The sequence below is a fragment of the Trichomycterus rosablanca genome, chromosome 2 (assembly GCF_030014385.1).
Source record: "Trichomycterus rosablanca isolate fTriRos1 chromosome 2, fTriRos1.hap1, whole genome shotgun sequence".
In the NCBI taxonomy this organism is placed as follows: domain Eukaryota; kingdom Metazoa; phylum Chordata; class Actinopteri; order Siluriformes; family Trichomycteridae; genus Trichomycterus; species Trichomycterus rosablanca.
In genome coordinates, this window is record NC_085989.1 from 19,078,006 (window position 1) to 19,222,184 (window position 144,179).

Genomic DNA, 144,179 nt, shown 5'->3' on the forward strand with positions numbered 1-144,179 from the left:
TAATAATACAGATCCTACTCAGGGTCATGGTGGGTCCGGTTTCACCAAGAAACACTGGGTGCAAGACAGGAATACTTTTGAGAGTGCGCCACCAGTCAATCGCAGGGCTTCTGCCACCCCCGTCAGACAAAGCCAATTATGTCTGTGTAGACGCCCAGTCGGCCGATAACACCGCTGAAATTCGATCTCTGATCTCAGTGGTGGTTGGCTGACTTAATAGACTGCTGTGCCACTCAAGCTTTAAAGAACTGTTTAATTGTATCTTGTGTCTCAAAGTATGTTTCTCTCTCTCATGTATTCAGTTTCGTTTTCTTTTTCTTTTTAATTTGTTCTTATCTTAGTTTTTATCTGCTTTTATTTTAGGACACCAGTTTGTTGAAAACAATTTAATACTGTCAATGGGACGGGTTTAGTTTGTTTTGGCATTAGTAAAAGAGCGCCCTCTGTAGTCAGTGTTTTGAAATGACAGTAACTGCTTGACCAAGCTTACGTTGATATTTTTATCATTTAGCCCACAGAGAGTACAAGCTTCCGAGATGGAGTCTTAGCAGACCTACTGCCCCCCATCCAAGAACTCAACACACACACACATTGTCCATTAGACCATGTCTAAGGAAGGGAAGGTTGGTCAGGGTTTTTTTTATTCTCATTGCTGCTGCAAGAGCAAGCTCTGCTGTCTGGTCGAGGGGCCAGTACAAGTAGTGGAGGATACACATAGGTCATAGCACAACCTGTTGTATAGGCTGTATAGCTCTTTGTGAGAATCCACTGCTGGCTGGTGTGAAGAAGTGGCCAGTGACTGCACATGTGTTGGAGGGTGTGGGTGCTAGTCTGCATTTTTTTCTGTGGCAAAGGAATCCACAAAAGAAGATGCAAGGGAAATAAAAATGATAATGATTTTTACCATTTGTACTTTTTGTAGGAGTGCAAAGGTGGCAGAGTCTTTTTAGTCTTTGGTTCTTCTTGCTGTGGCCTCAGGACTTCTCATTAAATAAAATAATGAGTGCTAATAAAAGATCTTACTTGGACTTCAGAGACTGACTAATGTAAAAGTCTGCAGTGCCCGTGTCTGATTAAGAGCTGTAATTAGCTACGGTGTATTCCTTATAGAAATTCTTTATGGGACTTTATAGGTCATGCTTATTTTATTTTTTTGGCATCTCCTCACTCTTTGTCATCACTTCTTTTGCACACCTGGTAGGTCTGGTAGGTTATAAAAGGCTGTTCACCCAAAACTCACTGACCAAACATCTGTGTTAAGTATAGTATAAATACTCGCTGTGCACTTTATCATGCACACAGATTATTTTAAAAGCTACATCCTTGCTCAGCGGTAAAACACACTAGCACACCAGAGTTGACATTTCAAACTTGACGGTTCAAAACTCAGCTCTGCCATCTGGCAGGCTGGGTGCCTACATGGACAACGATTGGCTGTTGTTCATACAGGGTGGGAGCTGGACAAGACCTCATAACTGATGCAATTATGACCTCTGCTGGCTGATTGATGGTGTCTGCACAGAGATGAGGGATAATGCATTGATCAGGGTGTAGCTCTCCGTACACAAAGCAGATCCGCATATAAACTCGCTTCATGCAGGTGAAAAGATAGTCAGCTACTGCACACATATCAGAGGGGGCGTGTGTCAGTCTTGGCTCTCCTCAACCAGGGCCGGAGATCAACATCAGTAGAGAGGAAGCGTAATGCAATTGGGTAATTGGATACGACTAGATTGGGGAAAAATGCAAAAAAAAAACAAAAAAAATGTACACCCAGTAAACAAATACTGACTGTACCTTTTTTTGCAATTTTTATACATTATGTTTCTTTTAGTATAGAAGTCTGAAAGTTTTAAGATTTTAAGTTTGAAGTCCAGGCGGTGATATTCAGACACACTGGGCAGTTAAGGTGGTTTTGTTGCCGTCATACAAATGCAGAGAGGGAGGTAGAGAGGTAGACAGGGTTTTATTGCCATTGTACAACTTCAACCTCTGTTGTCTGGTTAAGGTGCTTGCACTAGTTATGGATGATTGCATTGCAGGGCTCTCCATGCAAGATACAGCCCTCTGTTAGACTCCACTAGACAAATTTAGCACAGATACCTAGGTAAGGTAAGTATGGATCACTTGGCTTTGGGAACAACCATTAATGTGTGATCACAGAAATAAAGACGTACTGTACCTTAGGTACTGTGCAATGAAAAAAGAGCCAGGGTGTCACTCATCGCTGTGTACTTCACCACCATGCAGCCTGGGGTCCAAAGAAGCATTTAAGCATAATAACAGGTGTTGCCACAGCTGAATTCTGGCAACCAAAACTGAGTATTGTGTGTATAATAAAAAACTTAATGCTTATTTGAGCGAACTACCCTTGCAATCCCTTAAAAACATACCTGTTGGTGGATTGGCTACTCTAAATTTAGATGCTAAATTTTTAATACACTGTATTGCTTCCTAAATTCTGAATTAGATTGTGTCAACTGCATTTTGATGAATGCTAACATGAGCTAATTTCTAAGTTTTGCCTGAAGTTATTACATGAAAAACGTGCAGAAGGGGGATTGTCTACTTTAAATCCCTGCCAGACGTCTTACAAAGGATTGGCGCCCTGTCTAGGGTTTAATTTTGCCTTGTGGGGAGGCGCCGGAACCCTTAAGACCATGGGCGCCTGTTGGCTGTTGTTCATACAGGGTGGGAGCCAGACGGGACCTTATAACTGATGCAATTACGACCTATGCTGGCTGATTGATGGCGTCTGCACAGCGTCTAGGAATAATGAGTTGATCAGGGTGTGGCTCTCCGTACACAAAGCTGATCCACATATGAACTGGCCTCGTGCAGGTGAAAATATGCAGTCGGCTACTGCACACATATCAGAGGGGCGTGTGTTAGTCTCGCTCTCCTGAATCAGGAAGTGGATCGGCATCAGTAGAGGGGAAGCATAATGCAATTGGGTAATTGGGTACGCTAAAAGTAGGGAGAAAATGGGGAGAAAATGTACAAATAAGAATACACATTTACAAACATGGAAACGCTATACATGTGGCACAGCTCTGGGTCACCCAAAAGCCAGATGGAAAAGAAGATGTGTTTTGAGACGGGTTTACGTTTGGCATGTTCTCCTTGCATTTGTTTATTTAGGGTACTCTACCAGACATCCCAAGTCTCCCGGAAGTTCCAGGAGTCTTTCGCATATACATAGCGGCTCCCTGATGCCCGCAAGTCAGATAAAATCTCCCGGAATCTAGAACGAGCAGCCAAGAGCAGGCGACACAGACGTTTTTCCCGATCGCGTTTTAAATCCGTTATCTGATATACAATCTAGCACACTGTGTAGGGAACATAAATCAATTGTCTAATATACTGTCTAGTGCACTAAGTAGGGAACATGAATCCGTTATCTGATATACAATTTAGTGCACTATGTAGGGAACATAATTAATTATGTAATACACTAACTAGTGCACTATGCAAGGAACACAAATCATCATCTAGTTATACTTTCTAGTGCACTATGTAGTAAACATGAATGCATTATCTAATACACTATCTAGTGCACTATGTAAGGAACACAAATCATCATCTAGTTATATTTTCTAGTGCACTATGTAGTAAACATGAATGCGTTATCTAATACACTATCTAGTGCTCTATGTAGGGAACATAAATCATCATCTAGTTATATTTTCTAGTGCACTATGTAGTGAACATGAATGCGTTATCTAATACACTATCTAGTGCACTATGTAGGGAACATAAATCCGTGATCTGATATACATTTTAGTGCACTGTGTAGGGAACATAAATCAATTGTCTAATATACTGTCTAGTGCACTAAGTAGGGAACATAAATTCGTTATCTGATATACTATTTAGTGCACTATGTAGGGAACATAATTAATTATGTAATACACTATCTAGTGCACTATGCAAGGAACACAAATCATCATCTAGTTATACTTTCTAGTGCACTATGTAGTAAACATGAATGCATTATCTAATACACTATCTAGTGCACTATGTAAGGAACACAAATCATCATCTAGTTATATTTTCTAGTGCACTATGTAGTAAACATGAATGCGTTATCTAATACACTATCTAGTGCTCTATGTAGGGAACATAAATCATCATCTAGTTATATTTTCTAGTGCACTATGTAGTGAACATGAATGCGTTATCTAATACACTATCTAGTGCACTATGTAGGGAACATAAATCCGTGATATGAAATACATTTTAGTGCACTGTGTAGGGAACATAAATCAATTGTCTAATATACTGTCTAGTGCACTAAGTAGGGAACATAAATCCGTTATCTGATATACAATTTAGTGCACTATGTAGGGAACATAATTAATTATGTAATACACTATCTAGTGCACTATGCAAGGAACACAAATCATCGTCTAGTTATACTTTCTAGTGCACTATGTAGTAAACATGAATGCATTATCTAATACACTATCTAGTGCACTATGTAAGGAACACAAATCATCATCTAGTTATATTTTCTAGTGCACTATGTAGTAAACATGAATGCGTTATCTAATACACTATCTAGTGCTCTATGTAGGGAACATAAATCATCATCTAGTTATATTTTCTAGTGCACTATGTAGTGAACATGAATGCGTTATCTAATACACTATCTAGTGCACTATGTAGGGAACATAAATCCGTGATCTGATATACATTTTAGTGCACTGTGTAGGGAACATAAATCAATTGTCTAATATACTGTCTAGTGCACTAAGTAGGGAACATAAATTCGTTATCTGATATACTATTTAGTGCACTATGTAGGGAACATAATTAATTATGTAATACACTATCTAGTGCACTATGCAAGGAACACAAATCATCATCTAGTTATACTTTCTAGTGCACTATGTAGTAAACATGAATGCATTATCTAATACACTATCTAGTGCACTATGTAAGGAACACAAATCATCATCTAGTTATATTTTCTAGTGCACTATGTAGTAAACATGAATGCGTTATCTAATACACTATCTAGTGCTCTATGTAGGGAACATAAATCATCATCTAGTTATATTTTCTAGTGCACTATGTAGTGAACATGAATGCGTTATCTAATACACTATCTAGTGCACTATGTAGGGAACATAAATCCGTGATCTGATATACATTTTAGTGCACTGTGTAGGGAACATAAACCAATTGTCTAATTCACTATCTAGTGCACTATGCAGGGAACATAAATTCATATCTAAAATACTACTGTATCTAGTGAAATATGTAGGGGACCTAAATCCGTTAACCAATACGCTACCTAAAGCATTATGTAAAAAACATAAGTATAGTCTACTTATATATACAGTAGTATACAGTATAGTGTACTTATCTAGTACACTATATATGTAGCACACATTAATGTGTTTGTGACGCAAACAGTTAGCTTAGTAGCTCAGTTAACAGCTCCTAAAAGTTCTGTTATCACCCATATCCTTTGGTGTGTGCGAGAGGTTTTTATTTATTTTTTTAACTTTTTATTTATTTATTTTTATTTTTTTGGGGGGGGGGGGGGGGGGGGGGGGGGGGTCATGACAACCCAAGTTGCATGAGTTTTTGCAACTTGGGATGTCTGCTCTACTTTTACCAACCAGCCAACCAAAAAACGAGACGAGACGATGTGGTGGAAGAAATAATGTAACTCTTTTAGAGAAATAGTCAATCTGGCAACCCGGCCGACGAGGGCGTGTCGGCGGTCAGAGTGTAGCGGATTCGTCACTGAGCGGAGAGTTCCTGAGGCAGAGCAGCGCGGTGATCGCGGTGCAGGCGGAGCGGCTCAATCAGAGTTAGAGCGGCATGGCGGAGAAGAACCCTGCCGATCCGAGCGGCTCTGTGGCCCGCAGGTGTTCCGCTCTGTCATCCGCCGATAGGAACCACGCATCCACGAGCAGCTCGGCCAAATGGGTTCGCCTCAACGTCGGCGGCACCTACTTCCTCACCACTCGGCAAACGCTGTGCAGAGACCCCAAATCCTTCCTTTACCGACTGTGCCAGGCCGACCCCGACCTCGACTCCGATAAGGTAACGCTCACTGCTAGCTCTGTTGCTAGTGGCTGGCGGTTGGACGGCTATGCTAGCTAACCTGAATGGCGGTTGATAATGTTTTTGTTCTGAAGTTTAAACGGCGTTTATATATTTGCTAAGCTGAATTTAAAAAGGTGGAAAAAGCGATAAGCAATGTTAGTGGGCTAGCTAACGGGTTAGTAACTTGAGTAAAACGCTAGTCAGTTTTCTCACAACTAAACTACTAAACAACTAGCTAACCGCTTGTTTGCGTTAGCATGAATGGCTAATTAATAAGGAACAACAATGTTTCAGGCCATTGTGAATATAACGCTTTACTTAACCGGTGTTAGCAAGTTAGCTAACATTTCTTGAAGTAAATGACTTAACAATTAAATGGCGGTTCAAATATAATTTATAAAACAATACGTTTTAGCAAAGCTTATTTGTAAGCAAAAAGTTAAATTCGCTGATTGTTTTTAACCACTTTACAACTTATGCTAGCAAAAAAAGTTGAGTTAGGATGACATGACATTTCTACGAGATTCGACATGTAAAGAAATGTTTAGCTAACAAAGCCCACAACTGTACGAACCACAATCATTCTTACACTCTAGTCATACAAATGCATTTAATAACAACATCTAACTTTTATTCAGTTTAATTTCGTCAACCATTTTATCCTGGTCAGGGTCGCGGCGGGTTTTGGTCCACCAGGAGACACTGGGAGCAAGGCAGGATAACCCTGGACAGGGTCCCATTTTTTCTTCAGGCATAGCCGATCATGTCTGTGTAGATGCCTGGTTTGCCAATAGCACCAGTGTTTGGACTATAAACAAAGGATCTTGAGTGGCTCGGTGGGTAGCACTGTCGCTACACAGCAAGAAGGTCCTGGGTTCGATCCCCGGGCAGGGTGGTCCGGGTCCTCTCTGTGCGGAGTTTGCATGTTCTCCTTGTGTCTGCGTAGATTTTCTCCTCTATTGCTGTATTGAAAATGTTTTATTTTTGGGTGGCTTGGTGGCAGAACCAGTTGCCTCACAGCAAGAAGGTCCTGGGTTCGATTCCCAGATGGAGTGGTCCGGGTCCTTTCTGTGTGGAGTGTGCAAGTTCTCCCTGTGTCTGCATGGGTTTCCTCCGGGAGCTCCGGTTTCATCCCACAGTCCAAAAACATGCAAGTGAGGTGAATTGGAGATACAAAATTGTCCATAACTGTGTTTCACATTTAAACTTGAGAACTGATGAATCGTGTGCAACGAGTAACTGCCTGTTCTGTCATGAATGTAACCAAAGTGTGTAAAACATGACCTTGTCCAAATAAATAAATAAATAAAGGATCTACTAGTAGAGATCCATCTTTACCAAATTCAAGATCAGTGATGATTTTAACGCAGGCTGATTGAGTGAGTCCCATTCCGACAGAAGAAAAAGTCCTGACATTGTCAGAACGTCTGAAAACTGTTATAACACTTATTTAAAAGCAACATATAATTTATAACAACATAATAGATCACAGGGTGGCACGGTGGCTCAGTGTGTAGCACTGGTGACTGTGTTTAAAATTAAAGACTTGAACTGATGAATCTTGTGTAACCAAAGTGTGTAAAACATGACGTTAAAATCCTAATAAATAAATAAACAGATCACAGTAATTAAAATCAAGCATTTGTGGGTAATCGTGGCACCACCTTTTATCTATCGACACTACAGTAGGCTGAAATGGCATATCTAACTACCAAGCTGGTCATGCACAGAATAATGTTTTATTCTATAAGCACAGTTTGGAGAATGGGCTGCATCCACTATTACTATTATAACTTCTCCAGACTATTCTACATCTTTTCAAGTTCAAGGTTTTTTTTAAGGGATGTGGTGGGGTGCTTGAGTGGTTGGGGGGTAAAGTTTAATTTGGCGAGTTTAATTTGTTTAATGGTTAAATAAGATGTTAGGTTGCATTTACATGCATTACAGAAACCCACTTTATTCTTTGTCTGGTTTTTATTTTCTCATGTCTCCAAAAGACAGCTGTTACCAGAGCTTAACTCCATTTCATACAAAACTGCTTGTAAATAAACTGTCAGTACTGCCAGTTAATGTTGTGATTGGTTTTGAAACCAGTGGCACAGCCAGCAGAAAGCAGCAGTATGTAGCCAGCCTCACTGTGAACGAAGTGCAAAACGCTTATTGTGTGAAAGCAGCCGAACAACCAACAACAGTCCTGTTAGAAGGAAACAACAGACAAGGCAGAAGTGAACGTCACGATGCAAAGGCTTTTCTGTGTCTGTCTGTTATGTTCTAATAACTGGATACCTCGAAAAGTTTTCTCGCTTATACCATGTGCCAGAGTTTAAATCTGAGGTTTTGTTCACCTGCTTTGTCATGGGTGAATTAAATGAAAGTATTAAACTTTCTTATGAAGGTTTATAATGCCACAACTTGGACAGCTTTTTCCTAGTGGTTGGTATATTCGCTCAACAACTTTCAAGGGCTTTTAATTCTCCATACAGAAAATTTGAAGCTGTAAAGAAGTGCAATAAGTGTTCTTAAATGTAAATTTTATTGTCTGATCTGTAAGGTGAAGACTTGACTGATGAAAATCAAAGAAAGAAATACAATAAACCTACCTTTGCCATAATCACCTCAGAGTTTAAGTGTGATACTGCTTTTCGTCCTACGAAAATGTTTGTCTAACTGAAATGTTTTCAGTTTGTTGATTTCTTACTTCCTCTGTTGTCTCCAAACTTAATTGAACTGATGCATATTTTGTTTACTGGCACAATTGTGGAATGTAAATCTAATGTTATTTGTACTTTTTGTAATGACTACGGTCCGGAATAACAAATATTTTGGCGCCTTGACCAAGCACTAGCAGCTGATTTTGCACAAGCAAGGAGCTGATTTCCAATCTGACCTTGCCTCCATAAGACAAAGCCATTCTGTTCTGTATGTTGAACTCCTGTTTAGGCCTGCAATCCTGCAAAGATTTGAGACCTAGACTGGAAACCACAAATGATCAATTATTAGTTATTTAGGAGAACTCTTTGTTGTGGTAGTGTTCTTCACCTTTGTTGTTTTTTAATAACAGGGGACTTGTTAAATCCAGACTAAATTTTATATGTTGTGTATAAGCTATAAATACTTTTTGTTGGTGCTTTAATATGTATGATTTGGAATTGGGCAACTATGATGTATAGTGAGGTATCACCCTAAAAGGACCCCATGTGAATTGTGCATAAAGTAAAAGCATCTGTGTGTGACCTTTTAATAGGCTTAGAAGAAAAACGTCTGCTCATGTGGTATCTTGCCTGCATAGACATGATGTGACTTGAATTGATTCAAATGTGAACTGCATTGATTTAAACTTTATCAATATCTTGTTTTTAATCCTTTACCTAGGATGAAACGGGTGCTTACTTGATAGACCGAGACCCGACATACTTTGGTCCAGTACTCAATTACCTGAGGCACGGAAAACTGGTGCTCAATCGAGGCCTTGCAGAAGAAGGTATGATTGAAATGCTCTCATGTCTGAACATGTTGTAATGTAGTTGCCTGTTTTTGTTTTTGTTATCTCTTGTGCTCTGTAAGCCATGTAAGGTAATAGGCTCTCTATCTGTCATCAGTGAACTGTACGTTAAAGCTAAATTTTGTTTACAAACATCAAATGTTTTCCCCCCCCAGGTGTTCTGGAAGAGGCCGAGTTCTATAACATCACTTCATTGATAAAATTAGTAAAAGACAAAATTAGAGAGAGAGATTGCAAAACATCTCAGGTGAGTACATTATTGAGACCTAAATGTTTACTTGACGGGGAGATTAGTGTTCCACCCATGCTGTATTTCTCTCACAATGCCAGGGTTCAAATCTAGGTACCTATCTTGCCATGAGAATGACCAATGGGTAAACATGGCGTTAAACAACAAACAAACAATGCCATGGTTCCAATTTAAAGTGGAATCCAATGACCTCCGGGTCTTCCAGGGTTTTCTAAATAAGTGACAATCAGTTTCTCTCTGCCATGTCTGTGCTTCGCTTTTGTCTACGTCATATAAACAGTAAACAGTCGGCACGGTGGCTCAGTGGGTAGCACTGTTACCTCACAGCAAGAAGGTCATGGGTTCGATCCCCAGGTGGGGCAGTCCAGGTCCGGTTCTTCCTGTGTCTGCATGGGTTTCTTCCGAGAGCTCCGGTTTTCTTCTCGCAGTCTAAAGACATGCAAGTGAGGTGAATTGGAGATACAAAATCGTCCATAACTGTGTTTGACTTGTGCTTACCTTGTGTAACAAGTAACTACCGTTTCTGTCATGAATGTAACCGAAGAGTGTAAACATGACGCTAAAATCCTAATAAATAAATAAATTAAAGGGTCTGCAGCTGCACACTGGGTCAGTGCTCAATCTGATTGAACTTTGAGTGCAGCGGCAAGCAGTAAAAACCAAGCAGCAATTTGGTATATGTGTGTAATTCTCAAGGTAAACGGCAACACCCTTTGCCCTAGGAAACAATGACACAGCCAGCACAGAGGATCACTGGAAAATTCTAAAGGTTCCAAAATATGCCCACATTAAATCCACAGCAGCAGTGTGAGTCACTCTGATGAAAATGTACAAGTTGTGAGCTCCACAAAGTTGGAAATTATGACAAAATTGCTATTTGGGAACCTTTTATACCAAAAACAAGACATGGAGAAATAGAGCATGAAACCCAAACACATTAGCTATAGAGGAGTTATGTTTAAAAGAAGGCAAATTATATTTTCAACTTATTAACAACTGTTAAGTACAGTGAAAGCTGTATTCATTTAATGGGTAGTCATCTACATGGTGTCATTGTGTCAAGCGATTGCTTTGTGCTGTCATTTCCAAAACAGACAAGGTGAATTACACTCGTTACATTATTTAAAGTTAATTACCAAGACGTCATAGACTTTTAAAGAATATCGTGTTATTGGGAATGCTTTATTATCGGGTGGCTTGGTGGGTAGCACTGTCGCCTCACAGCAAGAAGGTCCTGGATTCGATTCCCAGGTGGAGAGGTCTGGGTTCTCCCTGTGTCTACATGGTTTCCTCCCACAGTCTAAAGACATGCAAGTGAGGTGAATTGGAGACACAAAATTGTCCATGGCTGTGTTTGACATTAAATAACTTTAACTGATGAATCTTGTGTAACCAGTAATTACCCGTGCTGTCATGAATGTAACCAACATGTGTAAAACGTGACGTTAAAATCCTAATAAATCAATAAATAATGCTTTATTATACAATCGTGAGTCATTCAGGACTACAAGGACTACTAGCATTCCAAAGGGAATTTAATGTGTTGTGGAAACAAAATGTGGCCTTGCTCCTGTGGTATTAATATATCACAGGTTTCTTTCATTTTGTCCATTTTTGTAGGTGCTATTTGAAATACTTTTCTAATTATGGATTGGCAAAAAAGCCTTGTCGGGCACATCTTACTGAACTTTAAATTCCTTGCAGGCTCTTAGACCTAAAGATCTGTTCCAATCCTTGGGCTGATATCTTAACATATTCATTCTAGTCTTTAGAGGTCAGTGATTAGTGCAGCCCGGCCACCAAATTTAGCATCCCATAGGAGCAGCATGGAATGTTAATGCGTCAGGACGGAAGGGACATATTCACTCTTATCTGTCCTCACATGAATCTACGGTGGCGCCCTGCCTTTGGACTCGATGTCGTGCGTTAAAGTGTGTCGTTAGAGTGAGAAATATGGGCATAACTCCTCTTTTATCCCCTGCTAGCTTCCTGTAAAACATGTCTACCGAGTCCTGCAGTGTCAAGAAGAGGAGCTCACTCAGATGGTCTCCACTATGTCTGATGGCTGGAAGTTTGAACAGGTACGTGTCTGGAGTTAAAAATAGAAAGTCATTTAAAAAGGAATTAAAGCCAAGATGCTGATAAGATGCTGTTTAGAAAACTGGGCGTAGACACAACAATGAGCTTAGCATTAGAGATAAGAGAGCAAAATTACAAAATTAAATGCCACTGTTGCATAAAGTATTTATCTTTTAAGTATTACTACTTAATATTTTTTTTTTTTTTGTTTGTTTTTTTTTTTGTCTTTTTATGTTGTTTATGCATGAATGGGTCACCACTAAAGATCATATTCTGGTCTGCATATCTGGTTTGGCATGTTTTTTTTATGCCAGATAACCCATTCTAATGTAACCTACAGTATGTTTTATTGGGGTTTGGGACAAGTGCCGAAAGCGCACTGACAAATGCACCTCCCAGTGGCTAGGCTGTTTGGCCATCCGCCCCCGTCAGACATAGCCAATCATGTCTGTCCAGAGCTGGCATATTTCACTGGCTTGCTAGAATAATACAATTATTTGTCTATACTAATAATAATACAAAAATAAATCATTGCGTGTGTACATTACTTATCAGCAAGACACCCAGGTGGCATAGTGGTCTATTATGCCCACCTACCACTGCTGAGATCTGGGTTTGCACACATACAAATTGGGTGTCTGCACAGTCATGATTGGCTGTATCTTGGGTAGGATGGGGTTCTGCGTTGGATCGGCGCCCTGTCCAGTGTATTCTTGCCTTGTGCCTAGTGTTTCCTGGTGGATCACAACCTGCTGTGACCCTGACCAGTATAACACAGTTGATTGAAACCAGGTTGTGGTACAAATTCTTTCAAAATATTTGGTTACTTAGCATGTGTGACTCTTTATTAAAAATGTATGAACTTGAGAAGAGACTGGCTGAGCCTCTACCAGCATGTCTGTACTCCCTCTGTGAGGAATCATGGAGGAGTACAAATGGTCCTAAAGGGCAGTCCTGATGTACTGCTGCAGAAGTATAGCTCAGGCTTAAGTGGTGCTCATGGGAGGAATTGCATAAGGCTAATTTATGCATTTAGATGCATGTATCATGTATTAATTGATATTGTGATGCCGGGAGCGTTTACAGATATAAGTAACATGCAGAAAAGCTGACACTGACCCCTCCAAATGCTCATAATTGTGGTCCGTGGCTCTGCGGTGCTTTGCGATGATTAAATGATAATAGTGTCGTGGACCTAGCGGTTCTTAACACAAAACAAAACTGTCTATCAGCTGGAAAAGAGATAATGTTACAAACGCCCTGATTAATGTATATTTCAGGTCAGAAATACTAACTCTTATTAGTAAAATCACAACACTGCTCCTGAGTCCTACACACATCTGCTTTATACTGGTCAGAATTGCAGTGGGTCTGGTTTTTATCAATAAAGTAGTGATGTGTTTAAAACTAGCTTAATTAATTGACTAAGATGTAGGCAAAATTTCTGCCATATGAAAAGGGTTATAGAAAGACAGATCATAGACGTTCTGACTCTTAAGAAGCATATTTTATTTGTGGACAGTGGCTCTAACTGGAGTCCTAGAGCCTTGGCCAATGGCTTTTGTAACCCTTTCCAGACACATCTGTATATGAATCTCTGTAAAGTGCGGCATTATGCGCTGATTTTTGAGACATTCTAGTCTGCGTCACACTGCCAGACCGGTTTTATGTAGGTGATAAATTAAACCAGTCTGGCAGTAACCATGCCTGGGTGTGGCTACTGAAATCGAACCCATTTGTCAATTGAATTTGGTTACCTGGTTGATAAGGGCGGCACGGTGGCTAGGTGGGTAGCACTGTCGCCTCACAGCAAGAAGGTCCTGGGTTCGATCCCCAGGTGGGGCGGTCTGGGTCCTTTCTGTGTGGAGTTTGCATGTTCTCCCCGTGTCTGAATCAGAATCACTTTATTTCGCCAGGTATGTTACACATACGAGGAATTTGCTTTGGTGATACACTCAATGATACACACAACAGTCCACATAGTAGTACAAACAATACACATAATAGTACAGACAATTACACATGTATGACATGTAACATAGAACATAGGCACGTTGCGCCTGAAATCCACCACCATCTCTACAGTCTTTTGTGTGTTGATCAGCAGGTGGTTGTCGCTGCACCAGGAGACCAACTGCTCGACTTTCTTTCTGTAGGCAGACTCGTCACCATCGGTTATGAGGCCCACCACAGTGGTGTCATCAGCAAACTTAAGGATCTTTACAGCTGGTTCCTTAGAAACACAGTCATTGGTATAAAGACTGAAGAGAAGGGGTGAAAGCGCACAGCCTTGTGGTACACCAGTACTTAGGTTCCGCTGGTCTGAAGTGTGTTTTCCTAGCCGTACCTGCTGTGTCCTATTTGTCAGAAAGTCCATGATCCACCGGCAGATGGCATCCGGCACTGACAGCTGGGACAGTTTGACCTGCAGCAGCTCTGGCACTATGGTGTTAAAAGCCGAGCTGAAGTCCACAAACAGAACTCGAACGTAGGTTCCAGGACTGTCGAGATGCTGTAGCATGAAGTGCAGGGCCACGTTGACTGCATCATCGACAGATCTATTTGCTCTGTATGCAAAGTGCAGGGGATCCAGTAAAGAATTTGTGATGGTCTTCAGGTAGGCTAGGATCAGGCGTTCGAAGACCTTCATGACTACAGATGTCAGGGCTACAGGTCTGTAATCATTCAGTCCAGAAATGTTCGTTTTTTTGGGGACTGGTATGATGGTCGATGTTTTGAAGCATGAAGGAACAGAGCAAAGTTCTAATGATCTGTTAAAAATGTGAGTGAAGGTGGGTGCCAGTTGATTGCTGCAGTGCTTAAGGGTGGATGGAGAGATTCCGTCTGGCCCAGGAGCTTTTCTCACCTTTTGTTTCTTAAAGAGTCTGTTCACGTCCCGCTCGTTGATGGTTAAAGGAGCCGGGGACAGAGGTGAGAGAGCCAGGGTGGAGGAGGAGGAGGATGAAGAATTAGCTGAGAAAGGCTGAGAATTGTCCTTATTGTATTCGAATCTGCAGTAGAACTCGTTCAGGTCGTTGGTGAGTTGACGGTCATTCAGGAGAAGGGGGGTCTTTTGCACCTAGTAGTTAGTGATCTCTTCGAGACCCCTCCAGACTGAAGTTGGGTCGTTAGCAGCAATCTGGCTTTTCAGCTTTTCTGAATATTCCTTTCTGCGTGGGTTTCCTCCGGGTGCTCAGTCCAAAAACATGCAGGTGAGGTGAATTCGAGACACTACATTCTCCACGACTGTGTTTGATATAACCTTGAGAAGTGATGCACCTTGTGGAATGAGTGGCATGAGTGTAAAATCCTAATAAACAAACAAACAAAACTGGTTTATAAGGGTGAAATTATTTTTTCACAGGCCAGGCAGGGCTGAACAAATGAATAAATGAAATTCATATTTCTATTAAAAGCTTAAAACATTTTGTGTTTACTTGGATTTGTTTTTTAATATTAAAAGTAGCTTGATCATTTAAAACATAGATGTGTGACTTGTTTTAGAAGCCCTTGTTGTAAACTGTTTACCCATGCTTCAGCAAGATAGCATCGGAGATTCTCCAGTCATGATGTGTTCCTAATCATCTCTTTTCTTTCGGGTGTGGTAGTTCTGATGGAAGTGCAAGAGGGAAGTTAGCCAGAGAGAAGGGAAGTGGTTGTTTGCAATGGAAAGGTTGAGCAGGCCTGGCCAAGTTGTTTTGTGCATTAGACTATTCCTCGGGGATCTCCAGTGAGATGTGTCTGCGCTTTCATCTGCTCTTCGCTAGGCTAATTGTACCATCATCTTATACCAGTTCTTATACCAGTTCATGCTTCACGTATTTATTCAGCTCGGAATCAAACTCCTACAGTTTCATACACTTTAATTTGGGGATGATGTAGAAAGAAGAAGAACGCCTTTATTTGTCATACATATACAGATGTACAGTACAAAGAAATGCATTTTCTGCGTAGCCCAACTTGTTTGCAAGCTGGGGTCAGAGTGCAGGGTCAGCCATTGTACGGCACCCCTGGAGCAGACAGGGTTAAGGTCCTTGCTCAAGGGCCCAACAGTGGTGACTTAACTGATTGTGTAAAACTTCTAACTTTGTCTTAATATTAAATGACACTGGCCTATTTGTAGAAAATAAATGTTGTTTCTTACTCTCCCACCAGCTGGTCAGTATTGGCTCTTCATATAACTACGGAAATGAGGACCAGGCGGAGTTTCTCTGCGTCGTCTCCAAGGAGCTGCATAATCAGTCATACGGCACAAACAGTGAGCAGAGTGAAAAAGCCAAGGTGAGCATCACTGCACCCTCACCACCTTACACATCAAGGCTTAAAGAGAGTAGAACATCTACTATCCTTTTGTTTTGACATGGTAAGATCCAAAATCACTACCAGTCTGTCTTTAAAGCAGCCGTCTTCAAAAACAAAAGCTTTTATCCAAAGAGACTTGCAGTACTATAACAGTATACTGTCTAAGCAAATGCGGGTTAAGGGCCTTGCTTAAGGGCCCAACAGTAGCAACCTGGCAGTGGTGGAGCTTAAACCAGTGACCTTTCAATTGCTAGTCCAGTACCTTGACCACAAAGTTACAACTGCCTTAAACATAAAGACCACTCTGAGAGGGGTTCAGGAGGTGCAGCAGGCGCACCACTGCAGTGTGTTCAAACTCTCAAGTTCAGAGCTCAAACCGGGCATCTACACAAACACAATTGGTCATGTTTTATGGAGGCAGAGTCAGAAAGGGTTCCATTCTGCTGCCACTGCAATATGGGATCTCTGGGACTGGTCCAGGCAACTGCGCAGGTTGGGATGGGGTGACATGGAGCCTAGAGTGGCTGTCCGGACGTAAACCGGCTCTGTGTGGGAACCCAACTCCGGCAGGTGATAAACGGCCACAGACTGGACACGTCCTGGAGGGGGCGTGTGGTGATCCGGCTCTCCTTGATAAGATCGGGGGTTGCGAAAGCGGCAGCGGATTCACAGTCAGGAACTGGAAATGAGTAGGTTGGGAGATAAAGAGGGGGGAAAAAAGGAAATGCTTTCCTTATTTGGCTTTTGGTACCTAAGGCTGTTCTTTCATAGTCGTTGATTAAAGTTAAGCCTGACGGATGATTTTTTTTTAATTTTATTTGTGTTTTAGTGTAGTTTTAAGTTTAATCCATGCTGACTAAACTGGGGCATATTGGCAGATTAAACAGCAGTTTCTGTGTGTGTTGATATGCTCTGCTCACTCTGTAGTGTATCTGTGTCCTTGCATGCTGTAACCAAAGGATAATAAGAGGCTTAGTGATGGATATGAACACTGTAAAATGCCTGGAACACGGTGAGGTCCCATCAGCTGTTCAGGCTTTTGTAGAATGCTAAAGCAGTTCTCTGCTCCCTCTTTCCTAGTACGATTGACGCTGACTCTTTGCTTCTTCCCATTAGCTCTAGTCAGGCTAGAATTACTCTCAGCTCGTCCAATCTTCTTTCTGTCATTATCTGACACAAGGCAGAATTAGTGATGGAAAACCTCCTCAAAATTTATGGGCCAGTAGCAGCTTCTGCGTTGCAAAAGACATCTCTCTTTCTGAAAATGTTCCATCCATCCACTCTTGAACTCAGTTTAATGTTCTGGCTCATTTCATCTGCTATTAATGTTTAATATTATTGTCAGTATGCTTTATGCTGTAGGACGAGTCATTTTAGCCTTTAAGCTCTTTGGTAGTTTTTTTTGTAGCTCTCCAAAACTCTATAAAGTCTTAGCAAAACATGCCTGTTCTTAACCCCTGGTTAAATTTTACCTCGTCTTGATTTTGTTGATTTGACTAAGTGTTGCTAAGTTAACACGGGAAACAAACCTAAATATGGGGCGGCTTTGTGGGTAGCACTGTCGCCTCACAGCAAGAAGGCCCTGGGTTCGATTCTCAGGTGGAGCAGTCCGGGTCCTTTCTGTTTGGAGTTTGCATGTTCTCCCCGTGTCTGCAGGGGTTTCCTCCAGGAGCTCCGGTTTCCTCCCATCGTCCAAAGACATGCAGGTGAGGTGATTTGGAGATGCTAAATTGTCCATGACTGTGTTTGACATTAAAGATTTAAGATGGTGAATCTTGTGTAACCAGTAACTACCTGTCCTGTCATGAATGTAACCAAAGTGTAAAACATGATGTGAAAATCCTAATAAAATAAATAAACAAACCTAAATATGACACGATTACACGCACTGTAGTAGCCGGTCGTTTCTTATTCACGGCCACACAGAACTTTACCTCATACTTAAGAGTCGTGCTAATCTCCAAGTTAATCTTCCCACTACTCAAGCAGGCTCCTCAGCCAGTTGCAGAGATAGTATTTCAAAGCAGCAAAGAGGAGAAACCCCGCTCAGCCTTCCCACCCTTAGACACGGCCAGTTGTGTCTATTAGCCAGTACAAACCTGACACTGCTGAGATACAAACTCTGATCTCAGAGCATTCGAGTAACTGGAGTGTTATTGATGTGTTCTCAATGGGTGCTTTTCAGACAGACACCAAAAAGGATACTCATTCGACAAACACACTGCTACCATAGCAACTTGGTCACCACTGGAGTTAGCCGGCTCATAATGCTAGCTAGCCAGTTATGTTTAAAAACTTGCCATATATGCAGTGCGATTTCTCAGTTCGGTCACTAAATGTGTCATGATCTCTGATTCATTGTGTCAAGATTCAAGTTCCTTATTTCAGCTAACTACCTACACTTATTTATACACCAGCACTCTCACCCCCTTTAGAATTTGGAGGCATTATTTAAAGAACCCACACCACACTACCCAGCAGGAGAATCCACTAGCACACCAGTGCTGGGATTCTCGACTTCCCGAGTTTGAAGCTCAGCACTGCTACCGGTCGGCTGGACGCCCACTTGTAGGCATAATTGGCAATGCCTGCAGCAGACAAAATTGGGCATTAAGTCTGCTGGATGGGAAAAGTAACCGAACCGAAAAGTGGGTGGGGGGTCTTTAACACTGTGCAAAGACCCTGGTTAGGACCCAAGGCGCCTGTACAGGAAGAGGAGGAGCCCAGAGATCAGGGTGTGGCTCTCCATGCACGGATTAACCAAAGGTATGGGTGAAAAACGAGAGGTTCTGGACTGCGCATGTGTCGGAGAGAGTGTGGGGTGGGCAAAATCACCCTCCTCAGACATGACCGGAGTCACCAGCAGTGGGAGATGAATTGACTACTCTAAACTGGGAGAAAAGAGAAAATGCATAAATAGAATAGCGAAAAAGAGCAGTAGCAGAAATCACTGCAATTAAGATGCCTCACAGCAAGATGGTCCTGGGTTCGATCCCCAGGTGTGTGGAGTTTGCATGTTCTCCCCATGTCCGCGTGGGTGCTCCGGTTTCCCCCCACAGTGCAAAGACATGCAAGTGAGGTGAATTGGAGACACTAAATTGTCCATGACTGTATTCGATATAAGAAAGAAAGAAAGAAAGATATCCTTTATTTGTCATATATACATATACAGATGTACAGTACAATGAAATTCTTTCTTCGCATATCCCAGCTGGTGTTGGAAGCTGGGGTCAGAGCGCAGGGTCAGCCAACTTACGGCGCCCCTGGAGCAGACAGGGTTAAGGGCCTTGCTCAAGGACCCAACAGTGGCTACATAGCAGAGCCAGGATTTGAACCGCCAATCTTCCGGTTGATAGCCCAAAGCCCTACCCACTAGGCTACCACAGGCCCATTAACCTTGTGTGAACTGAACCTTGTGTTCCTGTCATGAATGTAACCAAAGTGTAACATGATGTTAAAATCCTAATAAACAAGACTTCTGTGTCATTTTTTTTTATACGTGTATGGATGCCTTTGCCCTTGTTTGCATGTTTATTTGTATGTTTCTACATGAATGAAAGTTTAACATTGGACCTTTTTTCTTGCTTTTAACAGATTCTTCAGGAACAAGGCTCTCGAATGTGAAGCAGCAGCGCTTTTACACAGTTCAGTCCTTGCACTGCTAAATAAAACATCAGCACAATTACAAAACGAGAAACGCATTTATCTGCATCGGACATCCTCTTTTTTGATGTGGGCTCCCGACCCTCGTTGGTGCCTGCAAAACAAAACTGGACTGTTTTCTTTGTTTTTATTTCACATTTCTAGAAGGAAGGAAATATTAGTTTTGGCCGTGCAAAGGCAAGAGTATGCATGTCAGTTGTAAACTGAGCTCAAAGGGCCTCATTTCTATCTGCTCCACAGTTTACTCAGGGTCTCATTCTGACGTTCTGAAATGATTATAATCACGATATACAATCCAGTAAACAGTCTAGGAATCATTTCCGAAGAATTGTATAGTGTCAGGCGAGCTGTTTTTTGTCACATGCAGACGTTGCCCAGTTAACTGATGCATGGTGTTGACTAAAGGTGTTTACCAATATATTTTTCCTTTTTAAACAAGCAAGGATTTTGTATTTTAGCATGCATGTTGAACTGCTGGTGATCAAACCGCTGTGATCTGCCTAGTGTTAGAACAGTTCTATCGATTCATTTAAGATTACAGTACCAGTTGTTTTGAGGTGGTGGTTTTTTTTCTGCAGTGAAAGGCGTAAACGCGGATGGCGGTGCTGAACTTTGTCTTCCATTTCTGGGTTTATTCCAAGGGGCTAGGATTAAAAACTTAGTTTTTTTTTACTTTATAGTTTACAAGAGAATTAAATCTAAAGGTTCATGAATTCTGATGTTTTGTGGATGTGGACTCATGACAAGCTTTGCCTTGAGTGTGACTGAAACAGACTCTTTTTGACTCTGTATTGAGAAAGTGACTTTATTAGTAACATGACAGTGACTGTTAATAGGTAGTTCTTGTTTTTTTCCATTGTATCCCATTATTCAATTACATTTTCCTTTCTATACTGCTGTTGACCTCTACTGCTGACCAAGAAAAGCAGTAACTAACACACAACCTCTCCAACCGTTTACGGACTTCTTTATTTTTTTACCCACACAAAGCAGGTTTGGTTTATATGGAGATCTATGTTGCGCACAGTGTCACATGCTACCATCGATTACCCAGCAGAGGTCATAATTGCAGCAGTTATGAGGAATCCCCTTTCACATTCTCAACCATCAGACGAGCCAGTTGTTGTTCGTATAGGTGTGACCTGCCGGTAGTGGAGCTGAGATTCAAAACTGTGAGCTTGAAATGTCAGCTCCGGTACCACCTGATCACCGCTGGTTTTTTTTTAAAGGAGATAGCGGAGAACAGTGCTTTATGTCTGTTACAAAAGCATATTTAGACTAGGGGTGTATTGGTATTACTGGCTACTTTTTTTTCTTTGCCCCTACATGGCAGTAAAACCTATTTTAAGGGAACCTAAACTAAAGAAATCAATATGTTTAACTTTGGTTGTTAGTTTTGTTATTGCAAAGCTGCATTACATATCATAAGGGTTTGGATTACCTAGTACATAGTGATGATATAAAACAACCAATTTGGATTACCCAGTACATAGTGGTGATATAAAACAACCAATTTGGATTACCCAGTACATAGTGGTGATATAAAACAACCAATTTGGATTACCCAGTACATAGTGGTGATATAAAACACAACCAATTTGGATTACCCAGTACATAGTGGTGATATAAAACAACCAATTTGGATTACCCAGTACATAGTGGTGATATAAAACAACCAATTTGGATTACCCAGGACATAGTGGTGATATAAAACAACCAATTTGGATTACCCAGTACATAGTGGTGATATAAAACAACCAATTTGGATTACCCAGTACATAGTGGTGATATAAAACACAACCAATTTGGATTACCCAGTACATAGTGGTGATATAAAACAACCAATTTGGATTACCCAGGACATAGTGGTGATATAAAACAACCAATTTGGATTACCCAGGACATAGTGGTGATATAAAACACAACCAGTGCCAAACACAAGGCAACATAACACAAACATATTTACAAAGCAAAAGACAATTTAACCAGTTAGCTTATAGAACAGGAGTTGGACATTTGCAGCTTATAACACCTGGAATAGGGACCTATAACCATTATAGGTCCCTATATGCATTTTTGCAGCTTGTGAGAGGCTATTGTGAAGACCAGTCAATATTAATATTAACGTTAATATTAATGTTAATATTAACATTCTTATTTATAATGCTGTCTTGTATGATTTTGCATAAACGTTCAGTTTGTGCTATGAATATGTAATACCAGTACACCCCTAATTTATACCAATGCAGTCTGTTAACGCATATGACTACATGCTGTATGGGAAATGAAAGCTGTAGCATAATGCAATCTAGAATTAAAGCAACATTGTTCTAAGATATATAATCTTTTGCTTAGGTTCAGCTCTTTTGTAGTTGTATTATAATATTTGTGTAAAATATCCAATATTGTTAATTGGACAACGCTGCCTTTACTTAATGACCAACAAGACGTCAGAATTTTTTGTGGTCGGTGACACATCATATGTCAGGCTACAAGCATATCTGTTCATCACTGTATATAAATTATAAGCATAATATTCAGACGATCGCAGTGCATGCTATTGAACTCTACTCTGTTTCACACACAAAGGGCTTTTTAATTGTGGAATCTGAGCTATAACTCCTGCAGTGGTCCAGCCGATCTCGCTGTACAGCCTGAACAAGGCTGTGTTTACATGGCTAGTGTTTTCTACCAATTTCTGTCATTTTTCACGTTTACGTACTTTGGCTGTATGGCACCACAATGTAGATTGGCTGGTTCTGATGACCTACATGTTTACATATCCTTAATTCTCAAACTAGCTCCTTTCCAGCCTGGGTCTTAGCCAGCGGCGAGTTGTAGGTTCTTCGAATGAGGAGTTGTTTGCACTCCGAGTCACTGATTCATTGTCTTCAGAAATGCGCCCGTGTTCCCTGAGGCTCAAGATGATTCAAATATCAGGCGTCACAGTGCTGGACTTTTATAACCTTTCACAAAACCCACAGGGAAGCGTAGCCTTCCTAGCATGTGTGCTCCCAAGCACCTCTCTCTCTCTCTTTGCAGGATTGTACTGCAGTCCACAGTCACATTTTAGTTGGTGCCCTGTTTTCTTTTCTTGTGTTGTGTGTGTATAGAGCTAACATTATGAGATATATTTTTTTCATTTATGTGTGCAATCTGCAAAAGGTATTTTAAACACGAGCAGAACTGCTCCATTTTGTCACTGCTGTTCCTGTACTACTATCCGATAAAATGTTTTTGTATTGGTATTTTTTTATGCTTTAAAGTTGTGTATACACATAGTAAAATATTATTATATATGTAACTGCAAGATCACAACTGAGAAATGTATATGATGGTAATGCTAGAACCAGGTCAACCCAAATAAAACTTTGTTAAATTGCCATCTTTTGTTGGATTTGTTTTATTATTTATGTTGAAATGTCCAATATTTGTTATGTACAATAATGTTTTAAGAAGAAAAATGTAGAGAATTGTTTTTTTTTAATCGGAGTGACAAATACAAAAAAGGAAATTAAATAAGCATAGACTTGAGTTTTGTAGCATATTTGATACATCAGGCTTTTTTATTTACTGCTCTCAGCATGTTTTTTTTGAACATACAGAACATAAGTTTTTGACATCGTAAACATTTTAGGTTTTTGACTCGGGTAATTTAAAACTTATTAAAGAATAACTGGGGTCCCAAAAAAACCCAAAACCTTAAAATCTCCACTAAAAAAAGTGTTAAAGCATTGATGGAGTGGAAAAGATACACCGATCAGCCATAACATTAAAACCACCTCCTTGTTTCTACACACTGTCCATTTTATCAGCTCCACTTACCATATAGAAGCACTTTATAGTTCTACAATTACTGACTGTAGTCCATCTGTTTCTCTGCATGCTTTGTTAGCCCCCTTTCATGCTGTTCTTCAATGGTCAGAACTCTCACAGGACCACTACAGAGTAAGTATTATTTGGGTGGTGGATCATTCTCAGCACTGCAGTGACACTGACATGGTGGTGGTGTGTTAGTGTGTGTTGTGCTGGTATGAGTGGATCAGACACAGCAGTGCTGCTGGAGTTTTTAAACACCTCACTGTCACTGCTGGACTTGAGAATAAGTCCACCAACCACAAATATCCAGCCAACAGCGCCCCATGGGCATGCAGTGTCCTGTGACCACTGATGAAGGTCTAGAAGATGACCAACTCAAACAGCAGCAATAGATGAGCGATCGTCTCTGACTTTACATCTACAAGGTGGACCAACTAGGTAGGAGTGTCTAATAGAGTGGACAGTGAGTGGAAACTGTATTTAAAACTCCAGCAGCGTTGCTGTGTCTGATCCACTCATACCAGCACAACACACACTAACACACCACCACCATGTCAGTGTCACTGCAATGCTGAAAATTATCCACCACCTAAATAATACCTGTGGTGGTCCTGTGGGGGTCCTGACCATTGAAGAACAGGGTGAAAGCAGGCTAAAAAAGTATGCAGAGAAACTACAGTAAGTAATTGTAGAACTACAAAGTGCTTCTATATGGTAAGTGGAGCTGATAAATGGACAGTGAGTGTAGAAACCAGGAGGTAGTTTCACATAATTTGATACACGCATATTCAACAATTTTATTACAAAACATCAAGTACTTATAAGTTGCGTCAATGCACTAAATATTCCTCTTGAAAGGTCAGCAAAAATTTGATGATGTAAAGGTCTTTAAAACTCATGTATGAAATATGATACACTTGACGTTATTTAACTAAAGGTTTCTGCTTGACACTCATAGAAAAAGAATATGCCAAATTAAGCTATGACTCAAAAGTAGGTGGCTACACTGTAGTGGTCTTAAATGACATTTAGCCATATCTAATCTAAGCCACCTTACAGAAAGGTAACCAAGGCAAATTCTTTAGCCAGGGTAAATGACTGGAAAACCATTTTATTTACTGTATAATCCAACTTTTATGACAGTAACAAATGGCTTCATGTAAGAGGAAGAGGAGAGAGATTGATGTCATAGTATATTAAAACAACAGTGATGCATTGTGGTGGGAATGTTTTCCCTACTCTGCTTGGGCACCTGCACAGGATCAACTACACCCTGACAAAAGGAAAGTACCACTTCATTCTTCAGAGATATGCCATACTTATTGCTTGGACCTTTTTGAAGAGGGTTATGTACTGCTGTATGATAAAGACCCAACGTACACCTCAGAGCTTTGCAACGACTACTTACAGGCCAAAAATAACAAGAAGTGCCAACCGTCATGGACTTTCTACACATTAACTTGACGTAAACCATTAAACTGATTTATTATGTTAGAATTCATAATGACCATTTGTCTGAATTTTGTCCTGCAGCTGTGTTTATTTGTTTGTTTATTGGGATTTTAACGTCATGTTTTACACTTTGGTTACATTCATGACAGGAACAGTAGTTACTCATTACACAAGGTTCATCAGTTCACAAGGTTATATCCAACACAGTCATGGACAATTTTGTATCTCCAATTCACCTCACTTGCATGTCTTCGGACTGTGGGAGGAAACCTGAGCACCCGGAGGAAACCCACGCAGACACGGGGAGAACATGCGAACTCCACACAGAAAGGACCCGGACCGCCCCACCTGGGGATCGAACCCAGGACCTTCTTGCTGTGAGGCGACAGTGCTACCCACTTAGCCACCGTGCCGTCCCTGCATCTTTGTGGTAAGTAATACCAGTACACCCATAATTTCTACCAATGCAGTTATGATTTGTAAAGCGTATGGCTACATGCTGAATGCGAAATGAAAGCTGTAGCAGTTACTCCAATATAAATTAGGCAGGCAGTACATTACCCAGTGCACCACTTTCACCCGAATATTCCAAACACATATGCATTACATCTAATCCTTGTAAGGGGTCCTTGTTTCACTCTATGTTAGGGAAGTAACGATGCACCACAAGGCAGTTAAAAATCGGTGCACATGTGCCACAATTCGAATCGGTAATTCATGTAAAATAAATCGATATTCACTTTAAACAGCAGAGGGCACTGGCGCTACTCACCTTGCCTGGTTGACATCGCTACACAGAGTTGTACGGGATTTTCCAGCCAAATATATTCATGTGAGGATACTTTATTTGTATTATTCATTTATTTATAATGTTGGATTTGTTTTAAAATTTCATTTCAGTTTTTTTAACACAAAAAGGGAAATGTGCAGCATTGTTTTGCATAGTTTGTACCTACCTCAGAAATAAAAGGGCATTCATAATTTAGATAAATAAAAGATTTTATCTTTTTTCATAAGAGAAATAATAAAAGGAAACTTGGTCATAATTTGTCTTCAATTTCATTTTGTTTAAAAAATCAGGAAAAAAACATATCGTGAACCCAGTATCGTGAATTGTATCGCATCGTGGGTAGAGTGTATCGTTACATCCCTACTATATGTGGAAGTGTGGGAGATAACCTGCATTTGGAAAAAGGTGGTTTTGGAATCTGCTTTTGGGATAACTGTTAAAGAAATGCCTCTTAATTGTAAATTATTTATTCTGAATTTATTTCTTCTACCCAGAGAACTCATGTCATTTCAATGAATGGAAGGTCTTTGCTTAATATTTGTTGTCATGAGGCTAAACGTTGCACTGCCTGCTAATGGAAAAAATTAACTATTTGTGGAATTTCCCAGTGGCCAAAAAGAATGACTTTAATTTTCCTTTGAAAAGATAAGCTACTTCACTAAAAACAAACTGTAAGTTATTTGGGGATGGGGAGCGGGGGGGTCTGGAACTATTTCCTGAAGCATAACAACATACTAACAATAGATGAACTGATAAACTGACTGTTGCTTAGTTAAAAAAATGTACACATGTACATATGTACACCGATCAGGCATAACATTAAACCACCTCCTTGTTTCTACACTCAGTCCATTTTATATATTACCATATAGAAGCACTTTGTAGTTCTACAATTTCTGACTGTAGTCCATCTGTTTCCATTCATACTTTTTTAGCTTGCTTTCACCCTGTTCTTCATTGGTCAGGACCACCACAGGACCACCACAGAGCAGGTATTATTTCGGTGGTGGATCATTCTCAGCACTGCAGTGACACTGACATGGTGGTGGTGTGTTAGTGTGTGTTGTGCTGGTATGAGTGGATAAGACACAGCAGCACTTATGGAGTTTTTAAACACCTCACTGTCCCTGCTGGACTGAGAATAGTCCACCAACCAAAAATATCCAGCCAACAGCACCCTGTGGGCAGCGTTCTGTGACCACTGATCTAGAAGGTCTAGAAGATGACCAACTCAAACAGCAGCAATAGATGAGCGATCGTCTCTGACTTTACATCTACAAGGTGGACCAACTAGGTAGGAGTGTCTAATAGAGTGGACAGTGAGTGGACACAGTATTTAAAAACTCCAGCAGCACTGCTGTGTCTGATCCACTCATACCAGCACAACACACACTAACACACCACTACCATGTCAGTGTCACTGCAGTGCTGAGAATGATCCACCACCTAAATAATACCTGCTCTGTGGTGGTCTGGTGGTGGTCCTAACTATTGAAGAACAGGGTGAAAGCAGGCTAAAAAAGTATGTAGAGAAACAGATGGTCTACAGTCAGTTATTGTAGAACTACAAAGTGCTTCTATATGGTAAGTGGAGCTGATAAAATGGACAGTGAGTGTAGAAACAAGGAGGTGGTTTTAATGTTATGGCTAATTGGTGTATGTGTACATACATTGTGATTGTTCTTCATATTTTTATTGTATTTGCAAAAGACAATAAAGAGATGTGTGAGCATGTGAAAACAGAAAATAACTATTTTGTCCATGCTAGCTTGAGTCTATGCTGTCATAACAGCAAAAGGGGAACTTACTGTACTTAACATTACATAAGTTCTGACATATGTACAATGTTCAAAACCTTTTACACACACACACACATACACACACCCACACACACATACCCTTTCACCTATAGGGCAATTCAGCGTCTCCAATTAACCCGACTGCATGTTTTTTGGAATCTGGGAGGAAACCGGAGCTCCCGGAGGAAACCCACGCACATGCAAACTCCGCACAGAAAGGACCCGGACCACCCCGCCTGGGGATCGAACCCAGGACCTTCTTTAATATAAAGTACTATATATTGTTAGACATTTAACTTAATAGTACTTAATACTTAAACTACACAGTAATCAAAGACATTTAAGGTGTCCTTGAATTCATTTTTTTTACAGTCTATCACAGGACAAACAAACCCACACACACACACACACACATACACACATGGGGAGATGCAATATCCACACAAAAACGACTCGGACCGCTCCATTTGGGAATCGAACTCAGGACCTTATTGCTGTGAGGTGATAATAATAATCAATCTGCCAGCAGAGGGCAGAGTTACACTAGTATTAGGTTTTTTAATAATTAAAACGCAGGCCTGGTTGCACTGGGAAACAATGAGAGCAAAACAGGAATACTCTTGGATGGGGTCCCACACACACACACACACACAACCATGTCTGTGTAAATGAGGCGACACACACTGTCCTGGCTGCCCTGAGAAAAGAGGCTGTGCCAGCACTGCACTCTCAGTACACTAGAGATTGAGCTGCACTACCACCACTATCGGACCCAATTCTTTCTCAAATTCAACACCATCATCCCTAACTTTAACTCCCCCTCCAGACTTCGACAAACTGCCCCACCAACTGGGGGAGCACAGAGAGAGCTGCACACTGAATGCACAATACACACACACACCTGCCACCAGGTGAGGTATAGTGAGTGACCATGTCACACACATACACATACAGCAAATTCTTATCCTTATTACTACTTACATTTAGTATTATTACTGTCATGGTTACTATTTATTCTATTGTTGTCACTATTTGCACTGTTACTGTTGTTTTTTTTACATATATATTTGTAACTATTTGTTATATTGTATTATTATTATTATTGTTATTACTTTATTTTTTATTCTGTTTCCTAAATCTGTAACTAATCCTTGGCAATATAAATGCCCATATATGTCAGGTGGCTGTGTAGACATCCAATAGCAAAACTGAGATTCAAACCCGGATTTCAGAGGTAGCCACTCCAACAACAACAAAGGCCACCCAAACACCAATATATGTTTTTATATATGAGTTAATGTGTTGGAAAAATAGGCAAACATAAAGATCTGAGCAACTTTAACAAATGCAAAATTATGTGGCTTGATCATTGGGTCAGAGCATCTCCGAAATGGCAAGTATCGTGAGGTGTTCCCAGGATGCAGTGGTTAGTTCCAGAGATGTTCACAAGTCACAAAAAACTAGTCCGAGTCAAGTCACGAGTCTTTAGGCTAGAGTCCGAGTCAAGTCACGAGTCAATATAATATACATAAAACATATATTGCAAGTGTAGCGTAGAAATAAACAAATAATATGTAAGTTCAGATAAAAAACAACAACAGATTAGCGAGTGTATTTTGCCATTTTACTTCGTGCCTTTACTTTCCTAGGTACCAGTTAAAAGCTTAAACTGACGTTTTGTTTTCATTGCAAATTACAGCACAGCGGCCAAAATCCCAAACACAGCAAACAATCCATAATACTGCTTACCTTAGCCTATGTTGTTCCAGATGCTATTAAATTTATAAGAGTGTGTCCCATTAGGAATATAATCCGTTATTTTGTGAATGTGCTTATAATTCTTCTTCTTCTTCTTTCGGCTTTTTCCCTTTTTCAGGGGTCGCCACAGCGAGTCATCCTCATGATCGCTCATTGATTTGGCAAAATTTTTACGCCGGATGCCCTTCCTGACACAACCCTCCCTAATTTATCCGGGCTTGGGACCGGCACTACAATGCACTAGTGCATCTAGCGGCTAGGTATCTATAGGACAATTCAGTGTTTCCAATTAACCTGGTGGCATGTTTTTGGACTGTGGGAGGAAACCGGAGTACCCGGAGGAAACCCACGCAGACACAGGGAGAACATGCAAACTCCGCACAGAAAGGACCCGGACTGCCCCACCTGGGGATCGAACCCAGGACCTTCTTGTTGTGAGGCGACAGTGCTACCCACTAAGCCACCGTGCCGCCCTGTGAATGTGCTTATAATTAAAAATCTTAAATTAAAAACTTTTCCTGGTTGTAAAGTAAAACACTAACTCGTTAGAAAGCCAATCAAGCGTTTCATTGACGATCATCTGTGTGACGCTGCAAACTAAATACATACAAATAACAGTATTTCTTACTAACAATTAAAATCAGAAGGCGGTTCTTAAAATCATTAGTGCCAATTCTGTAGGAGCGTTCCATTCACATTATCTGTTACTGTGAAGTGCACTACATAGGGTATTCCACCATTTTAAGTAGGGAGCGGCGCTTTATCACTTTGCCGGAAGCTGGAACATTTACCCATTGCGTGCGTTGCGGGTTAATTGTCACACGTAACTAATGTTGCTGACTTTTGCTGTCCACAAGTCATTTTTTGCGAGTCACGAGTCGAGTCCGAGTCATTCGAAATGAGTCAGAGTCGAGTCTGAACTCGCTGTGTGTGCGACTTGCGTACGACTCGAATCCCCATCTCTGGTTAGTACTGACCAAAAGAGGTCAGAGGAAGGGCAAACGGTGAACAGTGTGTTCATGCTGACTCCTGTCCACTGTCAAAAGCACAAAAATGGGCATGTGAGCATTCGAACTGGACCATGGAGTCATAGAAGAAGGTAGTGTAACCTGCACAAACCTTTTTTTGATTATATGTTATGCACCCATGAAGAACATGGGACCCTCCTGCAATAGCACCACCCAAACCTTTACCTTTACCACCCAAACTTTTACCAGACCCTGTTTAGCATTTACCCTGTACTTCCTATTGTTTAATACACTCTAAGCCATAGTAACACACCAGCCAATCCTTTCAGGCACTGCTGTATAGAGCTTGATATTCTATTGGCGATGAGGTATTTCTGTCTAAGCATAGGAGCTTAGCGTTTGGCAGGGGTACGGCGAGTCAGCATTTCTTGAGGAATCTCCTCAAACAAGAAACCCCCAGAACATATTGGCTTTATTTGATGCCAGGTGTTGAGACACACACACGCACGCACACACACACACACAGATTATGTATTATGCAAGCGTTGCAGAGGTTGATGTTTATGCTTCCAGCTATAACAACAGGAAACTGTTTTTCTCAGTCTACCATGTTTTACATACAGACAGAATACCGGGTAAAAGTAACATTGTCTTAATAGTGAATACACTGTCCTAAATGTATTTATTAATTAATTTCCCCTGCAATACATGAAAAGTACATTTAGATTATATTTTATTATTAAATCCAAGGTGACACGCTGCCCCAACTGGTAATATGGTTGCTGTGTAACTCCAGGATCCAAATCTATTTTAGTTAGCTCTGTAAAATACAAATTCTGTTTACCTTTATTTGTACAAGACTCAAGTTTTCACCATTTCTACAGGAATGCTATAATACGCATCAAAGAAATTTCAGAAGATTTCAGAAAAACGTACATAAAGTAATTTTAAAGGATCTAAAACTTCACAGAACCACAGTGAGAGTCATCTTTGTGATGAAAACTTAGAACAGTAACACATCTTTCCAGGAGTTGCCTGCTATTTTCAAATCTTTTGATTTAGTAAAGTTTGATGTTTATAACTAGGCAAATGGGATTTAGTAGACCGTTTTTTGTTTTTTTTTGCATTTTCCCCAATTTTCCTCTCAATGTAGTCATATGCAATTACCCAATTGCATTATGCTTTCTCTCTACTGATCTCCACTCCTGATTGAGGTGAGCGGGACTGTCACACGCCCCCTCCGACACGTGTGCAGTAGCCGACTGCATATTTTCACCTGCTCAAGGTGAATTCATATGTGGATCAGCTTTGTGTACGGTGAGCCACACCCTGTCCACATTATCCCAGCAGAGGTCATAATTGCACCAGTTATGAGGTCCCTATCTGGCTTCCCTCCCTATATGAACAACAAGCCAATCATTGTTCATGTGGCAGAGCGGATGGCAGAGCTGAGGTTTGAACCGATGAGTTCGACGAGAAATGTCAGCTTTGGTGTGCTAGCGTATTTTACCGCTGCACCACCTGAGCGGCCAGAAACCACTTCTAACCAAGTAAAAACATTACTTTTTATTGACAGCTCCAAAAAAAACAAGTGGATAATAACCAGACCTTTTAAAATAATGATCTATAAACAGACAGGGCCACGGCAATTCCAGTTCAACTAGGAATACCCAGGACAGGGTGCCAATTAAACAGCCAGCAGAAGTCGTAATTGCATCAGATATGAGGTCCTGGCTCCTCTCCCACTCTGTATGAACAACAAGCCAATCATTGTTTATGTAGCCGCCCAGCCCAGACGGATGGCAGAGCTGAGTTTCGAACTGACGAGTTAAAAAATGTCAGCTCTGGTGTGCTAGTGTGCAAAAGTGTTTAAAATACTTCTGGTCAGGATGTTTGTTTAGGAGTTCCTTTACACCAAACTAATATATTTTATTGTATATAATTGATACAACTGTTGTCAATTGGCGGATACATTTAACTTCAATAAATAGGCAGATGTCCACAAAAAAAGGGAAAACCTAGTGAGATCTCTTCATAGACAACATTTTACATCATCCTACGCTCGCTCCCGAGAAGTAGGCTGTTCGAAATCCTAGATGCTTTAATATGCTCACTAGTAAGGTATCTTAAAATTTCGTAAGGTAGCATCCGATGCTGCCTTAGCGGTGAAGGCAATCTTAGCATCCAACTTTTCTCACAAAAAACTTTTCTGTTCAAAACTTTAAATGCAATCTGAATATGATTGCTTATACTATAATGTTCCTCAAGCTAGCTTGAACACTTTGCATATAAACTGTCCGATTATTCTGCAGAGAAGTGCAGCTACTGCCTCAGACTAGTAGGCATTTTAGTGCAAAACATTATCTAATGCACAGAAGAGATGAGTGTGAACCATCAGGATGAGGGTTGCATAAGGACAAAAACCCAGAGGTTCCACAACATCCACAACATCTCTGGTCTTCCATATTACACTCTGATCAGGCAGCTGACTTTGACCTATCTTAAACTGATTCTGTTGTCCTAGATGCCAAACCAGGCCATTTTCGACTTGACATAGCACTGCAATAAGCTTTTTTTAAACTGCTTTTTAAAATGAATTTACAGCACAGCATGTTTGTAATTGAATGCTGGTACGATTTATTTCATTTTGGCTCTGCACTTCGGCGTATTGGATTTGAAAAGAAATATGATTATGAGCCTAGTGGAGTAATTTTGGTCATAAAGTGTTACTTATGTGTACTCAGAATTTACTGCTCATAACTTAAAATGCATTCTGAATATGATCTTGGAGAAAACTGGATGTCCAATTCTGATGCCTACATGCCAGAGATGTTCACAAGTCACAAAGTACGAGTCCGAGTCAAGTCACGAGTCTTTAGGCTAGAGTCCGAGTCAAGTCACGAGTCTTTAGGCTAGAGTCCGAGTCAAGTCACGAGTCTTTAGGCTAGAGTCCGAGTCAAGTCACGAGTCTTTAGGCTAGAGTCCGAGTCAAGTCACGAGTCAATATAATATACACAAAACATATATTTGAAATGTAGTGTACAAATAAACAAATAATATATAAGTTCAGATAAAAAACAACAACAGATTAGCGAGTGTATTTTGCCATTTTACTTAGTACCTTTACTTTCCTAGGTACCAGTTAAAAGCTTAAACTGATACGTTTTGTTTTCACTGCAAAACAAAACCGCGCAATAAATCAGGCACAGCGGCCAAAAAATAATAACCACTACTTACCTTAACTTCTGTACTTCCAGATGCTATTAAATTTATAAGCATGTGTCCCATTAGGAATATAATCCGTTATTTTGTAAATGTGCTTATAATTAAAAACCTCCAAACATTTCCCGGTTGTGAAGTAAAACACTAACTCGTTAGAAAGCCAATCAAGTGTTTCATTGACAATCATCTGTGTGACGCAAACTGAATAAATGCAAATAACAGCATTTCTTACTAACAACTAAAATCAGAAGGTCTGATTGGTTCAGAAAGCGGTTCTTCCAACCATTAGTGCCAATTCTGTAGGAGCATTTTATTCACATCAGCTGTTCCAGTGAAGTGCACTACGTAGGGCTTTCCATCATTTTAAGTGAGATTCCAAAGGTAGGGAGCGACGCTTCATCGCTACGCCGGAAGCTGGCCGGAACATTTACCCATTGCGTGTGTTGCGGGTTAAAACAGCTGGAGCTTTATTAGAGAGCAGAACATGACACGATCAGAATATAATATAGAATTAATTGTCACACGTAACTAATGTTCACACATGCTGCTGACTTTTGTTGTCTATAGGTCATTTTGCGAGTCACGAGTCAAGTTTGAAGTCGCTGTGTGTGCAACTTACGTCCCCATCTCTGCTACATGCTCATGATTATGATTGTGGACAGCCATTCTAACTGCCCTACAACTATGCAGCTCTATACACAGATGGGTTTGATGTGCTGTGTGTTGACATATTCACTTCACCACCAGAATTAAAATGATAACAGAGTGACTGTAGCTCTTCTTTAGGTCCACAGCAGAAGCCATAGCCTTCATGTCCCGTAGCATGAGATAACAGATTGGAGGTTTGTGCTCCATCTGTTCTCGAACCGCTGTCATTGGGCGTTCACTGGTTTTGGATTGTGTTGGAGGGAATTTGTATTTATTTAGTTGAAAGAGCATTTGTAAAATCAGGCACTGATACAGTGGACCCTTGACTTACGAATTTAATTGTTTCCAAAGGGCTGTTCTTAAGTCAAAATGTTTATTAGTTAAACATATTTTTCCCATAAGAAATAATGTAAATAGAATTAATCCATGCCAGACCTCACAAACCACCCCCTTACCTAACCTTTGTAATGTCTTAAATGGTCTTTTTTTGTTATAAATACAAGTATATTTTCCCTTAAATCTTAAATTATAGAATAGACATTCCTGTAATAAACAACAATACACAGTAGTACTGTACATAACACAACACACATCACAGTTTAGTACAGTACGTGTGCTGTACTATACACCATAATACATTTCCTTCTTTTTATATAAAATGTATCTATCAGAAACAACAATAACTCATATTTCTCTATTATTTCCTTCTTTATTTCAATAGTGTTGTATTTTGTAGGTGTTATTGCACAAAAGAAAGAATACTTTACTGAGCCGAATTCCTTCTTCTCTCTCACTCACTGTCCCCTCTGTCTGATACACAGTGACAGCTACTGGCAGGAGTAATTATACAACAACAAATATCATTAGATTGTTTTATTTTCTCACCACTGCGCTTTCTCTGCACCTTCTTTGAGGCCATTTTAATATAGAATTTTACAAAATGCAAAGAAAACACCGAAAAAACACCGTCCGCTGTCCGAATGTTCGCTCACTGTAAATATATATAGAGAGAGACGGTCGGAGTGAACGTGTTCGTGACGTCACGTGTTTCGCGAATTTCGGTTCCTAATCCGAAATTTGTTCATACATTAAGTTGAAAAAGATCATTTGTAACCCAAAATGTTCGTATCGTAAACCGTTCGTAACTCAAGGGTCTACTGTATTAGACGAGAAGGCAAGACTCTCAGTCAACATTACAATTCATGTCCAATAGGGCTGGGCGGTATGAACAAAAATTTGTATCACAGTATTATTAAAGATTATGACGGTTTTACGATATATCACGGTATGTTTTATTTTTTGTATGACTGGGACTTTTTATAAGTAGGTATTATACAATTACCCTTATGTTTCCTTTTAACAAATAAAATGAAGTTTGCAATCTCCCAGTCTCCACTGATGGACAGTTATGTCACTATACTGACATATGACTCCACTGTACATTTTTAACACAGGTCTGTAGTAAAAAGAATAAATAAAAAATAGACGACTTTATTTTTCTCCGCTTCCAGCTTGCTTCGGTGTTGTTGGTATAACATTAATATAGAAACTGACCTGAAGTATTTTTGCCCCATACCTCAAAACCAGAGTTTTAATCATTGCTCCGAAAGCTCATTTCTCACTCTACTATAGAGGAATCATGTCCTTGCGTTGGTGGATTATTACTGTGTTAGTAATGTCGCTCCACTGATTGCTTTTTGGCAACAGCCGTGGCTCAACAAACAGGTGGCAGTTTTCTCCCTCTCTTCATGCTCCATCTGTTTTCGGTTTTTGTTTATTTTTTTCACCATATTGAGGAAGACTTTCTCATCTGTTAACACTGTTATGCTAACGCTACCTGGCTAACTAGTGAGCTGTGAGTGAGCGGTAGGGTTGCCAACCGTCCCGTAAAATACGGAATCGTTCCTTATTTGGAAACTAAACGTCGTGTTCCGTATTGAACTGATATGGGACGCGCTTTGTTCCGTATTTTTATGAATGGGAGAGAAATGCTGCAGATTAGACTGAGACAGGACGATATGTATGAAACAGAAGGAAATTCTTACAAAATATAATACAAAAAAGTAACATGCCAGCAAAAATTGCTGTTTATTCCAAACAGTGCCCACTGTAATACATAAATTAAACAAAAGAAATGCTCAAGTATTTATGGAAAAGTGTGAGAAATGTTCAGCATTTTTTATAATACCAGGTCTGTTTTATTTTTAAAAAAATACTGTTTTTCACGTTTGAAGAATTCTTGAAGGAGTACATGTCAGTGTAAAAATGTTGTTAGCACTATTGTAAAAAAAAGTTACATGATGTTCTTTATGCATGTTGTTTTGCCTAAAATATGGTTCTAATTTATTATTATAAAGAATGAAAATAATATATGTTAAACAGCCTCAATAAAATATTTTGATAATGTTCCTATGATGGTGTAAGACCCGTTATATTTTTTATAGGCGCAACCCTAACCGCCTACCACCCGCCAGCCCACCTCCCACCCTATGCCTTCCGCCAACCCACCAGTTCAGGGTGTTCCTTATTTCAAGTTCTGAAAGCTGGCAACCCTAGTGAGCGGCGAACAATATTATATGATTTGTATCCTATTGAAGCCTACAGTTGTTGTATTAACTATGCTACGGTATGGCGGTATAAGAAAAACGACGTATGAGGAATCAAAGAGGAATCAAAATTCTCACAAACTTCTACCGCTGCACCATCGAGAGCGTACTGTCCAACTGTGTGACAGTGTGGTACGGCAGCTCCACTGTGGCTGACAGGAAGGCCCTTCATAAAGTGGTAAGGACTGCTCAACATATCATTGGTACACAGCTTCCTACCATTGGAGACCTTCACCACCAGCGCTGTGTGCGCAGAGCACACAACTTCATCAGGGACCCATACCACCCCAACCACACACTGTATAACCTTCTGCCATGGGAAAAGATACAGGAGCAACCATGAAAGGACCAGTCGGCTCAAAAATAGTTTTTTTCCCCACTTCAATTACTTTACTGAACACTACACTATGCCGCTAACACCACTAACACTCTGGACTACACACTTGACCTATAATTTATCATTTGCACCGTTAATACCATTAACACCCTGGATTACACACTGGACTGTTATTATTATTATTTATCATTGCACCTGCACATTACCAACACCCCCGATTACACACTGGACTGTTATAATTATTTATCATTTGCACCTGCACTTTACACAACTGTCATACATACAGTATAGTTATTATTTACACATCTTTATTATTATTATTGTTATTACTATAATATAAAACTAATCTTTATTATTATTACTGTTATTACTATAATATATACCTAACTAATCTTTATTATTATTACTGTTATTACTATAATATATACCTAACTAATCTTTATTATTACTGTTTTAATTATAATGTATACCTAACTAATTTTTATTATTATTAATGTTATTATTATTATATATACCCATTTTTATTCATATGCTTATTGTTATTATTGCTATTATGTATATAGTACTATGTACATAGATATAATTCCATATATGTAAATAGCTATAGTTATAACTTTATATTCATATTAATCATAGATATATGTTTACTGATATTCTATGTTCTTCTTTGCACAATGCTACTATTTGCACTTCTGGTAGATGCTAACTACATTTCGTTGCCTTGTACCTGTATTGAGCAATGACAATAAAGTTGAATCCATCCATCCATCCATCCATCCATCCATCCATCCATCCATCCATCTATATATCCATCTATCTATCTATCTATCTATCTATCTATCTATCTATCTATCTATCTATCTATCTATCTATCTATCTATCCATCTATCCATCCATCCATCAATCTATCCATCAATCTATCCATCTATCAATCCATCCATCCATCAATTTATCCATCCATCCATCCATCCATCAATCCATCCATCCATCTATCAATCCATCCATCCATCCATCCATCCATCTATCAATCAATCCATCCATTCATCTATCCATCTATCAATCCATCCATTCATCCATCAATCCATCCATTCATCAATCTATCCATCCATCCATCCATCTATCAATCCATCCATCCATCTATCAATCCATCCATCCATCCATCCATCCATCCATCCATCTATCTATCTATCTATCTATCTATCTATCTATCTATCTATCTATCTATCCATCCATCCATCCATCCATCCATCTATCCATCTATCCATCCATCTATCCATCCATCCATCCATCCATCCATCCATCCATCCATCCATCCATCCATCTATCTATCCATCCATCCATCCATCCATCCATCCATCCATCCATCCATCTACCTATCTATCTAAGACGGTATACCAAATGTACTGTCATATCGCCAAGCACTAATGTCCAGCATGAATTGGTATGAATTGTTCTTTCACATCAACTTGTCAAACCATGTCTTGATTGATCTTACTTAAGGTATATAATTTAAATGGTTCTAGCCATTTTGGTGTATGTTCTTGAGTAATATATTTGTACAAACTTGGACTGTTTATTCAATCTGTAGTTCGTTTTATGGTCACACAAAAACCAGCAACATGAACAGTACAAACTGCTTATTTCAAATGAGACATTCTCAAGTTTAACTCTCTCTGGGTAATACACTATTTGTTTACTTTATTGTAGTGGAGAATAGTCCACAAACAGAGGGGTTGAGGCATTAAAATGAGGTCTCTGTCAAAAAAACTCTGCTACTGTATCTACCTGCTTAGATTTGCCGGGGCCGTGACGTCAGCACCCCAACGCCCTGCAGTGTCAGTGATTTTTACATGGAGCTGTACAGGCCGGCCACTGACGGACTTTAAAGCTGTTTTTTGGGACTTGATCGCGTTTGTACAGGAGTCGATTGGTCAGCGCGAATGCTGGAAGAACTGCGAGAATGCGGAGAGGTTCTATCTGGACTGCTACCTCTGCGGTTATGGGCGATCGCCAGGTCTTCCCTGACTGTACTGTGCTGGCTGCTAGCGGCTAGCGTTAGCATTTAGCACAGGCTGATCAGGCTCCTAACTGCTGGGTTAGTCTCGTATTTAAAAGGTAGTAACACAACACGATCGCTGCACGTGTTACTGCACCTCTGTTGTTATTACGCGCTAATTCAGCTCTTTGTATAGGAAGAGAGTTGTTGACAGGGTGGAGCTGCAGGTCAATCATGCAGTGCATTAGCTAGCCACGCTAATGTGAACTGATAAACGAATGCGAGTGATGTTGATGAGACTGGATGTTATTGATGTGATCTTTGATTGAGACACTGTGCTGACCGTGCGCTGCGTTCGATTGTAAATAGACACCTGGAAACAGCTGGAAACAGCTGGTGACAGTGAGCACGGACGCTTTGACTTTGTTGTGGTGTTGCGGCAGTTGCTGGTGCAGGGACAGTTTGTCCAGCTGGGATTTTTTCAAAGGGATTTGTTTTAACAAGCCTGCTAAAGCCAGATATCTAGCTGAATAGTTTCGTTTTACATGTTGATGTGCTATTTGGAAAGCCAGACCTTTAAACCACTGCGTTACGGTAAGCTGTGATTATATAAATGCTCCATTCACTTGCGTCCTGATTTGTTGCTAATATGAGTTCACTTTGAAAGATGCTCATGAAGGTGTCATCAAGTGGGCGCATCGAAAACAAGTTTTCTTCAGGTACTTAGTGCTATAGTTTCTGTGATCAGGTATTTAACTCATGTTTAACTGATTATATACTCATACTAGGCCACTGTTAGTCTCTAAACCAAGACTTTGAACCTAAATCTGGTTCTCTGTGACTTGGTTTAACAGAGGATGAAAAATCTGTGTGACTTGGACTGTAATGACTAAACTGAATACTTCACTCATACACTGTATGTAGTACTTGATTTCATTTTAATGAAATAAAATGTAGCATAATGTAACCAGCTCAAGCTCGGCTCGACTATCTGAGACGATTCGAGTTTCTGTTGTGATTTTGATGGTGATCGAGTTTACCAGAAACAGATCTAGTTGATCATTATTTTCAAACATAAAAGCTGTAGAAAGTTGTATGCTGTGCCACGATGCAGCTGTTTAACGGCATCATGCGGAACAATACCATTTGTGATAATATATTTGGACAAGAACAGCAGTGCTGTAACTATTTTGCACCAAAATAGCATGGTCTCACTCAGACCAATGGCTTAGACAGACTTGAGTGTGCTACCTTAATGACTTTGAAATGGAATGGTAGCTTCCTGTTCACATCTGGATTAATTCTTTGGATACCATTTAGTGATAATTTATTTGATCCTTAAGCCGTAACAACAAGCTGCCATGTCGAGCAAAGCTTCGGGTAAAGAGAAGAAATCCGGGTTGGGGAAGAAACTGTTCCGCCGGGGTTCGGTCAGGTCAGTGGGAAGTTTTATGAGCAGAGTCTTGAAGACTCTGTCCACTCTTTCGCATTTCGGATCTGAGCTTCAAGCACCCGAGGGCGACAAAGACGATGGCGGATTCTCTGTCTTTAAGAACGACGGAAAAGGATCAGTAGCCTCGGATGACAGCGACTGCGGCGGTTTCCTCAGCCGGGACAAAGTGCCCGGTGTGGCCGGGTTGAAGAACCACGGAAATACCTGCTTCATGAACGCTGTCCTTCAGTGTCTGAGCAACACCGAGCTGTTTGCGGAGTATTTAGCCCTGGAACAGTACCGAGGAGACGCAGATCAGGAGGACAAACCTAAAGCTAACGGAGTCCATCCACCGAGGAAGGAGAAAGGAGAAGTGACCGAGCAGTTGGCTGGACTGGTTCGAGCCTTGTGGACCTTTGAGTACACTCCACAACACAGCAGAGAGTTTAAAGTAAGTCTGTTATAGGGGTTGTACAACATACCGTTGATAATCCTTATTGTATCCTGCAAAATTGCTAATAAAAGCTTTCATTCCAGCTAAAAATGACTGTACAGGCACCTTTGACCAGACAGCAGAGGCCACAGTTTCACCCTTTGACACGCTTACTTTCAGACAAAGCCAATCATGTGTGTATAGGAGCTGAGATTTAAACTTGAGATCTCAGCATTTGTGGGCTAGTATGTTTGATCAGGAGGTTTCAACCTTTTTGGACATGCGCCCCCTTCTGTGTGCTGACCGTGAACTTGCCCCCCCCCCTCACCCAGAAACCAATGCGAAAGCTCTTGACAAGCTAAAATAATATAGTTACCACTGTGCATATTATACATATGATGCAGTTTTGCTGATTGAAATATATAACCCTTCCTAATTCAATGCGATGACTGAGCCTGTTTCTGCGAGCACATCATAGAAATTCGGTGTTCAATATCAGTTAGCTAGTCGTAAATCGTAAGCGGTACTTGCTTTTGATGTAGATCAGCAGAAAACGTTGCTTCACAGAGCCAAGTAGAGGCAAAAGTACATCAATTGCTAAGTTCACCAGTTCAGGATACTCTGACTGACAGCCAAAAGTCTTGATGTAGATTGCTTATTGGCATCGGTGCTAACGGAATGGATCGCCTGGCTAGTGGAGTCCTCGACTGAAACAACACAGTCATTGTTTTTGTCACCGTCTTCACTGTTAGCCTTATTTTTAGGTCCTTTTTTGAGACTGAGCTGGATAACATTAGACATGTGTGTGCGTGGTCAGCGAGACTAATCAATATTCCTGCTGTGGGTGAAAAATTAGTTTTAGAAGTAAAAAAATCTCGTAATGTCACGCCCCCTGGAAAGGTACTCGCCCCACAGGTTGAAAACCCCTTGTTAGATCGCTGCTTGACCCAAATTCCCAGCAAACACTGTTTTAAAAAATTATAGGTGTTGAAATCGTCTGTCCATTCAAGGGAACGTCGTAAAGTTGTGAAATCGAGAAATGTTTGACATTATTATTATTATTATTATTATTATTTTTGAACTTTCTATTTTTCCCACTCTTTTCCCCCAATTTTCTCCCCTAATCTAGTTGTGTCCAATTACCCTGAATGCGTCCTCTATGCTGATTCCACCCTTCACCACTGGCTGAGGACGCCTCTCAACTGATTATACGCCCCCTCCGGCACATACAGTCAGTACAGACTGCATTTTTCACCTGCACGAGTCGAGTTCATGCACCGACGGGCACTGTGTACGGAGGGCCACACCCCCATCAGCATTATTTCTCAGCCCTGTGCAGGCGCCATCAGTCAGCCAGCAGGGGCCGCAGTTGCAGTAGTTATGAGGACCCTTTTTTAACCCCTAACCCTGTGAACAACAGCCAATCGTTGTTCATACAGCCACCCAGCCTAGTCGGAAGGCAGAGCTGAGATTTGATACGATGTATTCGAAACCCCAACTCTGGTGTGCTAGCGTACGTTACCGCTGTGCCACCTGAGCGGCATCTGTTTGAAATTATTATTCGATAATGACATCCATGCTTGGTTGGCGCAGCTGTCTATTACAATTACCCACCACTGCTGAGATTCAAACCTGGTGCTTTAGGCTGGCCATACTTCTACATAGATGCAACTAGACATGTCTGGGGGGAAGGTGGCATACGCCCTGCAATGGATTGTGGCCTTGTACAGGGTATTGTTGCCTGGTGGAACTGGAGCTGCTGTGACCCTGAACAGAATAAAACAGTTGATAACAATGAGAAAAAAGAAATTAATGAAATAATGATGTCCTGGTAAGGCTGCTATGCCAAATGCTATTTTAAGTTTAAGAGAAGTAAGAAGCTGACCTCTAACATTATCAGCATAATATCACAATTATTACTGTATTTTCTGAAACATTTGGGTACTATTAAACTAACTGGTAAAATGTATGATATAAATGTCTCTGATACTAAAAATTTTGCTCACCTTATACCCAAAGCTCATATGTTATGGCTAGCTAGCTGCCAGCTCCTTTACTATTTGGCAGTGTTAGCGACATTAAATCACAGTTATTATGGTGTATTCAGTGACCTTATGCTACTATTAAATAAATCACTGAGAATTTTAATGGTGTGACTCATGACTGACAGTAAAACATATTTTATATTTAGCTACCATATGTGCTAAGTTGCTAAAGCTAAAAGCTGTTTCTGAATACTGCTCACTACATGGTTCATCAGTAATGTAAACGTTAGGTCTGGGCAGTAGGACAGTATATATTTTGTGACAGTAAGAAAGCTTTACCGCAGCACAGCTAAATCATTCCCGGTGTTCTGTAAACAGTTCTGTTTATCCTAAATAGACTGGACAGTAACTGTCTTCAAAACGTTTAATGCAAAAGAGCAGGTTAAATGGCTGCTAAGCACTTGAAGCCAATAAACTAAAACATAAAAGGCACATCACTTCTGTCATAAAAACATAGAACAGCTGAAAATGTTGATAATGGGGCAAAGAATTTACGACAAGAAACATTTTCTACCACCCTTAACTTAATTGGCAAAGCTGCAGTCTGTTGTAAAGTAGCAGGTGGGTCAGTCCTGGGATTGGGTGCCTTTTGGACCTTAAAACTTTTTGAAAATGAAACACTGTTTTAATATGTTTTTCATGTTTATTATAAAAAGGACATGTTATACTTTTCCAAACTAATATTGGTCAAGCTAAATTACACATGCACCTCATATACACTGTGACGTCCACCCTGTTACGTATTAGGTCGTATTGTACATTTAATGCTAGAGTAAAGTTTACAGTTTGAACAATGTGTATTATATAACCTTGGTATGATTTTGGATATACATTTTTACAGAATGCTGTTGCAAAACGTGCCATGCAATACAGGGGAAATGCTCAGCATGATGCACAAGAGTTCCTCCTCTGGCTTCTGGATCGTGTACATGAAGACCTGAATAACACCGGTCTTAGCAGACCTTCTATAAAGGTAAGCTGTGTTTTTTTTAATCATGCAAACTGTAAATGTAAATGAATTTGGTGTTTTAATGGTAACAGCAGGTGAATAAAATCATATGATTAAGACCTTAAAAGTAGTCTACAGTGTTCACCATTTAGGCATTTTTATCAATCTGATTAAGAAAATTCTTGGATTTAGTATGGAAAGGTGAGTTTGTGAGCTCAGTCATATGAATATGAATTGCGTTTACTGTAGCAGTATAATGCTTTTGAGTATATAAGTGATATCACTGTGGAAATTCTAATTCAGTGGATAATAATATGGAATGTTAGTTATAGATGTTTCTTAGCAACTTTAGATCCCTTTTCCAGGCAAGGGGGGTATATATAATTAGTGAACCTTTATTTAAGGGACAAATGTTTTGGCTGATCAACTGGATTATATTTTATATATAATTATAAACACACTCAAATACTGTTGGTATGGGGGCAAAATAATAGTGAAAAGTTTAAAGGATGTTCAAGTTACACTATTTTAAAATATTCTATCATAGGCAGGGGAATTTGGTAAGGTTATCATAATTGTGTATAAAAAGAGGATCCACCTTTGCATGCAAATATAGGTAGTGGTTTATTGCTTTGTGCCAAACTTCATCAGAGAATCATCAAAAAGAGCATTTCTCCAAGCAAGGTTGCATATTAAGTTCTTTCACCATCTACTGTTCATAATATTGTGAAAAGATTTAGAGAAATGTCAGTCTATGTAGGACAAGCCTGGAAACCACTGTTGAATGTGCCTGCTGTTTAAGGCCTTAGATAGCACTGAATGAGAAAGCCACATGCTACCGTGGTTAGTATAGCCACAGGGGCTTGGGAGTACTTGCCTGTAGCACGCTCAAAAATGTTGGTATGGGGGCAAAATAAGAGTGAAAAGTTTATCATCGGGACCGAACTCCCCAACTTGGACAGTGTTTACAACAGCCGTTTACAGAACAAGGCCGACAGCATTAGTAAGGATGCAACACACCCCGGAAACGGTCTGTTCTCCTTGTTACCATCTGGGAGGCGGTACAGAGCTATTCGTGCACACACGAACAGACTGAGGAACAGCTTCTTCCCAAGAGCTGTGGTCTCCATCACCCCTCCCCACCCCTCATAGACTGTGAACTTGAACATTGCGTATTTGCACAAGTACATAAAACCATTTTCTCATCTAAACATAAAATAATCATTTTTGAAATTTAACTGGTATCTCCACAGAGCGCAGTCACTTTGTATACTCATATTCAACCATAATTTATTTTATTTATCTAAAATCCATACTGTAAATTGTACTGGTTATCCTGTGTAAATATCCATGTGTTTATGTAAATACTTTATCTTCTTCTTCTTTTTATATTTTGGAGAGTATCAAACTAAATTTTGTTGTACACAAGTATAATGACAATAAAGGTTCTTCTTCTTATAGGATATTCAAGCTACACCATTTTAAAATAGTTTATAATAAAAAGGTGAATTTGGTAAGGTCAGGGTATCATAACTGGGTATAAAAAGAGGATCCACTGAGGGCTTAGACTTTGCATGCAAATATAGGTAGTGGTTTACCACTTTGTGCCAAACATCATGACAGAATTCGCCAAGCAGAGTTGCATATTAAGTTCTTTCACCATCTACTGTTCATAATATTGTGAAAAGATTCAGAGAAATGTCAGTCTATGTAGGACAAGCCTGGAAACCACTGTTGAATGTGCCTGCTGTTTAAGCCTTTAGATAGCACTGAATGAGAAAGCCACATGCTACTGTGGTTAGTATAGCCACAGGGGCTTGGGAGTACCAGTACTAGGGCCAGTGATAGCTCAGGGGTTAAGGTACTGGACTAGTAAACAGAAGGTTGCCGGTTCAAGCCCCGCCACCACCAAGTTGCCACTGTTGGGTCCCTGAGCAAGGCCCTTAACCCTCAATTGCTCATTGTGTAAGTCGCTTTCAGCTAAATGCTGAAAATGTAAATGTAAATGTACCGCTGTCACTTAACACAGTGTGCCGCTACATCAAGAAATGCATTCTGAAACACTGTTATGCAGATAGACCAAAACTTTTTGGGAAATATGGATGTCAAGCTTTTCGTGCCAAAGACAAATGGACATATTGACTGTTGTCAGTAAAAGGTGCTAAAGCCAACATCTGTAATGGTATGGAGGTGTTTGTTTATTAGATTTTTAACATCATGTTTTACACTTTGGTTACATTCATGACAGGAAACGGTAGTTACTCATTACACAAGGTTCATCAGTTCACAAGGTTATATCCAACACAGTCATGGACAATTTTGTATCTCCAATTCACCTCATTTGCATGTTTTTGGACTGTGGGAGGAAACCGGAGCTCCCGGAGGAAACCCACTCAGACACGGGGAGAACATGCAAACTCCACACAGAAAGGACTCGGACCACCCCACCTGGGGATCGAACCCAGGAACTTCTTGCTGTGAGGAGACAGTGCTACCCACTGAGCCACCGTGCCGCCCGGGTGTATCTTGAGATTTTAGAGTGACACATGCTGCCATCACAGTTTTCCCATGAAGTCTGAATATTTCAGCTAGACAATGCTCAATCTGTGCTTGGCTGGCCTGCCTGCAGTCCAGATCTGTCTTCTTTGTGTGGCATAGAAGGAGTAACAGACAATGGCAGCCATAAACTGTTAAGCAGCTAAAGTCTCGTATCGTGTTAGAATAGACAAAAGATCCACTTGCAAAACTTCCCAAACTACTTAAAAGTCTTAGTAATAGGGGTTATGATGTAAATCAGTCAGTAGTGAACAGTGAGCATTTATATTTAGAGATGCAGCAGGCCTGTAATTAAAAAATTAAAGTCATCCTTGTAGATTCCTGCAGTAATCCGTTACACTGTTGCCCTAAATTGAGAGTCTGACACACACCGCCTGTGTCTGGCAAAGACACCACTTTATATTTACATTGATTTTCTCATTTGGAGCGTGAGATCTCAATCAGCTGAGTAGCTGGCAAAGAGACGGCCTGCAAGTTAGGCTGATTTACATGCCAGCCTGTGTGGGAACACTCCATAAAACAGAGCCAGTTGTCCATCGTCAATCTTAGTCTAACCAGCCCAGTCAGGAGAAAAAGGGACTTACTGTAGATTCCAGTCTGGTTTAATACTTCTGCTACCAGCTGCTGAAAGGAAACCAGTGTGATCAGCAATGTGCCTGCTGCCCCTGATGTCTTAGTAAAAAGATACATTGGTGTGAGGCTACTTGGCCTGTCCTTTTCATTCAGTGGCTGTGCCAGGGGCTGTTCTGGCACTGTGAAATACCACGAAATACCACAAACCTTTCTTACCTTGATGTAAGATTTATAAGTTGGGTTTAGTAGACTCTACATTTCTTTGCAACTGTACTAGAGGAGTGGGGCACCAAACTTGCAGATGTTTTACTGTCCTAGTATGTTCCCTATGTACACAATCACTTTAATCCAAATTAAATAAAATCAAATCAAAGTTTATTTGTGCTATATATATATATATATATATATATACATACACCATGCATAACATTATGACTACTGACAGGTGAAGTGAATAACACTGATTATCTCTTTATCACAGCACCTGTTAGTGGGTGGGATATATTAGGCAGCAAGTGAACGTTTTATCCTCAAAGTTGATGTGTTAGAAGCAGGAAAAATGGGCAAGTGTAAGGATTTGAGCGAGTTTGACAAGGACCAAATTGAGATGGCTAGACGTCTGGGTCAGAGCATCTCCAAAACTGCAGCTCTTGTGGTGTATTCCTGGTCTGCAGTGGTCAGTATCTATCAAAAGTGGTCCAAGGAAGGAACAGTGGTAAACCGATGACAGGATCATGGGCGGCCAAGGCTCAGTGATGCACGTTGGGAGCGAAGGCTGGCCTGTCTGGTCCAATCCAACAGATGAGCTACTGTAGCTCAAATTGCTGAAGAAGATAGAAGATACTTTTCTGATAGAAAGGTTTCAGAATACACAGTGCATCACAGTTTGTTACGTATGGGGCTACATAGCCGAAGACCAGTCAGGGTGCCCATGCTGACCCCTGTCCACCGCCGACAATGGGCACGTGAGCATCGGAACTGGACCACAGAGCAATGGAAGAAGGTCTGATAAATCACGTTTTCTTTAACATCACGTAAATGGCTGGATGCGTGTGTCGCTTACCTGTGGAACACATTGCACCAGGATGCACTATGGGAAAAAGGAAAGCTGGCAGAGGCAGTGTGATGCTTTGGGCAATGTTCTGCTGGGAAACCTTGGGTCCTGCCATCCATGTGGATGTTACTTTGACACGTAACACCTACCTAAGCATTGTTGCAGAGCATGTTCACCCTTTCATGGAAACAGTATTCCCTGATGGCTGTGGCCTCTTTCAGCAGGATGATGCACCCTGCCACAAAGCAGAAATGGTTCAGGAATGGTTTGAGAAGCACAGCAACGAGTTTGAGGTGTTGACTTGGCCTCCAAATTCCCCAGATCTCAATCCAGTCGATCATCTGTGGGATGTGCTGGACAAACAAGTTTTGGCAGCAAAAGAGGGTCCAACAATATTAGTAAGGTGGTCATAATGTTATGCCTGGTCAGTGTGTGTGTGTATATATATGTATAGTCTTGACTGTTATATTGGTTGAGGGCCCGAATAACATGCAGGAAAAAACTCACAGAGAGGGACGTTATGCACTCTGCGAATACCCCAACACCAGGGCAGCCACCTCGACCAGACAACAAAGGTCGCAGTTTTACAAGAGCGATGTAGCCCTGTTAATCTCCCTCAGGGACCAATAGCATCATCTAGGATTTAAACTAGAGAGCTCAAGATCCCAGTGATACTTAGCTAACACCTGAGTATCCTGAGGCAGGAATTACCAGACAGCCAAGGGTTTAATTACGTATCCGTTTAAACACCTTTATATGGCTATAAACTTTTCACCCTAGAGCATTACACACCACAGATCCAAAGCCTGCATAGCATTCTGAGTGCCATTTGGGACACGACATCTATACCTTACAAAGATGAAAGCAAGTGTATAGCATTTCAGCTAATAGTACTGTTGTACGCTAAACCCTACAAGCATTCCAGGGTTAAAATACATTGTGTGGCTAAAAGTATGTAGACACCCCACTATAAGTTTGTTGGAATCTATTTACAAAACTGTGGACATTAATAGAGTTGTGTCCCCAACTCTTTGAAGAAGACTTTCCACAAATGTGTTAAATAGGGATGTGCTCAGGGTTCTGTGTAGAACCATAAGGTTTGTCCACACCAAACCATATCTTTATGGATCTGGCTTTGTACCAGGTGCATGGTCATTCTAGAACAGGAAGGGGCCTTCCCCAAGCTGGAATCATTAAGTGGGTTGTTTAGATAGTGATGGTGTACGACGGTTAATTTGTCTTACAGATTGAACTTTGTACATCTAATATGTAGTGAAGGCTTTTTTTTTCTTTTATATTTTGTTCATGCATTTTCTCCCCTGTTTCTTTTAGTGCGTCCAATTGCCCAATAGCATCATGCTTCCTCTTCATCAATGCCGATCCCTGTTCTGATTGAGAAGAATGAAGCTAACCCATGCCCCCTCCAACACATGGGCAGCATCCGTATGCATTTTGTCACCTACACTTTGATGAGTGCATATGCGGATCAGCACTGTGTACGGAGAGACACACCCTGACCGCACTCTTTTCCCGTCTCTGAGCAGGCACCATCAATCAGCCAGCAGAGGTCATAATTGCATTAGTTATGAGAGAGTCCCTATCCGGCTTTATAATATCCCACCCCTATCTGAACAACAGGCCAATCGTTGTTCATGTGGCTGCGCAACCCAGCCGGTAGGCAGAGCTGAGACTCGATACGATGTATTCAAGATCCCAGCTCTGGTGTGCTAGCGTGTTTTACCTCTGCGCCACCTGAGCCGGCTAAGTGAAGGCTTTTAAATGGTGCCGTGGTGTTCGAACTCGCAAGTTTGATTCTAAGCATAGCCATCGTCCTGGCCAGGCATCCACACAGACACTTTTGCTTGTGTTTGAGGAAGCGAAGGACGGACAGAGTCTTATTCCCTTTCTCCTGCGCTATGTGATTCCCTGGACTGGTCTGGGTGCCTGTGCAAGTAGGGGGGAATGGGGAGGAAAGAGTTACATGCTATAATTACAGTTATTAGACACTTGTTGCCAAAGCAACTTACAATTGTGGTTGAATATATTCCAACAGTTAAGGATTAGGGGGCTTGCTGTGGAGCTATACAGTTGCGACTTGTCTTTGGTGAGGCTTGAACCTGCAATCTTCTGATCACTTGTCTAGTACATTAACCATTAGGCTACAACTGCTCCATAATGGAGCCCTCTGTTTGTGGCTGTCTGTACGTGATACGCCTCTGTGTGGGAACCCAACACTGGCATGTGATAAGAAGCAGATGCAGTCTGGACACTTGTCGGAGGGGGCATGTGGTAATCCAGCTGTCTTTAATCAGATCAGAGGTTGTGCACAGTCTAGAATTGGAGTAGAGAATGAGTAGAGAAACAGGTGAAAAAGTATTTTTTGTTACATATGAACTTGCATCTCCAGTGGCTGAACAAAACAAGTGCAGTGAACTTTTGTCACAAATCAGCTTTTATGCAGAGTCACTTTCAACGCAAGTAAGATGTCAGTCCTAATCCTAATCTGGTGTCAGCTCTTGCTGCTTCAACTGTTCTCGTCATACCTGTTCAACAGGGTTAAATACACTCTTTCAGTTTACCATTGGGGTTAAATAACTCCATTGGAGTTAAAGCATTTTCACATCTATAGTCTGGGCTCTGTCTGTAGATGTGCATTAGTGCACTGTGGGATAACAACAAAACATATTTTATACGTAAGGCCCTACCTAATTCACAGCTGTGAAATTCAAAATATAAAAAAATTCTGAGACCTATACAGAGCTCCCTAGAGCATGTTCTCCTCGTGTCTGCGTGGGTTTCCTACACAGTTCAAAGACATGCGAATAAGGTTAATTGGAGATACAAAATCGTCTGTGACTGTGTTTGACATTAAACTTGTGAAGGAATGAATCTTGTGTTACCAGGAACTACCTGTCCTGTCATGAATGTAACCAAAGTGACGTTAAAATCTTAATTTGAAAAATAAATAAATAAGAAAGCATTGAGTAATGATTTGATGGAGTTGTGTCTTTGTGGAAACTTGTCTTGAACAACCTTGTTCATGCTCCATGCTAGAAGGTAATTACAGTAATCAAGAGGTCAAAAGTTTATAGACACTTGTAAAGGACAGGTATGTCAAGACAAGCTTTGCATTTAATGATTTCTGCATGCCTTCCCCAACACACATCATTAAAGACAACTTCAGCTGGGTCATAAGTATACATACAGCATTATATTGTTAATTTGTTGGTGTATCAAATCATGTAATTTTACTTTGTTGTATAACCTCCTGGTTCCTTTTTTTGTAATAATAATAATAATTATAATAATTTTTTGTATGGATGTCCCAATCAAGTTTTTTTGTTCCCGATCATTAATTTTGATCCCGATCCGATACCGAGTCTCAAACCGATACTTGTATTTTCTAGATATTGTCTAAATAAGAACTAGATAATACTGTTCACACAGTGCACACGTCAAGTACATTACAGTTATTCAAATTAATCCAATGTATATGTTTAACAACTGAATAGCTCTGCAGTGCTGTAGGAAAAAAAATTGCCTGCATCCAATCTATTGCGTAATGTTCTTTTATTTTTACAAAATAAAAGTAAACAAACTTAGTGCAGCATTGTAGTAGTAAAACTAGAACACTCAAAATGAAGTGAAGGTTCTTTTTGAAGAAAATCAGCATCTCTGCCGTGTTAGCGGACAGCTGGTTCCTCTTCTCATCATATAATAATAAACTCGCTGTATTCGACTGAGTGTTTATTTTTTAGGTGTCGTATCAAATTGGTAGTAATTATAGATCGTTTGGTTAAATGATATCTGGTTTGTTTCTTATGAGCCACTGTACTTGTATGCGTGTTGTAACTGTAACAAACTTTTCTGTGGTTGTATTGTGACAATGGTTTGATAGACGTTTCTACTTGAAGTGAGTGTGTTTTGACCCTTTGGGGCTTCCATAGTGCATGGAATAGCGTGCTTGGCTAACGCGATGACTCTAGCTGTCCGCTATTCAGTACCATAACAGAAGAAGTTAATAATGTGTTATGCTCCCGACAATTAGTGAATATACCGTGTATTTATTTCTTTATTAAGCAAGTGCATCACTACGACGCTCGGTTACATAACTGAGCCGATCAGAGTGCTTGATACTGAGATGTCGTTCAGTCTTGTAACACGTAAATTGGTAAAAGCTGTATGTTTTGGTCCTGAAGTTTTCATACTGGGATTAAAAGTTATTGTTTTGTAAACCGGAGTGATCCTTGACTCACACACCATATAAGTAGTAAAATTCTACAGTAATGAACGCAGCTCTGCTACTACCGCCTCGTGAAACGCTCGCATTGCAGACATTACACTTCACTGTTGGACTTGTTTCACTTTCCAATTTAAAGTATTTCTACACAGCGGACATGCTGACGTAAAACAAAGGATCGGCTTAGGATCGGCCTTAGTAAAGCCGATACCGATCAGTTAAAAAATGCCTTGAACGGCCGGATTAGGGACATCGGATTAGGGACATCCCTAATTTTTTTATTAATTTGCTAGAGTTGGTGTCCTTTTTATTTGACGTAATTTAGATTAAGCCACGGCTATTACCATTAAAAAATCTAGGGAGCTCTGTATAGGTCTCAGAAAGCAAATCATTTAGATTTTCCCAAGACAGAATATCACATGGAACCATTTCCACCCAAATTCTTCCTGTAATTTTAAGGGAGTTTTTCCTTGCCTATTACACCCTTGGCTTGCTCAACAGGGATTTTGGTCTATCGGGACTGAATTCTGTAAAGTTGCTTTGAGACAATGTCTGTTGTACAAACCGCTATACAGATAAATTTGACTTGACTTGATTTTTAAGATCGTCTGTACAAACAGTTCTCCCTCAGTATATGGAACAGTGGTCTCTTTGCTAAGATTGGAATAAACCCCATTGTTACATTATGCTGAGAGGAAATTTGGCTAGGTAGTCAGATGTAATACAGAAACTGCCATGAATTACAAGCTGCTGCAGTATAGTTTTTACTGTCCACAATTAAATGAACTGGGTTTAAATCCTGTCATGCAAGGAAGAATCCTTTGCTCCAAAATAGCATCTTGAAGCTTGACAGAAGTTGGTTGTTGTTATTTATCCATAACAACTTAAAGATTTTTTGGAGAAGTAAGGCTGAGGCATTTAAATGTAACAACTCTTAACTTACTGTCAAGCATGATGTTTGTACTGTAATGCCACCATCATTTAGTGCCAGTGTAGAAGGTTTATTGCAGAAAGACTAAATGAAGAATATCTCAAAGTTTTTCTATCATAAATGCACTTGGGTGGGACATTGACCCAAAACACACATCAAACCAGTTTTGGAATGGCTATGTCAGGCTAAAATAAAGCTGTTGGAATGGCCGGACCTAAACTCCATCACAAGTATATGTAAAATGTAATGTAAAGTTAAATTTGATTTTACACTTCCAGTTCTGCACAGTAGAGCGGTCAAACATTTAATGCAGATATATATATACAGTGTATCACAAAAGTGAGTACACCCCTCACATTTCTGCAAATATTTTATTATATCTTTTCATGGGACAACACTATAGACATGAAACTTGGATATAACTTAGAGTAGTCAGTGTACAACTTGTATAGCAGTGTAGATTTACTGTCTTCTGAAAATAACTCAACACACAGCCATTAATGTCTAAATAGCTGGCAACATAAGTGAGTACACCCCACAGTGAACATGTCCAAATTGTGCCCAAATGTGTCGTTGTCCCTCCCTGGTGTCATGTGTCAAGGTCCCAGGTGTGAATGGGGAGCAGGGCTGTTAAATTTGGTGTTTTGGGTACAATTCTCTCATACTGGCCACTGGATATTCAACATGGCACCTCATGGCAAAGAACTCTCTGAGGATGTGAGAAATAGAATTGTTGCTCTCCACAAAGATGGCCTGGGCTATAAGAAGATTGCTAACACCCTGAAACTGAGCTACAGCATGGTGGCCAAGGTGATACAGCGGTTTTCCAGGACAGGTTCCACTCGGAACAGGCTTCGCCAGGGTCGACCAAAGAAGTTGAGTCCACGTGTTCGGCGTCATATCCAGAGGTTGGCTTTAAAAAATAGACACATGAGTGCTGCCAGCATTGCTGCAGAGGTTGAAGACGTGGGAGGTCAGCCTGTCAGTGCTCAGACCATACGCCGCACACTGCATCAACTCGGTCTGCATGGTCGTCATCCCAGAAGGAAGCTGACGCACAAGAAAGCCTGCAAACAGTTTGCTGAAGACAAGCAGTCCAAGAACATGGATTACTGGAATGCCCTGTGGTCTGACGAGACCAAGATAAACTTGTTTGGCTCAGATGGTGTCCAGCATGTGTGGCGGCGCCGTGGTGAGAAGTACCAAGACAACTGTATCTTGCCTACAGTCAAGCATGGTGGTGGTAGCATCATGGTCTTGGGCTGCATGAGTGTTGCTGGCACTGGGGAGCTGCAGTTCATTGAGGAAAACATGAATTCCAACATGTACTGTGACATTCTGAAACAGAGCATGACCCTTCGAAAACTCATGGCAGTTTTCCAACAGGATAACGACCCCAAACACAACCTCCAAGATGACAACTGCCTTGCTGAGGAAGCTGAAGGTAAAGGTGATGGACTAAACCCAATTGAGCACCTGTGGCGCCTTCTCAAGTGGAAGGTGGAGGAGTTCAAGGTGTCTAACATCCACCAGCTCCGTGATGTCATCATGGAGGAGTGGAAGAGGATTCCAGTAGCAACCTGTGCAGCTCTGGTGAATTCCATGCCCAGGAGGGTTAAGGCAGTGATGGATAATAATGGTGGTCACACAAAATATTGACACTTTGGGCACAATTTGGACATGTTCACTGTGGGGTGTACTCACTTATGTTGCCAGCCATTTAGACATTAATGGCTGTGTGTTGAGTTATTTTCAGAAGACAGTAAATCTACACTGCTATACAAGTTGTACACTGACTACTCTAAGTTATATCCAAGTTTTATTTCTATAGTGTTGTCCCATGAAAAGATATAATAAAATATTTGCAGGAATGTGAGGGGTGTACTCACTTTTGTGATACACTGTATATACAGTGTATCACAAAAGTGAGTACACCCCTCACATTTCTGCAGATATTTAAGTATATCTTTTCATGGGACAACACTGACAAAATGACACTTTGACACAATGAAAAGTAGTCTGTGTGCAGCTTATATAACAGTGTAAATTTATTCTTCCCTCAAAATAACTCAATATACAGCCATTAATGTCTAAACCACCGGCAACAAAAGTGAGTACACCCCTTAGAGACTACACCCCTAAATGTCCAAATTGAGCACTGCTTTTCATTTTCCCTCCAAAATGTCATGCGACTTGTTAGTGTTACTAGGTCTCAGGTGTGCATATGGAGCAAGTGTGTTCAATTTAGTAGTACAGCTCTCACACTCTCTCATACTGGTCACTGAAAGTTCCAACATGGCACCTCATGGCAAAGAACTCTCTGAGGATCTTAAAAGACGAATTGCTGCGCTACATGAAGATGGCCAAGGCTACAAGAAGATTGCCAACAGCCTGAAACTGAGCTGCAGCACAGTGGCCAAGATCATCCAGCGTTTTAAAAGAGCAGGGTCCACTCAGAAGAGTTGGTCGTCCAAAGAAGCTGAGTGCACGTGCTCAGCGTCACATCCAACTGCTGTCTTTGAAAGATAGGCGCAGGAGTGCTGTCAGCATTGCTGCAGAGATTGAAAAGGTGGGGGGTCAGCCTGTCAGTGCTCAGACCATACGCCGCACACTACATCAAATTGGTCTGCATGGCTGTCACCCCAGAAGGAAGCCTCTTCTGAAGTCTCTAAACAAGAAAGCCCGCAAACAGTTTGCTGAAGACATGTCAACAAAGGACATGGATTACTGGAACCATGTCCTATGGTCTGATGAGACCAAGATTAATTTGTTTGGTTCAGATGGTCTTAAGCATGTGTGGCGGCAATCAGGTGAGGATTACAAAGATAAGTGTGTCATGCCTACAGTCAAGCATGGTGGTGGGAATGCCATGGTCTGGGGCTGCATGAGTGCAGCAGGTGTTGGGGAGTTACATTTCATTGAGGGACACATGAACTCCAATGTGTACTGTGAAATACGGAAGCAGAGCATGATCCCCTCCCTCCGGAAACTGGGTCGCAGGGCAGTGTTCCAGCATAATAATGACCCCAAACACACCTCTAAGATGACCACTGCTTTATTGAAGAGGCTGAGGGTAAAGGTGATGGACTGGCCAAGCATGTATCCAGACCTAAACCCAATAGAACATCTTTGGGGCATCCTCAAGCGGAAGGTGGAGGAGTGCAAAGTCTCGAATATCCGCCAGCTTCGTGATGTCATCATGGAGGAGTGGAAAAGCATTCCAGTGGCAACCTGTGAAGCTCTGGTAAACTCCATGCCCAGGAGAGTTAAGGCAGTTCTGGGAAATAATGGTGGCCACACAAAATATTGACACTTCAGGAACTTTCACTAAGGGGTGTACTCACTTTTGTTGCCGGTGGTTTAGACATTAATGGCTGTATATTGAGTTATTTTGAGGGAAGAATGAATTTACACTGTTATATAAGCTGCACACAGACTACTTTTCATTGTGTCAAAGTGTCATTTTGTCAGTGTTGTCCCATGAAAAGATATACTTAAATATCTGCAGAAATGTGAGGGGTGTACTCACTTTTGTGATACACTGTATATATATCTACTTCTGACACGTGTGCAGTAGCCGACTGCATCTTTTCACCTGCAAGAGGCAAGTTCATATGCGAATCAGCTTTGTGTACGGAGAGACACACCCTGATCAGCGCATTATTCCTCGACTCTGTGCAGGCACCATCACCCAGCCAGCAGAGGTCACAAATGCATCAGTTACGAGGTTCCTATCCGGCACCCCACCCTGTATGAACAACAGCCAATCGTTGTTCATGTAGCCGCCCAGCCCAGGCGGATGGCAGAGCTGAGTTTCGAACCGACAACTTCGAAATGTCAGCTCTGGTGTGCTAGTGTGTTTTACCGCTGCAACACCTGAGTGGCCTTTGTATGTATATTTTTGATATATTTTGATGTACATACAACATTAACTCTAATTTGTGAAAGTCTTTTAATTATTTAGTTATTATTATAACTTAAAAATAAGTTACTGGAATCTCAAGACTGCGATGCGAAGACATGTCTCTTTAAATGTGTGAAAACTTGACTTGACTTAACTGTACATACTTTATAGTGTTTAAAACTATGCCAGTGGTAATAACTGTAATAACTGTAAAAAAAAGAAATATATAGTATATTTATAGTACAGCATCTTCTAAGCAGCTAGCCTTTCCCAAAAAATGCTGCTTTATGCTAGCCACTTCTGGTCATCAGTGGTTATTAGTTTTGCTTACTCAAGGATGTGAATAAGATCATAGAATTTGAGGTTGTAAAACACTTAATTTGTTATATGACCATACATGTTCCTGTTTTTTCTGCCACAGCCACCAATAGAGGAGGACGATGGAGCGCTAGAGGGACCTTCACCCCCTCTGTCAGCTGGTACATTTGTCCAAGAGCTGTTTCAGGCGCAGTACAGGTAGAGCCATTCATTCTTTGGTTAAAATGTGTCTCTTGTATAAAGTCGGCCTTACTGTTTAAACCACTGATTAGATCAGAGCTGTGCTATGCTGCTTTGGAAGAATTTCCCCTGTCAGAAATGAGGGGAGTCACATTCTATATACAGTACAAGACACCGTATGAACACAGTCAGAATTGTTCATCAGACCAAAAACACCAAAACGCTCAGCGCTGCAGCAGTCTAATGCGCTAACTCGCCACTGCAGAGACCAAAGTCAACAAATGAACGATGAGCCATGTCTGAGGTGGGAAATGTTTGGTTAACAGGCTTCACCTACTGTCTGGTTAAGGTGTTGATTTGTAAGTATTAAAGCTCTTTGTTGAAATCTACTGCTGTCTGTGACCCACCTGGTTAGTGTGGGGGTGTGTAAAAAAAAAAAAAAAAAACCACCAGCCTGACCATTTAAATATGGCACAGTAGGCTAGTGTGCCAGGTTGCCACGGTTGGGCCCGTGAGCAAGACCCTTAACCCTCAATTGGTTTTACTGTATACTGTCACAGTACCGTAAGTCGCTTTGGGTAAAAGCGTCTGATAAATAATAAATTATGAATAAAAAATAATTAAATAAATGTAATGCTCTTGGTCAGTCAGGAGTCTACCTACATACATGATTGTCTATGCTTGAGGGGGTGGCCGAGGCCTAACGATAGATTGCCGTCGTATTTGGGGTGTGTTACTGCATTGCGCCTAGTGATTCCAGAGAAACTGGACCCACCATAATATATTATACACTGATCAGGCATAACATTTTGACCACCTTTCCTTTTGCTGCAAAAACAGCCCTGACCCGTTGAGGCATGGACTCTAATAGACCTCTGAAGGTGTGCTGTGGTATCTGGCACCAAGATGTTAGCAGCAGATCCTTTAACTCCTGTAAGTTGGGAGGTGGGGCCTCCATGGATCAGACTTGTTTGTCCAGCACATTCCACAGATGCTCGATTGGATTAAGATCTGGGGACTTTGGAGGCCAAGTCAACACCTCAAACTCCTTGTTGTGCTCCTCAAACCATTCCTGTGGCAGGGCACATTATCCTGCTGAAAGAGGCCATAGCCATCAAGGAATAGTGTTTTTATGAAAAGGGTGTACATGGTTTGCAGCAACGCTTAGGTAGGTGGTACGTGTCAAAGTAACATCCACATGGATGGCAGGACCCAAGGTTTCCCAGCAGAACATTACCATTGTTCTTTCCTTGGACGACTTTTGATATATGCTGAACACCCCACAAAAGCTGCAGTTTTGGAGATGCTCTGATTCAGTCGTCTACCCATTTTTCCTGCTTCTAACACATCAACTTTGAGGTTAAAATGTTCACTTGCTGCCTAATATATCCCACCCACTAACAGGTGCCGTGATGAAGAGATAATCAGTGTTATTCACCTGTCAGTGGTCATAATGTTATGTCTGGTTGGTGTATAAATGAATTTGAGTGTTTATCACTTACACCAACTGATGTATTTCTTTTTCCTTATTTGTGCCCAGATCTTCGCTCACCTGCCCACACTGCCAGAAGCAGAGCAACACTTTTGATCCATTTCTGTGTATCTCCTTACCCATCCCGTTACCTCATACTCGGTAAGTAACCTTAACACAAAACAATCTGTTTGTTAGGTTGAGGGGCAAGTCAGTATTCTCTTTAATAAGGGTCCGGGGTGCTTTCTGCTTTTTGCCCAATGAATTGTACCCAACAGGACCCTGACCAGGATAAAGTGGTGGTAAAACAGACAACTTAATGAATAAAACACAAATTTATTTTGGTTTGTATGGGTGGTTTTTTTTACTGGATTAAAAATGTACACCCAGTAGAACGTTCTAGAAGGCTGTGGATTTTATAACTGAATATAGCTGCTGACTTTTCTGTGCCCATATGAATTTGTTCAGATGATATTTTAACATGTTTACACAGTCAAATTAGGTTTACATGCCCATGTTCTTAGTAGCTATCTAACTCTAGTTGAACTTTAAAGTGGTGATTTTTGAAACAGTGGTTTTTACTATCCCAGCCTTTTTAATTTAATTTTTTTTTTTTTTAATTTTTTTTTTTTTAATTTTTTTAATTTTTTATTTTTTTTTTTAAGTCTATTACATTGTTAAGCTTGCTTGACTGGGTGGTTTTATCCATCTTTAGACACCATTAAGTAAGTATTCCAATAATTCAGTCAGACATAAGAAAGGCTTGATAATAAATACTATGTACGTATGGATGGATGGACATGGACAGATGGTATTTTGACCTCAACTGTAGCTTACAGTTCTTGTTTGAAGGTACATGACCTGAGACTGTATATTATAGACTTGCTTAACACTGCATCCGGTGGCCTGTCGCCTCAAAGCAAGAATGTCCTGGGTTTGATTCCCAGGTGGGGCGGTCCGGGTCCTTTCTGTGTGGAGTTTGCATGTTCTCGCCGTATCTGCGTGGGTTTCCTACGGGTGCTCCGGTTTCCTCCCACAGTCCAAAGACATGAAAGTGAGGTGAATTGGAGATATAAATTTGTCCATGACTGTGTTTGATAAAACCTTGTGAACTGATGAACCTTGTGTAATGAGTAACTACCGTTCCTGTCATAATGTAACCAAAGTGTAAAACATGACGTTAAAATCCTAATAAACAAAGAAACAAACACTGCATCCACCTGTGTAACAAAGCATAAAGCAAGCATGAAGGCTCAATGCTGACTTCTTTTCTTCCTCTTATTTGTTGTACACTGGTTATGAGACTGATAAGATTTCTCTTTGGAATAAAGAATGTAGAAATTCTTCTCCGTGCTGCTTTGTTAGAGACCTGTTGTTCTTTTCTTAACTCCCTCCAATTCTTTAGACAGTGGAAGGACGAGTTTTGGTGGCAGACAGGTCTCAGCTAAAGATGACTTTGCTACTATCTGATTGACGTACATTGTTTTGTTAGCGATAAGCTGCCTGCAGCAGTAGGGTGGGTCCCAGAAAATTGGCACTTACAAATTAGCATGACCTTTGTATTACATTATGCTTGTAGTTTTTCTTCAAACTTGTGCTCAGCCAACTGGCATGACCAGCTTTGTTGCTCCTATCAAACTGTAATGTTTGTTTTTTCTTTCTGTTTCTTTTTTTGTAATGACTTGTCTAAGGCTGCTTTTAAACGATAAGCTTTTACCGGTTTGCTCACCTTTGGGCTGTGCACACGTTGGCTCTGTAAGTCGGTTCTTTTATGTGAACTTTGGGAGTCGACCCATGTTAAAAATAAATAGCGAATATAGAGTTATACACAGCAATTACATTTCTTATATTGAAAGTGTTTTAAAAAATCAGTCAGTTAGGATTAGTCCACACATACACCGATCAGCCATAACATTAAAACCACCACCTTATTTCTACACATGTTGTCCATTTTATCAGCGCTTTGTAGTTCTACAATTACTGACTGTAGTCTATCTGTTTCTCTGCATGCTTTCTTAGCCCCCTTTCACCATGTTTTTCAATGGTCAGGACTCTCCCAGGACCACTACAGAGCAGGTATTACTTGGGTGGTGGATCATTCTCAGCACTGCAGTGACACTGACATGGTGGTGGTGTGTTAGTGTGTGTTGTGCTGGTATGAGTGGATCAGACACAGCAATGCTGATGGAGTTTTTAAACACCTCACGGTCACTGCTGGTCTGAGAATAGTCCACCAACCAAAAATATCCAGCCAACAGCTGGGTTGTCCTGTGACCACTGATGAAGGTCTAGAAGATGACCAACTCAAACAGCAGCAATAGATGAGCGATCGTCTCTGACTTTACATCTATAAGGTGGACCAACTAGGTAGGAGTGTCTAATAGAGTGGACAGTGAGTGGACACGGTATTTAAAAACTCCAGCAGCGCTGCTGTGTCTGATCCACCCATACTAAAACAACACACACTAACACACCACCACCATGTCATTGTCACTGCAGTGCTGAGAATGATCCAACACTCAAATAATACCTGCTCTGTAGTGGTCCTGTGGGGGTCCTGACCATTGAAGAACAGCATGACAGGGGGCTAACAAAGCATGTAGAGAAACAGATGGACTACAGTCAATAATTGTAGAACTACAAAGCTGATAAAATGGACAATGAGTGTAGAAACAAGGAGGTGGTTTTAATGTTATGACTGATCGGTGTGCATTTCTTTAACATAATGAACATCTTGCATAATTATTGACTATTTATATTGTTATTTTTATTATTGTATTTTTGCATTTCCCCTCCTTTTTTCCCAATCTAGTCGTATCCAATGCCTCTGACCCTACGTTCAGACCGGCAGCAAAGCGATGTCACAAATAATCCAGCTGTCATTCATTTTTAGTTAGAGCTGCTCAGTACCAGAAACATTGCCGAGGTGAATAATTTGATGCACATTCTGACTCCTCTAGCAGGTCTAATTTCACATCTCCATTAACAGGGTCACTACTTACTTTCTAAATAAATTTAATAAAGGACCTGAGGAGAAGGATCTGGGATCTGATATTTTATATCGATTACTTAAAGGTAAGAATCAAAGATGTTTGTTGAATTCCTAGATTTTCAGAGCTTTGCTCGACAAAACAAAGAAGAACAAGGGCAGACTGGGTCCATAAATTCATGCTATTCATGCCATGTTCTTGATTAATCATAACTGACTGTGTGGCTATGTGTGCCCCTCAGGCCCTTGTATGTGACAGTGGTGTACCAAGGCAAGTATTCCCACTGCATGAGGATCGGTGTAGCAGTTCCTCTCAACAGCACCGTCTCAAGACTCAGAGAAGCTGTTTCACGCGAGACCAAGATTCCTCCAGACCAGGTGCCCATTTACCAACCTTTCTACAGCTCTGTCCTACATGTGTACCCTAGATTCAATCAAGCTTAAACTACTTTTTTCCTTATTGAACACTAACATTTCATTTTGAAAAGCTTGGCTCTGTTCAGTGCTGTCTTCCTACCTTAGCTGTCTTAAAATTATTTGAAACAATGTTTCATTTAGCATGGCTGAGCACTGCTGTCTTGTGGTTTCCAATCCAATCACCATACATCCCAAATCTTTCAGTCGACTCATTTTTAGCCTGAGCGTACTCAATCCTCACAGACAATTCAGATGAATCGAACCGATCCAGACACAGGAAGGATCTTTCCAGACTGGAAAGCAAGTGGTGCAAAGCATTTCGTATCATTATATGGTAGTTGTAGACTAGTAAGGTAATATTTAAAAACACATTTCGGGTTTCAACAAGTCAAATCCACTGTGACGAAAAAGCACATACATTTTGTTTTAAGCCTCCAGTGACCTGCCAGAAAGACAGTTTCCCATGGTTACATGAACAAATAGATTCATATTTTGTTGGCCACCAAAGCAACTTGCAATTAAGGCACAAGCTTTGTGGTGTGGGATTTTTATTATTGTTAACCTATCTGGCCAGTGGTAACAAAAAGTTATTTAATGTCTTTGAACGTTGTGGCAGGACCTCCTAATTAGTGATGTGTGTATATATATACAGTGTATCACAAAAGTGAGTACACCCCTCACATTTCTGCAAATATTTTATTATATCTTTTCATGGGACAACACTATAGAAATAAAACTTGGATATAACTTAGAGTAGTCAGTGTACAACTTGTATAGCAGTGTAGATTTACTGTCTTCTGAAAATAACTCAACACACAGCCATCAATGTCTAAATGGCTGGCAACATAAGTGAGTACACCCCACAGTGAACATGTCCAAATTGTGCCCAAAGTGTCAATATTTTGTGTGACCACCATTATTATCCAGCACTGCCTTAACCCTCCTGGGCATGGAATTCACCAGAGCTGCACAGGTTGCTACTGGAACCCTCTTCCACTCCTCCATGATGACATCACGGAGTTGGTGGATGTTAGACACCTTGAACTCCTCCACCTTCCACTTGAGGATGCACCACAGGTGCTCAATTGGGTTTAGTCCATCACCTTTACCTTCAGCTTCCTCAGCAAGGCAGTTGTCCTCTTGGAGGTTGTGTTTGGGGTCGTTATCCTGTTGGAAAACTGCCATGAGGCCCAGTTTTCGAAGGGAGGGGATCATGCTCTGTTTCAGAATGTCACAGTACATGTTGGAATTCATGTTTCCCTCAATGAACCGCAGCTCCCCAGTGCCAGCAACACTCATGCAGCCCAAGACCATGATGCTACCACCACCATGCTTGACTGTAGGCAAGATACAGTTGTCTTGGTACTTCTCACCAGGGCGCCGCCACACATGCTGGACACCATCTGAGCCAAACAAGTTTATCTTGGTCTCGTCAGACCACAGGGCATTCCAGTAATCCATGTTCTTGGACTGCTTGTCTTCAGCAAACTGTTTGCGGGCTTTCTTGTGCGTCAGCTTCCTCCTGGGATGATGACCATGCAGACCGAGTTGATGCAGTGTGCGGCGTATGGTCTGAGCACTGACAGGCTGACCTCCCACGTCTTCAACCTCTGCAGCAATGCTGGCAGCACTCATGTGTCTATTTTTTAAAGCCAACCTCTGGATATGACGCCGAACACGTGGACTCAACTTCTTTGGTCGACCCTGGCGAAGCCTGTTCCGAGTGGAACCTGTCCTGGAAAACCGCTGTATGACCTTGGCCACCATGCTGTAGCTCAGTTTCAGGGTGTTAGCAATCTTCTTATAGCCCAGGCCATCTTTGTGGAGAGCAACAATTCTATTTCTCACATCCTCAGAGAGTTCTTTGCCATGAGGTGCCATGTTGAATATCCAGTTGGCAATATGAGAAAATTGTACCCAAAACACCAAATTTAATAGCCCTGCTCCCCATTTACACCTGGGACCTTGACACATGACACCAGGGAGGGACAACGACACATTTGGGCACAATTTGGACATGTTCACTGTGGGGTGTACTCACTTATGTTGCCAGCCATTTAGACATTAATGGCTGTGTGTTGAGTTATTTTTAGAAGACAGTAAATCTACACTGCTATACAAGTTGTACACTGACTACTCTGAGTTATATCCAAGTTTCATGTCTATAGTGTTGTCCCATGAAAAGATATAATGAAATATTTGCAGAAATGTGAGGGGTGTACTCACTTTTGTGATACACTGTATATATATATATACTGATCAGCCATGACATTAAAACCACCTCCTTGTTTCTACACACATTGTCCAGCTCCACTTACCATATAGAAGCACTTTGTAGTGCTACAATTACTGTAGTTTATCTGTTTCTCTGCATGCTTTGTTAGCCCCCTTTCATGCTGTTCTTCAATGGTCAGGACTCTCCCAGGACCACTACAGAGCAGGTATTATTTGGGTTGTGGGTCATTCTCAGCACTGCAGTGACACTGACATGGTGGTGGTGTGTTAGTGTGTGTTGTGCTGGTATGAGTGGATCAGACACAGCAGTGCTGATGGAGTTTTTAAACACCTCACTGTCCCTGCTGGACTGAGAATAGTCCATCAACCAAAATCATGGGCAGTGTCCTGTGACCACTGATGAAGGTCTAGAAGATGACCAACTCAAACAGCAGCAACAGATGAGCGATCGTCTCTGACTTTACATCTACAAGGTGGACCAACTAGGTAGGAGTGTCTATTAATAGAGTGGACAGTGAGTGGACACGGTATTTAAAAACTCCAGCAGCGCTGCTGTGTCTGATCCACTCATACCAGCACAACACACACTAACACACCACCACCATGTCAGTGTCACTGCAGTGCTGAGAATGATCCAACACCCAAATAATGCCTACTCTGTGGTGGTCTTGTGGGGGTTCTGACCATTGGAAAAACAGGGTGAAAGCAGGTTAAAAAGTATGTAGAGAAACAGATGGACTACAGTCAGTAATTGTAGAACTAAAAAGTGCTTCTATATGGTAAGTGGAGCTGATAACATGACAGTGAGTGTAGAAACAAGGAGGTGGTTTTAATGTTATGGCTGTTCAGTGTATTTTACCACTGTCCCATCTATTGGGGTGTGTTGCAGGTATCAAATGTAAAAAGTGTCAAGACATTAAAATTACATTTTTTGTAGTTTTTGTTTTGTAAATTCTTGTTTTGCAATTTACAAAATGTCCACATTTGTAAAACTTTAAAATAGCTAAATCAGGTTCAGATAAAGCTTTTTAAATGTTTTTTTCCAATGTCCTGACCTCTCTCTACTCTACCGAGCCAAAAACAATCAACAAATGTGTTTAAGCTCTATCAATTCTTCCAAATAGAGTGTCAGATATCTACAAAGGTTTTGCCTGTAGCCTGTTGATGGAAATTAAAAGCAGCATGTTTGTTTGACTCAGCAGATTTTTTTTATAGTTCACATTTTCAGCAAGCCCATACATGTCCATTGCTAATAAATGTTTGTCCAAATTGTGTCTTTCTTGTCTCTGCAGTTTGTCCTGACTGAAATGTATTATGACGGTTTCCACCGGTCATTCTGTGATGATGACGACGACCTTGATATCATTCAAGAGAGCGACTCCATCTTTGCATTTGAAACCCCTGACACGTTCAAACTGGAAAGCCTTCGCTCTAAAAGAGGTCATTCATTGTCATTACTGCCGTATTTAACAATGAACTTAATAAACCGAGCATGATATTGATGAAGTATTTTTGAATTTATGAATCATGAGCATTGCTAAACACATACTTGAATTTGCAGGGAGTCTCCTCGCAAACCTCAACCAAAACAATCTGAAGTACGGTAATGACAGCCCTCGCACACCATCCTTTATGCAAGGGGCGGTGAATCCAGCGTCACCCAATAAAAACTCAGGGTCCGACAAGATGATCCTGCTGGTGTGCAACAGAGCCTGCATCGGCCATCAAGCGAGAAGGTAGTAACACGAACACCAGTCTGAAGAATCCAGCTGCAGCCTGTTTATCTCTACTGTAACTTAGGGCTCTATCCTGAGTTGGCAACTTCACTCTGTAATTTTAATTCACAAGATACGTCAGTAGAGACAGGAAAAGGATCATGGATCATGGAATTTGTCTTTTGACATTTTAGCTTCAAGAGGTTGCCTGATTTTTTACCATTTACAGTACAATTTTATTTTCGCATTTTTCAGATGCTTTTATCCAAAGCGACTTACAGTACTGTGACAGCATACTCTCTAAGCAATTTAGGGATAAGGGCCTTGCTCAGGGGCCCAACAGTGATAACCTGGCAACAACCTTTTAATTACTAGTCCAGTACCTTAACCGCTAGACTACAACTGCCCTGCTATAGAGCTGTATAGAGCTCTATTAAAAAAATCTTTAAGATTACTCCTAAGCCCCTGTGCTACTACTTTGGTTAACAAAGTGAGGGGAAACCCAGGGGAGGAGTGTAAAAATGTGGGACAGGGGCATAATATAGTTTCTATCGGCACACACAAGCTTTACAGTATTTGTGATCTTATCGTCCACGCCAAACCATAATACCCAACGCCTCATTGCAAAAAATATTTATTATTCTCCAACTCACTACAGAACAGCCCAGTCCCCTTGGATTCATTTATTTTTTTCTACTTGCTTTTACGTTGCACATCAGTGCACAAACAACTTTGATTGCTCACTTATTGTTGACGTGCATTTTTGGACATGGTGTCATTAAACCCCTCGTCACGTCTCATGTGTGTTTTCAGTTCTCTGAGAGAAGTGATGCATTGTCTTAAAAAAGTACAGGGGTGCAAATGTTTTTGGCCATACCGTCTCAACTGCTCTCTTAGATCCTCAGGTCTCTAGTGTTTTTTTCATTTTAGACTTGTGTCTGTTGGCAGCAGGTCTTTTAGTTCCTCAGCCCCCAAAGCCTGGAACTCATTTCCGCAATCACAATGCAACTGTTCCTCTGTCCATTCCTTTAAAGGTCAACTAAACTTTTCTCTTTACTGAGCACAATTCTTCTTTCTTTCTATGTTAGTTTTGCTGTGTTATTTTAATGATATGTCCTTTCCTCTAATATTCACTTTAATGATATGTCCTTTCCTCTAATATTCACTTTGTAAAGTGTCCTTGGGTATGTGAAAGGCGCTATATAAATTGAACCTATTATGACTGTATGTAGTGCAACAATGATCTGAAAGCTAGTTTACATCTAAATGGCTAAATGTAAACAGTATTAGGGTTTGGATCAGAGTCAAAACCCTATGTTAAACCAAGTAGAATTGTTGTAGTTTGTGGCCAAAACCATTTTCACATTAACAAGTTCCCTTTGTGTAATATCATGTTTTATTTAATGATCAGGTGATTCTGACTCATTGTCATTTTCATTGTTTAAGGAAATACCCTATGATTAAATATATTAAAGCTTGGTGTGTTTGTGTCTTTTCAGGTTTGGACTTCCTTTTGTACTATACATGGAGCGCACTGTGAACTGGGATGTGCTTCAAAAGGCAATTCTGGAGAAGATGCATCACCTACTGAGACAGGGTGTTTACATCCAGGTCAGTGTGTGGTACTAAGCTCTTATAAAATATGGCTCTTGATTTATTTGTAAGATTATCTGGTAGAAGAGTTTATGCTATAATAAGAAAAATATTTGTGGGGCGGTCTAACATGGTTGCACTCTGGTGAATGCTTGAATATAAGCAGAGCTGCCGACCTGGCAGGGTGTCCACACAATTGCCTGTTTTTGAGGTGGGGGAGGTCAGACAGGGTTTCTTTCTGCTGTTGCGGAAATATGCTATTTCCGGGACTGGGCCATGTTTTTGAGTAAGTGGGGGGCTTTACACAATATGTCACAAGAAACCTAGCACAGTGTTAATGGGAACCTAACATTGGCAGGTGAAAAGAAGTGGTCGCATATTGGACAAAACAGTTGGATTCACAATGGGGAATTGTGATAAAAATGTTATTATATAGGTTTGGAGTTCCCTACTATAAAAAGAAATGTTGATGGGTGTTTTTTAGGTGGGACCCTTTAGCCTGCGAGTGGTTGGTGTGGTGGGGATCACGTACTTGTTACCACAGGAGGAATTTCCACTCTGTCACCCCACTGTGGAGAGGTAGGTCTTCCATTTCCCTCTTCCTAGAGCAAATTCTGGTCTTTTATCTGGGTTGTTTATACATCTAACCTCTATTCACCACATCTGCAGCCTTTGTGTGATGTATTACTTTTCCATGTAATTACAAGGAACGCTAACAAAAAATGTTAACAAAACACATTTATATGGCCAGATTTAAGTGTTTCAAGATCAGAGTCTTCGTTTACATCTTCATATTCTAAGCAGTTTATTTAACGGTAGCCAATGCTATCAAACAAACCAAATTCCAACAAAGTTAGGACTCTGGGTAGAGTGTAAATACATACAGAAAGCAGTGATTTGCAGACTTTTCATACAACCTTATTTAAAAACAGCACAAAGAACAGATATTTAAAGTTTTAACTAAGCAACTTTATTGATTTCTGGAAATATATTTTAATTCCTAATATAATGGCTGCAGACTAAAGTCAAGACTGGAATGAATTAATACCAGAAATGCTGTAAAATATAAAAAAGCCATACTTTTTATGGAAAGCTTTGTTTTTTTTTTGGCCTAGGCTGGGTTGAGGTTTGATGCATGGGCAAATGGTTTTAGGAGTTTTAGGAACAACGTGTCTTTAAGCACAATTGCAAGACTGTTAAGCAGCAACTGGTGTCTTCAGTTTCAACTGATTACAGAACATTGTAAAAGGAAATGGTGATGTAACACTGTGGTGAACATACCACTAGGAAAATAAAATAGGTTAGATTAGATTATGTATTATTGATAAAATTCAGGAAAATCGGAGGATTCTCAGTCCTTGTAGGCCAGCATTGCATGAGAAAACAGTTATTTCAATAAGACAATGACAGGCCTTATTCTGCACTTGATACAACAGCGTAGGGTTGTAGTAACAATGCATGTGCCTGACTGACCTGCCTGCAGTCCAGATCTTTCTCTTATTGACAATGTATGGTGCATCTTGAAGAGTAGAATCAGACAATGATGTCTACTGACTGTTGACCAACTGAGGTTTCGTATCAAGCAAGAATGGAGAGAAATTCCACCTGCAAAACTGCAACAATTAGTGTCCTCAGTTCCCAAACCAATAAAAAATCTCATATTTCTCTTTACATTAGAAGCATGGCATTGTGAGAGAAATACAGCATGGTGACTAGTGAGCTGTGAAATAAGGAGAAGGGCTTTGCTTTTTAGATCTCTGATTATAAAATCGCATGCCATGGCTTTGTAGCTCTTCAGTAAAATTTAATTCACCCCTAGATTAAAGAAACAATAACGTTTCATGAATACACTTTATTATATTGCTGGTTTTTTTCTACTTGTGTCTCCAAATGACGATCTTTACCAGAACTAAATCCATTTCATACAAAACTGCATGTAAATGAACTGTCAGTCAATGTTGCGTATCGTTTTCAAGCCTGCCACTCAGTGGCACATTCATCGAAATGGTGTTGTCATTTATCATGTGAAAGGCTTAAACGCTGCGCCCAGCCTCGTGGTGAACGAATCACTAAACGCTTATCATGTAAAGGCAGCCTAAGGCAAATTGAACCTTTGGTTCACTTGTATTAAACTAATCTGTTCTTTACAGAGCGTACAAATCCTGTGGGCCAGGCGGCCCTCCTCATGTCAAGATCGTGGTGGAGTGGGACAAAGAGACCAAGGATTAGTAAGTTCAGTTTGAACCGCAGGTGCTTCTAACCTGCTTTTTTAAGTTGTACAGATTTTCATAATAACCCATGTATTCTTGTTATGTGTGTTTTTTTAAATAAATTCCAAGTCAGATACTAAATTCTTTTATTCACAAAAGTGGGCGGCACGGTGGCTAATCGTGTAGCACTGTCGCCTCATAGCAAGTAGGTCCTGGGTTCGATCCCCAGATGGGGCGGTCTGGGTCCTTTCTGTGTGGAGTTTGCATGTTCTCCTCGTGTCCGCATGGGTTTCCTCCGGGTGCTCCGGTTTCCTCCCACAGTCTATAGACATGTAAGTGAGGTGAATTGGAGATACCAAATTGTCCATGACTGTGTTGGATATAACCTTGTGAACTGATGAACCTTGTGTAATGAGTAACTACCGTTCCTGTCATGAATGTAGCCAAAAGTGTAAAACATGACGTTAAAATCCTAATAAACAAACAAACATGTTCACAAAAGTACCAGGGCACAGTGTAATTGCAGGGAATGAAAAAGTGTATCAACTAGCCAGAGAAAAAAACAAGGCAAAATACAACAAACGTCAAAATCCTTTCAACAGATATCAAACCACTAATTTGTTTTTACATTAAGGAAAAATGGCGAATTGAATGGAACACACAGACCACAAACTTTGGGCGATACACCCAAACATCAATATTAAAACAAGGACACACCAAGGACGACGTATATACACACAGGGTGCAGAATCAGCCACATCAAAACAACCCACCAACTCCTTATTAAAGGAGAAAACCCACCAATCTGCCAAACATCTGTAACGATAAAACACGTACCTATAGAATGTCCCACATACACCAAGGAAAGACAACAAGTACACGTGCCTGGAACCATTAAATAAATTCTTACACAAGACAACCCAAGTCTTAACCCACCTTGCAGCCATAAAAATGAAAATATAAAATAGCCCAAGTTATAAAGACAATATAAAATAGGCAGACAGAAACATAATACCTATATTTTTTCTATTTATGCATTTTCTCCCTTTTTCTCTCGATTTAGCATTGTCAGTTTATCTTCCGCTGCTGTGGATCCCCGATTGCGTTCGAGAAGGGTATATTGCTGCTCGCACGTCCTAGCAAACCCCTTCTTTTACACCCGTGCTTCGGTGGACTCGCACATGAGGCTCATCCACTTTCTGCACAGGCGCCTCGGTCTGCTAACCAGAATCCTTGCACAGCGTTTGAAGACCCCACCCACTTAGTCCGGTTGTTTCCCCACCCGGCAGACACGGTGGCCAATTTGTGTCTGCTGCAGGCACTGCCACTTGTGCTTGCTAGATGGCGCCCAGCCGACCAGTCGCAGAGCTGGGATTCCAACTGGGGTGTTCAGAATCTAATAAATACATAAAATTATTCACAAAAGTATTCACACCCTTTATTCAGTAATTTATAGAAGCCCGTATGGCAGCACTTTATCCCATACTTCATGGCAGATCTAAAAGGATTGACAATTGTATAGCATTCCATTAAAAGTGTTTCATATCAATCCCTGCAAAAATCACTGCTGGTCTAAACATAGTGTTATATTTTGCACATACAGTGCTAAACAAATTGCCCCTGTAAATGTATAAAATTGCAAAAATATGAAGGAGATTTAGAAGATAAACGACATTTCAATTACTTTTAAACCTGTGATATTAGCAGGCATTTAAGTTTATCTGTATTCCCCCCCCCCCCCCCCCACAGTCTGTTTGGCCACACAGAGGAAGAGTACATCCCGGATGCTGAGAGTGTGTACCTACATCGTGAACAGCACCATCAGCCCCAGGCCTGTACCCTCGCTCACTGCTTTCAGCTGTACACCAAAGAAGAACAGGTAAACACACCCAGGCTGCTCTGCTATCCCAGTAAAAATCCAGCCTTGGACTCATTTCACTAGCTTATTTTGCCTCCACTTTCTTTAAACCAGATCGGCTCGAGCAGATGGTAAATGGCAAAGTACCAGCATTCGTGCTGTGTGCGCTGTTTCGTAAATAGCTCCATTCCACAGGGACGTCTTTAACCTTCGAATGGCGCCACACGCTGTAGAAATAAGCACCGTGGTTAGCCTAAACTGGCAGCAGCCATTGATGGTGTGGTTTGAAGCTGGTCCCGCTTGAAAAGGAATGTGGGCACGCTAAAGAGTGTTGAAACAAGCCCTGAAATTGCTCAGCGAGTAGAACTACAGTATGAGGGTCTGTATTTGGTTATTTATGACTATTTCCTATCATGTGTGGTCTTCCAGTTGGCGCCGGATGATGCTTGGCGATGTCCGCACTGCAAGCAGCTGCAGCAGGGCCGCATCAAGCTCAGCCTCTGGACTCTGCCTGATGTTCTCATCCTGCATCTTAAGAGGTTCAGACAGGTAAGGTTTAGAGCTCAGGTGTTTGTGGCATCAATGTTTGAGGAATCATGTGACTAGGTTTGTGTGCATGATTTCATACCTATTGTTTATAAAGATTATTATAATAGGCTATAGTAAGATACAGTATATCTGGCATCCACACAGACGTGATTGGCTTAATCTCTGGTGCTTGGCTGGAGCCGAAGCCCTGTCCAGAGTATTCCTGCTTTGTGCTTTAATGTTTCCCAGTCAAACAATAGGGCAGTGGATAGTGAATAGAAGGTCCAAGCCCCATCTCTGCCAAGTTGCCAGTGTTGGATCCCTGAGCAAGGCCTCATACCCTCAAATGCTTGCACTGTAATTGTCAAGAATTCTAAGTTGCTTTGGATAAAAGCATCCGCCAAATGTCTGATCCACTCATACCAGCACAACACACACTAACACACCACCACCATGTCAGTGTCACTGCAGTGCTGAGAATCATCCACCACCTAAATAATACTTACTCTGTGGTGGTCCTGTGGGGGTCCTGACCATTGAAGAACAGGGTGAAAGCAGGCTAAAAAAGTATGTAGAGAAATAGATGGACTACAGTCAGTAATTGTAGAACTACAAAGTGCTTCTATATGGTAAGTGGAGCTGATAAAATGAACAGTGAATGTAGTAACAAGGAGGTGGTTTTAATGTTATGGCTGATCAGTGTATGTTAAATGTAAATGAACTGAATGGACTAGGTGCTCAACAGACACGATTGGCCTTGTCTGAGGAAGGGATTAAAGTAGGGAGGGAAGGTTGAATGGGTTCTAACATCCTCACTACTGCAAACAAGACTCCTATGACCTGCTGATTTAAATGTGTTAGTGTAAAATATATAACCGGACCATGCTACAGCGGTTAATTAAAATGAAATGAAAGAAAAAATGGATGGATGTACACTTGACCTCAAGTATTTGAAATCACCTTAACCACTTTCATCACCTCAAATGCACCTTCCCACTGTCTTTCCTCAAGGGGCAATAAAGCTACCAATAAAAATGCTGCAGGTTGGTAGAACCTTAAAATTGTTTTCCAGGCAACCAGAGGCTTTGGAAACCCTATTGTTAGGAAACAAAAACCATATTTATGTAGCATACAGAATTAACAGTTAACTAGCCTCCAAATGGCTTAAAACGATTATTAAAATAGCATGAAATAGCCCAACTCAGTTGATCCCTGATTAAACCCATTGTGTTGAGGATTGGTTGGTTTGGGGTTGGGCTGTTTGGTTGAAATCCTAATCTGATGTCCACATACTTTTAGCTATATAGTGTTGATCTATAGTATAGGTGCCCCAATATGTGAGTAAGTGACTGGTGCCCTATGATGAGTGCGCCCAGTGTTCCTGAGCAGCGTTAAACCCCAGGATAAAGCACTTAATAAAAATAATGAAATGAATGTATACTTTATGACTGTTTCCTGTAGGAGGGGGATAGGAGGGTGAAAATGCAGAACATGGTGCGTTTCCCGCTGCTTGGCATGGACATGGCACCCCACATGGTGAAGAGGAGCCAGAGCAGCTGGAGCCTCCCCTCACACTGGTCCCCCTGGAGGAGACCTTACGGTCTAGGTCGTAACCCGGATGACTATCTGTATGACCTGTATGCTGTATGCAATCACCATGGAAACATGCATGGAGGGCACTACACAGGTAACGCCATGCATGAGGGCAGATGTTTGAAGTTAAAACTTAGCTTTGCTTATTTCAGATCAGGTCAGACACTGTTAATAGAGGTGATTAGTGCTGGTTACTTTAAGATTATACTGATGTATATCTAATTTATGTTTTGTTGAACACATAAGCACTTAGTAGTAGTGCTGCAAATGTAATTGTTGACTAGACAGCCTGCCATTTATTCCTTATTAACAAAATTAAATATGAATCTGAATTCCAAATTCACTTCTAGTTTGTACTAACTTGGTCAGTGATGGCTCAACAGTAAAGGTACTGAACTAGTAATCAGGAATCGCTGGTTCAATCCCCACCACCACCCCCAAGTTGCCACTGTTGGGCCCCTTGAGCAAGGCCCCTAAATCTTAGTTGATCCTTAGCCAACTAAGTGGCTATACAACTGTAAGTTGCTTTGGAAAAAGGTGTCTGCTAAATGCAGTATATGTACTAACATGCATTATACAGCCTACCTTAACGGTCGAATGTAAACCTAGAACATCCAGCGACGGTGTGAGGCCCCGTCTCAAATACGAAAATAATCGTCCGTGTTTTGACTCACCATTTTTTGCGTCCAGATAATTGGTTGGGAGTTTTCTAAACTCAGTTACCCATTGTTTTTAGATGCTTTACACGTCGACATTTTGACTAAGCGATTGCTAACTGAATTGCCGTAGGATTGCTAGGACCGCCTCATAGTGCAAATCAACCAGTAAACATGAGGCACTTGAATGGTATGTCAATGAAAAACGTTAAATCGCTAAAAACAAACCTTAAATTTTAAATTTTACAGTTATGACTTGAGTCACTTTGAAACCGAGGTCAGAAAGAACTGAATTCTGGAGCATTAATGTTTTTATTTTTTTTAGCTTACTGTAAGAACTCGGTGGACGGACAGTGGTACTGCTTTGATGACAGCGATGTCCAGCCCATGGCTGATGAGGAAGTGTGCCAGCAGACAGCTTACATTCTGTTCTACCAGAGGAGGGCAGCTATTCCCTCCTGGTCTGCCAACAGCTCAGTAGCAGGTAAGTTGTCCACATAACATTTACCCATAAAATTGGATTTAAAATATTTAGGACAAATATATAAATATATTTTGAATGCATAGTGTCTTAATATTTTAGTAAATGTTTGTAAAGGTGGTAAAGTTTAGCTTGTAGTGGTTACAAGAGGAACATTAACAGTATAGTATCCGTAATAAGCTGAGCGTTTATACATTCATATCACCATGTGCATACTCTATATTCTATACTCTACAGACTGTTGTAGGGTGAAAGGGCTCTTTGAGGCATGCGAATGATGCTACTAGTGGTAGGAATGTAACCAAAACAGCTAGACAATTCTGTTACTCAAGATATTTTACAGCATAGCTATAAATTCTATGTATGTAGCATTGTATACCATCTTGTACAACAAGTTATTGTAAACAATGCATTCTGCTGCTGGTTTAAAAACAGTGATAAGCCTCATCAGAAGTAGCGCTGACACATGAAGTATTTAAATGTATTTCTCTATAATGACTGCAAGCCCAGCAAAGCAGCTCCAAACTGCTGCTCCCTCCATCATATTTTAGAGTTGGAATGAGGCTATAGTGTTTGTCTTCAATATTTAGGTAGTTCTTTTAAATATGCGGATTTCCTTGCATTTTTCTATCCTTGATGCAGTTTGTGTTCTTGGTGTGAGCTTTGCAGGACAGCCACTCCTAGAGGAACTAGCAGCAGTCCTCACATTTCCCCATTTGCAAATAATACTACAAAAATCCCATTTGTAGGACAATTATGGATGAATGAACATCCAAGTCTACATGAATTTAAAGCTTTTGTAGTCTTATCCAGCTATTTGGAGGTTCTCCAATCTTTAATTTAACATTTTCACATTCCTGTTTGGAACACAGTGGTGAGCCACGGCCCATCATTGCTTGTCTAAACTAAGCATTTGGTGAATCCATCTTGATCCCCTCACATCTTAACAGTTCACCTGTTAATGTGCAATGTTTTAGAATACTGTAATTCAATATCCAATCAACTTTTTGTGCTTATTTTGCCCTGTCCCAACTTTTTTGGAGTGTGTGGCAGGCATCAAATTCCAAATTTGCTTATATTTACAAACCACAATGAAGCTAATCTGTAAAAACCTTAGAAATCTTTTTTTTTTCTACTTTTATCAGTTAAATAAAGATTTAAGAGAATTAACAAATCTCAGTCTTCTTTTTATTGCATTTTACAAAATGTCCCAACTTTTTTGTCAATTTGGTTTGTTTATTTTGTGGGTGAAATCCAAGTCATACCAATAACCTTTCTTCATCTGTATTTTGTGACTGCTGACACAGTTTGGACACATGCACACGCACACACACACACACACACACATCTGGTGCCTCTTCCTCCTTTAAATGTGTCTGTTTTTTAAATAGATTGTATAATGGTTGCTTTGTGTAATGTATTACTTTGTTTGGGTCAGGTTCCACAAGTTCCTCGCTGTGTGAGCATTGGATCAACCGCCTCCCTGGCAGCAAGCCGCCCAGCCTGGCCTCTGGAGCTTCCTCCCGCCGGACGTCCCTGGCCTCTTTGGCTGAGTCCATGGAGTTCCCTGGTGACCGCAGTGAAGACGACGGTGAGAAGCGCGTTTACTTCTCTTACCATTTACTGAACTCTTTATTCAATTTTTCTTGCAGATAACTGATTTTCAGACTGTTTCACAGTGTTTGTACACTTGCACAGTTTTTCCTAAAGTGGCTGTTTAATAAACTTCTGCATATCTGCATGTCCACCACAGAATAAACAGTACTGAAGAATGCTGGACATGCGATTATAAAATTACACTGCTTTGTTACCAGACGTTCAAATTCATATTGTAGTTTATTGGTCTGGTGACATGGTTTGTAAGACCACAAAATGAGAACTATTCTTAATAAGTAGTATTCAGGTCATGTTGTGTATATATGGATGTATTGACTATTTTATGATGTACACCTATCTTATAGATACACTTTGTGGGAATACAATTACTGACTCCAGCCCATTGATTGCTTTATACACTTTGTTACTCTTTTTAGCTTAATAGAACCCTCACAGACCCAGATGTTTATTTGTAAGTGGTCATTTTACATCACTGCATATTATAGTGAGTATTGAACTGATATTGGTGTAATATTAGAGATTTTACAATAACAATAGTAACCCCATTTTCTAAAAGTTGGGATGGGTCAAAATAAAAATATTAAAATAATAGATTATTCACAGCTTTAAAACACTCTAGCACACTCTCTAGCACACCAGAGATGACATTTCAAACTCGTCGGGTCGAAACTCAACTCTGCCTTCCGGCAGGCTGGGCGCCTACACGAACAACGATTGGCTTTTGTTCAAGGAAGGTGCCGGAGTGGACCTCATAACTGATGCAATTACGACCTCTGCACAGAGACGAGGGATAATGTGATCAAGCTGATCCACATATGAACTCACCTCGTGCAAGTGAAAAGATGCAGTCGGCTACTGCACACTTGTCGGAGGGGGCGTGTGTTAGTCTCGGCTCTCCTCAGTCAGGGTGGAGATCAACATCAGTATAGAGGAAGCGTAAATCAATAGGGTGATTGGATACAACTAGATTGGGAGGAAAAATGCACAAAAAAAACCACATTTCCCAAAAAGTGGGTGAATTATCTAATGCGCTAGCCCACAAACGCTGACATGATTGGCTGTATCTAAGAGAGGGTGGGTCAAGGGGATTCTTCACTGCTGAAGCAATTATTGCATCTACTGGCTGGTCGAAGACGCCTGCACAGAGACGGTGAATGATGGAGATTCCTGTGATTCCTTATGTTAAACAGTCTCAGGAAGGTGAAAAACGGTTAGCTACTACACATGTCAGAGGGGGGGTGTTTGTTGGGTACAGCCCTTTTTAGTCAGGGTTGGGGTCTACAGCAGAGAGGAGGATCTGGGTAATTGGCTAAGACTAGATTGGGAGATCTGCATTTGGTTACATCTTGTGCCATTCTTAATTTGAATCATATTAGAACATTGTGAAACAGTCAACATTGTCTGAAAAACTATCTATTTCATCTTTATCTTTAAATGTATTCTTGATCTTCTGCATACTGACCTCTTGACTTGAATTTTCTCTTGGTGACTGTCTGTACTCTTCCTTCTTTAGCTCTAGCACTAACCTCAGGATCTGTCGCCTCACTCAGTTAAGCCAAAAATGCATGCTGCTCTTTTCATTCAGTTTAGTATCAGCGCATTAGTTTAAATCTCTCTCCCCTTTCATTAAGGAGGATTCTCCACCCGACCCTTTGTGAGGAGCATTCAACGTCAGAGCTTGTCTTCCAGATCCTCCATAACCAGTCCACTGGCCTTTAGTGAGAATGGGATAAAGCCTTCCTGGTCACTGTCTGCCAAACTCCAGATGAGGTCCAGCTCACCCTCGCGCTTCTCTCTAGACTCACGCTCGTCACCCCCACTGGAGAGGATTGGAGAGGCCTGTGATGACAAGGTGTCCACGTCTTGCTTCGGAGGTTACAGCAGGCACGAACGCCAAACTAACAGCAAAGCCCCTCTGGCCATGATGGAGGGCAACAGCAGTGATGACGGCAGTGGTAAAAAGATCCTGGATGAGGCCTATGTCAGGGCTCCCACTGTAGCCGACAAGAAGAGCTCCAAAGGAGAACCCTTGGAAAACAACAACCAGATCAATGCTGTCGACCAGAACGTGCATGGGACTCCCTCTAGAGAGCCAAGGCACAAAAGCTCTGCAAGCTCAGCTTCGAAAGCAGAGGTGGGCGTTGCCAAAAAGACTTCGACTAAGACCAAAGGGGACCAAGAGAGTTCAGCCAAGAAGAGGCAAAGCACTTCTGTTCATAGGTCTCCTTCTTCTCAAGTGTCTTCCAGTTCACAAGGGAAAGGTGCCAAAGTGACGAATTTAAAAGAGAAAAGTGACCATCCCAAGACTACCAGAACTCCTTCTGGAACTCCAACAAAAAAGAAAGAGTCTTCCCAATCCCAGGAGCCAGGAACAGCACCTGGAACCACTAAAACCAATCAGCGCTTGACCTCCACCCCTCAGTCTTCTGCATCCCCATCACCCACTGTGAAGAAAAGCTCCTCAGCGACTGACAAGAGCTCCACTGTGGCATTGAGCAGGAAGAAACTGGCTGAGAGGAGCAGCTCCGGGCGGGATTCGTCCTACGCCAGCCCTGTGACGGACAGGCCCCGAGCCCAGTTGAAGGGCGCGGAAGGTGGGCGGCTCGAAAGAAGGGCGGTTAGGAGTTCAAGCAGCAGCTCGTCTCTCACCAGCCTGCGCTCACCCAGCATCTCCTCCAGGGATCTGCGCCGGAGCAGCAAGTCTGAGGACAAGGGCCTGTCTTTCTTCAAGAGCGCCTTGAGGCAAAAGGAGACGCGGCGCTCGGCCGACCTGGGCAAGAGCGCCATCCTGACCAAGAAAGTCGGCGAGAGGACGTCCAGGTCCAGCAGTCAGACCAAACTTGGTCTTGGTATGGACGAGGGTAACGGGGAAGGAAACTCCTCTACTGCCTCACTTACTAGCAAGACTGCCAGCGAAGACAAGGAGACCTCGAAAATCTCTACCCCTGTCAGACGCTCCCTGTTACAAGGCAAGTCCAAGTCTTCCAGTTCAGAGACGAGTCTTCAGTCTCCTGTTAACGGGAAGAGACCTCTTGAAAAGATGCCCTCTTCTCGAAAGCTTTCCTGCAGCATGCAATCCCCTGCACGGGCAACACGGATGCCTCAATGATGTTCATATGATCTAAAATAGTAGTTTAGTTATTTTCTGTAATGCAGCTATTTTTTGACGTGCCTAAGATGTGTATACACACGTACACATATAGATATATACATATATGTGCAGGTGTGTTAAAAAAATAAGTGATATAGCATATAAACTATATGGCCAAAAGTATTTGGACACCTGACCTATTTCAAAAACAAATAGTATTAAAACAAATCTAGAGTGAACAAATCTAAATAATATTTAGCTATAACAACAGCCACTCTTCTGGGAAGGTTCCTCACAAGACATAGATGTATGCATTGGGAAATTTGGGCTCATTTGGTCAAAAGAGAGCATTAGTATGGCTGGGCACTGATGTTGGTCAAGAAAGCCTCAATTGATGCTTGAGTTCATTCCAAAGCTGGGCTCTCAGTTTCGTTAAACTGAGCCTTTCTTCATGTCCTCACAGACCTTGCATTAATGGGTGCAGTCAAAAAATATGGAAGGGTGTTACTACAAGCTTGGAAGCATCTAATTTCCTTTCTCTAATTGATTTATTACACCTGTTAGCAGGTGTAGTGTGTAGCAGTGGTTGAAACCCATAAATTCACTACTTAAAAATGGGTGTCCCAATACTTTTGTCCATATAGTGTACGTTTTACTTTTCTTAAAGAAAATCTGTATATTATGAGAAGCGCCTTTCAAACCCTGCCATGAAAGCGAATCGTTGGCAAGGTGCGGTGTACGAATATACTACTGTATAAATTGATTAGGAATGTTTGAACTTAGCACTTTGTATATATTTTCTGTCTCGAACAAGGCTCAACCATTGAGAAGTTGTGTGTAAAATGTATTTTTCCCCCCTTTCATTTTATTTTTAATAACACTGTTGAACTGGTTTTATTTAAAAAGTCAGATGGTCTGTAGGTTCCTCTAAATACTGCTCGACTTCTACACTTGGTGCTATTTAAAGGGCAACATTTCTCTGGTATTTACGAATGGATGAAAAGCAGTTGAAGCCTGACACGGTAACCTTTCCTCGCTGTAGTGTTTATGCTGGTGGTTAGAAGTACTCATACGCACCTTGTAAAGCCTGTTGTGATATTCCATTTATTTGTATATTATGGATAAACAAGTGTTCCAGTAGCGCTACTGCCTTTAAAAGTGTACGCACCATCGTCAGCTCTAGACCAATAGCCAATTTGTAGGAATAAGCGATCTTAAACTTGTAATTAGACAATCGTCTTTTAATTTTAACACTTAAAAAGATATATTGTATCTCTAAGCAGAGGTAAAGCCAGTGTAGCTCTGCATGATTTTCTACTTTGTCAAAAACACCTTTCATAAACGTCTTCTTTTTTTAAAATTATTATTATTATTATTACATTTTATTCCATTGCCAACATCTTTGACCATGGATGAGCTCCTTGTGTGTCAGTTTGTATCTCCATAATAATCTGTGCATTACCAGTGCAATAGTTCAGAATGACCTAAACAGAGCAAAATATTTACTCATGTATCAAAAAATATACATAAATATATATATAGATATATATAAAATTACCTACAACATAATGTATACATTTTGAAAATGCTGTAGGGTTTTCTCCTTGGTGGTTTTATAGAGAACTATTTTAGGTATGCAATAGAAGTGAAAATGAAAGTAAGAATTAAGGATTCACCTATAAATGCTGCAATGCTGTGACATCTCTCCGAAAGTTGCTTTTTTGTGGGGAAGATAACATAAGATATCCGGTTGAATTTTGCTATGTTATGCAAACTCGATTTTCTATATATTTTATCTTGAATAGAAATAAGAAATTCTGAAAGGATTTAATGTAGTAAAGGTAAAATATGCTGTGCTGTAACACAGATTTTTTTTAAGTGAGCTAACTGCTATTATATACACTGATCAGCTCAACTTTGTAGTTCTACAATTGCTGACTGTAGTTCATCTGTTTATCTACATACTTTTTAGCCTGCTTTCACCCTGTTCATCAGTGGTCAGGACCACCACAGAGCAGCTATTATTTAGGTGATTGATCATTCTCAGCACTGCAGTGACACTGACATTGTGGTTGTGTGTTAGTGTGTGTTGTGCTGGTACGAGTGGATCAGACACAGCAGCTCTGCTGGAGTTTTTAAACACTGTGTCCACTCACTGTCCACTCTATTAGACACTCCTACCTAGTTGGTCCATCTTGTAGATGTAAAGTCAGAGACAATCACTCATCTATTGCTGCTGTTTGAGTTGGTCATCTTCTAGACCTTCATCAGTGGTCACAGGACGCTGCCCATGGGGGGCTGTTGGCTGTATATTTTTGGTTGGTGGACTATTCTCACTCCAGCAGTGACCATGAGGTGTTTAAAAACTCCATCAGCATTGCTGTGTCTTATCCACTCATACCAGCACAACACACACTAACACACCACCACCATGTCAGTGTCACTACAGTGCTGAGAATGATCCACCACCCAAATAATACCTACTCTGTAGTGGTCCTGTGGGGGTCCTGACCATTGAAGAACCACATGAAAGGGGGCTAACAAAGCATGCAGAGAAAAAGATGGACTGTAGTCAGTAATTGTAGAACTACAAAGTGCTTCTATATGGTAAGTGGAGCTGATAAAATGTACAGTGAGTGTGGAAACAAGGAGGTGGTTTTAATGTTATGGCTGATCGGTGTGTATGTATATATATATACAGTATATATATATATATATCTAAACAGAATTTAAATGTTTTTGTTGGCTCTTAGTGTGTAGGGTGAACTACACACAATATTAAATAATAATACTATTCATTCTTACTCAAAGTCACTGACTGATGCAAATTGTGTCAAATTATTTATGCGAAGGTCACGCAGCAGTCTAATGCACTAGCACACCACTGTGGAATGTCGGCAGAGCCACTAACCTGGCTTGGCGTTCACATAAACACAATTGGCCTTGTTTAAGGCATAAGCCAGTATTAAAAACACCAGCTTTTGTCTCTTTGCTGTTGTTAGATCTCTGCATTGGTAGCTGTTGGAAATGTAATGACTTGTGAATCTACATCATTATTAGACTGGACAATGAGTGTATAATTATCATTTATAGACAATATATATGAATAATTTAGCTTTCCAGTGTGTCAGAATTGAATTGTAACATTTATGTATCTATATGCTGGCTCTGTATTTCCCAGGCCTGCATAACATGCAGAACATATACAGAAAATCACAAGGCTGTCACAGGACGATGCTGTAGGGAATGAGATCCAGGTTGTGATGGAGATTTGGTAGCTACATGTTTACCTCTGCAAACAGTGCAAGCATTTGTGTCACACACACACCACTGAAAAGGTCATGTTTTCTTCACATTGGTTTCAGGGAAAATGTACAATTCATCCTTATTGATTAAAATCCTCCCCTCAGCTGAATATTTTCGGAATGGTGTGCCAGATAATAATTTGTTTAGTGCAGGCAGAAGCAGAATGTGAGCAATAGCAATCTGATGACCTTTATCATATAAAATTGCTAATTATTTTATGAATGTCCAGATGAGAGACTTTAATTTTTTTCATAGGTTCATTTGCATAAAGGTTTTTATCTGTTGAGGAATTCCTTGCAAATGCTTGGAAAATTTGAATTAAGGGTGGCATGTGGGTGCTGTAGAGCTCCCAGGCCCTGGGTTCCAACATCTCAGTAAAGAATTTGGTATATTTCTCTTATGTCCACATAGGTTTGCCCACAGCACCCCTAAACATACCAACAGATAAATTGGCAATTCTGAACTCTCCCTAGGTCAGAAGTGACCAAGTCATTGTGTAACTGTGTTTTTTCCTAGTGAGGTATTGACGGCCTGTCCAGTGTGTATCCATTTGAGAGTGGCGCTGGAGTGTTAGTTTGATGAATTCGTCCATGCTGACTGATCCACTGTGACATTTTAATCTGTAGACGTTTTTAATTGTCTGGCAATATGATGCACATGAGCGTAGCACTCAAATTGAAAAATATGCAGCCTTCACGTTTGATTCTCTGTATAACCTGCTTATGGAAGTCGGTTTGTGTTGTGAGAGCACCAGGTATGGATCAGATCATTAATATGGGTATACTGTTACAAATGGAGAAAACGATGGGTTCGTTATCTCGGCCTAAAATTATGGTAATATCTTACATTTACAGACAGATTTTTTTATCCATTAATTTAAGTTTATCGTTGGTTTTCTGAAAATATACTAAAATATACTGGGTTAGAAATACACAAGCAGCAACATAGATTGTTAATCTGATGATGGTGAATTAACCTAATGTTCTAGAATGTCTTTTAACCTTGTAACACGGCCTTCTCATTCCTTGTGGGTGATCATAATTGACTTCTGCTGACCAAGGGCAGAAAAAAACCCTCAAACTGTCACCTGATGTGTCCTATGGGGCATATATGTAATTCAAGAATCACTGCTAAAATGTAGGTGGAACCATCCAGTCAAGCAAGTTTTACATTGCCATGTGCTTAAATGCTACCATGCAGAAATGCCACTGCTCCAAATACTCACCTGATTAAGGTTCATGACTTGTCATTTTGACTAAAAATAAAAACAGGAGCAGGTGCTTATTCTTCTTTCTTGGTAGGCCATGGATTCCTTACAAGCACTGTTTGCTAAATCGGTTAAGAATGTCACTTTTGATCTAACAGTCTGCTTTTTTAGGTCAGGATCGATCCTGATCCCAATATTTAGCATTGAATGTGTACATTCCTAACAAAATCTGAAATTGTTATTATTATTATTTACCATTATTACTTATACTAATAATTCCACATTCAACCAAGTTAGTTTCATGCTTCTATTGAAAGGTTCCCCAGTCTAAAATATGAAACTGACACTAGTTATGTTGTTAGTCTCAAACAAATCTGATCTAAGAATGCTATTACTGGGGCACATAACTACGTATTAGCCAGTAATCCAATTTTTTTTTTTTTTTTTGTGAGGACACCCTTTTTTTTTTTTTTTTTTAATCTGTGCACTGAAAATACCATTTGAGGAATTATGACGAACAGTATTGCATGACACACTGACGCATGCACGTAACTATGCAAGTGATTGTTGCTAAAAAAATAACCAATATTTCTGTATGTCAGTAGTAGAGAGCATGAATTGCTTCATATTGCTTTTTTGCACACTTGTGTCTTGTTTAGTAAAAGATTGAGATGGGAGAGCATTACGATGGTTCCATGTTTTATAGAAACTAATATTGGAAACACATCACAACCGATAGCGGATTTTTGAGCTTTTAATAGAAATTTTCTTCCGTATAGGTTGAGAGTTTTGTTTTTATGTCTTTAAAATAACCTCAAGTCATATTGACTTGCTTACATGTCAAATGTTCTACAGGAGCAATTAGATTTCATCTTTGCAGCACCAGAAACACAAGAATTCACTATACACGTGCACATTTTTATTCATCATGTCCTTCTTGACTATTTGTGTTGTCTGTTCTACAATTAACAAAGACTTCATGCCTCTGATGTCACACTGTAGCATATCAAAAACAAAACAGCCACCTACTCATTGTAGTTCAGTAGGTTTGCAAATGTTACGTAGTATATTTATGTGACCGAGTATCTGCAAATATGATGGGTGAAAACCTTTGGTATCTTTTGGAACAGTGGTTCTTAAACATTTTTACAGCAGGGTTGCAATGGACCACGACAGTGACCAAAAGCCAGTCGTGTAGGCTGCATTCATTCATTCATAAATGTATAGGAAGAATAGGCTTATTGTAGGTTATAGAACTGTGGGATGCACCACCCACTAGCTGCAGATCGATTCCTTTATGCTTATAATAAACTCTAAATATTATTGTAACAAGTTATTTATCCTGTTCTCAACACTGGACCTGAATTTGTATACTACAGAAAATAGAATCATTAAATACTCTATAAAGTTGGTGCTCATTTGATTGAATATTGGGTTTTCTTTCAGAACAGTATGTCATTTTGACCAAGAAAAAAATATGTAATATTTGGGACAGTACCATGTTAATGTTCTGTTGCATGAGGATGGATCAGTGGCTTTGTTAATTTATTTGTAAGTTTTGTTTAATGAGGATGCACTTTTAAAACGCCTTTCATTTCGTTTTTTAAACGACTGCCTTTATTTGAGAACATTTGTATTTATGACATTGGTCTGCCAATGTAAGGCAACGGTTGAAATGTAATTAAAGGATAGACCTACATTACAGGTCTAAGCTCAAATGAATGACTTGCCATGTTTGTTTGTGTCCATTTTGCTGTATAAAGCCAATGTGTGCTCTTGGCCACTAGGTGGAGCTACTGACCTGTACTGTTTTGGGGGCTGAATTATCAGAAGCTGCTGCGTTAGCTTGTGCGGTGGATTGGAGTTGATTGTCGCGATTTTTATTTAAATTCTTTTATTTTTTTATCCTAGAAAAGTCATTCTAAATCCACTTTAACATGAATTCAAACATAAACAATACAAAGACTACATGTTTGTCTTACCTTTTTGAGTTTTCATAGTTATACACTTAAAAAATACCAACAACAGTTTAAAAAACGAACTTGTTTCCTAAATATGCAATTCTATCTATCTATCTGTCTGTCTGTCTGTGTCACTTATCTATCTGTCTGTCTGTCTATCTATCTATATGTCTGTCTGTCACTTATCTATATGTCTGTCTGTCTATCACTTATCTATATATATATATACAGTGCCTTGCAAAAGTATTCAGCCCCCTTGAACTTTTCAACCTTTTGCCACATTTCAGGCTTTAAACATAAAGATATGAAATTGTAATTTTTTGTGAAGAATCAATAACAAGTGCGACACAATTGTGAAGTGGAACGAAATTTATTGGATATTTTAAACTTTTTTTAGAAATAAAAACCTGAAAAGTGGGGCGTGCAATATTATTCAGCCCCTTTACTTTCAGTGCAGCAAACTCACTCCAGAAGTTCAGTGAAGATCTCTGAATGATCCAGTGTTGACCTAAATGACTGATGGTGATAAATAGAATCCACCTGTGTGTAATCAAGTCTCCGTATAAATGCACCTGCTCTGTGATAGTCTCAGAGTTCTGTTTAAAGCGCAGAGAGCATCATGAAGACCAAGAAACACACCAGGCAGGTCCGAGATACTGTTGTGGAGAAGTTTAAAGCCGAATTTGGATACAAAAAGATTTCCCAAGCTTTAAACATCTCAAGGAGCACTGTGCAAGCGATCATATTGAAATGAAGGGAGTATCAGACCACTGCAAATCTACCAAGACCCGGCCGTCCCTCTAAACTTTCAGCTCAAACAAGGAGAAGACTGATCAGAGATGCAGCCAAGAGGCCCATGATCACTCTGAATGAACTGCAGAGATCTACAGCTGAGGTGGGAGAATCTGTCCATAGGACAACAATCAGTCGTACACTGCACAAATCTGGCCTTTATGGAAGAGTGGCAAGAAGAAAGCCATTTCTCAAAGATATCTATAAAAAGTCACCTGGGAGACACACCAAGCATGTGGAAGAAGGTGCTCTGGTCAGATGAAACCAAAATCGAACTTTTTGGCCACAACGCAAAACGTTATGTTTGGCATAAAAGCAACACAGCTCATCACCCTGAACACACCATCCCCACTGTCAAACATGGTGGTGGCAGCATCATGGTTTGGGCCTGCTTTTCTTCAGCAGGGACAGGGAAGATGGTTAAAATTGATGGGAAGATGGATGGAGCCAAATACAGGACCATTCTGGAAGAAAACCTGTTGCAGTCTGCAAAAGACCTGAGACTGGGACGGTGATTTATCTTCCAACAAGACAATGATCCAAAACATAAAGCAAAATCTACAATGGAATGGTTCACAAATAAACGTATCCAGGTGTTAGAATGGCCAAGTCAAAGTCCAGACCTGAATCCCATCGAGAATCTGTGGAAAGAGCTGAAAACTGCTGTTCACAAACGCTCTCCATCCAACCTCACTGAGCTCGAACTGTTTTGCAAGGAAGAATGGGCAAAAATTTCAGTATCTCGATGTGCAAAACTAATAGAGACATACCCCAAGCGACTTGCAGCTGTAATCGCAGCAAAAGGTGGCGCTACAAAGTATTAACGCAAGGGGGCTGAATAATATTGCACGCCCCACTTTTCAGTTTTTTATTTCTAAAAAAAGTTTAAAATATCCAATAAATTTCGTTCTACTTCACGATTGTGTCCCACTTGTTGTTGATTCTTCACAAAAAATTACAATTTCATATCTTTATGTTTAAAGCCTGAAATGTGGCAAAAGGTTGAAAAGTTCAAGGGGGCTGAATACTTTTGCAAGGCACTGTATATACAGTATATATATATATATATAGATATATATATATACATATATATGTCTGTCTGTCTATCACTTGTCTGTCTGTCTATCACTTATCTACAGTGTATCACAAAAGTGAGTACACCCCTCACATTTCTGCAAATATTTCATTATATCTTTTCATGGGACAACACTATAGACATGAAACTTGGATATAACTTAGAGTAGTCAGTGTACAACTTGTATAGCAGTGTAGATTTACTGTCTTCTGAAAATAACTCAACACACAGCCATTAATGTCTAAATAGCTGGCAACATAAGTGAGTACACCCCACAGTGAACATGTCCAAATTGTGCCCAAATGTGTCGTTGTCCCTCCCTGGTGTCATGTGTCAAGGTCCCAGGTGTAAATGGGGAGCAGGGCTGTTAAATTTGGTGTTTTGGGTACAATTCTCTCATACTGGCCACTGGATATTCAACATGGCACCTCATGGCAAAGAACTCTCTGAGGATGTGAGAAATAGAATTGTTGCTCTCCACAAAGATGGCCTGGGCTATAAGAAGATTGCTAACACTCTGAAACTGAGCTACAGCATGGTGGCCAAGGTCATACAGCGGTTTTCCAGGAAAGGTTCCACTGAGACACTGGCTTCGCCAGGGTCGACCAAAGAAGTTGAGTCCACGTGTTCGGCGTCATATCCAGAGGTTGGCTTTAAAAAATAGACACATGAGTGCTGCCAGCATTGCTGCAGAGGTTGAAGACGTGGGAGGTCAGCCTGTCAGTGCTCAGACCATACGCCGCACACTGCATCAACTCGGTCTGCATGGTCGTCATCCCAGAAGGAAGCTGACGCACAAGAAAGCTCGCAAACAGTTTGCTGAAGACAAGCAGTCCAAGAACATGGATTACTGGAATGCCCTGTGGTCTGACGAGACCAAGATAAACTTGTTTGGCTCAGATGGTGTCCAGCATGTGTGGCGGCGCCCTGGTGAGAAGTACCAAGACAACTGTATCTTGCCTACAGTCAAGCATGGTGGTGGTAGCATCATGGTCTTGGGCTGCATGAGTGTTGCTGGCACTGGGGAGCTGCAGTTCATTGAGGGAAACATGAATTCCAACATGTGCTGTGACATTCTGAAACAGAGCATGATCCCCTCCCTTCGAAAACTGGGCCTCATGGCAGTTTTCCAACAGGATAACGACCCCAAACACAACCTTCAAGATGACAACTGCCTTGCTGAGGAAGCTGAAGGTAAAGGTGATGGACTAAACCCAATTGAGCACTTGTGGCGCATCCTCAAGTGGAAGGTGGAGGAGTTCAAGGTGTCTAACATCCACCAGCTCCGTGATGTCATCATGGAGGAGTGGAAGAGGATTCCAGTAGCAACCTGTGCAGCTCTGGTGAATTCCATGCCCAGGAGGGTTAAGGCAGTGCTGAATAATAATGGTGGTCACACAAAATATTGACACTTTGGGCACAATTTGGACATGTTCACTGTGGGGTGTACTCACTTATGTTGCCAGCCATTTAGACATTAATGGCTGTGTGTTGAGTTATTTTCAGAAGACAGTAAATCTACACTGCTATACAAGTTGTACACTGACTACTCTAAGTTATATCCAAGTTTTATTTCTATAGTGTTGTCCCATGAAAAGATATAATAAAATATTTGCAGAAATGTGAGGGGTGTACTCACTTTTGTGATACACTGTATATATATACAGTGGGGTCAAAAAGTATTTAGTCAGCCACTGATTGTGTAAGTTCTCCTACTTAGAAAGATGAGAGAGGTCTGTATTTTTCATCATAGGTACACTTCAACTATGAGAGACAAAATGAGAAAAAAAAAATCCAGGAAATCACATTGTAGGATTTTTAAAGAGTTTATTTGTAAATTATGGTGGAAAATAAGTATTTGGTCAATAACAAACAAGCAATATTTCTGGCTCTCACAGACCTGTAACTTCTTCTTTAAGAATCTCTTCTGTCCTCCACTCGTTACCTGTATTAATGGCACCTGTTTGACCTCGTTATCTGTATAAAAGACACCTGTCCACAGCCTCAAACAGTCAGACTCCAAACTCAACCATGGCCAAGACCAAAGAGCTGTCGAAGGACACCAGGAAGAAAATTGTAGACCTGCACCAGGCTGGGAAGAGTGAATCTACAATAGGCAAGCAGGTTGGTGTGAATAAATCAACTGTGGAAGAAATTGTAAGAAAATAGAAGACATACAAGACCATTGATAATCTCCCTTGGGGTCAAGATCTCATCCCGTGAGGTCAAAATGATCATGAGAACGGTGAGCAAAAATCCCAGAACTACACGGAGGGACCTGATGAATGACCTGCAGAGAGCTGGGACCAAAGTAACAAGGCTACCATCAGTAACGCACTACGCCGAGAGGGACTCAAATCCTGCAGTGCCAGGCGTGTCCCCCTGCTTAAGCCAGTACATGTCCAGGCCCGTCTGAAGTTTGCCAGAGAGCATATGGATGATCCAGAAGAGGATTGGGAGAATATCATGTGGTCAGATGAAACCAAAATGGAACTTTTTGGTAAAAACTCAACTCGTCGTGTTTGGAGGAAGAAGAAGAACCCAAGAACACCATACCTACTGTGAAGCATGGGGGTGGAAACATCATGCTTTGGGGCTTTTTTTCTGCAAAGGGGACAGGGCGACTGATCCGTGTTAAGGGAAGAATGAACGGGGCCATGTATCGTGAGATTTTAAGCCAAAACCTCCTTCCATCAGTGAGAGCATTGAAGATGGAACGTGGCTGGGTCTTCCAGCATTACAATGATCCCAAACTCACCGCTCGGGCAATGAAGGAGTGGCTCCGTAAAAAGCATTTCAAGGTCCTGGAGTGGCCTAGCCAGTCTCCAGACCTCAACCCCATAGAACATTTGTGGAGTCCGTGTTGCCCAGCGACAGCCCCAAAACATCACTGCTCTAGAGGAGATCTGCATGGAGGAATGGGCCAAAATACCAGCTACAGTGTGTGCAAACCTGGTGAAGACTTACAGGAAATGTTTGACCTCTGTCATTGCCAACAAAGGTTATGTTACAAAGTATTGAGTTGAACTTTTGTTATTGACCAAATACTTATTTTCCACCATAATTTACAAATAAATTCTTTAAAAATCCTACAATGTGATTTCCTGGATTTTTTTTCTCATTTTGTCTCTCATAGTTGAAGTGTACCTATGATGAAAATTACAGACCTCTCTCATCTTTCTAAGTAGGAGAACCTGCACAATCAGTGGCTGACTAAATACTTTTTGACCCCACTGTATATATCTGTCTGTCTATCACTTGTCTGTCTGTCTGTCTCTAACACTTATCTATCTATCTATCTATCTATCTATCTATCTATCTATCTATCTATCTATCTGTCTATCTATCTATCTATCTATCTATATATATATATATATATATATATATATATATATATATATATATATATATATATATATATATATATATACATACAGTGTATCACAAAAGTGAGTACACCCCTCACATTTCTGCAAATATTTTATTATATCTTTTCATGGGACAACACTATAGAAATAAAACTTGGATATAACTTAGAGTAGTCAGTGTACAACTTGTATAGCAGTGTAGATTTACTGTCTTCTGAAAATAACTCAACACACAGCCATTAATGTCTAAATGGCTGGCAACATAAGTGAGTACACCCCACAGTGAACATGTCCAAATTGTGCCCAAAGTGTCAATATTTTGTGTGACCACCATTATTATCCAGCACTGCCTTAACCCTCCTGGGCATGGAATTCACCAGAGCTGCACAGGTTGCTACTGGAATCCTCTTCCACTCCTCCATGATGACATCACGGAGCTGGTGGATGTTAGACACCTTGAACTCCTCCACCTTCCACTTGAGGATGCGCCACAGGTGCTCAATTGGATTTAGTCCATCACCTTTACCTTCAGCTTCCTCAGCAAGGCAGTTGTCATCTTGGAGGTTGTGTTTGGGGTCGTTATCCTGTTGGAAAACTGCCATGAGGCCCAGTTTTCGAAGGGAGGGGATCATGCTCTGTTTCAGAATGTCACAGTACATGTTGGAATTCATGTTTCCCTCAATGAACTGCAGCTCCCCAGTGCCAGCAACACTCATGCAGCCCAAGACCATGATGCTACCACCACCATGCTTGACTGTAGGCAAGATACAGTTGTCTTGGTACTTCTCACCAGGGCGCCGCCACACATGCTGGACACCATCTGAGCCAAACAAGTTTATCTTGGTCTCGTCAGACCACAAGGCATTCCAGTAATCCATGTTCTTGGACTGCTTGTCTTCAGCAAACTGTTTGCGGGCTTTCTTGTGCGTCAGCTTCCTTCTGGGATGACGACCATGCAGACAGAGTTGATGCAGTGTGCGGCGTATGGTCTGAGCACTGACAGGCTGACCTCCCACGTCTTTAACCTCTGCAGCAATGCTGGCAGCACTCATGTGTCTATTTTTTAAAGCCAACCTCTGGATATGACGCCGAACACGTGGACTCAACTTCTTTGGTCGACCCTGGCGAAGCCTGTTCCAAGTGGAACCTGTCCTGGAAAACCGCTGTATGACCTTGGCCACCATGCTGTAGCTCAGTTTCAGGGTGTTAGCAATCTTCTTATAGCCCAGGCCATCTTTGTGGAGAGCAACAATTCTATTTCTCACATCCTCAGAGAGTTCTTTGCCATGAGGTGCCATGTTGAATATCCAGTGGCCAGTATGAGAGAATTGTACCCAAAACACCAAATTTAACAGCCCTGCTCCCCATTTACACCTGGGACCTTGACACATGACACCAGGGAGGGACAACGACACATTTGGGCACAATTTGGACATGTTCACTGTGGGGTGTACTCACTTATGTTGCCAGCTATTTAGACATTAATGGCTGTGTGTTGAGTTATTTTCAGAAGACAGTAAATCTACACTGCTATACAAGCTGTACACTGACTACTCTAAGTTATATCCAAGTTTTATTTCTATAGTGTTGTCCCATGAAATATTTGCAGAAATGTGAGGGGTGTACTCACTTTTGTGATACACTGTATATATATATACAGTGGGGGAAATAAGTATTTGATCCCCTGCTGATTTTGTAAGTTTACCCCCTTACCAAGACTTGAACAGTCTATAATTTTTATGGAAGGTTTATTTTAACAGAGAGAGACAGAATATCAACAAAAAATCCAGAAAAAAAACATTAAATAAAAGTTATAAATTAATTTGTATTTAATTAAGGGAAATAAGTATTTGATCCCCTACCAACCAGCAAGAATTCTGACCCCCACAGACCGGTTATGTGCCCATGAGGCACACAAATTAGTCCTGTCCCTGTATAAAAGACACCTGTCACAGAATCAGTTTCTTCTGTTCAAATCTCTCGACCACCATGGACAAGACCAAAGAGCTATCAAAGGACGTCAGGGACAAGATTGTAGACCTGCACAAGGCTGGAATGGGCTACAAGACCATCAGCAAGAAGCTTGGTGAGAAAGAGACCACTGTTGGTGCGATAATTTGAAAATGGAAGAAATACAAGATCACAGTCAATCACCCTCATTCTGGAGCTCCATGCAAGATCTCACCTGGTGGGGTAAGAATGATTCTGAGAAAGGTGAGGTCAGTCCAGAATTACACGGGAGGAGCTTGTCAATGATCGCAAGGGAGCTGGGAGTCTCTCAAGGGAGTCTATCTATCTACTTTAGGAGTTATACACACATTTCGGGGCATATAGAGGTTTCGAAATAAAGTACAAAATGCAGCAATTAGGTGTCATGTGATTGTGGCAAAAATTATGTTTAAAAAATGTTCTGTTTTAAAGCTGGATCAGTTGGTGATTTCAGTAAAAAAAAATAACCCAACAGTACATATGCTCCTTTTTTGGACATGTTGTGGACATTCTGAACCAGCATCAAACCTATGCTTTTTGTACATGGAAGCATTACACATACTGTCTCAACATGACTAAAATTAAGGTACATTTCATAGATGCTCGACTGGATTGATATCTGGGGAATTTGGAGGCCAAGTTAACACCTCAAACTCATTGTTGTGCTCCTCAAACCATTCCTGAATCATTTCTGCTTTGTGGCAGGGCCCATCATCCTGCTGAAAGAGGCCACAACCATCAGGGAATAGTGTTTCCATGAAAGGGTGTACATGGTCTGCAACAATGCTTAGGTAGGTGTTACATGTCAAAGTAACATCCACATGGATGGCAGGACCCAAGGTTTCCCAGCAGAACATTACCCAAAGCATCACACTGCCTCCGCTGGCTTGCCTTCTTCCCATAGTGCATCCTGGTGCCGTGTGTTCCCCAGGTAAGCGACGCACACGCACCCGGCCATCCACGTGATGTAAAAGAAAACGTGATTCATCAGACCAGGCCACCTTCTCCCATTGTTCTGTGGTCACCCCATAGCTCCTCATGTGCGGTCATTCTCATACAGGCACATTCATATGTCCTTATTTAGAGACATTACAATGGCTGACTTGATTTCTTGTCACCTTCACTGGCATCTGCATGTGACTCTGTGGAGTCTGGGGGGTTATCATGAGCAGCATTTTATGACTTGAAAGTGCCTCAGTAGTTGAGAAAGTAAAACGCACGTCTGCATGTCTTGCATCTTTAATGTTGGTTGACAGGATGTGAGGTGTATGCGCTTAATTGCACTCTACATTTATTGCTAAATACTGCTGAAGTTTGCACAGGTCATTTTTTACCTTGTGAGTTATATGAACAGGTTTTTTATCTAATGGGAATCTTAACAATTAAAATCACCAGCATGTGTTTATAATTTTAATTCTGTGATGGGATCTCTAATTTCATTGCTAATGGCTTTTGCACTATGTGAGATATTTAAACAGGTTTCTCTGTTCCATGTTGTGTCATTTAAATTACCAGCATCTTCACAGAACTTTGGCTTTGTTCTTATTCACTTCCAAAAGTTGTGTGCAGCTTGCCAAATTCTACTTGGCTTGCGAAGGTAGCTTAGGATGCTTATGACATTTTTTAGCACTCTCGGGCTATAGTCACTCCCCCTCCCTTTTTGCTAATCTTTTTTTCTCCCCACATACACATCCCAGAATCCCTGCATCACTAGCTGAATGTAGCCAGTAGCCACATTCACTTAATTGTGTGTAGTCTGCGGGTGATAGTGGAGGTTATTCACTACTGAGCAGGGGCACAAACACTGATCAGCCATAACATTAAAACCATTTCTTTATTTCTACACTCATTACTATTTTATCAGCTCCACTTACCATATAGGAGCACTTTGTAGTTCTACAATTACTGACTGTAGTCCATCTGTTTCTCTACATACTGTTTGAGCCTGTTTTCACCCTGTTCTTTAATGGTCAGGACCCCCACAGGACCACCACAGAACAGGTATCATTTAGGTCGTGGATGATTCTCAGCACTGCAGTGACACTGACATGGTGGTGGTGTGTTAGTGTGTGTTGTGCTGGTATGAGTGGATCAGACACAGCAGCGCTGCTGGAGTTTTTAAATACCATGTCCACTCCATTAGACACTCCTACCTAGTTGGTCCACCTTGTAGATGTAAAGTCAGAGATGATAGGTCATCTATTGCTGCTGTTTGAGTTGGTCATCTTCTAGACCTTAATCAGTGTCACAGGACGCTGCCCACGAGGCGCAGTTTAAAAACTCCATCAGCGCTGCTGTGTCTTATCCACTCATACCAGCACAACACACACTAACACACCACCACCATGTCAGTGTCACTGCAGTGCTGAGAATGACCCACAACCCAAATAATACCTACTCTGTGGTGGTCCTGTGTACACAGCTGTTATGTGTGCAACATTGCTTGATGTAACACTCTAGCTACTTAGCAATCTCACCACTGAACAGGAGTCTGATTGCTGTATTTTTAATTGCAGACAGGTCTGGAATGCAGACAGGCCACCATTTGTACCTGTATGTGTATGTACCACCTTCTTCGGCTAGAAGAACTTCTATTACAACCCCAAATCAGAGAAAAGTTGGGACAGTGCGTAAAGGCCAAGGGCGGAAATGTTTACTGTGGTCAGATGAATCAGCATTCCAGGTCTTTTTTGAAAAAATGGATGCCGTGTGCTCCAGAACAAAGACAAAAAGGACCATCCAGACTGTTATCAGCAACAAGGCCAAAAGCCTGGGTCTGTCATGGTATGGGGCTGTGTCAGTGCCCTTGACAAAGGTAATTTACACTTCTGTGATGGCAGCATTAATGCAGAAAAGTACATTGAGATCTTAGAGCAACATATGCTGCCTTCAAGACGTCATCTTTTCCAATGACGTCCATGCATTTTTCAACAAGACAATGCAAAACCACATGCTGCACACATTACAAAGGCATGGCTGAGGAAGAAGAGGGTACGGGTACTGGACTGCCCTGCCTGCAGTCCTGACCTGTCCCCAATAGAGAATGTGTGGATGACGACCCCGTACTGTTGCACATCTTAAGACGTGTTTACAGGAAGAATGGGACAAAATAAAAGCTGAAACACTAAATCGCTTGGTATCTTCTGTGCCAAAACATCTTTTAAGTGTGGTAAAAAGCAATGGCAACAGCAGTGGTAAGTGGTAAGCAAGTGGTAAATGCTTTATTGTCAGATAAAACATGAAATATCTCAGGTTCATCCTGTCTGCAATCAAATAAAAGGCTAAGTAAAGGTAAGAAACTTACTTATTTGCATTTTCCATGCTGTCCCAACTTTTTTTGATTTGGGGTTTTTAAATGACCAGTAAGTGAATACTACAGTAACTTGGTTGGAAATAATGTTTAGGCTAAAAAAAACATAAACACCAAACACAACATTTAATAACTTCAGTTTAATGATGTTTACTTGAAGTTCAAACTTCACATAATTAATCACATGGAAGAGAAGCTGAGAGAAGTTGAAATGTATCTGATGAAATGGAATATATTTGATGTTTAGATTGTAACTAAATATTTATTGGCACTCGGGTGGCACAGTGGTCTATTACACTACCCCACAACTACTAAGTTCCGGGTTCAAATTTCAGCTGTGCTATCAGCTGGCGTGGCATCTACACAGACATTACTGGCCATGTCTGAAGGGTGGCTGGAAGGGGGAAAGTCCTTTACAGGGATGTACATTTGTAAAGGACTTATATTACATTATAGAAAGTACTGGACCTCTATCTTATAAGACCTTTGTAAATAACAGCAGATGCCTTCACATCCGTGTTTGGTTAGTAGCTAACATGTTAAAGATGCACTTATATAGTCTCAGTGGTCTACCTCTGAGTGTGAAGAGAGAGGCTTTTAAAATTACACAAATTAAAACACAGCATATTGTTGTACTTAATAAACACCATCATCAAATTACCCTCATTTACCTTGGAGCTAAAATTTCGTTTCTCCAGGCCCTGAGTCAAGGGCTACAGAAGGCTGAACTAATAAAGAAATGTGCTGAATACTGATCACCCGAATTCTCCCAGGTGTGTGTATGTGTGTGTGTGTGTTTGCCCTCAAGCAGGCATTGCAGGCAAACAACACACTGATCTCATTAGTGAGGTAAAAACCTGGTGACAGTAGGAACATTACTCTATGGCAGCACCAATAATTGCACTGACAATATGACAGAAATGTTACAAATATCACACTTGGACTGTATTAACTGCATTAAATTTGTTGATAGCAATGAAAGGTGTACTAAAGAGCTGTGTCATGTGGACAACTACCATGCTTGAGGACATCCCATTTCACATTTATAAGCACTACTATAGATACTCAACTTTGTGACTAAAACAGAGAAGGTATTCCATAACATTTATTGTGTCTGCTAGTGGAGATCTCTGTAAATTCATCACAAATGTTTTTAATGCAGTTGAGCTCAGGGCCTTTCCAAACTGTTCCCACAAAGTTGAGAGCAGATGATTCATTTAATGGTATTTGTCTTATATGGCTCTTAGCAACTGGATGTGGCTGAAACCCCTGTGTTCAATAATTGGTCAATAATTAGGACTAGCAACTAGTGTGTCACACACAGATCAGCCATAACATTAAAACTACCTCCTTGTTTCTACACTCACTGTCCATTTTATCAGCTCCACTTACCACACAGAAGCACTTTGTAGTTGTACAATTACTGACTATAGTCCATCTATTTCTCTGCATACCTTTTCAGCCTGCTTTCACCCTGTTCTTCAATGGTCAGGACCCCCACAGGACCACTACAGAGCAGGTATTATTTAGTGGTGGATCATTCTCAGCACTGCAGTGACAATAACATGGCGGTGGTTTGTAAGTGTGTGTCCACTCACTGTCCACTCTATTAGACACTCCTACCTAGTTGGTCCATCGTGTAAATGTAAAGTCAGAGACGATCGCTCATCTATTGCTGCTGTTTGAGTTGGTCATCTTCGAGACCTTCATCAGTGGTCACAGGACGCTGCCCACGGGGCGCTGTTGGCTGGATATATTTTTGGTTGGTGGACTATTCTTAGTACAGCAGTGACAGTGAGGTGTTTAAAAACTCCAGCAGCGCGGCTGTGTCTTATCCACTCATACCAGCATAACACACACTAACACACCACCACCATGTCAGTGTCACTGCAGTGCTGAGAATGATCCACCACCTAAATAATACCTTCTCTGTGGGGGTCCTGACCATTGAAGAACAGCATGAAAGGGGGCTAACAAAGCATGCAGAGAAACAGATGGACTACAGTCAGTAATTGTAGAATTACAAAGTGCTTCTATATGGTAAGTGGAGCTGATAAAATGGACAGTGAGTGTAGAAACAAGGAGGTGGTGTTAATGTTATGGCTGATTGGAGTATATTTATATATATACTGTGTGTGTGTGTGGGGGGGGGGGGGCTTGGCTAATTTAAACTCCTATGTTTGATACAGAGAAGCATAAGTAATACAACATTACATATAAGGCCAGTCATCAGTAAAGGCAACCTTTTGTTAGGCTTGAAACAAAGGACAAAATCAGACTAACCTGTGATTAATTAGAAATTAGACTCACCTGACCCCACCTTGTCAGTGCTCACATTGCTTTAATTAGCCTATAAATGGTGGTTTCGATGCTTAAAAAGGCCAGTTTTATTCCTGTTCCTTGTTCACAATGGCAAAGACAAGAGCTGTCTGAGCAGACCAGAAACACTATTATCACCAAAAACAAGCAGTCTAAAGGGTACAAGACTACCAAAGGTTCCAAAGACCTTGGCATCCTGACTTGAACAGTTCTAAATGTTATCAAGACGTTTGCTAGTTATGGAACAGTCAGATGTGGGGGGAACAAGGAAGATTGATAAAAGAACCCTGGTTTGAAATGTGGCAAAGTAACCACATACAGCATCTAAGGAACTTCAGGCTATGCAGAAGACATCAGAAGTGATTAGTTCTATCCATACTGTAGGCTGCACACAACAAAACAGGGCTTTATGGGTGAATTGAAAGGCATAAAAGAGTGAACTTTGCCAAAGCTTAGACAGACAAACCATAATCCTTATGTGAAAAAGTTGGACAGCATATAGAGTTATGTTTATAGAGGACCAAATAGAGCCTATAAAATTCACTCTACAGTGCACTACAGTAAAATATAACGAGTCCAGATGGGCCAGGTTGGAGAATTTTGCTTCATCTGCCATGCCAGTTATGGCATGCAGAGGGGAAAAGGAGGCACAGATGATTAATGTGTAAGTTTCTCCTAACTGACATGTCCCCTGTGCCACGTGAGTGTGAATTCACTCCAGGTGGGAGTGTTTTTAAATATCACAGTAGCTCGTCTGTTGGATTGGACCACACGGGCCAGCCTTCGCTCCCCACATGCACCAATGAGCCTTGGCTGCCCATGACCCTGTTGCCAGTTTATCGCTGTTCCTTCCTTGGACCACTTTTGATAGATACTGACCACTGCAGACCGGGAACACCCCACAAGAGCTGCAGTTTTGGAGATGCTCTGACCCAGTCGTCTAGCCATCACAATTTGGCCCTTGTCAAACTCACTTAAATCCTTACGCGGGCGGCACGGTGGCTAAGTGGGTAGCACTGTCGCCTCACAGCAAGAAGGTCCTGGGTTCGATCCCCAGGTGGGGCGGTCCGGGTCCTTTCTGTGTGGAGTTTGCATGTTCTCCCCATGTCTGCGTGGGTTTACTCCGGGTGCTCCGGTTTCCTCCCACAGTCCAAAGACATGCAGGTGAGGTGAATTGGAGATGCTGGGTTGTCCGTGGCTGTGTTCGGTATGGCCTTGTGAACTGAAGAGCCTTGTGTGAAGATAAACTACTGTTTCCTGTCATGAATGTAACCAAAAGTGTTAAACATGACGTTAAAAATCCTAATAAACAATAAACAAATCCTTACGCTTGTCCATTTTTCCTGCTTCTAACACATCAACTTTGAGAATAAAATGTTCACTTGCTGCCTAATATATCCCAACCACTAACAGGTGCCATGATGAAGAGATAATCAGTGTTATTCACTTCACCTCAGTGGTCATAATGTTATGCCTTTTCGATATATATCTAAATACATGTAGCTTGGTGGAACTGTGGTGTGATTTGTTTATTTATCTTACCTTTTTTTTCAGAGAACTGGGTTGTCACAGACGGTCAGAAAAGCCTGTCATATTGTGACAACCAGTTCTCAGTTCTTAGCTATCCCTTTTCTGTCCACTTTCTCTGTGGGCTGCCAATATTTTGTGTCTTTCATTAGTTTCTTTCTATCTATTATTTTGTCCACCTCATATATTTGCATTTATTCCTCTTTTGTTTGTGGCTTTTGTTCTATCTTGGTCAAGCATTCTACATGTTGGTTGATTTTTAATTATTGCAGGTGCTGGGCTTTACCTCACACTTCAGTAGCACCGCCCAGTTACATATTATGTGTGGTGAATGGTCTAAGGCAGGGGTCTCAAAGAAGCACAAACTTGTATTCTGTTTCCTATCTTTCATTAAATTACTGTACACTCCTTCTGCTTCAATTTTCTGTTCTTGTACATTTTGGGATTATTTGTAAATATTTCTCAACATCACTTGTTGGAAAACCGCCTCAGTTGATGTGGAAACACGGCCATCTAGTTGTGGGATGAGGTCACTTTGCGGGTGACAACATCAGCATGCATTGTGGGAGATGCAGTTTATGTACGATTTTACAGTGTATTTTAAGACAATCATACGTCTTTTAATCTCTCGGGCCACATACAATGACGTGGCGTGCCGGATTTGGCCCGCGGGCCTTGAATTTGACACATGTGGTCTAAGGACTTAAATCATTAGCAATATTGCATTGAAATTTTTTCCCTTTATAGTAATTGACAATTCTGTCATTACATTTGGCATAAAGTGGTGCTTGCAAAGACTAACTCTCACCTATTACCAATTCACCAGCTTTTTGTGAAATTTTGCCCTCTTATTTTGACACAATCAAGTTGGTGGGCCAAAACATTAAAAGCCATTAATTTGTCATATTGTCAGTTAAATAAGGGTTCCACTAACAAATCACAAATTCTTATTTTTAGCATTATATGAAATGTTCAATTTTTTCTGGAAATAGGGCTGGTAACTCACTGACTGACTACTGGAAAATAAAATCAGGGCTACACCAGGTTACACCCTACTTTTACCCTAAGTAAGGCATTTGTGCCACTTCTGTTCGTAACATACATTGATAAATAGGTGTTATGTAAACATTTAATTAATATAACAATGCAGATTTCCAAATGATATGACAAAGGGAGATTTGTCTTGATCAAGGTTCACTACAGTATTGTACTGACTTTTCCCACAACACAAGAATGAGTGTGAAATGACAGCTACATAGTCGAGTCTTTGCTTTCACTCCACAAGACCACATCAAAGTAGCTGTCACATGACTGAGCATGCCATTTACTTCCTTTTACCTTGTCCACTGCTCTGTCTTTCGCCTCTTGGCACTCAATAATATCTCATGCCCACAGTAAAGCTGGTTATTTTAGTAATTCACCTGTGGTTTTATCCCCCTTTTGTCACCTCCCCTGTCTTGACTCGGCCCTTGAGAGTGCGAGGGAACTTCGTAAAAAAATCGATAGTAATTGATTCTTTCAAGGCTGATGTAAGAGAGACCACTGTTCAGTGCTCAGCAGTGGAGAAGCTGAAGACAGAAAGTGAGAATGCTGAGTTTAATATGCGCGTTGTAAGCTCTGGTAAAGGTTACCAATGTGATGCCTTTTCCTGCCTATCAACAAAAGGGTCTGTGAAGCAGTATTCTTGCAACAGAGTGAAGCAATATGCAATAATCCTGAGAAATCATTCAGTTTCAATGCTTTAGCTCTTTTTAGCTCATTTTTACATACTTTACCTACAGTAATTATTCCACTGATATTAAAAACATCAAATTATACATCATAATTGTATTTAATTTAAGCAGAAAGCTATCCCACACAGAAATCACTCTCTGTTCACTTACTTAACCAGTTCATTAAATGGAATTGTTATCCAAGTAGCTAAATGAACACAGTCAGGCTTGATTTCATGAATGTAAATTTAACATACCTTGAACATTACCATCAAAGTCAAGCAGTCACTTAAATAATCTACAGGAACCACCAGGAAAAAACCTGTTCAAATATATGTCTTAAATTTCACAAAATAACAAAAAGATCCATCTTAAGCCATAGTTTCATGACTCTGACTACTGAAGTCTAGGTGTCAAAGTATAGTTTAAAGTCCTAATGTGAACCCCTAAACTACAACATTGTGGTGGGACCTGAAATAAGCAGCCCCAAAAGACCCAGCATGGAAAGAAGGCTAAAATTCTCCCACTACAATGTGAAAACCTAATATCAAAATATATAAACAGTTTGTTTGCAGTCATTGCTAATAAAGATAAAATTGGGTGTGTTCGAAAACCTAGTGAGCTCTCTACATAGACAGCATTTTATGTCATCCTATATGCACGCTCCTAAAAAGAAGGCTGTTCAAATTCTTAGATTCCCTAAAATGCTGCCTAGTAAGGCACCTTAACGGTATTTGAACGGTATTTTGACTGAATGAGAGGGAGTATCCCATGCTTCCCTAGCAGTGAAGGCAATCCCTGCAATCAGTGAGGCACAACTTTCTCACCAAACAATACAAATATGACGGATGAATGCTGAGCTTTTCAGATGGAAATAAATTATCATTGATTTTTTATTTGTATAAATGTGTACAAGTGTCATTTATTTGCAGATTCAGGCTTGTCAGCAACAATTTAACCATTTTCGGTACACGAAGAGAGATGTTAGCTGGCATTCTAGCAGGTTGTGCCGCCTCAGCCCATTGATTTGAATGACATGAGGCTAATTGTGTTAGCTTAGTAAGCAAAAATTGATGGAATCACTGTAATCACTGTCTAAGTAGCATATCCGAATAACCAGACTTATTAGAATCCTCTACACTGAGGCAGCTGCCTATGTAGGCAGTAGACAGCAAGGTAGCTCACTACAGGTTTTCGAACAGACCCATAGTGAGGTATTAAGTAGGGTCACTTTTTTACAAGGGTAAAATAAGTGTTGGATAACTTGGTCCTTCAAATGAATTAAATTGTTTAACAAAATGGTCTGGGCCTCCTTTTGTGTAATGTCATGTTGTTTGAAATCATTCGGTAAGACAAGTATGCATTTACAGCAAAAAGGGACAATAACTTTTATGCACAGTTATGCAAATGCTTTTTTCCCCTAATTTTGCTTTAATGTGATCATGATGTATATATCCTATAATTCATATCATTAAATACAGTCTTTAAAACTTCATTTTTATAAAATCTAATAATAAAAGTTTGGTTTCCCAAGATAACTGAATTGTTTAAAATAAAATAGTTGTATGTCTGAGATATAAAAAATTATACCTTAGCAGTTCACTGATTAGTTAACTTTGTGGACCATTAAGCATCACTTTACTTTACTAAGCATTTTATTGTAGTAATAAGTTTAGGCTAAGCTGATGAAAGGCTGAGCTTTTTTTTTTTTTTAGCTCTATCAAGTCATAAATTGATTTATCTGAAAATAGTATTAGGCTTTGGCCCAATCCATTTCCTAGCCCTTCCTGTGATGTCACTTCCTGTTGTGTTGAGTTAGAGAGTTGTGTAGAGAAGTGTTTGTTGTGCTGCTCCAAATTAATCACAAACCTCTTGTTAATTCTGATTCTAATTCAGATTTCATCACATACAAATAAGGTAAGTCATGTGTTTTTGTACTTAAATTGTAACTTTTTTCAGGTTGTTGTTTTTAAATTTCACTGATGTTAAGGATAACTAGCTGTAATAAGATAGGCCAGAAGGCCCAACTGCTAGATGTGCACATTACCTGTTCTACCATTTTTCTTTGTTGATCAACTTTAAATGTTTAAATTCAATTATAAGTAAACTCAAATGTATGGCTGCTACCACCACCATATTTATAGTGGGAATAGGGTTATCGACTAATGTGCTTTGTTATAGTTACATTTACACACACAAAGACATATAGCCTTTAGTCATAGGCACTGTTGTTTGCTAGTGCTTGGCTTGTTTAGCACTATATTTTACAATGGAGATGGAAGGTTCGCTGGCAGGTGTACCTGGTTAGATTTATACCAAATCTATCACCTTAAATTGTGGTGAAAGGTTTTACTTTACTCTCATTACACCACAAGACCTCTTAGGTTTCCCAGCTTAAAATGCTATTGAATCATTCTCACTATTCACTTAAGTTACGCCTTGCATGTTGAAGTATTTTTACTATCTTGTTTGTCCTTCCAAAATGGCCCAACACTTGTTGTTAACTAAAAAGTAATAATTGTTTAAATTACAGTTTGCCGTTATCAACATTTTAGATGATTTCATGTGTATTCTGCCTGCATTTCTGTCCTTGCAGTATTTTTTAAGTAAATGTATTTTATCCATTCAAATCTCATGTATGAAGACTAACACATGCTTTTTCCTTACATTATAATAATTAATGATAAGCAGTATTGCTGATTGAACTTTACTATATGTCCATGAGCTTATTGTACATCCCATTCCAACTTTTGCTATTAGTGTAGGTGTAAGTGACTGGAGTTAAAACACATCAAAGCGTGACTCTATATGTTATTCATATATACAGTATATATATAGCATATATCTATATGTTATCTAGCAGGTGTACCTGGTTAGATTCATACCAAACATTTCACCTTAAATTATGCTGAAAGGTTTTACTTTACTCTCATTACACCACAAGACCTCTTAGGTTTCCCAGCTTAAAATGCTATTGAATCATTCTCACTATTCACTTGAGTTACACATTGCATGTTGTTGAAGTAATTACCCAAATAAATAATTAAAATTTTAGTATTCTTTACTATCGTGTTTGTCCTTCCAATTTGGCTCAACAATGGTTGACAAAAAAAGAAATAATTGTTTAAATGTGTCATTATAAATTTTTCAAATAAGTGATTTAATGTAAATTCTGCCTGCTTGTCTGTCCCTGCACTAATTTTTATTAAGGAAATGTATTTTATCCATTCAAATTTCATTTATGAAGACTAACACATGGTGTTTCCTTACATTTTAATAATTAATGATAGTCGGTATTGCTGATTGAACTTTACTATATGTCCATAAGCTTATTGTACATCCCATTCCATCCCAACTTTTGCTATTAGTATAGGTGTAAGTGACTGGAGTCCAAACACATCAAAGCATGACTCTATCTATATGTTATCTGTCCATAGATTCAGAATATAATTTAAACATCTGTTGGCAATCATTGTGACTAAAACATGAGTTCATTTGAAAGTGCTTTAACATTCTTTTGGCAGTATGGTGTGTTTTTAAGAACATAATTTGTTGCGCGGTGGCTCAGTGGGTAGTACTGTCACCTCAAAGCAAGAAGGTCCTGGGTTCGATCCCCAGATGGTTCCAAAACATGTCCAAAACATGCAGTCAGGTTAATTGGAGACAATGAGTTGCCCTATAGGTAAATGGGTGTGTGTGTGTGTATGTGTGTCTGCCCTGCGATGGACTGGCGCCCCGTCCAGAGTGTTACTGTGTGCCTTGCGCCCATTGAAAAGCTGAGATAGACTCCAGCACCCCCGTGACCCTACTTGGAAAAGCGGTTGGGAAAGTGAGTGAGTAATTTGTTGCTTCATCTTTATGGTGTTTTGCTTGTTCACCTAAAAATGATAGTCTGTATGAGATTTGCTTGTTTGGCTTATGTGTTTAATGTTTTTAAAGGCACCCCAACTCAGGTGCATTAGCATACTTTACCGCTGCGCCACCTGAGCGACTAATCTTGACCAGATTTATATGGGTTTCAGAAGGGCCATTTGGTGTTATTGAAGGGAAATCATGATGCTGCAACATACACTAACATTCTAGAGAATTGTGCTCCAGCTGTTGTAATGATTTAAAGAAGCTACCTGCCTATTTTAGCTTGATGCACCCTTGCACAAAGCAAGGTCAATGAAGAAATGATTTGCCTGCACTAAAACCTGACTGGCCTGCACAAAACCCTGATATCCACCCAAGATCTTTTGGGTGAGTTGCAGTGCTGGGCTGTTACACTGCTACTAAAAAAGTCAGCAGGCTTTACAAATTGCAAATACAGTGAAATAACTGGCATCTTAAAAAAGCTACTCAAATAGAAAGTCAGGGGGAAAAAAAGCATATTCTTTCAGTAACAAGTAAAGCTGCTTAAAATACCATGTATTTTTTAAAAGCTAAACTTTTCCTCCCCTCAGCTTGGTGCCTGTTGACCCCTCTGGCCTGAGGCAACTTAATCTCAGGCTCTCAGGATGATGTGCAGAGCGAAATGGCACCAGACACCCAATGGCCAGAGCACATCCCTGGATAAAGAGGGCAGGATTGCACTCTCCCCCTTAGCTAGGATGAGGTTAGTTGGTCTGACAGCTGAGAGATTGATACTGGTGTTTCTCTCTGCTCATTGCAGTCTGCCAGGTGGAAAAGTGTTGGACAACACAAGCAGTCAACCAAGACTCTTGCTGGAAGCACAGGATGCTAGAGTTGAGACTCTTTATTGAAAAGTGGTGATTGCCACTGAGGCAGGATTCAATTTAGTAGAACTTCCCTTGAAACTAAATTCTATCCTATACTGAGCAGAACCTAACAGGTTTGAGAACCTAATACTGCGTTCCAATACTTGTTCTCGATACATTCTGGTATAATTTCCTTTTGTCGCCCTGTCAGATCCTATCTGTCCAAGCAAATACGGAGATGGACTGGCATTTTTTGACCATGATTTCTATCTGAACATGTCTGTCTGATCCACTGGCTCGATTTTAATATAGATTTGCAGGCTTGTGCAGTTCATGTAGCCACTGAGCAGAACTCAAATAGCACAATGCCACCGGTTTACCATCGTCTCTTCTGGTTGGTTTATTCGCAGATAGTGTTACACAATCAATACCTCACTGCATCTAAAGCCCATTATCTGTTTTAATGATTTCCACTTGTCCTTAAAGTGTGTTGAATTGTTCAAATTTTAACAGCACAACAGCACAATCCCTCATAACATAAGGACTGTAATATTTCAAAGCAATATTTTATTATTAGTCTATAGCTGTTCATCATCATTTGATGCCTTACAGCCCTAAACAAGTCATGCCACAGTATTTCAGTAGATTCAAGTGTGATGATAATTCAGACTTGTTTACTCTTCTTGGACATGTGCACCACTTCTGTTGTCAATGAAGCCATATTTGCTGAAACAGACTGAGACTTACAGTCTTTGCTGTAATGTTGTGTTTCCTTGGTACTCCCTTGACCATTCTTTACTGTTGAGATGCATTGCCCTATTTCTCCAAACACAGCACCCTGCATTTCTCCCAGCTTTTGTAGTAACAACCAACTTCTAACTACATTTACCTAAGTGTCACAGACTTCCAGATTATCCTTTAGAACTATAAAAATGCAACTAAATTTTTTAAATTTATATATCTTTTTTGGGAGATCAGCTCTTTTTTTTTATTGTGTCCCTTCATGAACATCTTGTTAAAAGTATACTTACACTGACCACTTTTGTAATATTGTATTGGTCCCCCTTTTGCTGCCAAAACAGCCCTGCAACTGTGATGCACTGTGTATTCTGACACCTTTCTATCAGAACCAGCATTAACTTCTTCAGCAATTTGAGCTACAGTAGCTCGCCTTGGCCGCCCATGACCCTGTCGCCATTTTACCACTGTTCCTTCCTTGAACCACTTTTAATAGATACTGACCACTGCAGACCAGGAACACCCCACAAGAGCTGCAGTTTTAGAGATGCTCTCTACAATTACTGACTGGAGTCCATTTGTTTCTCTACATACCTTTTTAGTCCCCTTTCATGCTGTTCTTCAATGGTCAGGACCCCCACAGGACCACCAGAGAGCTGGTATTATTTAGGTGGTAGATCATTCTCAGCACTGCAGTGACACTGACATGGTGGTGGTGTGTTAGTGTGTTGTGCTGGTGCGAGTAGATCAGACACAGCAGCGCTGCTGGAGTTTTTAAATACCGTGTCCACTCTAGTAGACACTCCTACCTAGTTGGTCCACCTTGTAGATGTAAAGTCAGAGACGATCGCTCATCTATTGCTGCTGTTTGAGTTGGTCATCTTCTTTACCAGCACAACACACACTAACACACAACCACCATGTCAGTGTCACTGCCGTGCTGAGAATGATCCACCATCTAAATAATACCTGCTCTGTAGTGGTCCTGGGAGAGTCTTGACTATTAAAGAACAGCATGAAAGGGGACTAACAAAGCATGCAGAGAAACAGATGGACTACAATCAGTAATTGTAGAACTACAAGGTGCTTCTATATGGTAAGTGGAGCTGATAAAATGTACAGTGAGTGTGGAAACAAGGAGATGGTTTTAATGTTATGGCTGATGTGTACATGTTCTTGATCTAACTGGAAAACAAAAATATGTGAAACGTGCAAAAAGAGGCAACCTAAATACTTTTTAAACGGTAATGTTGTATAACTAGGACAGTGGTAGCCTAGTGGGTAGAGCTTTGGGCTATCAGTCGGAAGATTGCTTGTTCAAATCCAGGCTCTGCTAAGCAGCCACTGTTGAGTCCTTGAACAAGGCCCTTAACCCTGAAAAAATAATTTCATTGTACTGTACACGTGTATGTGTATAATTGACAAAAAAAGTCATTCTTCTTCTTAATTCAGAAGTGTTTACAACCCCCAGCTGTTTGTCTGCTCTATCTTTGTTGTGTACACCGTTGGCAGTGGTGAGATGAGAGTTTCCAGCATTGATGTATTAGCGCCTCTTTGATCAAGTAATCAAATAATACTGTGAGCTGTACTGCCACCCTGGCTCTGCTCTGCTTCAGACCTGCCTCACTCATTAGATCAGACTAGCACTGGCTGTAGATCAAATGTCATCAGCAGCTTGGAAAAAAGGCATGTGATGATCCTGTCAATTATTCCCCTCTCACTGATTCTCTTCATGTGCACACGTGAATAAAAAAACACTAGCCGGACCCGCTTTTGATCAGCCTTCTGTAGTTTAGCTCAATTTATGAATGCAGATTTGTGTTTGAGGCTGTATTCATTTAGCATGATGGAGGATGTCTGCCAGGCTGACAGAGTTGAAAAGCTATTGCTCAAATCACAAAAAGCTCTCACACCTGTCAATTAGGTAGGATTGCGGCTCAGCACATGCGCGAGTCATTTTGACAAGTATAATACAATGCCGATGTACCAGGTGTTAAACCTTGCTTGCCCGGATTTGATCAGAGGCCTTGTGTGTATAATTTCAGATCTCAGTGATTTTGCATGAGCTGAAACTGATGTGAATATGTTTTATATAAATGATCAATGTAGAATGTGTGTAAACGTGTTCTGCTCATTGATTTTCGGTCCTGGAATATGTAAAGTTGCTTTGAGACAATGTACATAAAAAGCGCTATACAAATAAATCTGGCTTGAGATAAAGCCATGGTTCACACTGTTATGATATAATATTATGGGCCTCAAGTCACCCCCCCCCCCCCCCTTTATTTTTACAGATGACTACATATTTTATTTAATCTTTTGTGATAAATGAGATAATTATGCTACACACACTCTGCCCAACAACAAATAATACACAGGTTTTATTTGGTGTGCTAAAGATTAAAGCCAAACCTTTACCCCCCCTGCTTTTAGAGTAGAACAGTGGTGCATAGAATGCTTATTGGACAGAAGTTGTGGGGGGGGGGGGGGGGGTTTGGGGGGGGGACACACATAGCTCCCCTTTATCATGATGCATTACTCACCGAGTGTTAATACAGGGCTGGGGAGCCAGATGCCCTCATAATCTGCCTCACCATTATTTATTTATGGATGAATTTGATCAGACTGTGTTAATATTTCTCAGTGCTTAGGAGCAGCAGCTAATGGCCATGTGGATCTTTTGTTCCCTCTTTTTCGTTATAAATGCCAGGAGGATATGGGTGAGACTGCATCTTACTTATCTTTGGGAATTAGTATTTTTGTATTGTTTTAGGTCGAAAAAACCTGAAGAGAATGAATAGTTGAAAGGCATTAATTTATCAGCTATTTTTTACATGGTTTGTTCTGCATTTTTAAGTCTCGGCCTGTGGAACATACCACCACATACAGTGCTGAAAAAAGGTATTTCCCTTCTTCTAATTTTCTAATAATAATAATCTCTAATAATATTCTAATAATCATTGCTTTTTTCAGATCTTATTTTATATTACATTTAAATTTTTGGCATTTAGCAGATGCTTTTATCCAAAGCGACTTGCAGTACTGTGACAGTATATTGTCTAAGCAATTGAGGGATAAGGGCCTTGCTCAAGGGCCCAACTTGGCAGTGGTGGGGCTTAAACCAGCAACCTTTCAATGACTAGTCTAGTACCTTAACTGCTAGGCTACAACTGCCATATTAGACATATATTAGACACACTACACTATGTAAGGCCTGTCAGATACCTATTACTATAAAGCACAACCAAAATACAGAGCACCATAAAAGAACTTACTGATAAAAAATGTGATATTAGACTGTGCTGGATACCTGGACATTGTAGAATTTCATGAAATGAAAGAGCTGATCAGTTGACGAGTAAAAACTCAACAAAAAATCATAAACTTTACCACCAATGGACATCAAACCCCTAATAAATGAATACATAAAAAAATAAATGGCTTAACTTAAATGGAACACACAAACAAACAAACAATAAACTACATGAGATTCACCCAAACATCCAGAATAAACCAAAAATGCACCATGGAAAATGCACAGATAAAGTAGTATACAGTAGATATAGAATAGGCCACACCAGACTAACACAGAAACACTTAATACTAGGAGAAGACCCCACACTTTCTGTAGACTGCCAAACACCAATCATCATAATACACATCCTCCTGATTGAATGCCTAAAATACAACAGTGAAAGACAAAAACTACATATGCCCAATACATTAAAAGAAATTTTCACCCAAGATAACTCAGAAATATTTGCTATTTGCTATTGTTAGATGCAGACCTTTTTATTTACCACGGGAATTCAACAGCGTGCTTATTGTCGCGGTGTATCTTCTGTCCAGCGCGAACGCGAAGGAAGCATTGAGCGAACTTTACAGAGCCATCAGCGAACTGCAGAACACTCATCCAGACGGGCTGTTTATTATCGCTGGGGATTTTAATCATGCAAATCTCAAGTCTGTTCTCCCTAAATTCCATCAGCATGTGGACTTTGCTACGAGAGGAGCGAACACGCTGGATAATGTTTACACGAACATTGCCGATGCGTACCGGGCGGAGCCCCGCCCCCACCTCGGATACTCAGACCACATCTCTGTAATGCTAATCCCAGCATACAGAGCACTCGTCAGGCGCTTCAGGCGCTCCAGACCTGTCCAGAAACAGGTGAAAACCTGGCCAGAAGGATCCATCTCTGCTCTTCAGGACTGTTTTGAGTGCACTGACTGGGACATGTTTAGGGAGGCTGCAACATACGGCGATTACACTGATCTAGAGTACACGACTTCAGTGACCTGCTACATCAGCAAATGCATTGAGGACGTCACTACCACTAGAACCATCACTTCCAGACCCAACCAGAAGCCGTGGATGACTCCAGAGGTGCGTGCACTGCTGAGGGCCCGAGACTCCGCTTTTAAAGCAGGTGACCAGCCGGCTCTGAGAACAGCGAGAGCCAGACTGTCCCGGGCAATCCGAGAAGCAAAGCGCGCACACTGCCAGAACATCCACAGCCACTTCCAGAACAGCGGTGACACACGGCGCTTGTGGCAGGGCATCCAGGCCATCACCAACTACAGGACGACTCCACCCGTCTGTGACAGTGATGCCTCCCTTCCAGATGCGCTGAATGACTTCTACGCTCGGTTCGAGGCGCAGAACAACATGTTGGCGAGGAAGATGACCCCACCTTGTGACGACCAGGTGCTTCGTCTCACCACAGCGGACGTGAGGAGAACTCTGCACGGAGTCAACCCACGGAAGGCTTCTGGACCAGACAACATTCCTGGCCGAGTGCTCAAAGGATGTGCAGACCAGCTGGCAGATGTATTCACTGACATCTTCAACATCTCCCTGAGCAGCGCCATCGTTCCAACGTGCTTCAAGACGACCACCATCGTACCCGTGCCAAAGAAGTCATCTGTGTCATGCTTCAACGACTATCGTCCCGTAGCACTCACGCCTATCATCATGAAGTGCTTCGAGAAACTAGTCATGAGGCATATTAAGAAACTACTGCCTCCCACCATGGACCCACTGCAGTTTGCGTACCGTCCTAACCGCTCAACGGATGACGCCATATCCACTACACTTCACCTGGCTTCTACACACCTGGACAGAAAGAACACTTACGTCAGGATGCTGTTCATAGACTTTAGCTCAGCATTCAACACCATCATTCCTCAGCATCTAATTGGAAAGCTGAGCACGCTGGGCCTGAACACCTCTCTCTGCAACTGGATCCTGGATTTCTTGACTGAGAGACCTCAGTCCGTCCGGATCGGTAAGAACACCTCCAGCACCACCACACTGAGCACCGGCGCTCCCCAAGGCTGTGTGCTCAGTCCACTGCTGTTTACTCTGCTTACGCACGACTGTACAGCAATGCACAGCTCGAATTCCATCGTTAAGTTTGCAGACGACACAACTGTGGTGGGACTCATCAGCAACAACGATGAGTCAGCGTACAGAGAGGAGATACAACATCTAACGGACTGGTGCCAAGTCAACAACCTGTCTCTGAATGTGGATAAAACCAAAGAGATGGTCATTGACTTTAGAAAGACACTAAGGGACCACTCCCCACTGCACATCGACGGCTCATCTGTTGAGATCGTCAAGAGCACCAAATTTCTCGGTGTTCATCTGGAAGAGAATCTCACCTGGACCCTCAACACCAGTTCCATCACCAAGAAAGCCCAGCAGCGTCTCTACTTTTTGAGAAGACTGAGGAAAGCTCATCTGCCACCCCCCATTCTCACCACGTTCTACAGAGGAACAATCGAGAGCATCCTGAGCGGCTGCCTCATTGTCTGGTTCGGAAATTGTACTGCGTCGGACCGCAGGACTCTCCAGCGAGTAGTGAGGACAGCTGAAAAGATCATCGGGGTCGCTCTTCCATCTCTCACGGACATTTTTAACACCCGCTGCATCCGCAAAGCTCTAAGCATTGTGGACGATCCAACCCATCCATCACATGGACTTTTTACTCTGCTCCCGTCTGGGAGACTATACCGCAGCATCCGGACTAACACAACCAGACTGTGTAACAGTTTTATCCCACAAGCAATCAGACTCCTCAACTCAGTACTGTAACAATTTCCTCCGGAAATGTTTCTGCTGCCACACACTGAACTATATTGACTATGTTAGACTGTTTTTACCTGTTTATTCAAATATTGGAAAAGTCTTTTTGTATTTTTGCACCTTATTTACTTCTTAGGCACCTTATCTCCATTGCCAATTTTACTGTTTATTCAAATATTGAAAAGTATTTTTGTATTTACTTTTTAGGCTCCATTGCCAATTTTACGCTGCTAATGTACAACATGTCACTACCTCATGAACCATTGTACCATCTATTCACCATCATGTACTAACACTTGTCTTTAGTCCTGTCTTCTAATTACTTGTTTAGATTAGGGATAATTAGGAATATCTTTTGTAGTTATTTATTATAGGATTTTTTGTATTTATTGTTGTACTTACACTGTTTTGTATTTACACTGTTTTGTCTTGCACTTTTTGTACCGTGTTACACCGTGATCCTAGAGGAACGCTGTTTCGTTTCAATATGTACTTGTATGTAGCTGAAATGACAATAAAACCTCTCTGACTCTCACTGACTCTGAAATAATTCTAAACTAACTTAATAATATAATAAATAAAACTAGGGTAAATTACCGATTCCTGCCGTTAATGTTGCTGCAACAACATGGCGTTACAAAAACAAACAAACAAAACTATAAAGCACATCCTAACTAAATACCCAACATATAACAAAGACAAAGATTATATATGCTTGAAACAATAAAAGAGAACCCCAATCAGGATTATATGAAAACAGTTCTGTAATTTCTTACCAGTACAGTATAGACCCTTGACTTACGCATTTAATTGGTTCCAAAGGGCTGTTCTTAAGTCAAAATGTTCATTAGTTAAACCTATTTTTCCCATAAGAAGTAATGTAAATAGAATTAATCTGTGTCAGACCTCCCAAACCACCCCCTTACCTAACCTTTCTAACGTCTTAAATGGTCTTTTTTGTTATAAATACAAGTATATTTTCCTTTAAATCTTAAATTATATTTTAATTCCTGTAATAAAAAATAATAAACAACAATACACAGTAGTACTGTACATAAAACACACACATCACATTTCAGTACAGTACATGTGCTGTACCATACACCATAATAAATTTCCTTCTTTTTATATAAAATGTATCTACCAGAAACAACAATAACTCATATTTCTCTATTATTTCCTTCTTTATTTCAATAGTGTTGTATTTTGTAGGTGTAGTTGCATGAAAGAAAGAATACTTTACTGAGCCGAATTCCTTCTTCTCTCTCACTCACTGTCCCCTCTGTCTGATGCACAGTGACAGCTACTGGCAGGAGTAATTATACAACACAACAAATAGTGATTTTCTTCATTTTCTCACCACTACGCACCTTCTTTGGGGACATTGAATTTTACAAAATATAAAGAAAACACCAGAAGAACACCGTCCGCTGTCCGCTCGCTATATATATATAGTATATCTCTGTCTCTCTGACAGAGAGAGAGAGACAGAGAGAGAATTTCTGTTCATAATCCGAAATTTGTTTGTACGTTAAGTTGAAAAAGATCGTTCGTAACCCGAAATGATTGTATGGTAAACCGTTCGGAACTCAAGGGTCTACTGTATAAGACAGACTACACAAAAATAAGACAGACACTAGTAAAATATAAAATTAGTTTTGTTGTTCTCCACAAAGGTACTGATAACATTATTCAGGGTTGTACTAAATCATAACGTATAATGTTTGTCTTACTCCGCTCTCCGCTTCTTCTCTACGCCACTGCAGCTCCAGTTGCATTATGGGATAGATTATCGGTCCATAAGTATGCATCGTTTGCATACTCAAAAACTGCTGCCCAGGCAGTAGGTCATCCGGGTACCTTTCACGTACTTTTTTAATGTACACTATGTACTATGTACCGCTCTCGCGTACTGCTTTCGCGTACTGTTCAGTATGGAAGTATGCGATTTCGGACGCAGCTCTAGTCTTGTGTAAAACTGTACTTGCCACCATGATTACTGAATCAACCACTTAATCAAAATGAATTGGTTATTGGGCTTAATTAGACTGCACACACCCAGGCCTGATTACTGCCAGCTATGTTGAATCTAAACACTAAATAAATGGACCATTTGCAGCCAGTAGGCTTAAATATCCTAATAAGCAGCACACTATGACGAACATATTCTTAAAGAGATATGAACAAATGATTGAAGTCTTTGAGGCTGTAGAAGAACAGTAGAACAGTAAATCTTCTCAGAAGTGGCTTATCTACCAACATTTCTACAGGAGCAATTCAGTGAGTTATCTACTGTAGAATATCCAGTCACAAAGAAACATAGACAAATATCTGGTGCCTTCCTTGCTCAATTTATATATTGTCGGCCAATATAATTCCACCATCAGGAAAAGACCCTGAATTTACCTCGCTACTAGTCACAACAGTATCTTTTCCAGAAATGTTTGGAACATATTTGCTGTCGTTCAGCCACAGCTAGGTTGATGTTTGGCAGTGGGCAAAAACATCTCACAGTTCCCCCAACAGTTCTCTGGAATGTGGTTATATGTAGCATTGCAATTTTGCTTTTACTGTAACTGTAATACTATCAAACCTGGTGGGCGTGCGCACGGTGATACTATTGACCCTTGGTATGAGAGTGTGTGTGTGTGTGTGTGTGTGAATTTGTGAACGTGTGTGTGTTTGCCCTGTGATGGACTAGCGACTTGTCCAGGGTGTTTCCTACCTTTTGCCCAGAGAACTGTACCCACTGTGATCCTGAATCAGATAAAGCGGTGATAAAAAAGACAATGAATGAATGAATAAATGAATAATAGGCCCAAACCAGGAAAATGGCTCAATTCTATGACCCCCTCCCTCCAAAAAAAACAAAAAAAAAAACACTTGGCAATATATTTATTTAGACAGAACATTCTCCTAAAAATTGTCAGATTGTGTAAGACAATATACCATGACAGAAAATGGGTTTACATTGATTTAGAGTCAAATTGCAATGGGCTTTACTTTGAGAAATGCTTGGTATTGCTTATGGTAATCTTAGGCTTGCGTGCAAACATGAAAACCCAACGTTTCTGAGCTAATGCTGCTTCCAGTTAGCAATAAGTGAGTTTCCCTACATACTTTAAGGCATGCAGTGTGTATAGCTTTCAGATGTAGGCTCTATAAAGTAGGCTTATGATAAATTGCAGATGCTGTCATTTTCGGAGATTCATAGTTTTTCCCATGACGAGACCTTGTGTGTGTTGGTGGTATGGAATAACTCAAGCTGTCCAAGTGCCTTAAATTCAGACAAGCTGTCAAGGTGTCTTAAGTGCTTTAAATGTAGCCCCATTTTCTATTAATGACTGTCGCAGTCCCTCCCCTCTTTCAGACCTTCTGTACCTTAGAATCATAAATATCACCTGCAGCAGTTCTGGAAAGTAAATTGGTACTGTAATAGATTCGTCAGCAAGTGGGATTTCTCATTACCTTGTATTATAAAGATGCAGCTGCTGGCGTCTTTACTGCAGCAAAAAGAGCAGGAGGAAGTGACCTACAGAGACTCACAATAAATCAGCCCATATTAGCACTGTCATGTTTACCTTGGGTATGGTAATTGGAAGAAAAAAAAGGAAGGGCTTCTCCTAATTTGTATTTTTGCTTTTTTTAAATGATTTTTTATTGTTTCTAAATGACCTGCAAACATGGACCCATTAAGTATAGCATATAGTATTATGTTATTGTACAACACATTTTAAATCCATGTGTATTAACAAAAAGTTTTAGATAGACAGACAGACAAAATTTGTAAAAATTGTAAAATGTGTATTTCTTTGAAAATTATGTTTCCAAATGACCTGCAAACATGGGCCCATTAAGTATAACATATAGCATTACGTTATTGTACAACACATTTCAAATCCATGTGCATTAATAAGAAGTTGCATGTATATGCATATATACCGATCAGCCATAACATTAAAACCACCTCCTGGTTTCTACACTCACTGTCCATTTTATCAGCTCCACTTACCATATAGAAGCACTTTGTAGTTCTACAATTACTTACTGTAGTCCATCTGTTTCTCTGTTGTTAGCCCCCTTTCATGCTGTTCTTCAATGGTCAGGACTCTCCCAGGACCACTACAGAGCAGGTATTATTTAGGTGGTGGATGATTCTTAGCACTACAGTGACACTGACATGGTGGTGGTGTGATAGTGTGTGTTGTGCTGGATAAGACACAGCAATGCTGATGGATTTTTTTAAACACCTCACTGTCACTGCTGGACTAAGAATATTCAGCCAACAGCGCCCCGTGGGCAGCGTCCTGTGACCACTGATGAAGGTCTAGAAGATGACCAACTCAAACAGCATCAATAGATGAGCGATCATCTCTGACTTTACATCTACAAGGTGAACGAACTAGGTAGAAGTGTCTAATAGAGTGGACAGTGAGTGGACACGGTATTTAAAAACTCCAGCAGCGCTGCTGTGTCTGATCCACTCATACCAGCACAACACACACTAACACACCACCAACACACCACCACCACCATGTCAGTGTCACTGCAGTGCTGAGAATCATTCACCACCCAAATAATACCTGCTCTGTTGTAATCCTGTGGGGGTCCTGACCATTGAAGAACAGCATGAAAGCAGGCAAAAAAGCATGTAGAGAAACAGATGGACTACAGTCAGTAATTGTAGAACTACAAAGTGCTTCTATATGGTAAGTGGAGCCGATAAAATGGACAGTGAGTGTAGAAACAAGGAGGTGGTTTTACTGTTATGGCTAATTAGTGTAAAAGGTATGTTTGAAAAAAGAGTTTTTAAGATTACTAGACCTAGAACAGCCAGCAGTGTAAATGTTTACCATTATATTTTTAAGGGTTGATGTACATTGTAGATGTTCTTAAAGCAGGAATTTAACCCAGCATGCCTAGTGTTGTAAAAAGTATCCAATATTTAAGTAACATATTAAAAAAGAGTCAAATACATGCAGCAGTAATGCATTATATATGCTGACGTAGATGTATTTAAACATACTAATTGAACGTATTCCTTCTGTTGAACACTAGCACCAGTAATTTGGCTGTTACTGGTCCACTGAGCTGTCACTACAAATAATTTCAGCATTTGGAAATAGGATGGTTGGAAAGTTATGACTATCCATGTGTGAAGAAAAGTTTTCATCACTTTTTGCTAGCTACTATTTTTCAGTTAACTGCCGAGCTACCAGGAGTGTTAATGTTAGCCACTTTCAGCAGCTCCATACTGTGCTGAAGTTCTGTAGCCTTGCATTCTGTGAAAAATGTTGTATTTCTGAAAAGGTCATACTTGAAAAGAATTCACTTTTTTGTATTCTTTATTAAATGCATAAATGAATGCTATCATTTTAATGATGCAAAAATGGTATAGAAGGAACAGTTGCAAATACAGCGGTACCTTGTAACTCAACATCCCCTAAACTCAAAAAACACGATGCCCTTTGATGAGAAACTTGTACCCTTAAACTCGACGTTAACCTTAAACTTAATGTATTTTAGTGTTTTTATACAACCCCAAATCAGAAAAAAAGTTGGGACAGTACGGAAGATGCAAATAAAATAAAAATGCAGTGTTCCTTACATTTACTTTGACTTTTATTTGATTGCAGACAGTTTGAACCCAAGATGTTTTATGTTTTGTCTGGTCAACTTCATTTCATTTGTTAATATACCTCCATTCCTGCATTTGAGGCCTGCAAGTTGGGACTAGTAATGAGGTAAAAAAAAAAAAAAACTAAATAATGATGTGATTTCAAACAGGTGATGTCAACAGGTGATTGTAATCATGGTTTGGTACAAAAGCAGCATCCAGGAAAGAGTCTTTGATGAGCAAAGATGACCAGAGGATCTCCAGTTTGTCAACAAATGTGTGAGAAAATCATTGAAATGTTTAAAAACAATGTACCTCAAAGAAAGGAATTTCAGTGCGTAAAGGCCAAGGTGCAAGCTTAAGCTGAACGCCGTGATCTTCGATCCCTCAGACGGCACTGCATCAAGAACCGCCACTCAACAATAGCTGATATAACCACATGGGTGAGGGATTACTTTGGCAAACCTTTGTCAAGCACTACAATACAGAGTTACATGCACAAATGGCAATTTTAAACTTTACTGTGCAAGAAGCCTTTATGTTAACCATGTCCAGAAGTGGCGTCGACTTCTCTGGGCTCTGTCCCCAATAGAGAATGTGTGGAGAAATTTGAAATGAAAAATGCGACAACGACGACCCCGTACTGTTGCACATCTTAAGACGTGTTTGCAGGAAGAATGAGGCAAAATAAAAGCTGAAACACTAAATCACTTGGTCTCCTCAGAACCAAAACATCTTTTAAGTGTGGTGAAAAGGAATGACAACATTACAAAGTGGTAAATGCTTTACTGTCCCAACTTTTTTTGAAATGTGTTGCAGGCCTGAAGTGCAAGAATGGATTTTTATTAATAAATGAAATGAAGTTGACCAGACAAAAAAAGAAATATCTCAGGTTCATCCTGTCTGCAATCAAATAAAAGTCAAAGTAAAAGTAGGAAACTGTTTTTTTTATTATTTGCATTTTTCATGCTGTCCCAATTTTTTCTGATTTGGGGTTGTAGATGATTTGTGTCAGCAACATCAATTGCTAACAGGTCTGTAAAATAAATACAAATGGGGTGTCCAGCAAGCACGTTTTACATTCCTGTCATATGCATTAGCTTAATTATTTTTCTTATTAAAGCCAAAGGCTTTGCTTTGACATTAATGCATACAATTTGTACTGATTAACATGGATTGATGGCTGTCTGAAATTGAAAATAGTGCCAAATTCTTTTAAAGATAATAAAGTGAAGAATAGGTAACGGTTTTACCCATGTTGTTAGTTTTTACAGGATCACTAAAGAAATGAGGTGTAAACCTGCTGAAGTGGTTCTCAACAGAGCAAAACGACAGTGCTGATATTTCATGAGTCACACTGTGTGTGTGGTACTGCTCAAGATCCTGTTCCAGAAGAATGATGTTTATATAGGGCAACTCATTTACCATGGATCACTTGATTGAGTGTTCAGTTATTATATCTCAGTTCTGCCTCTAAATCTTCCATATAGTGTCATTTTCAAGGGGTAAGCTTGTGTAATAAACCCAGAGAGACTGGTGTTATTTTCTCATGCTAACACCAGTGTGGATGATGATGAGTGCACGGTAATAGGTCATAAATTACATCCCACTCAGAGAAATAATGCTGCATTTAAATGCTGCTTGATACATTTATTCTGTGGACATTGGAAGTGGTTAAAGCTTTAAAAACGCTCTTGGTAAAAGAGCAGAAAATATTGTCTGCAAAAACTATCCTCACTGTTTGGCGAATAAAATGATTTACTATCAAGTCTTTTTCTTTTCTTTTGAAGCTAAACAAATTCCACCCAAATACAAAAAATATTCAGCCACACAAGATGAATTTAACATGTTTTCCAGATAATGCCAGAACATTTATAATGAATGCAAATGCAAGCTGCGTTGTAAGTGTTGCAGCAGGGGGCACTAATGCGGCTGTATGTCTTATTTTGTGCTCAGTGTAAGTGGTTTTATGTCTGGCCTGTCATGGCAGAACAGTTTATTAAAAAACTCGCTGAGGTACAGCTAGTTCGGCAGTACAGATTTATGCCATTTTGTCTGCTTGCCTTTCTCTCTGACGAGCAAGCTGTCAGGTCTTTCTCCTTTTTAGTATTAATGTTAACCCCACAGCTACATAATGTCAGTTGTTAATAAGTGGTAGGGCTCGTATTAGCATATTAATAAGCCCTTAATCCTTCACAGAAATAGCTGAGGTGGACATCTACAGTAATTCAGATACTTGTTAGAACGTTTTTAATGTTTAAATCTGTTTATTGCAAGGGTCACAGAAGCTAAGTTTGTAAAATGCAGTAAAAACAAGAATTTGTGATTCGTTACCTGCCGAATACCTGTTTCTGTTAAACACATACTGACTGAATGTACTAAATCTCTAGCAATACCGAAGACTATTACAAAAAAACAGGCTAAAATTGGTCTTAAAGAACATAAGAACAGCACTTGGCAAGGATGATAATTCTCACGTAAGTATATCTACCCTTCCTGTCATAAATATAACCATGGTGTAAGCACTGTGTAAAACAACTAAATAAATAAATACATTTGTGATTTGTTAATTCACAGTGGCTTGGTGGGTGGCACTGTCTCCTCACAGCAAGAAGGTCCTGGGTTCAAACCCCAGGTGGGGCGGTCCGAGTCCTTTCTGTGTGGAGATTGCATGTTCTCCCCATGTCTGTGTGTGTTTCCTCTGGAAAATCCCCCCCCCCCCCCCCCCCCCCCCCAATTTTCTCCCCTAATCTAGTCGTATCCAATTACCCTGATTGCTTTACGCTTCACCTCTAATGATACAACCCTCCACTGCTGACTGAGCTTTGCAACTGACACACGCCCCCTCTGACACATGATCAGTATCGACTGCATCTTTTCACCTGCATGGGGCGAGTTCATATGCAGATCAGCCTTGTGCACAGAGAGCCACACCCTGATTATTTCTCGACTCTTTGCAGGCGCCATCAATCAGCCAGCAGAGGACATAATTGAACCAGTTATGAGGAACCCTGGTCTGGCTCATCCCATCCATGAACAACAGCCAATTGTTGTTCATGTGGCCGCCCAGCCAGATGGCAGGAAAACCCATTTTGAATTCGATGCCTGCAACACATATTTTAAAGAATTTTTAAAATATTTAACTTACACAGTTTTTAACCATTCCACAACAAGTAATTTAAGATCAGGTATAAAAAGAGGATTCACCAAAGGCTCAAGAAATAAGAGCAGTAGTAAGAACATGTTAGTTCTCAGCTTAAGGATGGATGTTCGGACAGACAAGGGAAGTTCGTTCCACCACTACAGTGCCAGTACAGAAAAGAGCCTTGATGCATGTCTTTCCAGAGTTCTGGGTGGAGGCTCAAGACGAGCGAGACTAGTGTGATTAGTTCTCTAAGGTAGTTTGAAGCTGGTTTTTGCTTGCAGTCAGTTTAAAACATGAGATTGCGAATAAGGAACTCCTACACTTTATAATATTGGAAAAAAATTTTAGGGAATCCGAAGAAATTTCAGACAGTTTCGGAAAAGGTCTGGGAGTGCTTTGGGAGTACTTCGGAACATGCCTGCACTTTAGATCATCTGTCCTTTGTCTTCTTTCCCTGCCATTGAGCTTCAACTTGCAACCACTGTTTTAATTACTAATGCTATTTTTCCATGTTTTATATTTCCTGTGAAACATTAAACAACTTTCCAGTTTATTTAAAATCTGTTCACTCATTGTAGTATTTAGATCTCTGTTAGTTGGCTCATGTGTCAGCTTTCAAAGCAACATGCTTATTGTCTTCCCCAATCTGTTACTACAGAGTTGGAGGGTGGCACGGAGCCTCGGTGGGTAGCACTGTCGCCTCACAGCAAGAAGGTCCTGGGTTCGATCCCCAGGTGGGACGGTCTGGGTCCTTTCTGCGTGGAGTTTGCATGTTCTCCCAAATTATTCAACAAAGAAAAACCTATGCAATAAAGCTCCTGGCGCTTAGTTTTTGTGCTGATCTTAATGCCAGACTCGCATTAGCGACTTTTATGCACCATGCACTTGGCAACCCCACACTATTACTTTACACGCTCTGCCGTTTTGTGTTGCTGTGGTTCTTAAACGCTTCCACTTTGTTCATTGTAGAATATCTAGTAGTGACAAAAACTCATAAACTGATATGCAACAGTGGCATTTCTATTACAACACCATACTTTCTATTACAACACCACACTAGAATTCAGTGAGCTCTTTAGAGCATTCAGTGAGCTCTTTAGAGCATTCTTTCACAATGATTGTAAAAGCAGACTGTGTGGCCTGGTGCTTGATTTTATAAATCTGTGGCTATGGGGCTGAGTAAAGCACCTGAATTCAATGATTGAGAGGTGTGTCCCAATATTTTTGTCATTATGGTGTATTGAGCTGGGATCTTGAATACATCTTATCGAATCTCAGCTCTGCCATCTGGCTGGGCTGAGTGGCCACATGAACAACGATTGGCCTGTTGTTCATATAGGGGTGGGGGAGTAGTAAGCCGGATAGGGTCTCCTCGTAACTGATGCAACTACGACCTCTGCTGGCTTATTGATGGCGCCTGCACAGGGGTGGGGAAGGAGTACGTTGATCAGGGTGTGTGTATCTGTACACAGGGCTGATCCACATTAGCACTCGCCTAGTGCAGGTGAAAAATGCATACGGCTGCTGCCCATGTGTCGGAGGGGGCGTGGGTTAGCTTCGTTCTCCACAAATCAGAGCGGAGATCGGCATTAGTGAAGAGGAAGCTTGATGCAATCGGGCAATTGGACACGCTAACAAAAGTCGGGAGATAAGGCATAAACAAAATACAAAAAAAAAATTATTGAAAGGTGTGTCCCAATATTTTTGTCATTATTGTGTAGTGCACCGCTCAGGTGGCATATCGGTAAAACATGCTAGCACACAAGCTAACATTTCGAACTCATCGGTTTGAAACTCAGCTCTGCCATCCGGCAGGCTGGGCGCCAGGCAGGAACTCATAACTGATGCAATTACAACCTCTGCTGGCTGGTTGATGGTGCCTGCACAGTTGAGGGATAATGCATTGATCAGGGTGTGGCTCTCCGTACATAAAGCTGATCCACATATGAACTCACCTCGTGCAGGTGAAAAGATGCAGTCCGCTACTGCACACGTGTCGGAGGGGGCGTGTGTCAGTCTCGCTCTCCTCAGTCAGGAGTGGAGGTCAGCATCAGTAGAGAGAAAGCAGAATGTAATCGGGTAATTGGATACGACTAGATTGGGGGGGGAATTGGGGAAAATGCAAAAAATAAATAAATAAAAATAATCGTGTATTGCTGTTCATTGGCAAGTTATCTATTAGTACTAACAACTTGCTAAATTTTTCATTTGTGAAGATGTTCTATTTACCACCTGTACCACAAATCTAGGCTTCCATGTCACTTGTTTCTCTTGCCCAGATGTTTAGTCTGTGCAGTATGATAAACAACTAGTAAACAGATCATTTTGTAGAGTGGATCAACATAGTTGTCACATTTTACAACAGTCACATAGTTGCTGAGATTTGTGAAAAAGTATTTCAGAAGTTGGGGTAAAGTTAGGGTTTAGTGCACAACAATGTTGACTTCACTCTCTGAAAAACAAACTAGAAATCCCATGTGAATGACAGTCCTTCTGCCAAGGATATCCCCGAGGGAGCACCAGGAGAGAAGTAAGAAGTCAACAAAAACACTTAGTACTAAGATTTGCTGACAGGAAATCTCTCAAAATCTAGCATCTGTCCCTGTTTAGCCATATTTCCTTCTCTTTACATGTTCTGTTCACTTGCTTTCCCTTGATAGTTTTGTGGAAACCATTCCACAAGCTGCAAGCCTGGCACTCGCTCCCTTTCCACTATAAATATTCCTGAAAGGAGGTGCTAAATATAGGTTCATCTAATTTAGACCTGGTTGATGTAGATTTTTCCTGCAGTGATGACATATCTGATCCCTCGACTGCCTAGAAGCTGAAGTCAAAGGTTTACATACACTTGTAAGAGACATGCCGGTCATGCCAGTCTTGGGAAATCAAATATCTGTGACAGTTCTGAGATCTGTTCTGAGTTTTCTGAAGGCTGGGTCAAAAACATACATACAGCAAATTGGGACAATGCAAAAAAGAGGGGAAAAAACCTCTCTACATAGAATGTAGTTAGTGTTTAAAGACTATGGGGCCTGTCTGAAAACCTAGTAAGCTGCCGTGCTGCCCTCTGCCTACCTAGGCAGCTGACTAGGTAGAGAGAATTCTAATAAGACTCAAACTCATAAGGCAGATTATTTAGATGCACTACTTAGACAATGATTACATCATTGCAGTTTTATCTTACTAAGCTAACACAGTTAGCCACAGGGCATTTAAACCAATAGGCTGAGGAGACACAATCCACTAGCATGCCAGTTAACATCTCCCTCCATGTATCTAAAATTGTTAAATTGTCACTGACAAGCCTAAATTTGCAAAAACATGATACGTGTAAACCTCTATACAATAAAAATCAATGAGAATTTACAAACCCAAATCAGAAAAAAGTTGGGACAGTACGGAAAATGCAAATAATATAAATATACTTACATTTACTTTGACTTTTATTTGATTGCAGACAGTTTGAACCCAATATATTTCATGTTTTATTTGCTAAACTTCATTTCATTTGTTAATAAACATCCATTCCTGCATTTTAGGCCTGCGACACATTCCAAAAAAAGTTGGGACAGGGGCAATTTAGGACTAGTAATGAGGTGAAAAAACTAAATAATGCTGTGATTCCAAACAGGTGTATCAACAGGTGATTGTAATCATAGTTTGGTACAAAAGCAGCATCCAGGAAAGAGTCTTTATGAGCAAAGATGAACAGAGGATTTCCAGTTTGTCAACAAATGTGTAAGAAAATTATTGAAATGTTTAAAAACAATGTACCTTAAAGAAAGATTGGAAGGGATTTGCATATTTCTCCCTCTACAGTGCACAATATCATTAAACCATTCAAGGAATCGGGAGGAATTTCAGTGCATATAAGCCAAGGGCGCAAGGTTAAGCTGAACGCCCGTGATCTTTGATCCCTCGGATGGCACTGCATCAAGAACCGCCACTGAACAATAGCTGATATAACCACATGGGTGAGGGATTACTTTGGCAAACCTTTGTCAAGCACTACAATACAGAGTTACATGCACAAATGCCACTTAAAACTTTACTGTGCGAAAAGAAGTCTTATGTTAACCATGCCCAGAAGCAGCGTTGACTTCTTTGGGCTCTGAGGCATCTAGGATGGACCATCACACAGTGGAAACGTGTATTGTGGTCAGATGAATCAGCATTCCAGTTCTTTTTTGAAAACAATTGTATTTTAAGTGTGATAAAAATAAATAGCAACATTACTAAGTGGTAAATGCTTTACTGTCCCAACTTTTTTTGGAATGTGTTGCAGGCTTGAAATGCAGGAATGGATGTTTATTAATAAATGAAATGAAGTTGAGCAGACAAAACATGAAATATCTCAGGTTCATCCTGTCTGCAATGAAATAAAAGTCAAAGTAAATGTAAGAAACTCTGTGTTTTTTATTATTGCATTTTCCATGCTGTCCCAACTTTTTCTGATTTTGGGTTGTATTTACAATTGAAAAAAAAAACTCAGTCCACCGAACAGTTGTGCCGCACTGAATTCTGGAATTGCTTTCACCACTGAGGAAGCATTGGATGCTCCCTCATTATTCAGTCAGAATATAGCTCAGAAAAAGGTGTCTCAGTAGGCAGCATTTTAAGGTATCTAAGAATTTTTCTTGGAAGTGTGCACAGGATGATGTAAAATGCTGTCTATGTAGAGAGCACACTAGGTTTTTAGACATTAGTTGGAGTCAAGCTGTAGTGTGATTTCAACTTCTGTTCTGTCAAGCTATAATATAATAAGCTTGTCATTAATAACCAGAGGTAAAAATAAGCATATATTCCTTGAAAGCTTTCTTGCTTTATAACTGAGTAAAGAAAAGATGCGTAAGGCTACTGCTCAGATTTTTTTCTTTCATCTATTTTTAATTGGTTATAGAAAAAGAGTCAAATTAAACCTCACAAAGTCTTGATGTGTAATCTGGAGGCAATTTACAGCAATTTAGAGGGGATGGATTTGAGCAGGTCCCTCAGGCGCCTCTTTTATTTTCATACAGGATGCAGCGACAGTAATGAATCATAGTTAAGACCGTACTGCAGAGCAAGCTCCTTGTTTATTAAACAGTCAGGGGCTCAATGCTTCGAATTCTCTGGGGTGTCTTTGTAACAGATTATGGTCAGGTGTGCCGATATGTTACCCGTTACCGATCTTCCTTCGTCCTGCCTTTTAGCCATTACAGGTAGTGTAGGGAAGTGGAAAATGAGCAACATTACTGCAACAAACATCAATAAACACACAGATGCTGCCTAGAGCTAATAGAGACTGGATTGTGACCTTGGTGTGTATTGCCCCTGTGTTTTCAGTTATGTGGCTCAAGGGGGAAATTTAATCATCTTATAGTTTTCTCTCCTACTGTGACATTTTTGCAAGGGCGAAAAAAAGTTGGACAGGAAGTTGTTACAATGTACTTCTTGTATTTGACCTTGCTTAGGACTACCCTATCTCCATTCTAACCACTGGTTTTGATTAATGCCTCATTGTGTTGAACTTTGCTTTATGCTTATACCTGAAACCTTTCCCCAAGGCCCTTGAGCAGGCAGATTCAGACGGGTGATTCAGAAGTCACTTTCTAAACCAAAAGCATTCATGTTTTTATTGACCACATGACTTCAAGGAACAAGGAGGGGACTCCCCATTTCTCAGACATGGTCAATCTGTATTTGCAAAGCACCCTACCAGGCTAGTTGCAATGTTGATACTCAGACCCTGGTGTCTGCAGTTGCTACACCACCAACAGTCTTTTTGTTTCATGTGAGATGTATGAATGAAAAAATCACAATGCAAATCATGCTTTTATGCTTCCAAAATCTGCCTAACTTCTAAAGGAGCTAAAAGTCACAGAAAAATGGTGAAAATGATCTCCCATGAAGCCACAATGAAAACCATTCCCAAACATTTTAATGGATATTTGAAAAGAATATTAACAATTGCAGTCATTTAAAAAGACACTTTTCTCAGAAAAGGTAAATATTGTGAAGAGCACTAGCGAATATGCTATTGAAATAGGATAATGAGCTTAATTAAAAAAAAAAGAGTATGAATAGAACAAGCTGCCATTTAAATTATGCAATAATTTTCCCCCTTGTGGTTAATGTTATTCATATATTTTAGAAATATGGTACGATTAAATAAGTACAACGCCAATCCAGAAAAAATGGGACAGTATAAAAATGCAAATAAAATATTACTTTTACTATTATTTCATTGCAGACAGTTTGAAATCAAGATATTTCATGTTTTGGCTGATCAAATTAATTATATTTGTTAATACTCATCATTCTTGCATCACAGGTTTGCAACACATTAAAAAAAAGTTAAGACAGTAAAGCATTTATCACTGTCATTACTTCTTACAACACTTAAGACATTTTGGAACTGCAGTTACTAAGCAATAAAGTGTTTCAGGTGTTTTTTTGTTTCATTCTTCCAAACACATCTTAAGCTGTGCAACAGCAATGCTGCCATCACAGAAGTGTAATTTACTTTTGCTAAGGGCACTGACAAAGGTTTGCCAAAGTAATCCCTTGCCCATGTGGTTATATGCTACTGATGAATGGCTGTACTTGATGCAGTGCTGTCTGAAGGAACTGAGATCACGGGTGTTCAGCGTAGGCTTGCCCTTTAAACACTAAAATTCCTCCTGATTATGTGAAGAGGGAGAAACATGCTAATCCCTACCAATCTTTTTTTTTTTTGAGCAACATTTTAATTTTCCCACACATTTGTTGACAAATAAGAGATTCTCTACCCATCCAAAGTAAAGCAGCTTTTTATGGGTACTGCGTTTATACCAAACCATGATTACACTGTGTTGACATTACCTGTTTAATATCATGTCATTATTTAGTTTTTTTTTTATCTCATTACTTACCCAAAATTGCCCTCATCCTCCTTTGGAATGTGTTGCAAACCTGAAATGCAGGAATAAATGTATATTAACAAATGAAATTAAAGTTGAGCAGACAAAACAAAATATATTGGGTTCAAACTGTCTGCAATTAAATAAAAGTCAAAGTAAAGGTAATAAATGCTGCATTTATTTTTTTTTCTATGGGTTTTTACATGTAAACTCAGATTAAAGTGACAGTTTATCTTTTATCAACCAAAAAAACATTGAAGTGGCTTTGAAAAACAGACTGTCCTTGAATGTCTTTGAATCACCCAGACGTAAACCCCCTGAACATCTGTGGAAAGACCTGAAGATGGCAGTTCAAAGACACTTACCATCCAATCTGACAGAGCTTGCCTGCAAATTGTCTAAAAGACAAAACTTTGTGGTGCACGTGAGCTCAAAACTTGAGCTTCAAATCCTCTATACATTTGAGTTGAATTTAAGTCAGGAGATCACCCAGGCAATGCATGTATCTTCAAAAAAATCATCTTAATCATCTATTTTGGCATCCAGATTGCCTTTCTTAACCAAGTTTTGCTTGTTATTCTGCAACTCTTCAGGTAAATCCTGACTTTGATTAGTTGATTAGTATCGTAAGTCTGAGAGCACATTATAAAACCATGTGTGGGACACTGGTCCAATGACAATTTGTAGTTTGTGGATTATTAGTTGTATTGCTTAATTTTTTCATATATATTACATGTGTACAGTACGATGAACTTCTTTTCCCACATATCCCAGCTTGTTTGGAACTGGGGTCAGAGCGCAGGGTCAACCACTGTACGGCGCCCCTAGAGCAGACAGAGTTAAGGGCCTTGCTCAAGGGCTTAACAGTGGCTGCATGGCAGAGCCTGGATTTAAAATGATAATCATCCATTTGATAGCCCAAAGCACTACCCACTAGTCTACCACTGTCCCCAGTCTCCCTACAGTCCCTGTTTGCCAATGCCCAGTTGAATATTTTGTTCCCTAAAACAACAATCTGGATATATTTATCGGTCCCTTAGTTTCTCTTTTGTTCATATTTTTTGTAGTTCTATTATATTCTAACTGTAGTTTTCTATATATTTATACACTGCCTGGTCAAAAAAAAGGTCACACACTCTAATATTTGGTTGGACCGCCTTTAGCTTTGATTACGGCACACATTCGCTGTGGCATCGTTTCCACAAGCTTCTGCAATGTCACAACATTTATTTTTGTCCAGAGTTGCATTAATTTTTCCCCAAGATCTTGTATTGATGATGGGAGATTTGAACCACTGCGCAAAGTCTTTTCCAGCACATCCCAAAGATTCTCAATGGGTTTCAGGTCTGGACTTTGTGGTGGCCAATCCATGTGTGAAAATGATGTCTCATGCTTCCTGAAGCACTCTTTCACAATTTGAGCCCGATGAATCCTGGCATTGTCATCTTGGAATATGCCCATTGATGGAATAACCTGGTCGTTCAGTATATTCAGGTAGTCAGCTGACCTCATTCTTTGGGCACATAACGTTGCTGAACCTAGACCTGACCAACTGCAGCAACCCCAGATCATAGCACTGCCCCCACAGGCTTGTACGGTAGGCACCTAGGCATGATGGGTGCATCACTTCAGCCGCCTCTCTTCTTACCCTGATGCGTATCACTCTGGAACAGGGTAAATCTGGACTCATCAGACCACATGACCTTCTTCCATTGCTCCAGAGTCCAATCTTTATGCTCCCTAGCAAATTGAAGCCGTTTTTGCCGGTTAGCCTCACTGACAAGTGGTTTTCTTAAGGCTACACAGCTGTTTAGTCCCAATCCCTTGAGTTCCCTTTGCATCGTGCGTGTGGAAATGCTCTTACTTTCACTATTAAACATCTCCCTGAGTTCTATGTAGTTTTTCTACCATTTGATTTCCACCAAACGTTTAAGTGATCGCCGATCACGATCATTCAAGTTTTTTTTTTGACCACATTCCTTCCTCAAAGATAATGTTTCCCCACTGTCCTTCCACTTTTTAATAATGCATTGGACAGTTCTTAACTCGATTTTAGTAGTTTCAGCAATCTCCTTAGATGTTTTCTCTGCTTGATGCATGCCAATAATTTGACCCTTCTGAAACAGATTAACATCTTTTTTTCACAATGTGTCTTTTGACATGGTTGTTTAACAAATGAGAAGCTAGTCACTGTGTCAGTTAGGGTTAAATAACTTGTTGCCAGCTGAAACATAATCACCCTTGCAGTAATTATCCAGTTGGTGACCTTTTTTTTGGCCAGGCAGTGTATAACCCTTAGTTTTAAAAGTATATTTTCTTATTAATGGAAGAGAATGGAGAGCACTCTCAAATGAACCTCTAATGCCCTAGAAGCTTACTTCTGCATGCATGCTCTGGATAATACAGTGAAAGGAATTTCAGTGCACTCTGCCATACTAAATCACTTCAAATCTGTACCCTAAAATTTGCCTTCCAATCTCATCATGCATTCCAGGAGAACTACATTATAGGTGTAGTGCTAAATGCAGGAATGCAGTGTAACTGTACAATATGTTTTATTTAATGTACTTTAATTTAAGCTATGAGTTGAGCCAGTTGATCAGACATTTTTACCCAAATTTAATAATTCTGGAGCAAATAAATACTCTCACATGAAAGATCCATTACAGTGTTTTTTCAAAGTCATTATAAATGCATTATAATAAATTGGATTAAAACAGTGCAGTTATCAGTCATCAATTAAATGTAATGAATAATGAGTAAGCTAGTAAATAAAATAAATTAGCTTTTGTTTTAGTACAAACCCTATTTTCAGAAAAGTTGGGACATTTAGTAAATTAAAATATCTGTTATTTTTTAAAATTATGTTTAATCTTATATTAAGATTGGACAGGGACTCATCATAACTAAGCGAATTACGATCTCTGCTGGCTGATTGATGGTGTCTTCACAGAGTTGAGGAATAATGCTGATCAGGATGTGGCTCTCCATGCATAAAGCTGATCTGCATATGAAGGTGAAAAGATGCAGTCGGCTACTGCACATGCTGGAGGGGACAGTCTCGCTCTCCTCAATCGGGGCAGGGGTCAGCTGCAGTAGAGAGGAAGCATAACACAATTGGGGGAGAAAATGCATTTTAAAAAAATGCATAAAAAATATGTTTACATTTACATTTTCAGCATTTAGCAGACGCTTTTATCCAAAGCGACTTAGTTACAGTATACAGTCTGAGCAATTGAGGGTTAAGGGCCTTGCTCAAGGGCCCAACAGCAGCAACCTAGCAGTGGGGCTTGAACCAGCAACCTTTGGATTACTAGTCCTGTGCCCTAACCACTAGGCTACGGCTTGCTCTATATGTTTAATTTTTATTTACTTTTATTTATCGTTATTGACAGAAGTAGAAAGAAAAGATTTCAAATGTTTTTTACTGATTACCTTTATTTTGCAAATATAAACAAATTAGAATTTAATACCTAAACAAACTTAAAGTTGGCAAAATAAAAGTGAAAAGTTAATATAATATTTAAATTATATCCTTTTGAAACATTCCACAATAAGCATGTGAATTGGTAACAGGTTAGGGAGTCATGTTTTAGTATAAAAAGACAATCCACAAAAGGCTCAGTCTTTGCAAGCAATAACATGTGACCTCTTTTACCAAAAAGACAAGACAATGCCAGGCTTCATTCTGCAAGTGCTAAAACAGCGTGGCTTTATAGAGGCAGAGTGCATCTGCTTGACTGACCTGTCTGCAGTCCAAATCTATCTCCTATTGTAAATGTATGATGCATCGTGAAGAGGTGACCACAGACTCCTGAGCAGTCTTTTCTCTATTTATTTATGCATTCTCTCCCTTTTCCTCCCAATTTAGTGTAGTCAATTTGTCTTCTGCTGCTGGGGGATCCCCAACTGCAGTCGAGGTGGGTATATTGCTGCTCACGGCTCCTCTGACCCACGTGCAGCCCTTAGCAGAACCCTTTTTCACCCATGCAGTCTGCACAGGTGCCTCTCTATCTGCTAATTAGTGTCCTTACACAGCGTTTGAAGACCCCACCCACATAGGTCATCCTGCCCTAGCAGACACTGTGGCCAATTAGTGTCTGCTGCAGGCACTGCCATTTATGCCTGCTAGATGGTGCCCAGCTGACCGGTGGCAACGCCGGTTTCGAACCGAGGAGTTCAGAATCTCGGCGCTGGTGTGCTAGCGGAATATCCTGCTGCACCACCTAGGCACAGCAGCTAAAGTATTAAACAAGAATGGAGAAAAATTTCACTTGTCAAACTGCAACAGAATCCTCATTAAGGGGCACTCAGGTGGCGCAGTGGTAAAATGCACTAGCTCACCAGAGCTGACATTTCGAAGTCGTCGGTTTGAAACTCAGCTCTGCCATCCAGATGGGCTGGGCGCCTACATGAACGACTGGCTGTTGTTCATACAGGGAGGGAGCCGGATAGGGACTCCTCATAACATAACATAATTACAACCTCTGCTGGCTGGTTGATGGTACCTGCACAGAGTCGAGGAATAATGCGCTGATCAGGGTGTGGCTCTCCGTACACAAGGCTGATCCGCATATAAACTCACCTCGTGCAGGTGAAAAGATGCTGGTGAGGTAAAGATTCTTATTTTTACTGAGTTTTATTGAACTTTTCTGGAAATAAGGTTTGTATATGAAGTAAAATTTACATACAATACACACGTTTACCTGTTACTACGGCCTGTTATTCTTACTCATTGTTTGATGGACAGCTAAAACCTCATACACTTCTGATTAACAAAAACAATCTTTGAGCTTTCTGAAGCACTTTGAAGAAGCATTTCGCTGGCTTTATTCTGTTAATGACTCGGTTGTCCTTTCAAACCACAAATGTCATTTCTCATATATTGTGAATTAATAGCACAGAACACCTCAGCAAAATGGACGAACAAAAAGGAGGTGATGAAATTTGCAGAGTCTAACACTGCCAGGTTGGCGGCTGCCAGGTTGGTGCTGCTAACACAGATCCGTTTGCGTTGCGTAACATGGCAGCTGTCATTCCTCTTCCATTCTGTCTATGTGAGTGTGAAATTAAACAGCCTTAACAGCACAGCTTTGTGCTCCTGGCTTTACTCAAAGCCCAGGTGTCTGCTTACCACTACAGAACATGGAGCAGTGGGCTGGTGGGTTAAAAAAAAACCCCAGTGTGAAATAGCTCATCTGCTGTGTCCTTTTAAGCAAACCTTTGACTGTATCTACTTCACCACTGTCATTAAGAATAAGCTTAACACTGTCAGTGTTTCAGTTCAGGTATGTTGTTATTTAATTTGCAGCTATTTGGAAAACAAAAGACTCTTTCTGAGGTTCAATCAACACCTCAGAACACAGGGACATTTTTAGACAAATCAACACCTACGTTTATCACCTAGTGCAGCAGGCTAATTCTCAGTTATCTTACCTTAAGTGGCTGGAGCCTGATTTATAAAGCACTGGTTAAACCAGGCAATCAATCAGTAAAACCAGGCAAAATTTGATTCATAATTTCACATTGTTTATTAATAGCATGGCTGCTCTGGTAAGTTGACCTGTTGTAAGTTGACTTGTTGCTGATAACAGTCTGGATGGTCCTTTTCGTCTTTGGTCCGGCGCACACAGCGTCCATTTTTTCCCCAAAAAAGACCTGGAATGCTGATTCATCTGACTACAATACACGTTTCCACTGTGTGATGGTCCATCCTAGATGCCTCAGAGCCCAGAGAAGTCGACGCCGCTTCTGGACATGGTTAACATAAGGCTTCTTTTTTGTACAGTAAAGTTTTAAGTGGCATTTGTGCATGTAACTCTGTATTGTAGTGCTTGACAAAGATTTTCCAAAGTAATCCCTCACCCATGTGGTTATATCAGCTATTGTTGAGTGGTGGTTTTTGATGCAGTACCATCTGAAGGATCCAAGATCACAGACATTTAGCTTAAGCTAGCCTTTAGCTTTAGCTTGGCCTTTATGCACTGAAATTCCTCCCGATTCATTGAATGGTTTAATGATATGATGCACTGTAGAGGGAGAAATATGCAAATCCCTTCCAAACTTTCTTTGAGGCACATTGTTTTTAGACATTTCAATAATTTTCTCACACATTCGTTGACAAACAGCCTTTCCTGGATGCTGCTTTTGTACCAAACCATGATTACAATCACCTGTTGACATCACCTGTTTGGAATCACATCATTATTTAGTTTTTTCACCTCATCACTAGCCATAAATTGCCTTTGTCCAAACTTTTTTTGAAATGTGTTGCAGGCCTGAAATGCAGAAATGGAGGTTTATTAATAAATTAAATAAAGTTGAGCAGACAAAACATGAAATATCTTTGGGTCTGCCATCAAATAAAAGTGAAAGTAAATGTAAAGAACACTGCATTTTTATTTTATTTGCATTTTCCATACTGTCTTAACTTTTTTCTAATTTGGGGTTGTAGATTTAACTTTAAAAAGATTCAAAGCAAAACCCTACTAAGATTTTGGCTTAAATTACTCCTAAGTCTGCTAGACTAATGACGCAAGGACCTTACATTAATTCCAGTACCCTAAACTAAAGTTCTTCATCGTGTACCTTCTCTTGTATTGCAGAACACGTCTTCCTGCTCTCAGAACATTACTTACCTCAAGACATGGCTTCATTTACCGCCCCGTTTGACAACAGCAGCTACTTTTGCTTGGGCCAGATGATTGCAGAGCTGGACTGCAGGCTGTCCATACTCCATCAGATTCAGGTGGGTGTATAGCTCATTGGCTTTCTGGCAATTTCAGCCTTTTTTGAGAACAGATAGGATGGGGCTGACTATTAGTCTGTGCTCAGTCCCCCGCTTGGTCTCACTTCTGAAAAATCAAAGTCATATTAACAGTTTTCCAGGGGCAAAATATTATGATGGTATAGATCAGGTAGCCTGTATCCTTATAAATCACTGTCATGTTGTAAAGTCATGAACGCAAATAACCAAGTGTCCATGTGAAACTTTTAATATAAAATTACACTTAAGAGACGGGGCAAAAAGGGGGCAGAAAAACTCATTTTAAAAGTAATTAGCGGCAGCATATGATTCTATACAACTAACTAATGGCAACCCATTATGCAGTGTGATTCAATGGTGTTTGAACTGGTATTTTTCTAAATGAATCAGACCTCTATCACCTTACAAACCAATGTTCTCTTATCCTTTAAAGTTTCTTATAAACAGAATCTCAAAACCTCGCTAAGCCTTGACTTCAAATGGTAGACAGGAGCAATGTAAATTGATCTGCTTTTGACCAAAGAAGCTTTCCTTGCTTTAAAGAACACTCCAAGACTCATAATATTTTGAATGATGTACCTTAAGGGTCTGTTCTTGGACTTGTGCTGTTGCTGCCATGTATGGTGCCACATAATAATAATGTTGCATTAGTGTTTAAAGTGATGCTTAAACCACACACACAGTAATTATTTAACATTATTACTCGGCCAAGTGTGACTTACTCTATGTTCAAAAGAAACAGCCACTCTCTACTTATTTTTATCGAGGGCCACATCTGCATTATGGTGCGATTGTAACGTTTCCTGCTGTGAATGCAGTCTGCCTTTTAAGTCTTGGACAATTTGTTTTTTTTTTTAGAGGATAAATTCTGTATTTGGTGTCAAAATGCCAAATTCATACTGTATGTTTATCATTTATATCTACATTTATATGTTTTTTCTTCTTGAAGCACAAACTTGTATTCACTTTCCCATCTTACATTAAATTTCCTCCTTCTGCTTCAATTTTTTCTTCTTGTACATTTTGGGATTATTTGTAAATATTTCTCAACATCACTTGTTGGAAAACCGCCTCAGTTAAACGCTGATGTGGAAACACGGCCATCTAGTGGCGGGATGCTGTCACTTTGCGGGTCACAAAATAGACATGCATTGTGGGAGATGCAGTTTATGTATGATTTTACAGTGTATTTTAAGACAATCATACGTTTTTTAAGCTCTCGCGGGCCACATAAAATCAGGTGAGTTTGACACGTGCTCTTTACTTGTCACTAAAGTGGTTGTGACTTTTTAAATGTAGGGAGTACATGTCTGAACTCTTTTACAATACTTACAATTTTAATTATCAGTTTGGTGTACAGTATTTACAATAAATGGTAAGTTTCACACAGCACCTGGGGATATGCGTTTAAACATTACCAATCAATGAATAACTGATACCTCTTTTAAACTGTTAATAATAAAATGCCATGTTTTATTGTTTTTTTTTATGTTGCTTGTTCATATGTTCCTGATGTTACACTATAACACTCGTCTAAATACTTGTCTATATATTTCCATTTGGCAGCTGTTATACATTTAGAAACGGTATCCACAATCCAGTTGAACAGAGTTCAGTTGTAAGGCACAATGCTGTTTTTCCTGTCCTGTTAATATCTTATTTGAATAAGTGATGCTGATTTGATATAAGAATTAATAGTTTCCTCAAAAATATGGCATCATGTCAGTGACAAACTCTGGGAACATTTGGAATTCAAGTAAAAATTGAGGTGGACAGTGTTTGGTATTGCCTGCATAAGGCTTGTGAATTTGCTGTAGGTGTAATTAATCATAATTCAAAGCTCCTACAAGAGATCAGTTATCTAGGAAGGAGTATTGACTAAATAAAAACACTGGGAGAGCGAATTGTGGTGTCCTGGTGAATGTTCACGACTGTTCTTGACTGATAGGGACAGTGGGAGTTCATTGAGATGGTGGGAGCAGTAAATATCTGTAATCAAACATTCTCTCCCACTCAGAGGAGGAATGGAGTGCTTGACTTCACACTAGCAAAGCCTGCTGGTCTCATAACTTAGTGCTTAGTGCTTTGTACCAGCATTCAACATCTAACAGAGGGCGAGATTATTGCTCATGTCGTCCGATTTTTTATGTGTAATTGCGACATGCTATAATTGACTACGTATGTGGGTGCATTACGAGTATAAAAGTGAGTCAGTGATTTAGGCTTGGTCTAAGTGACTAAGGTTAGAGTATGATTTGAGAATGTAGGGTGTGTTCAAAAACCTAGTGAGCTCTCTAAATAGGCAAAATTTTACGTCATCCTACACATGCTCCTGAGAAAAAGGCTGGTCGAATTCTTAGATGCCTTAAAATGCTGCCTAGTAAGGTACCTTAAATTTGCTCCTGAGAAAAAGGCTGGTCGAATTCTTAGATGCCTTAAAATGCTGCCTAGTAAGGTACCTTAAATTTGCTCCTGAGAAAAAGGCTGGTCGAATTCTTAGATGCCTTAAAATGCTGCCTAGTAAGGTACCTTAAATTTGCTCCTGAGAAAAAGGCTGGTCGAATTCTTAGATGCCTTAAAATGCTGCCTAGTAAGGTACCTTAAATTTGCTCCTGAGAAAAAGGCTGGTTGAATTCTTAGATGCCTTAAAATGCTACATAGTAAGGCACCTTAAATTTGCTCCTGAGAAAAAGGCTGGTCGAATTCTTAGATGCCTTAAAATGCTGCCTAGTAAGGTACCTTAAATTTGCTCCTGAGAAAAAGGCTGGTTGAATTCTTAGATGCCTTAAAATGCTGCCTAGTAATGCACCTTAAATTTGATCGTTATTTTGACTGAATAACGAGGGAGCATCCGATGCTTCCTTAGCGGAGAAGGCAATCACAGCATTCAGTGTGGCACAACTTTTCTAAAAAAAAAAAAATACTAATATGGCGGACAAATGCAGAGTTATTTTCAAATGTAAATATATAATCATTGATTTTTAATCTGCATAAACATGTACAATTGTCATTTATTTGCAAATTCGGGCTTGCCGGTGACAATTTAGTCGTTTTCGGTACACGGAAGGAGATTTGTGTTGTGCCACCTCATCCCATTAGTTTAAATGGCATGATGCTAACTGTGTTAGCTTAGTTAGAGAAAACTGATGTAATCGCTGTCTAAGTAACACTTTCGAATAACCTGACTTATAAGTCAATGACTTATTAGAGTCCTCTCTACTTAGGCAGCTGCCAATGTAGGCAGTAAACAGCAAGGTAGCTCACAAGGTTTTCGAACTGACCCGTAGAGTCACAAATTTATGGTTGGAGTTCTGATAGCCTACAAATCTAAGTAATCAGTAGGTTTCAGATTTTGAGTGTTTCACAACAAATGTGTGCCGTGTTTGCACAGGCTCAAACACTTCCGACCTGTGCAGCCCTTAACAGAACCCTTTATCACCCATACACTCTGCACAGGCAGAGTCCTTACACAGCATTTGAAGACCCTGCCCACAAATTCGGGTCATTCCCTCTTTGCAGGCACTGGCAATTATGCCCGCTAGATGGCGCCTAGCTGACCGGTGGCAACGCCGAGTTTTGAACCAAGAAGTTCAGAATCTCAGTGCTGGTGTGCTAGCGAAAAATCCCGCTGCGCCACCTGGGCGCCCGTGCCACCTGGGCGCCCTCGCCTCACTGTTTTACTTATAAACTTGTGTTATAGCTCGGGGTTCTGAAAAATTGTAAGAATCAGCTTTTCACAGTCTAAAATAGAACCATGGAACACACTAACAGGTTTCCCATACATTCTTATGGGAAAAAATACCTTGAAACTCATCGCCTTTGAAACTTGACGCCACTCCTAGAACCAACTGATGTTGAGTTTCAAGGTATCCCTGTATATCGTGTCGTCTTTTGACTCTGTGATTTGACCAACAAGTTTGACAGCTGTCCACATGCTTGTTGTCATAATATGTAATATATAAGCAAGCAGGCATTGATGTTTGACTATTACCTAGTGGACTTTTTACAAAACACAGAGTTGATGCTATGCATTATCCAAACTGTTTTTAGTTTTTAATTGTACAATTTTCCTAAACTACTGAGAAAACTTCAGATGAGTTTACAAACAGCCCTCAGAATTCAGGATAACAAAAATAATCCCACGTATCAAACCATCTTTGGTGACTCACTTGCTCATCTCTACGATGCCAAACCCCACCTTATTAGACACCTTGGCCTGCGAATTGGCCACATACTGACCACTTTAAATATCCCGAAGGGCCCCACAAAGCCCCCTTTGCCTGGACTCTGAGGAAACCGAACGTACTTCTTAATGTAGCAAAGTCCTTGAAACGGACAATGTCACCACTTGACATTCCTGGTTGGCGAGCAGGCAACAACCTGTCAATTCTGTGCTACACCCCTAACAATCAAACATATTTTATTAGAATGGCCTACAGTTTCAGCCATCAGAGACAGGTTGTATGGGGTTGAGAACATAAAAGAATTGTTTGAGAAGATTCCTTCAGTTAAAATCTTTAACTTTTTATAAAGTCTTGATATAAAAAAAATGATCTGAACATATAATGATTTACAGTTCCAATATCTGTCTATGCCATAAAATAGCCAATATGTTGCTGATATGGCAATAAACCCAAACAAACAAACAAACAGAACCTAAACTACTGCATGTATCCATTATTAAATGAATTAGACCAGGGGTCCTCAAACTTCTTAATCAAAGGGCTGAAAGAGCCGTACCACAGGTGAAAAAGTAAATATACAAAAAATGTTTAATGGATATATTGTTTGTGCTATGTATGTTAGTAGTTCATAGTGATAATGCGGACATGTTGTTTGTTTTTAATCATTTCCGTTATCCTACCTCATACAGTCTTTCTCCAAATATCAGTGTGAACTGTGAGCCTGCTTTTGGCTGATGAGACAGTTAACGTCAGGTTCCATGTTTGTTACTGCCAGTCTTAATAGGTGATGCAAGTGCTGATCAGTGAGTCTGGATCTGGTTGGAGATTTCAGGTATTTCAGCATCGAAAAAGTCTGCTCACAGATACACCGACCAGGCATAACATTATGTCCACTGACAGGTGAAGAGAATAACACTGATTATCTCTTCATCACGGCACGGTGGGTGGGATATATTAAGCAGCAAGTGAACATTTTATCCTCAAAGTTGATGTGTTAGAAGCAGGAAAAATGGGCAAGTGTAAGGATTTGAGGGAGTTTGACAAGGACCAAATTGTGATGGCTAGATGACTGGGTCAGAGTATCTCCAAAACTGCAGCTCTTGTAGGGTGTTCCCGGTCTGCAGTGGTCAGCATCTATCATAAGTGGTCCAAGGAAGGAACAGTGGTATACCGGTGACAGGGTCATGGGCGGCCAAGGCTCATTGATGCACGTGGGGAGTGAAGGCTGGCCCGTGTGGTCCGATCCAACAGACGAGCTACTGTAGCTTAAATTGCTGAAGAAGTTAATGCTGGTTCTGATAGAAAGGTGTCAGAATACACAGGGCATCACAGTTACAGGGCTGTTTTGGCAGCAAAAGAGGGACCAACACAATATTAGGAAGATGGTCATAATGTTATGCCTAATCGGTGTATAGGTGCTCCCGAAAGTGTTTGTCATTTTAAGTGCATGTTTTTTGAGATTGGGGTAGCAACACATTAACTGCTGTATATTATATGGATACTCTGTGTGGCCAATTTTTGTTTTCACTGTTATTTTTTCCGCTGTACTACTCTGCGTTCTGAGATGGACCAGGTACACGGACCAAAGATAAACAGTAGCCAGACAACATGCATTGCTGCTGTAGTTAATGGTGCCGATCAGGGCCGGTGTTGGGGGGATGGGGTAGTGGGGATGGGGTAGGCATTGCCCCCCCAGATTTTCTCACTGCCTCCCCAAGTGCAATGCAAGCAAAGCTTACAGTGGGGTCAAAAAGTATTTAGTCAGCCACTGATTGTGCAAGTTCTCCTACTTAGAAAGATGAGAGAGGTCTGTAATTTTCATCATAGGTACACTTCAACTATGAGAGACAAAATGAGAAAAAAAAATCCAGGAAATCACATTGTAGGATTTTTAAAGAATTTATTCGTAAATGATGGTGGAAAATAAGTATTTGGTCAATAACAAACAAGCAAGATTTCTGGCTCTCACAGACCTGTAACTTCTTCTTTAAGAAGCTCTTCTGTCCTCCACTCATTACCTGTATTAATGGCACCTGTTTGACCTCGTTATCTGTATTAAAGACACCTGTCCACAGCCTCAAACAGTCAGACTCAAAACTTAACCATGGCCAAGACCAAAGAGCTGTCGAAGGACATCAGGAAGAAAATTGTAGACCTGCACCAGGCTGGGAAGAGTGAATCTACAATAGGCAAGCAGGTTGGTGTGAATAAATCAACTGTGGGAGCAATTGTAAGAAAATGGAAGACATACAAGACCATTGATAATCTCCCTTGGGGTCAAGATCTCATCCCGTGGGGTCAAAATGATCATGAGAACGGTGAGCAAAAATCCCAGAACTACACGGAGGGACCTGATGAATGACCTGCAGAGAGCTGGGACCAAAGTAACAAAGGCTACCATCAGTAACACACTACGCCGAGAGGGACTCAAATCCTGTAGTGCCAGGCGTGTCCCCCTGCTTAAGCCAGTACATGTCCAGGCCCGTCTGAAGTTTGCCAGAGAGCATATGGATGATCCAGAAGAGGATTGGGAGAATATCATGTGGTCAGATGAAACCAAAATGGAACTTTTTGGTAAAAATTCAACTCGTCGTGTTTGGAGGAAGAAGAAAAACCCAAGAACACCATACCTACTGTGAAGCATGGGGGTGGAAACATCATGCTTTGGGGCTCTTTTTCTGGACAGGACGACTGATCCGTGTTAAGGGAAGAATGAACGTGGCCATGTATCGTGAGATTTTAAGCCAAAACCTCCTTCCATCAGTGAGAGCATTGAAGATGGAACGTGGCTGGGTCTTCCAGCATGACAATGATCCCAAACACACCGCTCGGGCAAGGAAGGAGTGGCTCCGTAAAAAGCATTTCAAGGTCCTGGAGTGGCCTAGCCAGTCTCCAGACCTCAACCCCATAGAAAATTTGTGGAGTCCGTGTTGCCCAGCGACAGCCCCAAAACATCACTGCTCTAGAGGAGATCTGCATGGAGGAATGGGCCAAAATACCAGCTACAGTGTGTGCAAACCTGGTGAAGACTTACAGGAAACGTTTGACCTCTGTCATTGCCAACAAAGGTTATGTTACAAAGTATTGAGTTGAACTTTTGTTATTGACCAAATACTTATTTTCCACCATAATTTACAAATAAACTCTTTAAAAATCCTACAATGTGAT

At 40.5% G+C, this 144,179-nt stretch overlaps 2 protein-coding genes across 2 annotated transcripts; both read left to right on the forward strand.

Annotated features, from left to right (window-relative positions):
• The first annotated feature begins 5,772 nt into the window (after nucleotides 1-5,772).
• On the forward strand, nucleotides 5,773-23,244 carry kctd5a (potassium channel tetramerization domain containing 5a). Its single transcript, XM_063012387.1, has 6 exons — nucleotides 5,773-6,060; nucleotides 9,436-9,544; nucleotides 9,721-9,812; nucleotides 11,801-11,896; nucleotides 16,050-16,175; nucleotides 19,791-23,244. The coding sequence occupies exons 1-6, from the start codon at nucleotides 5,836-5,838 to the stop codon at nucleotides 19,818-19,820; spliced, it is 678 nt and encodes a 225-aa protein (XP_062868457.1). The 5' UTR covers nucleotides 5,773-5,835; the 3' UTR covers nucleotides 19,821-23,244.
• Nucleotides 23,245-40,595: 17,351 nt separating this feature from the next.
• On the forward strand, nucleotides 40,596-81,175 carry usp31 (ubiquitin specific peptidase 31). The gene is made up of 16 exons (XM_063012399.1): nucleotides 40,596-41,137; nucleotides 44,006-44,137; nucleotides 57,793-57,887; nucleotides 59,410-59,502; nucleotides 62,572-62,707; nucleotides 66,274-66,421; nucleotides 66,543-66,717; nucleotides 68,196-68,307; nucleotides 68,774-68,868; nucleotides 70,440-70,517; nucleotides 72,249-72,378; nucleotides 72,787-72,906; nucleotides 74,347-74,572; nucleotides 75,460-75,618; nucleotides 77,054-77,206; nucleotides 78,864-81,175. The coding sequence occupies exons 1-16, from the start codon at nucleotides 40,616-40,618 to the stop codon at nucleotides 80,339-80,341; spliced, it is 3,852 nt and encodes a 1,283-aa protein (XP_062868469.1). The 5' UTR covers nucleotides 40,596-40,615; the 3' UTR covers nucleotides 80,342-81,175.
• The last annotated feature ends 63,004 nt before the right edge of the window (nucleotides 81,176-144,179 follow it).

Coding starts and splice junctions, on each gene's coding strand:
- kctd5a (XM_063012387.1), top strand. CDS start 5,836: ATGGCGGAGAAGAACCCTGCCGATCCGAGCGGCTCTGTGGCCCGCAGG. Junction 9,545..9,720: donor TCGAGGCCTTGCAGAAGAAG/GTATGATTGAAA, acceptor TTCCCCCCCCAG/GTGTTCTGGAAGAGGCCGAG. Junction 16,176..19,790: donor AGCAGAGTGAAAAAGCCAAG/GTGAGCATCACT, acceptor TGCTTTTAACAG/ATTCTTCAGGAACAAGGCTC.
- usp31 (XM_063012399.1), top strand. CDS start 40,616: ATGTCGAGCAAAGCTTCGGGTAAAGAGAAGAAATCCGGGTTGGGGAAG. Junction 62,708..66,273: donor CCAAGATTCCTCCAGACCAG/GTGCCCATTTAC, acceptor TTGTCTCTGCAG/TTTGTCCTGACTGAAATGTA. Junction 74,573..75,459: donor GCATGGAGGGCACTACACAG/GTAACGCCATGC, acceptor TATTTTTTTTAG/CTTACTGTAAGAACTCGGTG.